Genomic DNA, 111,943 nt, shown 5'->3' with positions numbered 1-111,943 from the left:
AAAAGGATGTGATCTCTGAAAATTATTGTCTTTTAGCTTAGATCATTTGACATCATTATTGGATGGTCAGCGGTCATCGATCTAACATAATGTAATCATTTTGGATCAAATGGTTTTTATTACATTACATAGTTGTTTATGACATGTTTCCAAGAGAGCTGGGGGAAGAAAACTCTTATGGAAACATTCCTGATGGAGATTTTATGTTGTGAAGTTACAATCCAATTTGACAATTTGCCTGATTGTTATTCTAGCTGGACTCCTAACCAGTCAGCACCTCGTTCCTCTGCCCTACAAAACGCATCCTGACAAAACCACTGCACGACATACCCACACCAAAGCCAATTACATTATGTCATAACAGAACTAGTGGTATAGCCACACTGACAATAGTGAAGAGGGTGAGCAAGTTTTATAGCAAACCATTGCATTGTAACATAATAAAAGCAAATAGGTTTCAATTAACAGAGTTGGTTGGCCCAGTTCAACAGTTTAAAGAGATCCAAGTGTTATTATCTCAAGCAAGGAATGGACAAGTAGAGAAAACATGGTCAGGATCCTTCAAATCAAATCAAATCAAATTTTATTTGTCACATACACATGGTTAGCAGATGTTAATGCGAGTGTAGCGAAATGCTTGTGCTTCTAGTTCTGACAATGCAGTGATAACCAACAAGTAATCTAACTAACAATTCCAAAACTACTGTCTTATACACAGTGTAAGGGGATAAGGAACATGTACATAAGGATATATGAATGAGTGATGGTACAGAGCAGCATACAGTAGATGGTATCGAGTACAGTATATACATATGAGATGAGTGTGTAGACAAAGTAAACAAAAAGTGGCATAGTTAAAGTGGCTAGTGATACATGTATTACATAAGGATGCAGTCGATGATGTAGAGTACAGTATATACATATGCATATGAGATGAATAATGTAGGGTAAGTAACATTATATAAGGTAGCATTGTTTAAAGTGGCTAGTGATATATTTACATCATTTCCCATCAATTCCCATTATTAAAATGGCTGGAGTTGGGTCAGTGTCAATGACAGTGTGTTGGCAGCAGCCACTCAATGTTAGTGGTGGCTGTTTAACAGTCTGATGGCCTTGAGATAGAAGCTGTTTTTCAGTCTCTCGGTCCCAGCTTTGATGCACCTGTACTGACCTCACCTTCTGGATGATAGCGGGGTGAACAGGCAGTGGTTCGGGTGGTTGATGTCCTTGATGATCTTTATGGCCTTCCTGTAACATCGGGTGGTGTAGGTGTCCTGGAGGGCAGGTAGTTTGCCCCCGGTGATGCGTTGTGCAGTCCTCACTACCCTCTGGAGAGCCTTATGGTTGAGGGCGGAGCAGTTGCCGTACCAGGCGGTGATACAGCCCGCCAGGATGCTCTCGATTGTGCATCTGTAGAAGTTTGTGAGTGCTTTTGGTGACAAGCCTAATTTCTTCAGCCTCCTGAGGTTGAAGAGGCGCTGCTGCGCCTTCTTCATGACGCTGTCGTGAATGTGGCCCAAAGCTACATTCAGATCTATCTGCCTATAATAACCTTTATCTCAGCAAGCACAGAGAAGAGGCTGTGAGGCCATGCTGTTTTCGGTGAAAATGGTTGGGATGTTAACAAACTACAATTAGTAGATCTTGGAAAGAAAGGGTTCATAATCTACCTTTAACCTGAGAAGACAACCTGGCAATTTTTTTGCCTTATTATTAGACTTGATATGCTCTTCTATCACCTAAGGACAACACCAGCCAGACACCATCTGAACTGTTGTTGTGTCTGTGAAAAATGTATCCTGAAAAAACAATAGAATCTACTGTTTTCATTTTGAGAATCAATTCTTACAATATGTTTTTAAAGAGCATGCTAGGACATCTGATTTGAAGTATTTCATTCAAGGCCAAGATACATCGACAGATATTACTCCAAGTTTAGCAGGGACCAGGGTTTATTCACATTAAAGTAGTCTCTTGCTCATGAGATTTGGTTCTGGGTTGCCAGATTAGCAAGAAAGTTACACTTACTATACTTTTTTGGGGACCACAACAAAAACTACCCTCTGCATTTCTGTGGGTTTTCCTCTCATAAGGCTTTAAAACTTGTGTCATGATACCTGTATGAGGTCTCCTTTACCTCTGTCTTCTACAACCCAATGTGCTGGGAAAGAGAGCTAGGAAATCTGAGAAATTAGACTTGATTTCTTTTACATGATGGCAAGCCAGGTCAAATGCTGCAAGTCCCTGCGCTTGTTTATAGGTTGTCGATTGATTGCTTTGGTAACTATGGTAACAGCTTACGTAATGAAAAGGGAATTTTATCAGAGAACAGCCTTTTTATTCACAGTGCTTGAAACTCATGTAAAATGTGACTTGTATGGTATGCCATATGTGGGATGTGACTGGGTTAGCTAGCGGTAAGAAGGAGGGCTATGTCAGGACAGTGTGTGCAATGCTGATCTCACAAGCCATGGGTCAGCAATTATTATTATACCAATACCATAATCAATGATAATAATTGAGCCTAAGGAAAATAGACAGGTTGAATGTATGGTAAATGTGCATAGTGGATGAATGTCATGACATTCTGCCTACATACAGACTTGAAATCATTGGACACTAAAACATAGATTACTTCATTAATGCCACTTTAATAATGATTTCAACATATCTTGCACTCCCCATCCCAGATATATATACTGTATTTATACCATCTATTGCATCTTGTCTATGTCGGTCGGTCATGGCCCATCCATATATTTATATGTATATATTCTTATTCCATCCCTTTACTTAGATTTGTGTGTATAATTCTGGAAAAGGGGACCCACTCTGTTATACTTCTGTCAGGCTGATCATTTCTGGAGCAGCCAGGGTGACACTGAGCTGAAACGGCCCAAGTCTACTCTCTTTAAGTCACAGACCATCAAACAAACAGAAGAGAGATGAAGCACGGATTTGGGGAGGGGGCGTGACCTGATTTAAATGTTTAAAAATAACAACAAAGTACACAGAAAAGTGGAGAAGTTTGATAACTGGGTAACGGTTATGAGGGTAACGACCCACCGGGTACACTATGTACAGTGCATTCGTAAAGTATTAAGACCCTTTTTACTTTTCCACCTTTTGTTACATTACAGCCTTATTCTAATAGGGATTAAATAGTTGCCCCCCCCCCCCTCAATCAACACACAATAACCCATAATGACAAAGCAAAAACAGGTATGTAGAAATTTTTGTCAAATGTATAAAAAAATTAACTGAAATATCACATTTACATAAGTTTTCAGACCTTTTACTCAATACTTTGTTGAAGCACATTTGGCAGCAATTACAGCCTTGAGTCTTCTTGGGTATGAAGCTACAATCTTGGCTCATCTGTATTTGGGGAGTTTATCCCATTCTTCTCTGCAGAATCTCTAAAACTCTGTCAGGTTGGATGGGGAGCGTTGCTGCACAGCTATTTTCAGGTCTCTCCAGAGATGTTTGATCTGGTTCAATTCCGGGCTCTGGCTGAGCCACTCAAGTACTGTACATTCAGATACTTATCCCGAAGCCACTCCTTCATTACGCCAGGACAGCGGAGTCAATCACCACCTTCCGGAGACACCTGAAACCCCACCTCTTTAAGGAATACTTAGGATAGGATAAAGTAATCCTTCTCACCCCCCCTTCCCCCCTTAAAATATTTAGATGCACTATTGTAAAGTGGCTGTTCCACTGGATGTCATAAGGTGAATGCACCAATTTGTAAGTCGCTCTGGATAAGAGCGTCTGCTAAATGACTTAAATGTAAATGTAAAATCTTGGCTGTGTGCTTAGGGTCGTTGTCCTGTTGGAAGGTGAACCTTCGCCCCAGTCTGAGGTTCTGAGAGCTCTGGAGCAGGTTTTCATTAAGGATCTCTCTGTACTTTGCTCTGTTCATCTTTCCCTTGATCCTGACAAGTCTCTCAGTCCCTGCCGCTGAAACACATCCCCACAGCATGTTGCTGCCATCACCATGCTTCACTGTAGGAATGGTGCCAGGTTTCCTCCAGACGTGACACTTGACATTCAGGCCAAAGAATTCAATCTTGGTTACATCAGACCAAAGAATCTTGTTTCTCATGGTCTGATAGTCATTTAGATGCCTTTTTGGCAAACTCCAAGCGGGCTGTCATGTGCCTTTTACTGAGGAGTGGATTCCGTCTGCCCACTCTACCATAAAGGACTGATTGGTGGAGTGCTACAGAGATGGTTGTTCTTTTGGAAGGTTCTGCCATCTCCACAGAGGAACTCTGGGGCTCTGTCAGAGTGGCCAAGTTCTTGGTCACCTCCCTGATCAAGGCCATCTCCCCTGATTGCTCAGTTTGTTTTTTATTTTGTTTTGAAGAAATTTTGAAGAAATGTGCAAATATTTCTAAAAACCTGTTTTCGCTTTGTCATTATAAGGCATTGTGTGTAGATTGATGACATTTTTCTATCCATTTTAAAAACAAGGCTGTAACATAAAATGTGGGAATAGTGATGGCGATAACTAGGTCGCATTTGGTTGAGACGTTGATCAATGAGATTACAACCGATCTTCACCCACTCAAAACGACAGCCAAGAGTGAGTTCAATTTCCAATGTGTTATCATTTTGATCCCATGTGTGATCAAAAGGTGTGATCATTGAAGTACTTTTTCACAATATAATCAATTTAATGAAATGAAAGAAACAATGTTTAGCCCGTGTTGAGCATTTGTCCATAATGTCTCATCTTCATGTCAGTAAATATCTTTATGCACCTGGGGAAAAACCTTTTGGTACGGAGAATCTAAGTCTGACATACAGTAGGTCTGGACTGAAATCATTGCAGTCCTCATCCATGGCCTAAAGGAGGGTTCTACGCTCATTGGGATGGCAATCATACATCGTCCACCTGTACTGTAATCATGTATTGTATTTTACAGCATTGTACGTACAGTTGAAGTCGAACGTTTACATACACCTTAGCAAAATACATTTAAACTCAGTTTTTCACAATTCCTGACATTTAATCTAAGTAAACATTCCGAGTCTTACGTCAGTTAGGATCACCACTTTATTTTAAGAATGTGAAGTGTCAGAATAATAGTAGAGAGAATGCTTTATATCAGCTTTCATTTCTTTCATCACATTCCCAGTGGGTCAGAAGTTTACATACACTCAATTAGTATTTGGTAGCATTGCCTTAAAATAGTTTAACTTGGGTCAATTGTTTCAGGTAGCCTTCCACAAGCTTCCCACAATAAGTTGGGTGAATTTTGGTCCATTCCTCCTGGCAGAGCTGGTGTAACTGTGTCAGGTTTGTAGGCCTCCTTGCTCGCCCACGCTTTTTCAGGTCTGCCCACAAATTTTCTATATGATTGAGGTCAGGGCTGGCCACTCCAATACCTTGACTTTGTTGTCCTTAAGCCATTTTCCCCCAACTTTGGAAGTATGCTTGGGAGCATTGTCCATTTGGAAGACCCATTTGTGACCAAGCTTTAATTTCCTGACTGATGCCTTGAGATGTTGCTTCAATATATCCACATAATTTCCCTACCTCATGATGCCATCTATTTTGTGAAGTGCACCTGTTCCTCTTGCAGCAAAGCACCCCCACAACATGAGGCTGCCACCCCCGTGCTTCACGGTTGGGCTGGTGTTCTTCGGTTTGCAAGCCTTCCCCTTTTCCTCCAAACATAACGATGGTCATTATTGCCAAACAGTTCTATTTCTGTTTCATCAGACCAGAGGATATTTCTCCAAAAGGTACGATCTTTGTCCCCATATGCAGTTGCAAACCGTAGTCTGGATATTTTTATGGCGGTTTTGGAGCAGTGGCTTCTTCTTCTAAGGCTCTTTTTACTGTGGTTTATAGATACCGGTTTCCTCCAGCATCTTCAAGGTCCTTTGCTGTTGTTCTGGGATTGTTGTGGGGGCTGTGCTTTGGCAAAGTGGGTGGGGTTATATCCTTCCTGTTTGGCCCTGTCCGGGGGTGTCCTCGGATGGGGCCACAGTGTCTCCTGACCCCTCCTGTCTCAGCCTCCAGTATTTATGCTGCAGTAGTTTATGTGTCGGGGGGCTAGGGTCAGTTTGTTTATCTGGAGTACTTCTCCTGTCCTATTCGGTGTCCTGTGTAAATCTAAGTGTGCGTTCTCTAATTCTCTCCTTCTCTCCTTCTTTCTCTTTCTCGGAGGACCTGAGCCCTAGAACCATGCCCCAGGACTACCTGACATGATGACTCCTTGCTGTCCCCAGTCCACCTGGCCATGCTGCTGCTCCAGTTTCAACTGGCCTGGGCCCTAGGACCATGTCCCAGGACTACCTGACATGAGGACTCCTTGCTGTCCCCAGTCCACCTGGCCATGCTCCTGCTCCAGTTTCAACTGTTCTGCCTTGCTATTATTCAACCATGCTGGTCATTTATGAACATTTGAACATCTTGGCCACGTTCTGTTATAATCTCCACCGGCACAGCCAGAAGAGGACTGGCCACCCCACATATGCTCTCTCTAATTCTCTCTTTCTTTCTCTCTCTCGGAGGACCTGAGCCCTAGGACCGTGCCCCAGGACTACCTGACATGATGGCTCCTTGCTGTCCCCAGTCCACCTGACTGTGCTGCTGCTCCAGTTTCAACTGTTCTGCCTTATTATTATTTGACCATGCTGGTCATTTATGAACATTTGAACATCTTGGTCATTTTCTGTTATAATCTCTACCCGGCACAGCCAGAAGAGGACTGGCCACCCCACATAGCCCGGTTCCTCTCTAGGTTTCTTCCTAGGTTTTGGCCTTTCTAGGGAGTTTTTCCTAGCCACCGTGCTTTTACACCTGCATTGTTTGCTGTTTGGGGTTTTAGGCTGGGTTTCTGTACAGCACTTTGAGATATCAGCTGATGTACGAAGGGCTATATAAATAAATTTGATTTGATTTGATTTGATTTGCACTTTCTCACTAAAGTATGTTGATCTCTAGGAGACAGAACACGTCTCCTTCCTGAGCGGTATGACATCTGCATGGTCCCATGGTGTTTATACTTGCATACTATTGTTTGTACAGATGAACATGGTACCTTCAGGCACCCAGACTTGTGGAGGTCTACAATTTATTTTCTGAGGTCTTGGCTGATTTCTGTTGATTTTCCCATGATGTCAAGCAAAGAGGCACTGAATTTGAAGGTAGGCCTTGAAATACATCCACTGGTACACCTCAAATAGACTCAAATGATGTCAATTAGCCTATCAGAAGCTTCCAAAGTCATGACATCATTTTCTGGAATTTTCCAAGGCAGTCAACTTAGTGTATGTAAAACTTCTGGCCCACTGGAATTGTGATACAGTGAATTATAAATTAAATAATCTGTATGTAAACAATTGTTGGATTAAAAAAAAATGGTCATGCACAAAGTAGATGTCCTAATCGACTTGCCAAAACTATAGTCTGTTCACAAGAAATTTGTGGAGTGGTTGAAAAATTTGTTTTAATGACTACAACCTAAGTATATGTAAACTTCCGACTTCAACTGTTGAAAATCTGAGGTTGTTTTAAAGGTACAAATTCAACATCCCTTTTTGTTCTGTTGGTTTGTCTGTTGAAATGTTGTTACCATGATGACATAATCCTGCATTTGAAATTGAACTTTTTTTCAAATCCAATCGAATTTGCGTTGACAAATTACTTTGAAGCAACATTGATTTAACTGATCTGTGCCCAGTGGAAAAACTCTGTGACTATGATCTCAAACCCATTCTGTATCCCAAATGCTAAATCAGTCTGTTCAGTTTAGTTCTCACAGCATCACTTCTCCAAGGACGCTAAAAGCAGCCATTGAGCAAAAAGAGGATTCCCCTTCCCCAGTCAGACTAAAAACAAAATAGCACAAAACAAAGTGCAAGGCAATTTAGGTCCCAAAGTAATGTGGCATATTGTTAGCAGAGGGCTAAAATGGTATTATAACACCCCCATCATGCCATTTATAAGCGGGTCAAGTGTAAAATAATTGCATACAATCTTGTGATAATAATAATCAACCCATAAAGGGAATCAAAACACCATGGAGATCTTAGTCGTTCAGGAAGTTCCTGCCAAATCCTAATTTGTCTGGTTTGTTCACGCTTCACAGTACACCCATATTCGAGAACGGTCTGTGAGGGAGGAGAGTCTTAGCGAAGGCTTCTCTGACAAGTAATGGGTGGCTGTACTGTCCTAATTGGGAAAACACACACAAAAAAATCAAACATGGCTTGCTTGATTTAAATGCTCATGTGCCTTTGGGCAGAAATGCATGTTGTTAGATGCAATATACTTCCTTCTAGAACATTTGTTAGCATTTTCTCTGTGACCATTTAGTCTGGAAGGACTTACATAATAATAGTTGGTTTAACACAGTAGCTGTTTGTGCTGGGCTGTTGGGACAGTTTCAGAGGTTGTTAGGCATTGATTCCCAGCCACATGATAATAAGCCTTGCCAGTGGAAAGCACCCAAGTAGAAAAAGGACAACATCATGGGAAATGTAATAGGATGTGCTTCAACAGCTACATGTTCAAATCAAATTTTAATGCTCACATACACTGTACACATGGTAAGCAGATGTTATTGCAAGTGTAGCGAAATGCTTGTGCTTCTAGTTCCAACAGTGCAGTAATATCTAACAAGTAATCTAACAATTCAAGAACAACTACCCAAAGGGATGGAATAGGAATATATACACTACCGTTCAAAAGTTTGGGGTCACCTAGAAGTTTCCTTGTTTTTGAAAGAAAAGCCATTTTTTGCCCATTTACAATAACATCAAATTGATCAGCTGGGTGGGGTTATATCCTTCCTGTTTGGCCCTGTCTGGGGGTGTCCTCAGTTGGGGCCACAGTGTCTCCTGACCCCTCCTGTCTCAGCCTCCAGTATTTATGCTGCAGTAATTTATGTGTCGGGGGGCTAGGGTCAGTTTGTTATATCTGGAGTACTTCTCCTGTCCTATTCGGTGTCCTGTGTGAATTTAAGTGTGCTCTCTCTAATTCTCTCTTTCTTTCTCTCTCTCGGAGGACCTGAGCCCTAAGACCATGCCTCAGGACTACCTGACATGATGACTCCTTGCTGTCCCCAGTCCACCTGGCCGTGCTGCTGCTCCAGTTTCAACTGTTCTGCCTTATTATTATTCGACCATGCTGGTCATTTATGAACATTTGAACATCTTGGCCATGTTCTGTTATAATCTCCACCCAGCACAGCCAGAAGAGGACTGGCCACCCCACATAGCCTGGTTCCTCTCTAGGTTTCTTCCTAGGTTTTGGCCTTTCTAGGGAGTTTCTCCTAGACACTGTGCTTCTACACCTGCATTGCTTGCTGTTTGGGTTGGAGTTTTAGGCTGGGTTTCTGTACAGCACTTTGAGATATCAGCTGATGTACGAAGGGCTATAAAAATACATTTGATTTGATTTGATCAGAAATACAGTGTAGACATTGTTAAAGTTGTAAATGAATATTGTTGCTGGAAACGGCTGCTTATTTTATGGAATATCAACATAGGCATAAGGAGGCCCATTATCAGCAACCATCACTCCTGTGTTCCAATGACACGTTGTGTTAACTAATCCAAGTTTATAATTTTAAAAGGTTAACTGATCATTAGAAAACCCCTTTGCAATTATGTTAGCACAGCTGAAAACTGTTATTCTGATTAAAGAAGCAATAAAACTGCCCTTCTTTAGACTATTTGAGTATCTGAAGCATCAGCATTTGTAGGTTCGATTAGGCTCCAAATGGCCAGCAACAAAGAACTTTCTTCTGAAACTCATCAGTCTATTCTTGTTCTGAGAAATTAAGGCCATTCCATGTGAGAAACTGCCAAGAAACTGAAGGTCCTCTACAACGCTGTGTACTACTCCCTTCACAGAAGATCAATTAGCATTTTAAAATTATAAATTTGAATTAGCTAACACAATGTGCCATTGGAAGACACGAGTGATGGTTGCTGATAATGGATCTCTGTACGTCTACGTAGATATTCCATTAAAAATCAGCCGTTTCCAGCTACAATAGTCATTTACAATATTAACAATGTCTACACTGTATTTCTGATCAATTTGATGTTATTTTAATGGACATTTTATTTTATTTCTAAATTACCAAACTTTTGAACGGTAGTGTACATCTAAATATATGGATGAGTGATGACTGAGCGGCAAAGGCAAGATGAAATAGATATATACATTTGAGATTAGATATATACATTTGAGATAAGTAATGCAAGATATGTAAACATTATTAAAGTGGCATTATTAGCGACTAGTGATCCATTTATTAAAGTGGCCAATGATTTCAAGTCTGTATGTAGGCAGCAGCCTCTCTGTGTTAAGTAATGGCTGTTTAACAGTCTGATGGCCTTGAGATTGAAACATCTTCTGTCTCTCAGTCCCAACTTTGATGGTCCTGTACTAACCTTGCCTTCTGGGTGGCAGCGTGGTGAACAGGCAGTGGCTCGGGTTGTTGTTGTCCTTGATGATCTTTTTGGCCATTCTGTGACATCGGGTGCTGTAGATGTCCTGGAGGGCAGGTAGTTTGTGCATGCACCACCCTATGAACACGCACCACCCTCTGGAGAGCCTTGCGGTTTTGGGTGGTGCAGTTGCCGTACCAGGCGGTCATACAGCCCGAAAGGATTCTCTTGATTGTGCTTCTGTAAAAGTTTGTGAGGGTTTTAGGTGACAAGCCTAATTTCTTCAGCCTCCTGAGGTTGAAGAGGCACTGTTGCGCCGCCTTCACCACACTGTGTGTGGGTGGACCATTTCAATTTGTGTACGCTGAGGAACTTAAAACATTCCACCTTCTCCATTGCTGTCCCATCAATGTGGATGGGGGGGGGGGTGCTCCTTCTGCTGTTTCCTGAAGTCTACGATCATCTCTTTTATTTTCCTGACACCACACTCCAAGGGCCCTCACCTCCACCCTGTAGGCTGCCTCGTCGTTGTTGGTAATCAAGCCTACCACTGTAGTGTCGTCTGCAAACTTGATGATTGAGTAGGAGGCGTGCATGGCCACGCAGACGTGGGTGAACAGGGAGTACAGGAGGGGGCTGAGCACACACCCTTGTCAGGCCCCAGTGTTGAGGATCAGTGAAGTGGAGATGTTGTTTCCTACCTTCACCACCTGGGGGCGGCATGTCAGGAAGTCCAGGGCCCAATTGCACAGGGCTGGGTTGAGAGCCAGGGGCACAAGCTTAATGATGAGCTTGGAGGGTACTATGGTGTTGAATGCTGAGCTGTAGTCAATGAACAGCATTCTTACATAGGTATACCTCTTGTCCAGATGGGACAGGGCAGTGTGCAGTGTGATGGTGATTGCATCGTCGGTGTACCTATTGGGGCGGTATGCAAATTCAAGTGAGTGTTGGAAAGTCTTGTCAAATTAATGTCATGACGTTATGATGGTATGATACAGGGGATGTTGGCTAAAAGTACAAACTTAGAGTGCAATACAGTTTTCCAGTCCTAAAGTGAGTCTACTTTAACTTTAAGAACTACATAACATGAAATCAAACGGTAAATACTATGCTAACGATGGTTAATGTAGAGAACTAAAATGAGTCATAAGAGATATGTACTCCAGATATACTATCAAATTAATTATGCTACTGATAATTTTACATTGAAATACATGAACTCAGTCATTCTGATATTCATTCATTCATATCATCTTTGGCACGTTATAGACCATCTGAATCTATAGGGCTCATATTAGTACACATGCGAGCAAAATAGGCTGACATGTTTTCATCTCCCACTATATTTCTGAGGTGGATTACAGTATATAATAGGCCAGCAACATGCAATACTGTAACAAACAAATGTATAGTATAATATTTTTAAAGTGCCAAACAATCTTTGCATTCATCTACAATCTATCTTAAAATGATGGATTTCGACACCATGTCATATTCATATAGTTCTTCCATATTGAGCTAACTCTTATTGTAAAAAGACATACAATGTCTTGCAAAATTGCATATGGTGCAGATCGCAGACACATTCAGGCTCCCTCAAACACACTAACCTCACAACATTGGATTCAAACAAGCATAACGCATGTAGATATGGCATAACCACTAGGGGAGAGTACGAGGCGCCGACAGAGATGGCCGCCTCGCTTCGCGTTCCTAGGAAACTATGCAGTTTTTTTTTTACGTGTTATTTCTTACATTAGTACCCCAGGTCATCTTAGGTTTCATTATATACAGTCGAGAAGAACTACTGAATATAAGATCAGCGTCAACTCACCATCAGTACGACCAAGAATATGTTTTTCGCGACGCGGATCCTGTGTTCTGCCTTACAAACAGGACAACGGAATGGATCCCATGCAGCGACCCAAAAAAATGACTCCGAAAAAGAGGGAAACGAGGCGGTCTTCTGGTCAGACTCCGGAGACGGGCACATCGTGCACCACTCCCTAGCATTCTTCCCGCCAATGTCCAGTCTCTTGTCAACAAGGTTGATGAAATCCGAGCAAGGGTAGCATTCCAGAGGGACATCAGAGACTGTAACGTTCTTTGCTTCACGGAAACATGGCTCACTGGAGAGACGCTATTGGAGGTGGTGCAGCCAGCGGGTTTCTCCACGCATCGCGCCGACAGAAACAAACATCTTTCTGGTAAGAAGAGGGGCGGGGGCGTATGCCTTATGGCTAACGAGACATGGTGTGATGAAAGAAACATACAGGAACTCCAATCCTTCTGTTCACCTGATTTAGAATTCCTCACAATCAAATGTAGACCGCATTATCTACCAAGAGAATTCTCTTCGATTATAATCACAGCCGTATACACCCCCCCCCCAAGCAGACACATCGATGGCTCTGAACGAACTTTATTTGACTCTTTGCAAACTGGAATCCATTTATCCGGAGGCTGCATTCATTGTAGCTGGGGATTTTAACAAGGCTAATCTGAAAACAAGACTCCCTAAATTTTAACAGCATATCGATTGCGCAACCAGGGGTGGAAAAACCTTGGATCATTGTTACTCTAACTTCCACAACGCTTATAAGGCCCTGCCCCGCCCTCCTTTCGGAAAAGCTGACCACGACTCCATTTTGTTGATCCCTGCCTACAGACAGAAACTAAAACAAGAAGCTCCCACGCTGAGGTCTGTCCAACGCTTGGACTCCACACTCCAAGACTGCTTCCATCACGTGGACTGGGAAATGTTTCGTATTGAGTCAGATAACAATATTGACGAATACGCTGATTCGGTGTGCGAGTTCATTAGAACGTGCGTTGAAGATGTCGTTCCCATAGCAACGATTAAAACATTCCCTAACCAGAAACCGTGGATTGATGGCAGCATTCGCGTGGAATTGAAAGCGCGAACCACTGCTTTTAATCAGGGCAAGGTGACTGGTAACATGACCGAATACAAACAGTGCAGCTATTCCCTCCGCAAGGCTATCAAACAAGCTAAGCGTCAGTACAGAGACAAAGTGGAGTCGCAATTCAACGGCTCAGACACAAGAGGCATGTGGCAGGGTCTACAGTCAATCACGGACTACAAGAAGAAATCCAGCCCAGTCACAGACCAGGATGTCTTGCTCCCAGGCAGACTAAATAACTTTTTTGCCCGCTTTGAGGACAATACCGTGCCACTGACACTGAAAACATGCGGACTCTCCTTCATTGCAGCCGAGGTGAGTAAGACATTTAAACGTGTTAACCATCGCAAGGCTGCAGGCCCAGACGGCATCCCCAGCCCTGCCCTCAGAGCATGCGCAGACTAGCTGGCCGGTGTGTTTACGGACATATTCAATCAATCCCTATACCAGTCTGCTGTTCCCACATGCTTCAAGAGGGCCACCATTGTTCCTGTTCCCAAGAAAGCTAAGGTAACTGAGCTAAACGACTACCGACCCGTAGCACTCACTTCCGTCATCATGAAGTGCTTTGAGAGACTAGTCAAGGACCATATCACCTCCACCCTACCTGACACCCTAGACCCACTCCAATTTGCTTACCGCCCAAATAGGTCCACAGACGATGCAATCTCAACCACACTGCCCTAACCCATCTGGACAAGAGGAATACCTATGTGAGAATGCTGTTCATCGACTACAGCTCGGCATTCAACACCATAGTACGCTCCAAGCTCGTCATCAAGCTCTCGACCCTGGGTCTCGACCCCGCCCTGTGCAACTGGGTACTGGACTTCCTGACGGGCCGCCCCCAGGTGGTGAGGGTAGGCAACAACATTGTGGACTTCAGGAAACAGCAGAGGGAACACCCCCCTATCCACATCGATGGAACAGTAGTGGAGAGGGTAGCAAGTTTTAAGTTCCTCGGCATACACATCACAGACAAACTGAATTGGTCCACTCACACAGACAGCATCGTGAAGAAGGCGCAGCAGCCTCAGGAGGCTGAAGAAATTCGGCTTGTCACCAAAAGCACTCACAAACTTCTACAGATGCACAATCGAGAGCATCCTGGCGGGCTGTATCACCGCCTGGTACGGCAACTGCTCCGCCCACAACCGTAAGGCTCTCCAGAGGGTAGTGAGGTCTGCACAACGCATCACCGGGGGCAAACTACCTGCCCTCCAGGACACCTACACCACCCGATGTTACAGGAAGGCCATAAATATCAGCAAGGACATCAACCACCCGAGCCACTGCCTGTTCACCCCGCTATCATCCAGAAGGTGAGGTCAGTACAGGTGCATCAAAGCTGGGACCAAGAGACTGAAAAACAGCTTCTATCTCAAGGCCATCAGACTGTTAAACTGCTGCTGCCAACACACTGACACTGACACTGACTCAACTCCAGCCACTTTAATAATGGGAATTGATGGGAAATGATGTAAATATATCACTAGCCACTTTAAACAATGCTACCTTATATAATGTTACTTACCCTACATTATTCATCTCATATCCATACGTATATACTGTACTCTATATCATCGACTGCATCCTTATGTAATACCTGTATCACTAGCCACTTTAACTATGCCACTTTGTTTACATACTGATCTCATACGTATATTCTGTACTCGATACCATCACTCATTCATATATCCTTATGTACATATTCTTTATCCCTTTTCACTGTGTATAAGACAGTAGTTTTGGAATTGTTAGTTAGATTACTTGTTGGTTATTACTGCATTGTCGGAACTAGAAGCACAAGCATTTCGCTACACTCGCATTAACATCTGCTAACCATGTGTATGTGACAAATAAAATTTGATTTGATTTGACCATGTAGTTGGAACAATGTCGACCCCATAGTCCTGTGTTTACCTGCAATACTCATTAGGGACAAAATAATAGTTTACAGTATACCCCGGGAAATACAGTACATGAATTCACATCCAAAATCTATCAAACAGAGTGTAGATAGTGTACAACATTAAATAAATCAATACCAGAAACTTTAAGGATCTCAATACACACAATGGCTGCTTGTCTATTGAAATGTACAACTACGGTTGGACTCTAACACAATACACAGCATCACAGACAATTAAATAAGGTATTCAACTGTTTCCTATTACACTGTGATATGTTAAGAGCAGAAGTAGACTTCACCTGATTTACTGACTTGAAAAAATAAACAATAATAACATACTGAGCAGTTGGCCTATAAAGCACTAGCCAACTTACACATCATTCTGTACTTATAAATGTGACATGGACACTACGTTACTGGGATATACTGTACACCCTGTACTGTATCATTCATTCTCTGTAGAACACCGAAATCATAGACTGTCCCAAATGGTGGGGCCGGCCCTGGCCCTAAGCGATATTTGGTCCCCCCCCCAGGCAAAACATTTTAGTGGCCCCATTCTTGAAGGCAGAGAGAAATGTACGTTTTAAAGTTCATTTCATACAATTCTACACATCTTGCCATGGGGCGTAGAGAAAATACAACTTTTACATTAACTGGCAGTTTACCCATAAAATGGTCTGACAGTGAAGTTGACATACTCAATATGTCCCCCACTCATTCCCCAAAATCAAGAAATGCTCACCACAATACATTTTAATAGAAAGTTAGCAAAAATAGATGAGATCTTGCTACCATGGAAAGGAAAATACCTGTCTTTGTACAAAAATCACACTGATTAACTCTTTAGTCATATCCCAGTTTGGCCTTTCCTACACTTGCGACTTGTTTTTTAAATTATATGAGCAAAAAATATAACATTTTATTTGGAATGGGAAGCCAGAAAAAAAAATTAACAGGCCTATTTATATAAAGAATATGAATTCGGAGGGCAGAAATTATTAAATATTGGACCTCTCACTAAAGGCTTCAGTCATACAAAAAGTGTGCCAGCAGCATACCACCCTGCATAACACTGCTGGCTTGCTTCTGAAGCTAAGCAGGATTGTTCCTGATCAGTTCCTGGATGGGAGACCAGGTGTGCTGGAAATGGTGTTGGAGGGCCAGTAGGAGGCACTATTTCCTCGGGTCTAATTTTTTTTTATCCCAATGTTCCCAGGACACTGCCCTGTGTAGGGTGCTGTCTTTTGGATGGAACGTTAAACGGGTGTCCGGACTCTCTGATGTCATTATAGATCCCATGGCACTTATTGTAAGAGTAGGGGTGTTAACCCCGGTGTCCTGGCTAAATTCCCAATCTGGCCCTCAAACCATCACTGTCACCTAATAATCCCCAGTTTACAATTGGCTCATTCATCCCTCTCCCCTGTAACTATTCTCCAGGTCGTTGCTGCAAATGAGAACGTGTTTTCAGTCAACTTACCTGGTAAAATAACAGAATAAAAAAAGTTATACTTAAATCTGGTTCTCAAGTAAATTTGTAAGAATGTCTCACCCCATGTTCAAGAATGGCTTTATTCAGATTACAACTTCCGGTTATTTGGAAAACGGAATCTCAAAAAAAGAAGAAGATATATATATATATATCACTATTTTTAAAACGAGCCATAGAAAGTTGGATGCAATTTCAGTTTAATCCACCAGAAAAGACAGAAAAAACATAACAACAAATATTATGGTTAAACTCAAATATACTGATTGATAAAAAAACTAAAATTAGATTATAAATAGGACTGTCACACATGCAGCTAACAAAAATATATGCAAATGTCTGCTGTACAACCAACTAATTGCAGCATTACCGCAAAAATGGAAGAGGCATGTGGAAAGGGGAGAATGTAAGGAACTTCTCTGTGAGCCCTTCATTAAAGACCAAAATTGGTTAAATAAAATTGTGATAAATAAAAAAGTATACCAGTTTAATTTAAGATTGCAAAAATTGCCTGCTGTGCCATACAGATTGCAAAGTAGTCGGGAAGATATTTTTGATGTACCAATTTCATGGCACATGGTTTATGAACTGATACACAAAACGATTCCGGATTCAAAACTTTTTTCAATTAATATTATTATACAAAAATCTTGCAACCAATAGAACGTTATATATATGGGGGACACAACCGTCCCAACTCTGCACATTTTGCTGCAAAGAGAATCATTAGATCATTTGTTTTGGTACTGTAAATATGTATCTTGTTTTTGGTCGCAGGTTCAGGGATGGCTCTTGAATTGCAACATTTACCTAGAGCTAACTACAAATAGCACTGCTAGCTAATTTGAAAAGTCATAGTCAATCGATCAATAATATAATAACTCTTAGAAAAAATGTTTATCTTTAATTTAAAATTTGTAGAAATGAATAATAGAACATTTCAGAACTTTTGTGAAACTTCACAGATGGAAAATAAATGGCAAATAGAAACTGGATGGTGTTCAGAGACATATGGAAAGGGTTGAGTGGAGCTGAAGGGTGGGACTAAAAGTAACAAGATAACTCATGTAAAATATACTGTTTCCCTAAAATGTGAATAGGTTCATAACTTTTGTGAAACAGCACAGTTAAAAATATATGGCCAATAGAACTGGATGGTCTTCAGAGATAGATGCGAGGGATTGAGGGTAGCTGAAGGATAACAAAAACAATTACATACATATAGTTGAAGTCAGAAGTTTACATACACTTAAGTTGAAGTCATTAAAACTTGTTTTTCAACCACTCCACACATTTCTTGTTAACAAACTATAGTTATGGCAAGTCGTTTAGGACATCTACTTGGTGCATGACACAAGTCAATTTTCCAACAATTGTTTACAGACAGGTAATAATACTTAAAATTCAATGTATCACAATTCCAGTGGGTCAGAAGTTTACACACACTAAGTTGACTGTGCCTTTAAACAGCTTGGAAAATTCCAGAAAATGATGTAATGGCTTTAGAAGCTTCTGCAAATTAACATAATTTGAGTCAATTGGAGGTGCACCTGTGGATGTATTTCAAGGCCTACCTTCACACTCAGTGCCTCTTTGCATGACATCATGGGAAAATCAAAATAAATCAGCCAAGACCTCAGAAAATAAATTGTAGACCTCCACAAGTCTGGTTCATCCTTGGGAGCAGTTTCCAAATGCCTGAAGGTACCACGTTCATCTGTACAAACAATAGTATGCAAGTATAAACACCATGGGACCACGCAGCCGTCATACCACTCAGGAAGGAGACGCATTCTGTCTCCTAGAGATTAACGTACTTTAGTGAGAAAGTGCAAATCAATCCCAGAACAACAGCAAAGGACCTTGTGAAGATGCTGGAGGAAACAGGTACAAAAGCATCCATATTCACAGTAAAACGGGTCCTATATTAACATAACCTAAAAGGCTGCTCAGCAAGGAAGAAGCCACTGCTCCAAAACCGCCATAAAAAAGCCAGACTACGGTTTGCAACTGCACATGGGGACAAAGATCGTACTTTTTGGAGAAATGTTCTCTGGGCTGATGAAACAAAATAGAACTGTTTGGCCATAATGACCATTGTTATGTTTGGAGGAAATAGGGGGAGGCTTGCAAGTCAAAGAACACCATCCTAACCGTGAAGCACAGGAATGTTAAAAGCGTGTGCGAGCAAGGAGGCCTACAAACCTGGCAGCATCATGTTGTGTGGGCGCTTTGCTATAGGAGGGACAAGTGCAATTCACAAAATAGATTGCATTATGAGGGAGGGAAATTATGTGGATATATTGAAGCAACATCTCAAGACATCAAGTTGAAGCTTGGGCGCAAATGGGTCTTCCAAATGGACAATGCTCCCAAGCATACTTCCAAAGTTGTGGCAAAATGGCTTAAGGACAATAAAGGTATTGGAATGGCCATCACAAAGCCCTGACCTCAATCCTATAGAACATTTGTGGACAGAACTGAAAAGGCGTGCGCGAGCAAGGAGGCTTACAAACCTGACTCAGTTACACCAGCTCTGTCAGGAGGAATGGGCCAAAATTCACCGAACTTATTGTGGGAGTTGTGGAAGGCTACCTGAAAAGTTTGACCCAAGTTAAACAATTTAAATACTAATTGAGTGAAGGGGAAACTTCTGACCCACTGGGAATGTGATGAAAGAAATGAAAGCTGATATAAATCATTCTCTCTACTATCATTCTGACATTTCACATTCTTTAAATAAAGTGGGGATCCTAACTGACCTAAGACAGGGAATTTTTACAAGAATTGAATGTCAGGAATAGTGAAAAACGGAGTTTAAATGTATTTGGCTAAGGTGTATGTAAACTTACAACTTATCTCACACACACAAAAGTTTGGGACACAGCTACTCATTCAAGGTTTTTTAAATTGATTTTTTTACTGTTTTCTACATTGTAGAACAATAGTGAAGACATCAAAACTATTAGGAAGGCTTTTTCAACAGTCTTGAAGGAGATCCCACATATGCTGAGTACTGCTTTTCCTTCACTCAGCGGTCCAACATCCCAGACTATCTCAAATGGGCTGAGGTCGGGTGATTGTGGTGGCCAAGTCATCTGATGCAGCACTCCATCACTCTTATTCGTCAAATAGTGCATACACAGCATGGAGGTGTGTTTTGGGTCATTGCCCCGTTGAAAAACAAATGATGGTCCCACTAAGCGCAAACCAGATGGGATGGAGTATCGCTGCAGAATGCATTGTCACCAGCAAAAAGCACCCCCACACCATCACACCTCCTCCTCCATGCTTCACGGTGGGAAGCACACATGCAGAAATCATCCGTTCACCTACTCTGCGTCTCACAAAAGACACGGCGGTTGGAAACAAAAATCTCAAATTTGGACTAAGTACTTTGGTTCGGACCAAAGTACAGACTTTTACCAGTCTAACGTCCATTTCTCGTGTTTCTTGGCCCAAGCAAGTCTCTTCTTCTTGTTGGTGTCCTTTAATAGTAGTTTCTATGCAGGATTCGACCATGAAGGCCTGATTTACGCAGTCTCTAAACAGTTGATGTTGAGATGTCTGTCTGTTACTTGAACTTTGTGAAACATTTATTTGGACTGCAATCTGAGATGCAGTTAACTCGAATGACTTATCCTCTGCAGCAGAGGTAACTCTGGGTCTTCCTTTCCTGTGGCGGTCCTCATGAGAGCCAGTTTCATCAGTGCTTGTTGATTTTTGCGACTACACTTAGTTCTTGAAATTTTCCAGATTGACTGACCTTCATGTCTTACAAAGTAATGGTGGACTGTTGTTTTTCTTTTCTTATTTAAGCTGCTTTTGCCATAATATGGACTTGGTCTTTTACCAAATAGGGCTATCTTCTGTATAAAACCCCCTCCTTGTCACAACATAAATGATGGTCTCAAACGCACTAAGGAAAGAAATTCCGCAAAATAACTTTTAACAAGGCACACCTGTTAATTGAAATTCATTCCAGGGTACTACCTCGTGAAGTTGGTTGAGAGAATGCCAAGAGTGTGCAAAGCTATCATTAAGGCAAAGGGTGGCTACTTTGAAGAATCTCAAATATAAAATATATTTTGTTTTGCTTAACACATTGTTGGTTTCAACATGATTCCATGTGTTATTTCATAGTTCTGATGTCTTCAATATTATTCTACAATGTATAAAATAGTAAAATATAAAGAAAAACCATGGAATGAGTAGGCGTGTCCAAACTTTTGACTGGTACTGTGTAATATATATAAAAATATACGGGGGTTTGGAAGCCACAATCTATCTGCGATATTAAAGCTGATCTACCACCTAAAAGAAAATATATATTGACAAAAATAACTATCAATCAAAAGAAATTCTGGCTGACATTGTTTACCGATTGACGGTCTATGACTGAAATAATGACGCACAACCAAATTTCACCTTGTATATAACAGAAAGTTGAGACCCTGACTAAGTTCCTTTTTTGTTCACAAGAGGCTGTGGGGCCCAACGCGACCGCTTATGCCTAAGGCCAGTTCTGCCAAATGGCACCCTATTCCCGATATAGTGCATTACATTTGACCAGGGCCCATAAGAGCGCTCGTCAAAAGTAGTGCACTACAGGGCAAGTGGCTCACTCCAGAGCACAACCACAGTAGGCTGCCTAACCTGGGATTTAAACACCCATCTACTATCTGGACTTACAAGCTACATCCTATGTCAGCTAGGCTAGACCATACTACATAGTCCTGAGCCATGTCATCCGAGGTCATCTCTATCCATCCTAATATCATTACTTATGCACTTTGTTCTACTGAAAGAATTCCTATTCCTAACGACTGACAATAAGAAATGGAAAGATTATCCAGAGTGCCCTCTGTTGTCCTCCAGTCAGCAGCAGTGTGTGCTTAGTCTGTTCCGTGTGGGGAGGCAGCCCCCTACTGTCCTCCCATACTACAGTATAGGGGCGACCCACTCCTCTCCTGGCACTGTGGTGGAGGCTGAGGCCCAGCCATTTGTCCGGATGACCTCGCCGGATTCTCTGAGGCTGCACCATACCCGCCCGTGTCTGTTGGCGCTAGGAATAGATTGTTATCACCTCCCTGCCTCCGCCACGTACCAGCAACACACGGTCCAGTCCATCCATAAGAACCTCCAGAAACTCCATGTCTACAGGCCATGGGGTCAAGGAGAAACAACCGCATAGACACTGACGTGGAAGAGTACTAATGGTACAGTGATTTGAAATATCAAAAGTAAAAGTAATGGGGCCAATAACCTAAAAGTCTGGAATTTTAATTTAGACACCTCAAGCAGTTCCTCATCAACAGTTCATGCCTATGTACAATGCCGTTCGTGAAAATGTATTTCGGATTCTCTATATTTGCTTATTCTTTACACTGAATGTTATCAGATCTTCAACCAAAACCAAATATTAAATAAAGGGAACCTGAGTTAACTAATAACATTTGTATACTTATTTAATTTATTTAATTTGAAAAGTTACGCAACATTGGTGCTGAGAGATTCCTAGAAATTTAGTTTAAAAAAAAACGATATACACTATACAAAAGTATGTGGACACGCCTTTGCTGACAGGTCTATAAAATCGAGCACACAGCCATGCAATCTCCATTGACAAACATTGGTCATAGAATGGCCTTACTGAAGAGCTCAGTGACTTTCGAAGTGACACTGTCATAAGATGCCACCTTTCCAACAAGTCAGTATGTCAAATTTCTGCCCTGCTAGAGCTGCCACGGTCTACTGTAAGTGCTGTTTCTATGAAGTGGAAATGTGTAGGAACAACAACAGCTCAGCCGCGAAGTGGTAGGCCACACAAGCTCACAGAACGGGACCGCCGAGTGCTGTATGCGCATAAAAATCACCTGTCCTCGGTTGCAACACTCACTACCAAGTTCCAAACTGCCTCTGGAAGCAATGTCAGCACAAGAACTGTTCACCAGGAGCTTCATGAAATGGAAATCTTAACAATACAGCACATAATGACATTCTAGATGATTCTGTGCTTCCAACTTTGTTTCAGCATGACAAGGCCCCTGTGCAAAAATCTAGGTCCATACAGAAATGATTTGTCGAGATCAGTGCGGAAGAACTTGGCTGGCCTGCACAGAGCCCTGACCTCAACCTCATTAAACACCTTTGGGATGAATAGGAACGCCGACAGCGAGCCAGGCTTAAATCGCCCAACATCAGTGCCAAACCTCAGTAATGCTCGTGGCTGAATGGAAGCAAGTACCCACAGCAATGTTCCAACATCTAGAGGAAAGTCTTCCCAGAAGAGTGGAGGCTGTTATAGCAGGTGTCCACATACTTTTTGTCATGAAGTGTAGTTTAGCACAGAAAACATTGTAATTAACTACAATGATCATAATCCATTGCGTTTCTACTTGTCCGGTGTGTGTGTTTCTTTTACACATGCTGTGGTAGGTTAGTGTGGGACATAGAGAGAATAGAAAAGCATGTGAGCTCGAGAGAGACAGCGAGCAGTTGCTTCGCGAGGTATCTCTACTTGAAAATATATGATCTGTGATTGATAGTTGGTATTCAGCAGTCATAATAGTATGCCTTATTTATGTCTGGCGAAAACCCTGCATTCCACAATAAGCTCCTCATACCAACACAAGCATGGTGGTGGTAGTGTGATGATTTGGGAATGTTTTGCTGCCTCAGGACCTGGACAACTTGCCATCATTGAAGGAACCATGAATTCTGCTTTGTATCAGAGAATTCTACAGGAGAATGTCAGGCCATCCGTCTGAGCTGAAGCCCAGCTGGGTCATGCAATAAGACAATGAACCAAAACACACAACTTCTACATCAGAATGACTTAAAAGCAACAAATATAACATTGTGGAATGGCCTAGTCAAAGTCCAGACCGGAAACGAGCAGTTCATGCTTGAAAAGCGGCAGGTAGCCGAGTGGTTAGAGCGTTGGACTAATAACCGAAAGGTTGCAAGATCTAATCCCCAAACTGACAAGGTAAAAATCTGTCGTTCTGCCCCTGAACAAGGCAGCTAACCCACTCTTCCGAATGCCATCATTGAAAATAAGAATTAGTTCTTAACTGACTTGCCTAGTTAAATAAAGGCAAAAAAAATAAAAGGCCACAATTGTCGCTGAGTTAAAGCAGTTCTGCGTGGACCAGAATTCCTCCACAGAAATTTGAGAGACTGATCTACAGGAAGTGTTTGATTGCAGCTAAAAGTGGTACAACCAGTTAATGAGTGTAAGGGAGTAAATACTTTTCCACACAGGGGAACTGAGTGTTGCTTAATTTTGTTAAATAAATAGGAATCCAATTTTTGTGTTATTTGTTTAGTCAGGTTCCCTGTATCTAATATTATGTTTTGATTGAAGATCTGTTAACATTCAGCATGAAAAATGTGCAAAAATAAAAATTCCTAAAGGTATAAAATGTGTTTTCACAGCACTGTACATCATTATAGCTTCAGTCCCTGTCAGTCAATTTATTACTGTAAGATGATACTGACTCAGACAGTGTACACTCCGTTATCCAGTTCAGAGTATACTAGTGGTTTAAAAAAAAGGATACAATTCTCATCACCACCCTTGTTTTTGGGCGGTCCAGGCATGTTCAGCAGCACCAGCTGAGCTCCCTGGGATTTGTTGACCACAACCTCATTCAACTTGACTGCGGTGTGCATCCTCCTCACGTTAGACTGGTTCCTACAAAATAGGAAAAATAACAGGTTAAACTCAAGAATAACAACTTACATGTCTTCTACTTGGATTGAGCCCCAAAAGGCACCCTTTTTTAAATTGCCAGCAGCATACCACCCTGCATACCACTGCTGGCTTGCTTCTGAAGCTAAGCAGGGTTGGTCCTGGTCAGTTCCTGGATGGGAGACCAGGTGCTGCTGGAAGTGGTGTTGGAGGGCCAGTAGGAGGCACTCTTTCCTCTGGTCTAAAAAAATATCCCAATGCCTCAGGGAAGTGAATTGGCAATGCCCTGTGTAGGGTGCTGTCTTTCAGATGGGATGTTAAATGGGTGTCCTGACTCTCTGAGGTCCTTAAAGATCCCATTACACTTATTGTAAGTAGGGTAGGGGTAGGGGTGTTAACCCCGGTGTCCTGGTTAAATTCCCAATCTGGCCCTCAAACCATCACGGTCACCCAATTTACATCCCCCTCCTCTCCCCTGTATCTATTCCCCAGGTTGTTGCTGCAAATGAGAACGTGTTCTCAGTCAACTTACCTGGTAAAATAACGGATAAATACATTTTCCCTATATAGTGCTCTAAAATTTGACCAGGCCCTGGTCAAATTTAGTGCATTATATAAGGAATAGGGATGCATTGTATGCCTTATAATCCTACTACAGGCTTCTACTATAAACATGATATCATACCTGTCATAAGCATTCATGATACGTGACTTGACGGTATCATGGCAAAAATGTACAGTAAGCCAATTAGCTACCCTAAGTAATGTATAACAAATGCCTCCATAGCCATACTATAGATTATACTGATAAAACATGGTTCAGGAGTAATGTCATGTTGATACTGCATGTAACAGTAGGCTTAACTAAATCTAGTTAAGGAATATTGCAGGCAGAAGTAATTGTTGATTTGACAAGAATAATATCACGCCTCACTTACCTAAGCACCAAGGCATATTTGTTAGATACAGTTGAATTTGGAAGTTTACATACACCTTAGCCAAATACATTTAAACTCAGTTTTTCACAATTCCTGACATTGAATCCTAGAAATATTCCCAGTCGTAGGTCAGTTAGGATGACCACTTTATTTTAAGAATATGAAATGTCAGAATAATAGAGAGAATAACTTATATCAGCTTTGATTTCTTTCATCACATTCCCAGTGGATCAGAAGGTTACATACACTCAAGGGCACTGCGTTCATCCACCTCTGGCCTGCTCGCCTCCCTACCACTGAGGAAGTACAGCTCCCGCTCAGCCCAGTCAAAACTGTTCGCTGCTCTGGCCCCCCAATGGTGGAACAAACTCCCTCACGACGCCAGGACAGCGGAGTCAATCACCACCTTCCGGAGACACCTGAAACCCCACCTCTTTAAGGAATACCTAGGATAGGATAAGTAATCCCTCTCACCCCCCCCTTTAAGATTTAGATGCACTATTGTAAAGTGACTGTTCCACTGGATGTCATAAGGTGAATGCACCAATTTGTAAGTCGCTCTGGATAAAGAGCGTCTGCTAAATGACTTAAATGTAAATGTAATTTTAATTGTTTAACTTGGGTCAAACTTTTCAGGTAGCCTTCCACAAGCTTCCCACAATAAGTTGGGGGAATTTTGGATCATTCCTCCTGACAGAGCTGGTGTAACTGAGTCAGGTTTGTAGGCCTCCTTGCTCGCACACACTTTTTCAGTTTTGCCCACACATTTTTTTATAGGATTGAGGTCAGGGCTTTATGATGGCCACACAATACCCTGACTTTGCTGTCCTTAAGCCATTTTGCCACAACTTTGGAAGTATGCTTGGGGTCATTGTCCATTTGGAAGACCCATTTGCGATCAAGCCTCAACTTCCTGACTGATGTCTTGAGATGTTGCTTCAATATATCCACATAATTTCCCTACCTCATGATGCCATCTATTTTGTGAAGTGCACCGGTCCCTCATGGAGCAAGGCACCCCCACAACATCATGCTGCCAACCCTGTGCTTCATGTTGGGATGGTGTTCTTCGGCTTGCAAGCCTCCCCCTTTTCCCTCCAAACATAACAATGGTCATTATGGCCAAACAGTTCTATTTTTGTTTCATCAGACCAGAGGACAAAGTACAATCTTTGTCCGCATGTGCAGTTGCAAACCGTAATCTGGATTTTTATGGTGGTTTTGGAGCAGTGGCTTTTTCCATGCAGAGCGGCCTTATGACGATATAGGTCTCGTTTTACTGTGGATATGTAACGTCGTTCTTCGTTTGTCGAAAGAGAGTCGGACCGAAATGCAGCGTAGTGGTTACTCATGACTTTAATAGAAAAAGTGACACATGAAATAACTATTACAAAATACAAAACAACAAACGGAACGTGAAATCTAATTACAGCCTATCTGGTGAAACTACACAGAGAGAGGAACAATCACCCACAAAATCCAAAGCGAAACCCAGGCTACCTAAATACGGTTCCCAATCAGAGACAACGAGAATCACCTGACTCTGATTGAGAATCGCCTCAGGCAGCCAAGCCTATACAACACCCCTACTCAGCCGTAATCCCAATAATACAAAAACCCCAATACGAAATACAACAACATAAACCCATGTCACACCCTGGCCTGACCAAATAATTAAAGAAAACACAAAATACTAAGACCAAGGCGTGAGAGGATATAGATACTTTTGTACCGGTTTCCTCTAGCATCTTCACTAGGTCCATTGCGGTTGTTCTGGAATTGATTTGCACTTTTCGCACCAAAGTATGTTCATCTCTAGGAGACAGAACGCGTCTCCTTCCTGAGCGGTATGACGCCTGCGTGGTCCCATGGTGTTTATACAGATGAACGTGGTAGCTTCAGGCATTTGGAAACTGCTCCCAAGGATGAACCAGACTTGTAGAGGTCTACAATTTAATTTCTGAAGTCTTGGGTGATTTCTTTTGATTTTCCCATGTCATGCAAAGAGGCACCGAGTTTGAAGGTAGGCCTTGAAATACATCCACATGTACACCTCCAATTGACTCAAAAGATGTCAATAAGCCTATCAGAAGCTTCGAAAGCCATTACATTCCAAGCTGTTTAAAGGCACAGTCAACTTAGTGTATGTAAACTTCTGACCCACTGGAATTGTGATACAGTGAATTATATATGTATTATTATCTGTCTGTAAACAATTGTTGGAAAAATGACTTGTGTCATGCACCAAGTAGATGTCCTAACCGACTTGCCAAAACTATAGTTAGTTAACAAGAAATTTGTGGAGTGGTTGAAAAACGAGTTTTAATGACTCTAACCAAAGTGTATGTAAACTTCCGACTTCAACTGTATTTTTAGTACCAGTCAAAAGTTGACACCTACTCATTCAAGGGTTTTACTTTATTTGTATTATTTTCTACATTGTTTAATAATAGTGAAGACACCAAAACTATGAAATAATACGGAATCATGTACTGCGGTAAACAAAAAAAGTGTTAAACAAATCCCCAAAAAGTAGACACCCCTTTGTCTTGATGACAGCTTTTCACACTGTTGGGGAATAATCAGAATTAGTTGCTAACATAGGTAAGATGTTTTATATTCATCATATGTTTGTAAGTTACTTCTCATCAGAATGTTTATTTTGGTATAATAGTGTGGCCGGGTTTGCAGTTATCTGTTCTCTGTCAGGACTAAGTTACTTGGGCCGGAGAGAGGGGAGAGGTCAAGCGTGTATCTCTTGGCTCCACAATGTCTGTGTGCCAGTCAATGTGTCTCTGTGATCTTGTCAAGATAGGGTGGATTTGATATATGCCTGTTGATATGAGGATTTGTTTTATGAAAAAGAACATAGTTTAGGAGACAAAGCTGAACGATAAATTATGGCCAATGCTGTCTGGCTATGTGTGTCTTTGCTATAAAGGATCTCAGTTGCAATGTGTAAGGGACTCTCAGAGAATTCATTTATAGACACTGAATTGATCTGAGAGTCACAGGGTTGTGATGGAGCTCATATAATTAAAGATGGACTTTCTGATAACTGACTTGTGTGTGGTTTTTGCTCTCATGATTTGGTAAATACAGGAAATTTCCACGACAACATTCTTGGCATTCTCTCAGCCAGCTTCATGAGGTAGTCACATGGAATGCATTTCAATTATCAGGTGTGCCTTGTTAAAAGTTAATTTGTGGAATTTCTTTCCTTCTTAATGTGTTTGAGCCAATCAGTTGTGTTGTGACATGGTAGGTGTGGGTATACAGAGGATAGCCCTATTTTTTGTAAAAGACCAAGTCCATATTATGGCAAGAACAGCTCAAATAAGCAAAGAGATCATTACATTAAGACATGAAGGTCAGTCAATCCGGAAAATTTCAATAACTTTTAAAGTTTCTTCAAGCGCAGTCGCAAAAACCATCAAACACTATTATGAAACTGGCTCTCATAAGGACCGCCACAGGAAAGGAAGATCCAGAGTTACCTCTGCTGCAGGGGATAAGTTCATTAGAGTTACATGCACCTCAGATCGCAGCCCAAATAAATGCTTCAGAGTTCAAGTAACAGACAGACATCTCAACATCAACTGTGGATGACCTGGCCTCCACAATCACCCGACCTCATCCCAATTGAGATGGTTTGGGATGAGTTGGACAGCAGAGTGAAGGAAAAGCAGCCAACAAGCGCTCTGCATATGTGGGAACTCCTTCAAGACTGTTAGAAAAGCATTCCTCATGAATCTGGTTGAGAGAATGCCAAGAGTGTGCAAAGCTGTCATCAAGGCAAGGGGTGGCTACTTTGAAGAATCTCAAATATAAAATATATTTAGATTTGTTTGGTTACTACATGATTCCATATGTGTTATTTCATAGTTTTGATGTCTTCACTATTATTCTACAATGTAGAAAGTAGTAAAAATAAAGAAACCTTTGAATGAGTAGGTGTGTCCAAACCTTTGACTGGTACTGTATATATGCTTACCATTATAAGCATATATAAAATAGTCTAGGCAAGTTAGGCAAGGTCACACATGCTGAGTGAATGTTGTCTTTTCCACGTAAATCAACTGAGAGAGAACTATACATGCTGTTAGAAGAGGAGGAGGAGAGAAGTGAAGAAAGACACCACACACCCCTCGTCGCTCTAAGAAAAACTATAAGGTCACGACATGAGGGGTGAAAAAGGATCACACACATACTTAAGACTAAGAGAAACTTGACTTACAAACTCTCCCACTCTCTAGAAGAGAGGAAACAAAACAAAACATAGGTATGTTTATAATATATACATCTCACCATGGTTAATCACACATTTCAGACACAAATAGGGAGAACAGGGCATCAATGAAGGAGTACAGACTAGTCTGAACATCCTGAGAACCGAGTATAGTTCAAGTAAAGGTACATCTTACTCAGTCTAGATATTTCAAGTATGTAACAGTACTGTAGCTATTGTAACCATTATTCTATATGGGCACTAGACAGGTGCATCTATGGATTGAGTAGTTTGTTGGCAGTGCTAATACCATTTTCACACTACCATAACCAGGCAAGTACAGAACAGCAAGACTCAGTTCAGTAGTGTGAAAGGGGTATGTCTGACAGTGTACTGCCGTGTGAGCCTCTAGGGGAGATACTTACGGTTTCATATTGAAGAGGTCCTTCACGCCCATGTTCGGCTCGCCGCGTTTACGGTTCCTCTCAGCGATCAGCTTGTCTTTGGTCCAGGTCATGTGGACATGGTGGTCGGGAGCGGCGGTAGCTGTGTCACTGAGGTTGGCATGGGACTTAGTGCCCAGTTTAGTGATCAGCTGAGCCTGGGGGATAACACTGGTGTCACTACAGTCCCAGGCAGGATGCTAAACAAAGCGGTGCCTCCTGTCAGATAGGATCAGAAGGCTGGCACAACTGTAGAATGGAGACTATCCTTATGTTTTGTATTATCGGCAACAATGACAATGTTAATCCAAGCAATAGATCCAACATGGATTATGGATGACATTCTCATGGTTGCATTCGTTCATCTGTCTACTCCATTGAAAAGGCATGAAATATTACTGTACATTTCAATGCTTCATAAAAACAATGCATGACATAGAAACAAAATAAAGTGTACTATAGCAAACAATAATAATAAAACATACTACAAATAAATCAAAGTGAAGTTGAAAAATGGAAATGATGGAAACAATTAGGAAAAATGGGATTACATTTCTAAGCCAAGTTGAAGTTGGCGGTTTGGGGTTGGCGGTTTTGCCAGCGCACCAAGAACGTTCTAAGTTTTTGGTTCTAAGAAGATTGTTGTAAAAAGATCTAAGTGTAATAGTTGCTACAAAGTTACTGAGCCGATAACTCTCACGTAAGTGGATGCAGGAGTAGGGTGACAAGGACACAAGAGGACCACAGCCATAGAAATCCTATAATTCAGTTCTCTTTCTTTCTTTTGCCACAGCCATATTCATTGAGTAATGCTTCAGGGCGCTGCTTCAAGAAACGCAGTCAGTATTGGGGTACGCTTTTACTGGAACACCTTAGTCATTCCTTAAGATTTCCTCAAGAATTGACAAATCACAGCTTTTTTAGAAAAATACTTAATAGCTGTGGCTCTGTCCATGTCAGATACAGGCATGTGGATGGGCTAAAGGGTGGAGAGGGAAGGGAGATTGCTTATGAGATGTTTATGGGATGGTTCTGAGGCAGACACATCACATGGCTGCTGGGCTACCTCCTCATTATCCCGTATGTCCATGGATATGGACAGGCTTGGGACCTGTAGTGTGTTTGAGGCCTGTAGTGTCTCCACCACGGAGGACTTCTTCTTCTCGATGGAGTTACGTGACTCGTCTGTGATGCTCTGAATCTGAAGCCCAACCCGGTTTCGAGCCCAGAACATCCAACACAGCAGCAGGAAATCAGGACAGGCCAAAACAGTCAGTCCATATTACGAGCCACAAACAAAGGAAGAACTACTGTAACAGGAATGAACAAAAATATAATCTATCCCGACAAAGTGCAACCTTTGTCCCCGTCCTTGATTTAAACACTGTGCATAGGCCTACAGTCAACATTCAAAGCAGTGACCAAGTGTTCACTTGTCAATATAATGATGTTTTATCCACTATTGTACAAAAGCTGAAGAAAACACGCACATCCAGGTACTTTCTGCAGATGCTGGAGATGTAGGAAAACAGAAAGGAAAACACAGTATACTGCTGCTCATGCTCCCAGGTGATTTTATTTACAACAATGTTTTGACTTAAACCCTTCAGTTTCAAAATGTACATATTGTGTCTTATCCTAACTGAATATTGTGTATATATATACACACACACACACACACACACACACACACACACACACACACACACACACACACACACACACACACACACACACACACACACACACACACACACACACACACACACACACACACACACACACACACATATATATATTACCGAAAATACTGATCACCTTCCTTGTGTATGATCATATATTTTGATACATTGAATGTTAATATTGTGAACCTGTTATATAATTTTACCTCCCGTTTCATGAACCTTCCGCCCCCACCTGGATATGGATGCCTGATGAAGGGTCAAACTGTTCCATATAGAATCACCTGGGAGCGTGAGCAGCAGTGTGCGGCATTTCCTTTTTGTTGTCCACTATTGAATCACCTGGTTACACCACAGTAGGCTGCTAAGGGGAGGACGGCTCATAATAAATGGATGGAATGGAGTAAATGGAATGGTATCAAACACGTGGAAACACGAAGAGTATGATACCATTCCATTGATTCCATTCCAGCCATTACTATGAACCCGTCCTCCCCAAATAAGGTACCACCAACCTCCTGAAGGTTAAACAGAACCTGACAAGAGTTGAGCATCACATTACCTCTCTCTCCCGCTCGGTTCTGGACAGCTGCATCTGTTTCAGCATCTGAGAGCGCTGCTCCATCACCAGGGTCTTCTCATAGGTGAAGGCTGCAATGTCACTATCGTGCTGAGGACAGAAATACAAAAAAACTGGCAATAAAAGGGGGCAAAACCCTTGACAAATGGTTTCTTATTAATACTATAGCAGGTATGATTAAATGTGAGTGCAGCTGCTTACCATCTCCACCACCTCCACTACAGCGTTGAGACGGAGGTGATACAGGAACATCTGCAGGTCCTTCTTCATCTGAATACTGTTGTCATTCATCTGAGCCACTGTGAAGATACGCATCTTACACTTCCTCCACACCTGGGATGGACAAGTGACAGAGAGATAGAAAAAAAGGAAAGAAACTATGAGCGTCTATGAAACTGTTCTAATAATAATAATAATATATGCCATTTAGCAGACGCTTTTATCCAAAGCGACTTACAGTCATGTGTGCATACATTCTACGTATGGGTGGTCCCGGGGATCGAACCCACTACCCTGGCGTTACAAGCGCCATGCTCTACCAACTGAGCTACAGAAATGATCTAAATGATATAGTGCTTCAGTCCAATATCAGTTGTGGAAATTGTTTAATGGCCCCTTGCAATTAACAAAAAAACATTTCTGGCCATTATTAGAATGTAGTGTGTACATACTTTTTCTTCTTCTTTTTTTTTTACAAAGCAACAGTATACAGTACCCAAAGGCATATGGTGCCAATGCCACAATACCTTGTGTTGGCGCAGTAAGAAAGGCAGCAGCATGAGAAGACCTCCATCATGAACAATCCACCACACGTCTATGGTGCCCTCCCCCAGACGGTCCTGGTTGCAGGGGAACTTGTCAATGTTCTTAGCAACCAACAGGGCCTGATGGGCTGACGTTGTCTCTCGCACTGTCTCTGTGGGATAAGGAGGATATTTACTGTGCTGCTTGTATTGTTATCAGTGCAAGAAACCGACATAATTAGGCCCCACAGTTTTGACTGACTCTGGTCAGGTCATTTGGTCAGGAAAAACTCTTAACGGCCTATAAAACATACAAAAATGTTCTCAGGGGGTAAAACCAAATCTCAATAGATAGCTACGCTAGCCTAATTTTTCAAATGTATGTGGATGTCGTCACAAGAGGCTACTTATTATGACATACTTGATGCTACTTAAATCTACTGTAGACTAGTATAGCAAACGACGGTGTGTAGTGTGGAGGATACTAGAGTATGGTATGTGTACCAATGAAGTTCTTCCAGGGGTAGGAGTCCTCAGCCTGTTTCCAGCCTCCAGGCCAGGCCATGAGAACGGCGTTGTGTTTCATGCCCCCCAGCCCTGCCGACTGGATCAGGTGGGAGAAACCATCCCGCAGGTTAGAGGACACCACCACGTGGCAGAAACCTTTGGTACGCTCCAGGTGCATGGCCGACTTAACATTCTGTACCAAGAAAAGACAAAAAAACATCAGGAGAAAATATAATGAAAGAGTGAAGAGGAGGATGAATCGATGGGAAAGTGAAATAAATACAGTTTCCATAAATACACTTGCAAAATACCGACCGTGGATGAAACATTTGATGCAAGAATACAGTGGCAAGAAAAAGTAAGTGAACCCTTTGGAAATACCTGGATTTCTGCATAAATTGGTCATAAAATGATCTGATCTTCATCTAGATCACAAAAATTGACAAACACGGTCTGCTTAAACTAATAACACACAAACAATTATACATTTTCATGCCTTTATTGAACAGACTGTGTAAACATTCACAGTGCAGGGTGAAAAAAGTATGTGAACCCTTGGATTTAATAACTGGTTGACCCTACTTTGGCAGCAATAACCTCAACCAAACGTTTTCTGTAGTTGCGGATCAGATCTGCACAAAGGGCAGGAGGAATTTTGGACCATTCCTCTTTACAAAACTGTTTCAGTTCAGCAATATTCTCGGGATGTCTGGTGTGAACTGCTCTATGGAGGTCATGCCACATCATCTCAATCGGGTTGAGGTCAGGACTCTCCAGTAGTCAGATTTTTTTCTGTTGAAGCCATTCTGTTGTTGATTTACTTCTGTGTTTTGGGTCGTTGTCCTGTTGCATCACCCAACTTCTGTTGAGCTTCAATTGGCGGACAGATAGCCTAACTCTCCTGTTAAACTTGGGATTTCATTTTTCCATCGATGATAGCAAGCTGTCCAGGCCCTGAGGCAGCCCCAAACCATGATGCTCCCTGCACCATACAGTTGGGTTGAGGTTTTGATGTTGGTGTGCTGTGCCTTTTTTTCTCCACACATAGTGTTGTGTGTTCCTTCCAAACAACTCAACTGTAGTCTCATCTTGTCATGTTTGTCATTTATTATCATGTCTTGTCCCTGTGCTCCCCATTCTATTCGTTTCCCTCTGCTGGTCTTAGTAGGTTCTTTCCCTCTTTCTATCCCTCTCTCTCCCCCTCCCTCTCTCACTCTCTCGCTCTCTCTTCTCTCTATCGTTCCGTTCCTGCTCCCAGCTGTTCCTATTCCCCTAATCATCATTTAGTCTTCCCACACCTGTTCCCGATCCTTTCCCCTGATTAGAGTCCCTATTTCTTCCTTTGTGTTCCGTTCCTGTCCTGTCGGTTCCTTGTTTAGAATTCACCGTGCTGTGATTGTGTATCGCCCTGTCCTGTCGTGTTTTTGCCTTCATCAGATGCTGCGTGTGAGCAGGTGTCTCTGTCAGCTACGGCCTGCGCCTACCCAAGCGACCTGCAGTCTGTGGCCGCTTCTCCTGTTATTCCCTCTACAGACTAGAGGATTTCTGTTATTCCCTGTTTGGACATTTCCTGTTAAGGATTCAGGATTTGTCGTTTTCTGTTTGGACTTGAATAAACTCTGTTTTTGTTAAGTCGCTTTTGGGTCCTCTTTCACCTGCATGACAGAAGGAACCGACCAAGGAATGGACCCAGCGACTTCAGACGCTCGTTACACTGCCGTCAAGATCCAAGGAGCCATGCTCGGCAGACACGAGCAGGAATTGTCTGCTGCTCGCCATGCCGTGGAGAACCTGGCCGCTCAGGTTTCCGACCTCTCTGGACAGTTCCAGAGTCTACGTCTCGTGCCACCTGTTACTTCCTGGCCTGCCGAGCCTCCAGAACCTAGGGTTAATAACCCACCTTGCTACTCCGGGCAGCCCACTGAGTGCCGCTCCTTTCTCACGCAGTGTGAGATTGTGTTCTCTCTCCAACCCAACACATACTCTAGAGAGAGAGCTCGGGTTGCTTACGTCATTTCACTCCTTACTGGCCGGGCTCGAGAATGGGGCACAGCTATCTGGGAGGCAAGGGCTGATTGCTCTAACAAGTTCCAGAACTTTAAAGAGGAGATGATTCGGGTTTTTGACCGTTCAGTTTTGGTAGGGAGGCTTCTAGGGCCCTGGCTTCCTTATGCCAAGGTGAACGGTCCATAACGGATTATTCTATTGAGTTTCGCACTCTTGCTGCCTCTAGTGAGTGGAACGAGCCGGCGCTGCTCGCTCGTTTTCTGGAGGGACTCACGCAGTGGTTAAGGATGAGATTCTCTCCCGGGAGGTTCCTTCAGATGTGGACTCTTTGATTGCTCTCGCCATCCGCATAGAACGACGGGTAGATCTTCGTCACCGGGCTCGTGGAAGAGAGCTCGCATCAACGGTGTTTCCCTGCTCCGCATCGCAACCATCTCCCTCCTCTGGCTTTGAGACTGAGCCCATGCAGCTGGGAGGGATTCGCATCTCGACTAAGGAGAGGGAACGGAGGATCACCAACCGCCTGTGCCTCTATTGCGGAGTTGCTGGACATTTTGTTAATTCATGTCCAGTAAGAGGCCAGAGCCCATCAGTAAGCGGAGGGCTACTGGTGAGCGCTACTACTCTGGTCTCTTCATCTAGATCTTGTACTACTATGTCGGTCCATCTACGCTGGACCGGTTCGGGTGCTACATGCAGTGCCTTGATTGACTCTGGGGCTGAGGGTTGTTTCATGGACGAAGCATGGGTTCGGAAACATAACATTCCTTTCAGACCGTTAGACAAGCCTACGCCCATGTTTGCCTTAGATGGTAGTCATCTTCCCAGTATCAAATTTGAGACACTACCTTTAACTCTCACAGTATCTGGTAACCACAGTGAGACTATTTCTTTTTGATTTTCCGTTCACCGTTTACTCCTGTTGTTTTGGGTCATCCCTGGCTAGTATGTCATAATCCTTCTATTAATTGGTCTAGTAATTCTATCCTATCCTGGAACGTTTCTTGTCATGTGAAGTGTTTAATGTCTGCCATCCCTCCCGTTTCTTCTGTCCCTACTTCTCAGGAGGAACCTGGCGATTTGACAGGAGTGCCGGAGGAATATCATGATCTGCGCACGGTCTTCAGTCGGTCCCGAGCCAACTCCCTTCCTCCTCACCGGTCGTATGATTGTAGTATTGATCTCCTTCCGGGGACCACTCCTCCTCGAGGTAGACTATACTCTCTGTCGGCTCCCGAACGTAAGGCTCTCGAGGATTATTTGTCTGTGTCTCTTGACGCCGGTACCATAGTGCCTTCTTCTTCTCCGGCCGGGGCGGGGTTCTTTTTGTTAAGAAGAAGGACGGTACTCTGCGCCCCTGCGTGGATTATCGAGGGCTGAATGACATAACGGTTAAGAATCGTTATCCGCTTCCCCTTATGTCATCAGCCTTCGAGATTCTGCAGGGAGCCAGGTGCTTTACTAAGTTGGACCTTCGTAACGCTTACCATCTCGTGCGCATCAGAGAGGGGGACGAGTGGAAAACGGCGTTTAACACTCCGTTAGGGCATTTTGAGTACCGGGTTCTGCCGTTCGGTCTCGCCAATGCGCCAGCTGTTTTTCAGGCATTAGTTAATGATGTTCTGAGAGACATGCTGAACATCTTTGTTTTTGTCTATCTTGACGATATCCTGATTTTTTCTCAGTCACTCGAGATTCATGTTCAGCACGTTCGACGTGTTCTACAGCGCCTTTTAGAGAATTGTCTCTACGTAAAGGCTGAGAAGTGCTCTTTTCATGTCTCCTCCGTTACTTTTCTCGGTTCCGTTATTTCCGCTGAAGGCATTCAGATGGATTCCGCTAAGGTCCAAGCTGTCAGTGATTGGCCCGTTCCAAGGTCACGTGTCGAGTTGCAGCGCTTTTAGGTTTCGCTAATTTCTATCGGCGTTTCATTCGTAATTTCGGTCAAGTTGCTGCCCCTCTCACAGCTCTTACTTCTGTCAAGACGTGTTTTAAGTGGTCCGGTTCCGCCCAGGGAGCTTTTGATCTTCTAAAAGAACGTTTTACGTCCGCTCCTATCCTCGTTACTCCTGACGTCACTAGACAATTCATTGTCGAGGTTGACGCTTCAGAGGTAGGCGTGGGAGCCATTCTATCCCAGCGCTTCCAGTCTGACGATAAGGTTCATCCTTGCGCTTATTTTTCTCATCGCCTGTCGCCATCTGAGCGCAACTATGATGTGGGTAACCGTGAACTGCTCGCCATCCGCTTAGCCCTAGGCGAATGGCGACAGTGGTTGGAGGGGGCGACCGTTCCTTTTGTCGTTTGGACAGACCATAAGAACCTTGAGTACATCCGTTCTGCCAAACGACTTAATGCCCGTCAAGCTCGTTGGGCGTTGTTTTTCGCTCGTTTCGAGTTTGTGATTTCTTACCGTCCGGGTAGCAAGAACACCAAGCCTGATGCCTTATCCCGTCTGTTTAGTTCTTCTGTGGCTTCTACTGATCCCGAGGGGATTCTTCCTTATGGGCGTGTTGTCGGGTTAACAGTCTGGGAATTGAAAGACAGGTTAAGCAAGCACTCACGCACACTGCGTCGCCGCGCGCTTGTCCTAGTAACCTCCTTTTCGTTCCTGTTTCCACTCGTCTGGCTGTTCTTCAATGGGCTCACTCTGCCAAGTTAGCTGGTCATCCCGGTGTTCGAGGCACTCTTGCGTCTATTCGCCAGCGCTTTTGGTGGCCGACTCAGGAGCGTGACACGCGCCGTTTCGTGGCTGCTTGTTCGGACTGCGCGCAGACTAAGTCGGGTAACTCTCCTCCTGCCGGTCGTCTCAGACCGCTCCCCATTCCTTCTCGACCATGGTCTCACATCGCCTTAGACTTCATTACCGGTCTGCCTTTGTCTGCGGGGAAGACTGTGAGAGCCGCCAATAAACGCAGGATTAAGAGTCCAAGGTATTGTTGCGGCCAGAGAGTGTGGCTTTCCACTCGCAACCTTCCTCTTACGACAGCTTCTCGTAAGTTGACTCCGCGGTTCATTGGTCCGTTCCGTGTCTCCCAGGTCGTCAATCCTGTCGCTGTGCGACTGCTTCTTCCGCGACATCTTCGTCGCGTCCATCCTGTCTTCCATGTCTCCTGTGTTAAGCCCTTTCTTCGCACCCCCGTTCGTCTTCCCTCCCCCTCCCGTCCTTGTCGAGAGCGCACCTATTTACAAGGTACATAAGATCATGGACATGCGTTCTCGGGGACGGGGTCACCAATACTTAGTGGATTGGGAGGGTTACGGTCCTGAGGAGAGGAGTTGGGTTCCGTCTCGGGACGTGCTGGACCGTTCACTCATCGATGATTTCCTCCGTTGCCGCCAGGATTCCTCCTCGAGTGCGCCAGGAGGCGCTCGGTGAGTGGGGGGGTACTGTCATGTTTGTCATTTATTATCATGTCTTGTCCCTGTGCTCCCCATTCTATTCGTTTCCCTCTGCTGGTCTTAGTAGGTTCTTTCCCTCTTTCTATCCCTCTCTCTCCCCCTCCCTCTCTCACTCTCTCGCTCTCTCTTCTCTCTATCGTTCCGTTCCTGCTCCCAGCTGTTCCTATTCCCCTAATCATCATTTAGTCTTCCCACACCTGTTCCCGATCCTTTCCCCTGATTAGAGTCCCTATTTCTTCCTTTGTGTTCCGTTCCTGTCCTGTCGGTTCCTTGTTTAGAATTCACCGTGCTGTGATTGTGTATCGCCCTGTCCTGTCGTGTTTTTGCCTTCATCAGATGCTGCGTGTGAGCAGGTGTCTCTGTCAGCTACGGCCTGCGCCTACCCGAAGCGACCTGCAGTCTGTGGCCGCTTCTCCTGTTATTCCCCTCTACAGACTAGAGGATTTCTGTTATTCCCTGTTTGGACATTTCCTGTTAAGGATTCAGGATTTGTCGTTTTCTGTTTGGACTTGAATAAACTCTGTTTTTGTTAAGTCGCTTTTGGGTCCTCTTTCACCTGCATGACACATCTGTCTACAGAATACTTTGCCAGTAGCGCTGTGGAACATCCAGGTGCACTTTTGCAAACTTCAGACATGCAGCAATGTTGTTTTTGGACAGCAGTGGCTTCTTCCGTGGTGTCCTCCCATGAACACCATTCTTGTTTAGTGTTTTACGTATCGTTGACTCGTCAACAGAGATGCTAGCATGTTCCAGAGATTTCTGTATGTCTTTAGCTGACACGCTAGGATTCTTCTTAACCTCATTGAGCATTCTGCGCTGTGCTCTTGCAGCCATCTTTGCAGGAAGGCCACTCCTAGGGAGAATAGCAAGAGTGCTGAACGTTTCCTCCATTTATAGACAATTTGTCTTACCATGGACTGATGAACAACAAGGTTTTTAGAGAAACTTTTGTAACCCTTTCCAGCTTTATGCAAGTCATCAATTCTTAATCTTAGGTCTTCTGAGATCTCTTTTGTTCGAGGCATGGTTCACATCAGGCAATGTTTCTTGTGAGTGTTTTTTATAAGGCAAGGCAGCTCTAACCAACATCTCCAATCTCGTCTCATTGATTGGACTCCAGATTAGCTGACTCCTGACTCCAATTAGCTTTCGGAGAAGTCATTAGCCTAGGGGTTCACATACTTTTCCCAACCTACACAGTAAATGTTTAAATTATATATTCAATATAGACAAGAGAAATACAATAATGTGTGTGTTATTAGTTATTAGATGACCAGATTACATTTGATCAAATCCAGGTAATTCTTTATAAATACTTTCTAAACTTGGACCTTAAGTCAAGAGTGAGTGACCAAAATAATGTTTCAACATGTATGGCTAATAATTGGAAACATCTATACAGCTGACTGCAGGAATCTTTACAGAGCCAGTGGAGTTAGATGTCACAAAGCGTTTTATTGACCCCTTCGTACTTGAAATAGACTAGTCAGAACATATCATTGAACTTGGCCAGAGGGTAGCATGACAGAACAAGACTGAAATGCAGCTTTCATCAGACTGTAATCTGGGACGAGGAAGAGGACAGAGAGTGAGGTGCACAGAGCAGTATGTAATTATGTATAAAATTGTAACATTTTGTCCCAGAGGGCAATTGGCTTTGCAGCAGGTAAAAAACATATAACATCTACATGGATCACAATGATAATTCACCAGTACTCATCTCATAAGTACACCAGTACACCAGTACTCATAACAGCTTGCCTCTATGATGTTTCAGTGCACCCCTCTGACCTGCCAGCAGGTGGCAGAGCTTTCTGTTTTGAGATCATGAATTGAGAACTCAATACACCTCAATGAGGTGAAAGCAAAGGAGTAAGCAAGCCTGTTAGAGTCAGGGATAATAATGCATATACTAGCACTTGTAGTGTGCTTGCCAAAAGCGTGCTCGACAAAGACTCCAGCCACCCGAGAGATGGACTGTTCTCCATGCTCACATCCGGCAGGCGTTACCGGTGCATCAAGGCTCAGACCAACAGACTCCTAAACAGCTTCTATCCCCTGGCCAGCCATAAGACTGTTAAAATGGCTAACAACTACTGGTCTCCCTCTCCCACAGACTATCCACACAGACCATCCACAGGTCTCCACCGATGTATTACTGCATTACACTGCTGTCCATTGATTATCATTAGTATTTATCCATTTATCCTGCTACTGGTCACTATTACTACTGTTTACATGTTTATACATACACATTAATATATACCAGTAGTATATTACCATAAGTATTTATATATTTCTATATTATATATTATATAGTTACTTTTTCAGCAGTGTTTACATGTACACTGAGTATATAAGAACACCTGCTCTTTCCATGACATAGACTGACCAGGTGAAAGCCATGATCCCTTATTGATGTTACTTGTTAAATCCACTTCAATCAGTATAGATGAAGGAGGAGACAGGTTAAAGAAGGATTTTTAAGTCTTGAGTTTTCTTTGCCATGGATTGTGTGTGTGCCATTCAGAGGGTGAATGGGTAAGCCAAATAATGAATTGCCTTTGAATGGGGTATGGTAGTAGTTTGAGTGTTTGAAGAACTGCAACAGTGCTGTGCTATTCACGCTGAACTTTTTTGGTTACTACATGATTCCATATGTATTATTTCATAGTTTTGATGTCTTCTCTATGTAGAAAATAGTAAAAAATAAGAAAAACCCCTGAATGAGTAGGTGTCCAAACTTTTCACTGGTACAGATCAAATCACATTCATTTTTAAAGCCCTTCTTACATCAGCTAATATCTCAAAGTGCTGTACAGAAACCCAGCCTAAAACCCCAAACAGCAAGCAATGCAGGTGTAGAAGCACGGTGGCTAGGAAAAACTCCCTAGAAAGGCCAGAACCTACCAAGAAACCTAGAGAGGAACCAGGCTATGAGGGGTGGAGCCTCTTCTGGCTGTGCCCGGTGGAGATTATAACAGAACATAGCCAAGATGTTCAAACCTTCATAGATGACCAGCAGGGTCAAATAATAATAAATCACAGTGGATGTCGAGGGTTCAACAGGTCAGCACATCAGGAGTAAATGTCAGTTGGCTTTTTATAGCCGACCAGTCAGAGTATCTCTACCGCTCCTGCTGTCTCTAGAGAGTTGAACAGCACGCATGCTTGTATGCATGTATGTATGAGTGATGCACCGATATTACCGTTTTGGCCGATATCCGATATTTTCTTTGCCAAAAAACCTGATACTTGATATTAAACATTTTAGCTGCCTTTTAAGCATTCTAGTACAGTTAAATAGTTAACACACACCCATGGACGCTGTGTTCTAAGTGCAAGAGGTCATTGTTTGCAGGCTGGTTGTATTGATGCTAGCTAGCTACTCCAGAAGCTGCGGTCGAACAAATGATGCTTTATTACCAACGCGGTATTGTAAACACATTGTTTGTGGCTGGTGATTGCAGATTTTTTTGTACAGCTTTGACAGTGCTACACCCAAACGGTGTTCCATAGTATGAATGTCGTTAAGCTAATAGCAGTGACGCTATTACTATGTATCTCCGGTAGGGCAACATCGGAAAAATAGCACACTTGTTAGTGTTAACCGGTGCACGACCAGTCCGAAAGCCATAATCTCCCATGACAGAGAACGGTTGATTGTCAAGGACAATGAAATCCATTATCAAGGAATTCGCCTTTGAGTTGTCTCGCTGAAATATTGTTACTCTTTCAAATGACTGCTTGACTTGTTCACTACTCGAACCACACAGCTGACATTGTGGGCAAGTTTAGGAACGCTGTGTTGCACGTATCGTCATGCACGTCATGTACCTTTGTTATATAGGTATGCACGTCAGCTTTGACATTGGTTTTGCACATCTGGCGTTAAAACTAGACATCGGGCCGATATCAATGTTGCCATTTTTAGCTAATATCGGGCCGATTCCGATATGTTCACCGATATATCGTGCATCCCTAGTATGTATGTATGTATGTATGTATGTATGTATGTATGTATGTATGTATGTATGTATGTATGTATGTATGTATGTATGTATGTATGTATGTATGTATGTATGTATGTATGTATGTATGTATGTATGTATGTACGTGTACGTAGGTACGTAGGTACGTACGTACGTATGTATGTATGTATGAAAATATCAGTGATGTTATCGTCGCAAGGGGAGGGTGCTAGAGTATGGAAAACAGAGGTGACAATAATTTTGACCCGGTATCTTTCGAGATTCTATAAAAAATTATTTTAAAGTAAAATTTATTTGTATTAGTATAAAATAATATACCAATCATTTTGAGCATAGAATATCACTCAGTACTTATTTTACGCAGTCTTTTTTGCTCATATTTATCAAGGTTGCCAATAATTATGGACCTAACTGTGTGACTGACTGCAATAAGGGGAATTTAAAAAGAGTGTATTGTCTTTTACATAAACAAATGAACTATGCTATTGTTGATTTGATTTCACGCCGCATAGCCTAGGCTACTAAGCACAGTAACATAAATAATGCTATTCTCTTCTTTTGAAATAAATTGTATTTGTTGCATAATGTTTTTTAAGGCCTGCATAAATGGAAATTATATTAGATTTCTTTGTGATTGTGTATATTAAATGGACTTGGACTGGTAAAATAAACGCCTGCAGCATTGGTCAATTCGAATTTGTCGAGGCCCGGCTATTCTAGTTTTAAAGAGAAAAATAAATGGATTTTGTGTCTGTCATACCATTAGTATTGTATCCTCTTCTACATTATTAAATTGAAGGATGACCATCATGTCTCGTTGTCAAGATTCACATGAGGGTGTTTGTGAAAGAAAGTAACTATAACGCGTTACTCTGCACAAAGTAATTTTCATAAAGTAACGTGTTACATTGAAAGTAAGGAGTAAAATATTACTTTCCCAAGTAACAAATCCCAACAATGGATACGAATTCCCTGCCGCCATGATCATGTGATATGAGTGTCTCAGTCTCACCTGCTCTGCGCTCTTGGCCTCAGCTCCCAGGGTCATGTAGGTGCCCTCAAGCACAGAGCTGACGATGGTCAGGCCTTTCCCTGCCTTCAGCTGGGTGGTGAAGGACAGCAGACGAGGGTGTTTCACCCCCAGGTCTGAATCCAACTTCAGTAGCACCAGTAGCTGAGGCCTGAGGGGAGAGATAAGGTAAAGTACAGTCAGTATATGTCAATAGATAGGCATCAGGAAAAGCCCAAAAACTAGGTCACCAGACAGAACATCAAGACAACTGTGTGTATTGTGCATCAGATCTACACTAGATTCTACAGTCTTCAAACTGACAATGCACCCCTGTTTTGATTTCTAAGACATTCTTGTATCTTTCACAACTAAAGCTGCCAAATAACTCTAAATCTAGTATATATAACCTGTTTCAAATGGTCCCTTTTACGCTCAACATAGTCACTTCAAATGCCCACTCGCTCTGTCATGGGAAAAATATCCTTTCTATTTTATTCAGCTAAGTTCAATTATATTTTTCTTACTATAAAATCATATAAAATAATGGCACAGGACTTATAAGCTGATAAGCATCAGCTAAACTAACAAGCCTACAAATAAAATCAAAGTCTATTTGTCAAGTGCGCCGAATACAACCTTAGTGAAATGCTTACTTACAGGCTCTAACCAATAGTGCAAAAAAGTTATTAGGTGAACAATAGGTAAGTAAAGAAATAAAAAGTAAAAAGACTGAAAAATAACAGTAGCGAGGCGATATACATGTACATGTAGATTTGGTTAAAGTGACTATGCATATATGATGAACAGAGAGTAACCCCCAAAGAGGGGTTGGCAGGTGGTGGGACACAATGCAGATAGACCGGTTAGCCAATGTGCGGGAGCACTGGTTGGTCGGCCCAATTGAGGTAGCATGTACATGAATGTATAGTTAAAGTGACTATGCATATATGATAAACAGAGAGTAGCAGCAGTGTAAAAGAGAGGTTGGGGGTGGAACACAATGCAAATAGTCCGGGTAGACATTTGATTACCTGTTCAGGAGTCTTATGGCTTGGGGGTAAAAACTGTTGAGAAGCATTTTTGTCCTAGACTTGGCACTCCAGTACCATTTGCCATGCGGGAGTAGAGAGAACTGTCTATGACTGGGGTGGCTGGGGTCTTTGACAATTTTTAGGGCCGCCTGGTGTAGAGGTCCTGGATGGCAGGCAGCTTAGCCCCAGTGATGTACTGGGCCGTAGACACTACCCTCTGTAGTGCCTTGAGGTCGGAGGCCGAGCAATTGCCGTACCAAGCAGTGATACAGCAGTGATGTTGCAGCTGTAGAACCTTTTGAGGATCTGAGGACCCATGCCAAATCTTTTAGTTTCCTGAGGGGGAATAGGCTTTGTCGTGTCCTCTTCACGACCGTCTTGGTGTGTTTGAACCATTCTAGTTTGTTGGTGATGTGGACACCAAGGAACTTGAAGCTCTCAACCTGCTCCACTACAGCCCCGTCGATGAGAATGGAGGTGTGCTCTCACAGCATTCTCACATAGGTGTTCATTTTGTCCAGGTGGGAAAGGGCAGTGTGGAGTGCAATAGAGATTGCATCATCTGTGGATCTGTTTGGGCAGTATGCAAATTGGAGTGGGTCTAGGACTTCTGGAATAATGGTGTTGATGGGAGCCATTTACCAGCCTTTCAAAGCACTTCATGGCTACGGACATGAGTGCTACGGGTCTGTAGTTATTTAGGCAGGTTGCCTTTGTGTTCTTGGGCACAGGGAATATGGTGGTCTACTTGAAACATGTTGGTATTACAGACTAAATCAGGTACATGTTGAAAAGGTCAGTGAACACCTGCCAGTTGGTCAGCACATGCCTGGAGCACACGTCCTGATAATACATCTGGCCCAGCAGCCTTGTGAATGTTGACCTGTTTAAAGGTCTTACTCACGTCGGCTACGAAGAGCGTGATCACACAGTCGTCCAGAACAGCTGATGGTCTCATGCATGCCACAGTGTTGCTTGCCTTGAAGCGAGCATAGAAGTGATTTAGCTCATCTGGTAGGCTCGTGTCACTGGGCAGCTCGCAGCTGTGCTTTCCTTTGTAAGTCTGTAAAAGTTGGCAAGCCCTGCCACATAAGACGAGCGTCGGAGACGGTGTAGTATGATTCAATCTTAGCCCTGTATTGACGCTTTGCCTGTTTGTTAGTTTGTCGCAGGGCATAACAGGATTTCTTATAAGCTTCCGGGTTAGAGTCCCGCACCTTGAAAGCGGCACCTTTAGCTCAGTGTGAATGTTGCCTGTAATTCTGGTTGGGGTATGTACGTACAGTCACTGTGGGGACGACGTCCTCAATGCACTTATTGATAAAGCCAGTGACTGATGTGGTGTATTCCTCAATGCTATTGGAAGAATCCCGGAACATGTTCCAGTCTGTGATAACAAAACAGTCCTGTAGTTTAGCATCTGCTCATCTGACCACTTTTTTATAGACCGTGTCACTGGTGCTTCCTGCTTTCATTTTTGCTTGTAAGCAGGAATCAGGAGGATAGAGTTCTGGTCGGATTTACCAAATGGTGGGTGAGGGAGAGCTTTGTACGCCTCTCTCTGTGTGGAGTACAGATGTACTAGAAGTTTTCCCCCTCTGGTTGCACATTTAACATGTTGATAGAAATGAGGTAGAATTGATTTAAATTTCCCTGCTTTAAAGTCTCTGGCCACTAGGAGCACGGCCTCTGGGTGAGTGGTTGCTTGTTTGGTTATTTCCTTATACAGCTGACTGAGTGCGGTCTTAGTGCCAGCGTCAGCCTGTGGTGGCAAATAAATGGCCATGAAAAGTATAGCTGAAACTTCTATAGGCAAGTAGTGTGGCCTGCAATTTATCACAATATACTCCACTTCAGGCAAGCAAAATCTTCCTTAGACTTCCTTAGATTTCCTCCACCACCTGTTGTTTACAAATATGCACAGACTGCCCCCCCCTCGTCTTACCGGACTGTGCTGTTCTCTATCTTGCCTGTGCAGTGTATATCCCGCTAGCTGAATATCCATGTCGTAATTCAGCCACGATTCCGTGAAACATAGGATATTACAGTTTTTAATGTCCCTTTGGTAGGATATTCGTGATCGTGCCTTGTCTAATTTATTGTCCAACGATTGCACGTTCGTGAGTAATTTTGACGGTAACGGCAGCTTTCCCACTCGCCTTCTGCCGATCCTCACGAGGCATCCCGCTCTGTGTCCTCTGTACCTGCGTCTCTTCCTCTTGCAAATAATTGGGATGTTGGCCTTGTTGGGTGTTAGAAGAATGTCATGTGTGTCCTGCTTGTTGAAGAAAAAAATCTTTGTCTAATCCGAGGTGAGTGATCGCTGTCCTGATATCCAGAAGCTCTTTTTTTTGCCGTAAGATACAGTTGCAGAAACATTATGTACAAAATAAATGACAAATAACGCAAAAAACCCACATAATAGCACAATTGCTTGGGCGCTAGTAAACCTGCAGGCATTGCTTCCGGCGCCATTTTCTGTCAATGCCTATGGCATGGAGCATAGCAAGATAACATAGGCCTACAGTAGGCCAACTCATACTCTGTTCTTCTGAAACACATTTTCTTCATATCATAATGTTTGTTTGGACCCAACTAAAACAAATAATGGATTTATTGTGATGGTGTAAATTAAATTACATTTATTTGACTTTCTTTTTTAAATGTTCCAAAGGTGTAGGTCAGCAGCTTGTGTGCATGGAGGCCAGGAGATGTTAATGTACATTTTCGGTCAATTACAGTGAGACCGGCGGTCTTTGCATGACAATAACCGTTGGACAAAATTCCATGACTCTTTGAAGAGGAAGGGTTTTATCATCACTATATATTAGCCCTTAGTTCATCAGGAGTCATCGCCACCCTACGCTCTACACAGTTCTCAGCCTCTCACCTCCAGTTCTTAGTGTGTGTTGGCACCTCCTCCAGGCGGATCAGAGCGTAGCGAGCAGCGTTCAGGGACAGCCCTCTGATCCCGTCTCCCCACTCCTTCTCTGCCCTGAGAGGAAAGAGAGTTCAATTATAGATTTGGTTTAACCTTCATATAACTAGGCAAGTCAGTTAAGAACAAATTCTTATTTACAATGACGGCCTACCCCAGCCATACCCTCCCCTAACCCAGACGACGCTGGGCCAATTGTGCGCCGCCCGATGGGACTCCCGATCACGGCCGGTTGTGATACAGCCCGGGTTGTGATACAGCCCGGGATCGAACCAGGGTCTGTAGTGACGCCTCTAGCACTGAGATGCAGTGCCTTAGAATGCTTCGCCACTCGGGAGCCCCTGAGATCAGAGTGGGTTAAAAAAGGCAGGAACACTATAGGATTACAGAGATCTCACACATTAGGTAACAAAAACAATGCACTAAACTGAAACCAATGCAATGCACCAAACTGTAACTTAAGCAAATGATAAGACACAGTCCAATACATGGGTTAAAGAAAGGGTGGGACACGTGTAGGGATGTATGATACAGTGTTATATTGTATTGTGTGGGGAATGGCCACTACATAAGTGCTGTTAGTCACACATTTAAGTACCACAACCAATGTAATTACAATACAGTACAATGTTATTGAGCTGTAATTGGGAAACCAAACTCTTACCCTCTGTACTCAATGTACTTATAGATGCATCCTGCAATGGTCATGGCTACCAGGGCATAGTACCAGGAGGAGATGAACATGAGGGAGAGACAGAGACTCATCCCCAGGAATGACAGAGTCCTGCAGGGACCAGAGAACAGGACAACAACAGGGGCTTATTTTTTGGATAGGCATTAGGTCAGTGTTCCTTAGTCCTGATATTTCTTGGACACCTACTTTTACTCCACATCAACACTAACACACCTGATTTAATTAATCAAGGGCTTGATGATTAGTTGATTGGTTGAATCAGGTGGGTTAGTGCTTGGTTGAAATAAAAAAATCTAACTTTGTTTGTCACAAACGCCGTATAGAACAAGTGTAGACCTTGAAATGCATACTTACAAGCCCTTAACAAACAATGCAGTTCCAGAAAGAGTTAAGAAAATATTTACCAAATAAACTAAAGTAAAAACTAATAAAAAGTAACAAAATAAAAATAACGAGGCTTTATACAGGGGGTACCGAGTCAATTTGCGGGGGTACAGGTTAGTCAAGGTAATTTCTACATGTATTTGATTAATTGTTCAGCAGTCTCATGGCTAGGGGGTAGAAGCTGTTAAGGAGCCTTTTGGTCCTAGATGTGGCACTCTGGTACCGCTTGACATGCGGTAACATAGAGAACAGTCCATGACTTGGGTGGTTGAAGTCTCAATTTTTAGGGCCTTCCTCTGACACCACCTGTATTAGAGGTCCTGGATGGCAGGAAGCATGGTCTCAGTGATGTAATGGGCCGTACGCACTACCCTCTGTAGCGACTTATGGTGAGACGCCTGAGCAGTTGCCATACCAGGCAGTAATGCAACCGGTCGAGATGCTCTCGATGGTGCAGCTGTAGAACTTTTTGAGGATCTGGGGACCCATGCCAAACCTTTTCAGTCTCCTGAGGGCCGGCTCGGTCCTCCCCTCCCGCTCCGTGGCTTGACGACTCAATGCGAGCTCACAGAACAGGGCTCCGGAAGGCCGAGCGGAAATGGAGGAAAACTCGCCTCCCTGTGGACCTGGCATCCTTTCACTCCCTCCTCTCTACATTTTCCTCCTCTGTCTCTGCTGCTAAAGCCACTTTCTACCACTCTAAATTCCAAGCATCTGCCTCTAACCCTAGGAAGCTCTTTGCCACATTCTCCTCCCTCCTGAATCCTCCTCCCCCCCCCCCCTCCTCCCTCTCTGCAGATGACTTCGTCAACCATTATGAAAAGAAGATCGACGACATCCGATCCTCGTTTGCTAAGTCAAACAACACCGCTGGTTCTGCTCACACTGCCCTACCCTGTGCTCTGACCTCTTTCTCCCCTCTCTCTCCAGATGAAATCTCGCGTCTTGTGACGGCCGGCCGCCCAACAACCTGCCCGCTCGACCCTATCCCCTCCTCTCTTCTCCAGACCATTTCCGGAGACCTTCTCCCTTACCTCACCTCGCTCATCAACTTATCCCTGACCGCTGGCTACGTCCCTTCCGTCTTCAAGAGAGCGAGAGTTGCACCCCTTCTGAAAAAACCTACACTCGATCCCTCCGATGTCAACAACTACAGACCAGTATCCCTTCTTTCTTTTCTCTCCAAAACTCTTGAACGTGCCATCCTTGGTCAGCTCTCCCGCTATCTCTCTCAGAATGACCTTCTTGATCCAAATCAGTCAGGTTTCAAGACTAGTCATTCAACTGAGACTGCTCTTCTCTGTATCACGGAGGCGCTCCGCACCGCTAAAGCTAACTCTCTCTCCTCTGCTCTCATCCTTCTAGACCTATCGGCTGCCTTCGATACTGTGAACCATCAGATCCTCCTCTCCACCCTCTCCGAGTTGGGCATCTCCGGCGCGGCCCACACTTGGATTGCGTCCTACCTGACAGGTCGCTCCTACCAGGTGGCGTGGCGAGAATCTGTCTCCTCACCACGCGCTCTCACCACTGGTGTCCCCCAGGGCTCTGTTCTAGGCCCTCTCCTATTCTCGCTATACACCAAGTCACTTGGCTCTGTCATAACCTCACATGGTCTCTCCTATCATTGCTATGCAGACGACACACAATTAATCTTCTCCTTTCCCCCTTCTGATGACCAGGTGGCGAATCGCATCTCTGCATGTCTGGCAGACATATCAGTGTGGATGACGGATCACCACCTCAAGCTGAACTTCGGCAAGACAGAGCTGCTCTTCCTCCCGGGAAGGACTGCCCGTTCCATGATCTCGCCATCACGGTTGACAACTCCATTGTGTCCTCCTCCCAGAGCGCTAAGAACCTTGGCGTGATCCTGGACAACAAACTGTCGTTCTCAACTAATATCAAGGCGGTGGCCCGTTCCTGTAGGTTCATGCTCTACAACATCCGCAGAGTACGACCCTGCCTCACACAGGAAGCGGCGCAGGTCCTAATCCAGGCACTTGTCATCTCCCGTCTGGATTACTGCAACTCGCTGTTGGCTGGGCTCCCTGCCTGTGCCATTAAACCCCTACAACTCATCCAGAACGCCGCAGCCCGTCTAGTGTTCAACCTTCCCAAGTTCTCTCACGTCACCCCGCTCCTCCGCTCTCTCCACTGGCTTCCAGTTGAAGCTCGCATCCGCTACAAGACCATGGTGCTTGCCTACGGAGCTGTGAGGGGAACGGCACCTCAGTACCTCCAGGCTCTGATCAGGCCCTACACCCAAATAAGGGCACTGCGTTCATCCACCTCTGGCCTGCTCGCCTCCCTACCACTGAGGAAGTACAGTTCCCGCTCAGCTCAGTCAAAACTGTTCGCTGCTCTGGCTCCCCAATGGTGGAACAAACTCCCTCACGACGCCAGGACAGCGGAGTCAATCACCACCTTCCGGAGACACCTGAAACCCCACCTCTTTAAGGAATACCTAGGATAGGATAAAGTAATCCTTCTCACCCCCCCCCCTTAAAATATTTAGATGCACTATTGTAAAGTGGTTGTTCCACTGGATGTCATAAGGTGAATGCACCAATTTGTAAGTCGCTCTGGATAAGAGCGTCTGCTAAATGACTTAAATGTAAATGTTAAATGTAAAAGGTGTTGTCGTGCCCTCTTTACGACCATCTTTGGACCACGATAGTTCGCTGGTGATGTGGACACCAAGGAACTTGAAACTCTCGACCCGCTCCACTACAGCCCCGTCGATGAGAATGGGAGCCTGTTCGGCCCACCTTTTCCGGTAGTCCACGATCAGCTCCTTTGTCTTGCTCACATTGGAGGGAGAGGTTGTTGTCCTGGCACTGCACTATAGGCTGTCTCATCGTTGTCGGTAATCAGGCCTACCACTGTTGTGTGGTCAGCAAACGTAATGATGGTGTTGGAGTCATGTTTGGCCACGAAGTCGTGGGTTAACAGGGAGTACAGGATTGGACTAAGCACAAACCCTTGAGGGGCCCCCATGTTGAGGATCAGCATGGCAGACGTGTTGTTGCCTACCCTTACCACCTGGGGGGCAGCCCGTCAGGAAGTCCAGGATAAAGTTGCAGAGAGAGTTGTTTAGTCCCAACGTCCTTAGCTTAGAGATGAGCTTTGTGGGCACTATGGTGTTAAACACTGAGCTGTAGTCAATGAACAGCAATCTCACATTAGGTGTTCCTTTTGTCCAGGTGGGAAAGGGCAGTGTTGAGTGCGATTGCACCATCTGTGGATCTGTTGGGGCAGTCTGCGAATTGGAGTTGGTCTAGGGTATCCGGGATTATGCTGTTGATGTGAGCCATGAACAGCCTTTCAAAACACTTCATGGCTACTGATGTGAGTGCTACGGGGCAGTAATCATTTAGGCAGGTTACTCTCGCTTCCTTGGGCACAGGGACTATGGTGGTCTGCTTGAAACATGTAGGTATTACAAACTTGGTCAGGGAGAGTTTGAAAATGTCAGTGCAGACACTCTCCAGTTGGTCCGCGCATGCTTTGAGTACACGTCCTGGTAATTCCTCTGGCCCCACGGCTTTGTGAATGTTGACCTGTTTAAATGACTTGCTCACATCAACTACTGAGAGCGTTATCACAGTCGTCTGGGACAGCTGGTGCTCTCATGCATGCTTCAGTGTTGCTAGCCTGATAGGCTCGGGTCACTGGGTAGCTTGCGGCTGGGTTTGCAGTCCGTAATAGTTTGCAAGCCCTGCCACATCCGATGAGCATCAGAGCTGGTGTAGTAGGATTCAATCTTCATCCTGTATTGACGTTTTTCCTGTTTGATGCTTCGTCTGAGGGCGTAGCGGAATTTCTTATAAGCGTCCAGATTAGTGTCCCGCTCCTTGAAAGTGTCAGCTCTAGTCTTTAGCTCGATGCGGATGTTGCCTGTAATCCATGAATTCTGGTTGGGATATGTACGTACAGTCAATGTGGGGATGACGTCATCGATGCAATTATTGATGAAACCGATGACTGAGGCGGTATACTCCTCAATGCCATTGGAAGAATCCCGGAACATATTCCAGTCTGTGCTAGTAAAACAGTCCTGCGGCGTAGCATCCGCGTCATCTGACCACTTCCATATTGAGGGAGTCACTGGTACTCCCTGCTTTAGTTTTTGCTTGTAAGCAGGAATCAGGAGGATAGAATTATGGTCAGATTTGCCAAATGGAGGGTGAGGGAGAGCTTTGTATGCATCTCTGTGTGTGGAGTAAAGGTGGTCTAGAGTTGTTTTTCCTCTGGTTGCACATGTTACATGCTAGTAGAAATGAGGTAAAACTGATTTAAGTTTCCCTGCATTAAAGACCCCGGCCACTAGGAGCGCCGCTTCTGGATGAGCATTTTCTTGTTTGCTTATGGCTTTATACAGCTTGTTGAGTGTGGTCTTAGAGCCAGCATCGGTTTGTGGTGGTAAATAGACAGCTACAAAAAATATAGATGAACACTCTTGGTACATAGTGTGGTCTACAGTGTATCATAAGGTACTCCACACCTCAGGCGTGCAATACCTTGAGATTTATTTAATATTAGACATTGCGCAACAGCTGTTATTGACAAATAGATACACACCCCCACCCCTCGTCTTATCAGACAGAGCTTCTCGATCCTGCCGATGCATGGAAAATTCGTCCAGATCTGTATTATCCGTGTAATCGTTCAGCCATGACTCAGTGAAACATAAGATATTCAAGTTTTTAATGTCCCGTTGGTAGGATCGTCTATCATTTACATTGTTTTCCAATGATTACACATTGGCCAATAGAACGGATGGTAGTGGAGGTTCTCACGAGCCTACGAATTCTCAAACGGCAGCCCGATCTCCGACCCCTTTTTCTCTGTCTTTTCTTCACGCAAATTATGGGAATTTGGAACAGTTCCCAAGAAAGCAGTATATCATTCGTGTCGGACTTGTTAAAGAAGAAATACAGTTTCATCCAGTTCGAGGTGAGTAATTGCTGTTCTGATGTCCAGAAGTTATTTTCTGTCATAAGAGACGGTAGCAGCAACACTATGTACAAAATACGTTTAAAAAAAAAGTTACAAACAACGCTAAAAAAGTTACAAAATAGCACAGTTGGATAGGAGCTCGTAAAACGCCAGCCATCCCCTCCAGCGCCATTCTCAACAAAACCTGCACTCCTTGTGGGTCCAAAGGTCCAGAATGGAATATAATTGCATTTGGCGCTTTTGGTATGAGAAATAAACTCACCAGTGGTAAAACTTAAACCTGGGCCTCCAGTTGGGAGTGCGTAGCAGTGTCTGGACGGCACAGGCTAGGTTGACAAACAGGTAACACATCAGGAAAAACCTGCAACCCAGCCCCACGGAAAGGACAAATAAAGGTGACTTATTTTTGACCAGCAGGCTTTTGAGACAAGATTATTCACACAGAGCTAAACACTCACATTGAGAGAATGGGGGCAACAGCATCCAGTGATGCAATGAGGATTCCAATCTCACAGATACCAACAGTCATCAAGAGGGCCCAGGTAGGTTCCCCATTGGCTTTACCATGACCAAACACCTAGAGAGACAGACACAGAGAACTATCTGAAGTGTTACTGTTTTCGAGATGCAAAAGCAAGGGCAGAGTCTCTAGGACCTTCCTACCTGCAGAAAGGGGACGATCCCATCGCGTGCTATGGCCTGCAGCAGGCGAGGGGCGCCGGTGAGGCTCTGCAGCCCTGCACCACAGCAGGAGAAGAAGGAGCCAATCACGATTACCCACGGAGAAGGCCATGCCAGAGTTCCAATCACCAAGTTCTTCTTAACCGAGTCCCCAAATCTGTAGTAGAAATACACCCAGTTGAATGTTATACAAACACAGGAGAGAACTAGACCAAAAGAAAGACAGGCAAATTGAGGGACAAATCTGAGCATATACTGTACACATAATGAAAAACTCAGTAATAATCTTAGGCTGATTGGGACAGAACAACTAAACACCCTATCACATGACATTGAACTTGTTGGCACACAATGTTCTCTTTACAATGCTGTCTGTTTACGTGTGGTCTTTCCTTCTAAATGCGCAACAAGGGGGTATCTGTATGATAGCTATTTGATATAGAAATTATACAGAGCAGTAAAGGCTTCCGCATCAAAGTTACATAATGACATAACAGCTATTTCCAAATTGTAAATAATAATAGTTCTTACTTGGAAGTACTAACTGTGGAAAAATAATAATAGATGTATTTTATATAGCGCTTTTCACTATAAAGATAATCACAACGACACTTAAATAGTACTTACTTGTCTCTCAAAACGACACCCTCGATACAGGCACCAAATAGGACCACACAGGTCATGTCTGGGAGTTGTGTTTAAGATAGAAATAGTGCGCGCACACGCGCACACGCACACACACACACACACACACACACACACACACACACACACACACACACACACACACACACACACACACACACACACACACACACACACACACACACAGTTTCCCCAAGGATACAAATAAAAGAAGTGGTTGCTATGGCCAGAATGGTGCCGATGGGAATCGATCTCTGGGCATCTCTCAGGTCTCCAGATCTGTTGGAGCCCGCCATGATTCCTGTGATGGAAACACACATACCGTACCAGTCAAACGTTTGGACACACCTACTCATTCCAGGGTTTTCCTTGATTTTTTACAAATTTCTGCATTGTAAAATAATAGTGAAGACATAAAAAAATACATAGTTCTTCCAAACCTCAAGTTACAGTAGCACCCCAAAAATCTGCATGAGGGTGACAATCAATCAATAATGTCATATTATGGTAGTTCCATTATGTCTATGTTGCCAATATTGTCGCAATACCAACCTGTGACAGAGGGGAAGTAGATTCCCACCAGCAGAGTGAAGAAAGTGGAGATGTCGTTGAAGATGTAAGGCTTGTAGATATCTCTGGAGTTATCCTGGACTGGGACAGAAGACTGATTCTTCTTCTCTACCAACATCCCAATGGGTCCGTACTCACCCCACATGTTGTCTACGGGGGACACAGAGGAGTCACATTATAGTAGACTATAAACTGTTGATATCCAACTGTTTTGTCATTAGCTATTTAACCATTTGTATTATGCAATAACACATGTATTCCAATTGAGAAATAACACAAAAAAAGACTAATATACTTTGCTTTCCTAATTCAAACAGGTTGAGAAGACAAACCAATAATTTGTATAAGGATCCCCATTAGCCTTTGCCAAGGCAGCAGCTATGGTTCCTGGGGTCCAAACAAGATTAAAAGTTTTGATAAAACAGTACATCATATAACACATTATTAACCCACTACTCTACAATACAACATGTATAATATAATACCACAATAATATTACAACATTACAATGTAAGTGTGTGTTAGCGTGTGTATGTGCCTGTGTGTGTGTGTCTGTGTGTCTTCCCAGTTTGCTTTGTTCATGATAATACTATGATAAATGATGATATGACCATGGTAAGTGAGTAACTAGTAGTAAGAATGTAGAAGGCCTGGTAACATTTGTACTGTGTAGGTCTCCACCAGGCCTATCCAGTGTAGTAATGTTCGCCAGGCAGTGGGTTGTGGCTGACCTTTGATGACCCCGCTGAGCAGGCCTGGGATGCCCTGGATCTCAGTCAAGTTGTTCAGGGTAAAATATTCATCACAGGTAGCGTTGAGGTGGGGGCTGCCACAGAACAGCTTCCACAGCTCGGTGGTGTACGTCACGTTCTTGATCACCTCCGTCTTCATACACTTCTCAAAGTTGTGGTTCTGCAAGGAACGGTTCCCCAGGAGACAGATTCTGTAGGAAACATACATCTATGAGGAGATCTTCTAGTGTAAAGAATATTTTCATTTTAGCCACTGTAATGGCTGTAAATAGTCTAAGCATATGCGTCACACTAATTTTGGGCCTATAAGACCAGATGACTGATGATGGTCCTATAAAGTGTGCCTATTACTCTGATGAGACAAACACAGGAACAAGCATTTCCTATGCCAATAGACTAACTAGAACTCATAAATCAAACTCACGGATAGTTGGGTGGTTCTATGACGGTCTTGATGACTCCAGCGTAGATGGCCATGATGGAGAGCACCACACAGGCCAGGAAGACCAGGGCCAGCTTGTTAACATATTTGACCCCCACAAACACCACTAGAGCCATAAGTGCCAGACAGCAGGTCCCATATACACGCATGTTATTCAGCATGGCCTCCGTCTCGTCCTCCTTCTTCTCCGCCACAAACACTGCAGTGTTCGGCACGATGTACGTCTGGAACAAGAATAGGAGTCAACTAGGATACTAGCTTTATGAAACATTGGTTGGGCCTGACCATGTGACATGTCCAGGAAAAATTCTGGGCCACTGTTATAGACTATAACAAGGTAACAACTCCTGGAAGAGTCATGTGGTCATTAAAAACTCCTGTCTCAAAACATTGGGCATGTCCTACAGTATATCATGACCAGGCATTCTGTTTCATCCTTACCAGTAGGATTTCAATGGTACCCAGAATGTACATGGACCCAGCGAATGTGGTGCCCAGGTAGAAGCACAAGCCCACAGCCCCACCAAACTCTGGACCCAAAGACCTGGAGATCATGTAGTAGGAGCCTCCAGCTGCATGGGGCAAGAGAACAGATTCATGTAAAAACGCCTAGAAAATAACTAAAAGGTATCCACAGAATCTATAGAGCATATGTGATACATTTATTAGTAAATAAACCACCAAGGTAAAACATTACTATAGTGTTAAATAACCATCTCTCCATAAAAACACAGTTTGAGGTTCCTTATTCAAGGTGAAAATAAGTTGAAGTTGAACTGGCATTACCTGGCACTACACCATTTGTTGCAATAGCGCTCATTGATATCGCTGTCAGCATGGTCTGTAAGGGAGGAAACAATACAAAATACTAGCATTGTTGAGTGTATGGATACAATTTCCTCAGGGAGTAAAACATGAGATGACTAAGACCGACAGAGAATACTACAGTATAGTACCTGAAACTCCCTAAAAGAAAGATAAGTAAATAGTCATACTAGATGTATGTAGACCTATATTTTTCACACCTTAGTACTCTTACATAGTTCTATAGAAAAGTACTCACACAGGTGCAGCACATGACGACAATAGCGAAGGACTCCATGATTCCAGCGGTGCCAACGATCCAGGTGAGACGCAGGAAGAGGATGACTCCGAGGATGTTCTGCATGCAGGGCAGGTACACACCGATGAAGGTGCCCATCTGAGAACTCTAGAGGTGCCAATGCAGAGGGCCAGGGAAGAGGAGAAGTAGGATTACAATGAGTCAGGTTATGGTACAGTAGGGCCTTGTAAGGTATACTGTAACGTCGCAATACAACATTGTACAATCCTGTCCAATTTTTTGAATGTATTTTTATTTATTGAATATTAAAACATACAATCTACCTGCAGTGAAGCGGCTCAACATTTACATTACATTCAGTCATGTAATCAGAGCAGTCCACAGAAGCAACCAGGGTCAACACACTGCCCTGCCCATGGGCACGTTGACAGATCTCCCACCAAGTCAAAAAGGGGACCCGAACCAGCAACCTATCGGCCACCGGCCCAAGCTCCCAACCGCCAGGCCACCAACCCTCCAAGATCTCCACGACAGCTGCCCCTCAACCATCTGAGACCCCCGCCACTTTCCGGATGCTGTTTGTAATTCCTCTGCCAGTTTTTATGCTTTATATTGGGCAGACACGCCAGTTCCTTACCCCCTCCTGCTATCTGAAATTGGAATTTATCCAGCTCTGCCATCCTCATTTGAAAAAGAGAAATGCTTTGAAAAAGGTTTCATTTTAAATTAAATCGAAAATTTGACATCAATCTGCAGAAAGGCAAAAATGCCATTTTAGGTAAAAGTAATAGTTTTGTATAAGTGAAGCTTTTAGAGAGAGGATTAGTGCTTTTATATTTAATAATCTCAACTAACCCAGTTCATATTCTTTATATAGATAGGCACGTTTTAGCCTGTCTGGTTTAGAAACCCAGATAAAGCAAAATATTTTTTTCTCATATGATTTGAAAAAATAATCAAGAGTAGCAGCGCCAAAAGTAAGTGAGTAAACTGAGATATGACTAAGGAGTTAATCAGGGCAATTTTTCCATAAATAGACAGGTATTTACCTCTCCATGGTTGAAGGATCTTGTCTATTATTACTCGTTTTCTATTGAAAATCATTTTGGAGAGCTCATTTATATATTTTGTGATATGAATACCATGCATGTCTACTTCACCATCAGCCAATTTTATAGGTAAACTGCAGTGTAATGTAAAAGTTGTATTTTTTAAAGATCCAAAACGTAATATGGTACACTTATCATAATTAGGTTTTAGTCCAAAGAGTACAGAAAAGTTATGAGACATTACAGGGATCTATCTTGCGGACTCATCGGCATACATGGAAATCTTTGTTTTTAAGCCTTGGAATTCTAATACTCTAATGTTGTTATTTGATTTTAATAGCTAGCATTTTGATGGCCATAAAGAATATATATGGTGACAGCGGACCCCCTTGATTAAATCCTCTTGACAATTCAAAACTCTCTGAGAAGTAGCCGTTATTTACAGTTTTACACCTGGGGTTGCAATACATTACTATTACCCATTTTATAAGAGACTCACCGATATTGAATAAATCCATGCATTTATACACTGCATCCAGAAAGGATTCAGACACCTTCAATTTTCCATATTTTGTTACGTTACAGCCTTATTCTAAAATGGATTTTAAAAAAGGTCCCCCATCTACACACAATACCCCATAATGACAAAGCTTAAACAGGTTTAGACATTTTGGCAAAATCATACAAATCAAAAACTGTAATAGCTGATTTACATACAGTGCCAGTCAAAAGCTTGGACACATCTACACATACAAAGGATTTTCTTTATTTTTACATTGTAGAACAATAGTGAAGACATCAAAACTATGAAATAACACATATGGAATCATGTAGTAAGTGAAAAGGTAATAGGTAAAATATTTGTATTTGTTTATTTGAGATTTTTCAAAGTAGACACAATTTGCCTTGATGACAGCTTTGCACATTCTTGGCATTCTCTCATCAGCATCATGAGGTAGTCACCTGGAATACATTTCAATTAACAGGTGTGCCTTGTTAAAAGTTCATTTGTGGAATTTCTTTCCTTCTTAACGCGTTTGAGCCAATCAGTTAAATTGTGACATGGTAGGGGTAGTATACAGAGGATAGCTTTATTTGGTAAAAGAACAAGTCCATATTATGGCAAAAGCAGCTCAAATAAGCAAAGAAAGTCCATCATTACTTTAAGATATGAAGGTCAGTCAATGCGGAAAATTTCAAGAACTTTGAAAGTTTCTTCAAGTGCAGTCACAAAAACCATTAAGCTCTATGATGAAACTGGCTCTCATGAGGACCACCACAGGAAAGGAAGATCCAGAGTTACCTCGCCTACAAAGGCAAAGTTCATTAGAGCTAGAAATTGTAGCTTAACCAGCATGGCTACCACAACATTCTGCAGCGATATGCCACCCAATTGGTATGCGCGACTATCATTTGTTTATCCACAGGACAATGACCCAACACACCTCCAGGCTGCGTAAGGGCTATTTGACCAAGAAGGAAAGTGATGGAGTGCTGCATCAGATGACCTGGCCTCCAATCACCCAATCGTAACCCAATTGAGATGGTTTGGACAAGCCGAGTGAAGGAAAAGCAGTCAACAAGTGCTCAGCATGTGGGAACTCCTTCAAGACTGTTGGAAAAGCATTCCAGGTGAAGCTGGTTGAGAGAATACCAAGAGGGTGCAAAGCTGTCATCAAGGCAAAGGGTGGATACTTTGAAGAATCTAAAGTACATTTCGATTTATTTAACACTTTTTTGGTTGCCACATGATTCCATATATGTTATCACATGGTTTGGATGTCTTCACTATTATTCTACAATGTAGAAAATAGTACAAATAAAGAAAAACCCTTGAATGAGTAGGTGTGTCTAAGGTTGACAGGTACTGTAAGTATTCAGACCCTTTGCTATGAGACTTGAAATTGAGCTCAGGTGCATCCTGTTTCCATTGATCATCCTTGAGATGGTTCTACAACTTGGAGTCCACCGGTGGTAAATTTAACTGATTGGACATGATTTGGAAAGGCACACACCTGTCTAAATAAGGTCCCACAGTTGACAGTGCATGTCAGAGAAAAAACCGAGCCATGAGGTCGAAGGAATTGTCCGTAGAGCTCCGAGACATAAAAAAGTTCCAAATGCACTGTATATAAAATCCAGTCCTACTTTATCAAAGGCCTTTTCAAAATATGTTGTAAATACCAGGCCAGGTTTCATGTTGTTCTATTATTTCTAGTAGTGTTTGTACATTATCTCCAATGTATCGTCCATGTAAAAAAAACTATCTGATAAGGATGAACAATACCTGGTAAAATGTTTAATTCAGAGTGCTATGCATTTCACTAGTATGAAGAGGCCTCCAGATCTTTATATTCGCAATCTGGGTCTTGTTTTAACAATATTGAAACCAGACCTTCCTGCTGAGTATGTGACAGAGTACCATTTCTATAGGACTAGTTAAAACATGCTAATAATGGAGCTTTGAGCATATCTAAAAAGGCTTGATACTTACTGTTGAAGCCAGAAGTTTACATACACCTTAGCCAAATACTTTAAACTCAGTTTCTTAATTCCTGACATTTAATCCTAGTAAAAATTCTTAGGTCAGTTAGGATCACCACTTTATTTCAAGAATTTGAAATGCCAGAATAAGAGTAGAGAGAATTATTTATTTCAGCTTTTATTTCTGTCATCACATTCCGAGTGGGTCAGAAGTTTACATACACTCAATTAGTATTTGGTAGCATTGCCTTTAAATGACTTAACTTGGATCAAGCATTTTAGGTAGCCTTCCACAATAAGTTGGATGAATTTTGGCCCATTCCTCCTGACAGAGCTGGTGTAACTGAATCAGGTTTGTAGGCCTCCTTGCTTGCACAAACCTTTTCAGTTCTGCCCACAAATTCTCTATAGGATTGAGGTCAGGGCTTTGTGATGGACACTCCAATACCTTGAGTTTGTTGTCTTTAAGCCATTTTGCCACAACTATGGAAGTATGCTTGGGGTCATTGTCCATTTGGAAACCCATTTGTGACGAAGCTTCAACTTCCTGACTGATCTCTTGAGATGTAGGAAAATTACTTGGATATATTGAAGCAACCTCGTGATGCCATCTATTTTGTGAAGTGCACCAGTCCCTCCTGCAGCAAAGCACCCCCACAATATGATGTTGCCACCCCCATGCTTCACGGTTGAGATGGTGTTCTTCGGCTTGTAAGACACCACCTTTTTCCTCCAAACAACGTGGTGGTTTTGGAGCAGTGGCTTCTTCCGTGCTGAAAGGTCTTTCAGGTTATGTCGATATAGGACTCGTTTTACTGTGGATATGGATACGTTTGTACCCGTTTCCTCCAGCATCTTCACAAGGTCCTTTGCTCCTGTTCTGGGATTGATTTGCACTTTTCGCACCAAAGTACATTCATCTCTAGGAGACAGAATGAGTCTCCTTCCTGAGCGGTATGATGGCTATGTGGCCCCATGGTGTTAATACTTGCGTATGATTGTTTGTACAGATGAACGTGGTACCTTCAGGCATTTGTAAATTGCTCCCACGGATGAACCAGACTTGTGGAGGTCTACAATTTATTTTGAGGTCTTGTCCGATTTCTTTTGATTTCCCATGATCAAGCAGAGGCACTGAGTTTGAAGGTAGGCCTCGAAATACATCCAAAAGGTACACATCCAATTGACTCAAATTATGTCAATTAGCCTATCAGAAGCTTCTAAAGCGATTACATTATATTCTGGAATTTTTCAAGCTGTTTAAAAGGCACAGTCAACATAGTTTATATATGGGGCGGCAGCGTAGCATAGTGGTTAGAGCGTTGGACTAGTAACCGAAAGGGTGCAAGATCGAATCCTCAAGCTGACAAGGTAAAAATCTGTCGCTCTGCCCCTGAACAAGGCAGTTAACCCATTGTTCCTAGGCCGTCATTGAAAATAAGAATTTGTTCTTAACTGACTTGCCTAGTAAAATAAATGTAACTTTCTGATGCAGTGAATTTTAAATTAAATAATATGTCTGTAAATAATTGTTGGAAAAATTACTTGTGTCATGTACAAAGTAGATGTCCTAACCGACTTGTCAAAACTATAGTTTATGGTTGAAAAACAAGTTTTAATGACTCTAACCTAAGTGTACGTAAACTTCCGACTTCAACTGTACCTCTACTGGTACGAAATCAAGCCCTGAGGTTTTTCCAGACTGATCAGATTCAGAGCCTCAAAGTTATTCCTCTGTAATTTGGCCTTCACACTGTTCTTTTTGTGCATTTTACATTTTTTTTTATTTGGAAAGAGTTCCTTACAGTAATCGTCATTCAGAGGGTGAGGATGAGACTTAAAAGTAAGAAATATTAATCTTCCTCTTAAAATATTCAGAAAATAATAGTCTTTAGTAACGAGTTTCTGTCAAAAACATTTGTAGCGTTCCTGTGTTGGCGATTCATGAAGAATGTGTTGCATTTTTCTCCATATTCTATCCAGTTTGCTTTATTTTTGTAATAGATTAGATTATTCTTAAATAAGTTCCTCCAGTTCTTCTGTTTTTTTCTATAACTTGTTTTGTATCTCTGTAGTACAGTTTTTATTGCCATCTACCTGTACTATTAGTTTGTATATTTCCCTTGTCTGCCTTGTTTCTTTAGACAGAAACATGTTTGTTTTTTTAACTTATGAATATTGAATTGAATGACCTCTGACAGTACATTTAAAAAGGTATCCCAAACAATAAAGGGATTTGCTGAACCTATTTTGCACTGAATAAATTCAGTAATAAATTATTAGTTAAGAAATAATTATCCTCCAGTGGACTTAGATAAAATTTCCGATATGCCCGTCCACGTGGAAATTCTGTAAGAGTTACGTGAAGGCCAATTAGATGATGGTCTGATCGCATTCTGTCTCCTATCAAAACCTTTGATGCAAGAGAGAAAGAAACAAAGTTGTCAAGACGACTAGCTTGATTAAGTCTCCTGCACAATACATTTTACAGCAGAGATTACAATTGGTGTTATTCCCCAGATCATTTTTGGTCTACAAATGTAATGTCGGCAAAAAGAGTTGGCAAAATATTAACAGAGCTGTACACTATTTGGTAAATGTTCATTTTAAAATTGGCTCATTAGCAACCATCAAACCATCTAATTTGGAATGTGGTCACTGGCAGCATAAAAAAAACAATGGTGAAGTCAGTGGTGTGAGGTCAGCTGCTTAACAGTGCCCTGTAGTGATATGATTCAAACCCCGTATCAGGAAACCCCATCATTTAGCTGGGTTACTCACTACACTAAACATATACAAAACCGTCACATGCCAACCATACCACGCCAATCCTCCTACAACAGTTCTCACCACACAAGTTGTTTTGTTGTAAGCCTGTTCCAACCCCCATCCATCTCCCTGTGTTTGCAAGTGAATCTTTTACAAATATTGGCTAATAACATTATGCAAACACAACTGAAAAATGTATTGCAGAATAAATGTGCGTCACAGTTTGGAATTTAGAACTTTACTAATTATATTTCTGGAGTCTATGAAGAGTGAACATAGAATTAAGTTTGGATTGGCATGCATTTCAGACAGTGAATGGACAGATTTATTGCTCAAATACATTGCAATGTGCTTTCTGCATTTAAGAAAACACCAGAAGTGGATCCTTAATCTCTCGTGAACAGACTACGTAAACATGACTGGTACTAATTACGCAAGATTTTAGTTCTGGGTTAACTAAGATGAATCCTTCCTCGGTGTTCAGCCCTTTGTCAGCATTTACCCAGTCATGCTCACATATAATAACAGAAAAGTATTTTAAGTTGAAAACATGTTGAGACCCTTGCAGTCCTTCAGAAAAATCAACAGAACGATTCAGTAAAATAATACTATATCTGTTCTGTGTGTATGTAATAGAGTTCGGAAAGCAGGACGATCCAAATATAACACCCAAACACAGCGTACTGTTATTGGCTACCTTTACAATGATCTGTTTGACCTCATCACAGCCATACAATCCATACCCTGATCACCACAGGATAAATTAACAATTTCAGCGTGTCATCTACCGGTTGATGACACAAGCCCCCCCCCGGTATGCCCCACAATGCAATTCAACATTCCAAAGTTACAACGCCACCCCAATCTTTTGAGATCAGAGAACCCTGCAAAAACACACCTACAATCACATCAACAGCCCCCCCCCAAAAAAAAAAGAAGCCGCTGCGTAAATACAGTACAGTACATACCATATATCCCATAAGACAACACAGCCCTCTCTCAATACTGCTGTTGGTTCTCCTGTACGCCTTTTTACCAGGGTCAATGTGGCCCTTGTTCATAGACCATTCACAACCTGGAGTGGCATCTTGACGATCCACTCTTTGTCTCCAAAACCTCCCTCCCCAAGCCAATCAGATCTCCAGCAGGGAGATGTGCTGGAGTAATTGTCAGGGGACAGAGGCATGGTTTCTGTGGCCTTGCGGTGGTGCTATGACGCTGAAGAGCAACAGTAGGGGTATTTCTTTGGGTGGGATTGGTAGCAACGGCTAGAAGGATGTGAAGGCAGCTATTAAAGTAGTTTGCTCAAGGCCTGGCATCAGTTATAACAAAAATAAGCCTGAGAATGCTGCTTTATATTCTCAAATTCTCACTCTGTTCTCAGAGGAGCTGCTGAATAGCCATCACGCTCACCAACCAAGGTTGGCTTGCACGATAATAGAGCATTTTTAAGAGTTAATTGATTGAGAGTTAATACAATGTCTGTCTTCTACTGTACCTCTTTAGCAAGGTCTCCCACAAAGTACCCACTGGGATGACAACGGTCATACCTTGACTGCAATCTTTGTGACCCCATCCTCATTCTCATATTCCTCGTGCTCAGTGACGCCCTGGGTGAGGTTGGTGTAGTTGGCCAGCTTGTTGAGGAGAGAGGACACCATGGGGTTGCTCTCAATCTCTTCCTGTCAATAAGGACACGACAACATTGAAATCAGGACACCATGGCATTGAAGACATCCAAGTATACAACAAACAAGCACAACACATGTTTGGATGATATGTAGTCTACAACAAGATAATCCAGGTAAGCATTTAGCTCCCACTTTAGATTAAGTGGCATAAAATGTATGTGGTAATTAATTACATTATAATATCAAAAGCATTGACATGTGGTATACCTCAAAGAGAGCCATGTTCTTGCCATCGTAGTAGTTTCCTCGGTCATGGTCAGTGTTGTTGATGAAAGGGCTGCTCTCTCTGGGAGTGTTATCTCCTGGGAGACAACAGAAAACGTGATAGCGTAAGATAAAAAACAAACCTCTACAGTACAAAGGGAAAAACGGGATACCCAAACACGCTTCAGCCCAGCTTAAACAAAAAAGGGGAATCAAGTGCTCAACTAAGGGACTTGAAAATCCAAAAAAACATTCCTTACCCCAGGATACTTCAACTGGTGATTAAGAAGGAAAATAAAGAAAAACGAGCATTCTGTTTCTGCATAAATCTTATAGGTTTATTGATGAGACAAACAAACAATAGGCTTACGTTTCGGCATGAATCACCTTCATCAGAGCCTTGAGTAGGAAAAGGGTTGGAGTCACCAATATACCCTTGCATTGGAGTGTCCCACCGGTCATGTCAATCAAACATGTCAATAAATGTCAACACTGTCAGGAGTAGCAACTAAACAGGTTATTCATACACGAGTATGAACATCATTCAATAACCCTACATATAGATTCCACTTAAATAACAAAAGAGACAAACTAAGAAAAACGCATTTACAAAAAAGATGAGAAAGAGAGCTGTTCATTCAGACCCTTTGGCTTGGCGCAATCTAAGCAGTCGAGCCAAAATGCCCCTCTAACAATTTCTTCACAATATTGCCACCTCTGGAGGTAAGGGAAACTTTCTCAATTCCCCAGAATTTTAAGGTTGAGGCTGAGCCCTGATTGGCACTCACGTACAGTGGTGGAAAAAGTACTAAATTGTCATACTTCAGTAAAAGTAAAGATTATTGAGTAATTATCTATTTAGGTAACAGTGAAAGTCACTCAGGAAAACACGACTTGAGTAAAAGTCTAAAAGTATTTGGTTTTAAATATACTTACAGTTGAAGTCGGAAGTTTACATACACTAAGGTTGGAGTCATTAAAAACTTCTTAGGGCTGCAATCCTGTTGACGGGATTGATATGACCCAAGCCAGTGAAAGTGCAGAGCGCCCTTTATCTCATAATTAAAATTCCTCAAACATACATGTATCTTACACCATTTTAAAAGGTAATCTTGTTGAAATCGGACACTTTGGTGGGATTAACAAATAAGCTTTACAGCGAAAGCACCACAAACGATTATGTCAGAGCTAAGCCACAGAAAAACACAGCCATTTTTCCAGACAAAGAGAGGAGTCACAAAAAGCACAAATAGCGATAAAATGAATCACTAACCTTTGATGATTTTCATCAGATGACACTCATAGGACTTCATGGTACACAATACATATATGTTTTGTTCGTTAAAGTTCATATTTCTATAAAATAATCTCAGTATACATTGGCACGTTATGTCCACTAGTTCCAAAAAATACAATTGTTAGACATGGAAATATAGATACACTTCTCCTTAATGCAACTGCTGTGTCAGATTTTAAAAAAGCTTTACGGAAAAAGCAAAACATGCAATAATCTGAGTACAGCTTTCAGACAACAAAAGCAGCCAAAAAGATATCCGCCATTTTGGGTAGTCAACATTAGTCATAAATGACATTATAAATATTCACTTACCTTTGATGATCTTCATCAGAATGCACTCCCAGGAATCCCAGTTCCACGTTAAATGTTTGTTTTGTTCGATAATGTCCATCATTTTTGTCCAAAGAGCTACTTTTGTACGTTTGGTAAACAAATCCAAAGTCATGAAGCGTGTTCCCTAGTTGCAGACGAAATGTCAAAAAGTTCCGTTACTGTCCGTAGACACATGTCAAACGATGTATGGAATCAATCTTTAGGATGTTTTTAACATAAAACTTCAATAATATTCCAACCGAAGAATTCCTTTGTCTTCAGAAAAGTAAAGGAACGCAGCTACCTCTCATGTGAAATGTGCGTGACCAGTGCGTGTCGCTGGCAGACCAGGAATGAGACTCATTCCACTCTCATTCGGTCCCACTTCACAGTAGAATCCTCAAACAAGTTTCTAAAGACGGCTGACATCTAGTGGAAGCCTTAGGAAGTGCAACATAACCAATATCCCACTGTGTATTCAATAGGGGCTGGGTTGAAAATTTACCAACCTCAGATTTCCCACTTCCTGTTTGGATTTCTTCTCAGGTTTTTGCCTGTCATATGAGTTCTGTTATACTCACAGACATCATGCAAACAGTTTTGGAAACTTCAGAGTGTTTTCGATCCAATACTACTAATACTATGCACAATCTAGTAGCATGCAGCTTAATTTGGGCACACTTTTCATTCAGAATTCCCAATACTGCCCCCTACCCCAAAGTAGTAAAACTTTTTTTTTTTAAACTGGCCTCACAAATGGGCCTCAGGATCTCGTCACGGTATTTCTGTGCATTCAAATTGCTGTCAATAAAATGCAATTGTGTTCGCTGTCCATAGCTTATGCCTGCCCATACCATAGCCTCACTGCCACCATGGGGCACTCTGCTCAAAACATTGAAATCAGCAAACCGCTTGCCCACAAAACTACATACAATTGAAGAAATCAACTGTGGGAGCAATTATTAGGAAATGGAAGACCACTGATAATCTCCCTCAATCTGGGGCTCCACGCAAGATCTCACCCCGTGGGGTCAAAATGATCACAAGAACGGTGAGCAAAAATCCCAGAACCACACAGGGGGGACCTAGTGAATGACCCGCAGAGAGCTGGGACCAAAGTAACAAAGCCTACCATCAGTAACACACTACGCCGCCAGGGACTCAAATCCTGCAGTGCCAGTCGTGTCCCCCTGCTTAAGCCAGTACATGTCCAGGCCCGTCTGAAGTTGGCTAAAGAGCATTTGGATGATCCAGAAGAAGATTGGGAGAATGTAGTGAAGCCACGCAAGAACTACGCCACACCAGTCAGCTTGGGTGATCCAATATTGCAGCCTTACAGTTAACTAGTCCAACGCAATAACGACCTGCCTCTCTCTCGTTGCACCCCACAAGGAGACTGCCTGTTACACGAATGCAGTAAACCAAGGTAAGTTGCTAGCTAGCATTAGGTTATTGACTTGTTTACTGTTTACTCCATGTGTAACTCTGTGTTGTCTGTTCACACTGCTATGCTTTATCTTGACCAGGTCGCAGTTGCAAGTTGCAACTTGGTGACAGTATGATATTACTAGATATTATCTAGCGTGTCCTGCGTTGCACATAATCTGACTGAGCATACAAGCATACAAGTATCTGACTGAGTGGTGGTAGGCAGAAGCAGGCGCGTAAACATTCATTCAAACAGCACTTTTGTGCGTTTTGCCAGCAGCTCTTCGTTGTGCGTCAAGCATTGCGCTTTTTATGACTTCAAGCCTATCAACCCCTGAGATGAGGCTGGTGTAACCTAAGTGAAATGGCTAGCTAGTTAGCGCGTGCTAATAGGATTTCAAACGTCACTCACTCGGAGCCTTCTAGTAGTTGTTCCCCTTGCTCTGCATGGATAATGCTGCTTCGTGGGTGGCTGTTGTCGTTGTGTTGCTGGGTCGAGCCCAGAGAGGGAGGAGAAGGACGGAAGCTATACTGTTACACTTGCAATACTAAAGTGCCTATAGGAACATCCAATAGTCAAAGGTTAATGAAATACAAATTGTATAGATGGAAATAGTCCTATAATAACTACAACCTAAAACCTCTTACCTGGGAATATTGAAGACTCATGTTAAAAGGAACCACCAGCTTTCATATGTTCTCATGTTCTGAGCAATGAACTGAAATGTTAGCTTTCTTACATAGCACATATTGCACTTTTACTTTCTTCTCCAACACTTTGTTTTTGCATTATTTAAACCAAATTTTATTGATGTATCATATTAAGTTAAAATAAGTGTTCATTCAGTATTGTTGTAATTGTCATTATTCCAAATAAAATATAATAATTCTTAAATCGCAGATTAATCGATATCGGCTTTTTTGGTCCTCCAATAATCGGCATTGAAAAATCATAATCGGTCGACCTCTAGAATGGTGGGATGTGAACGATGGTAGACGACACACCCCTTCATCATGCATACTATAAAATAGACCAAACTCATGGTGTCGCGCTGAAACTAATCATCGTCAGATTACTTTTGATTTCTAGAAAGTGTTTTACTCTATTTCGATCAATGGTAAGCTCACCCGTGATGTAATTAATTAGACATAGTAATTGCTATTAGCTAATTCATATTGAAGTTTATGTCAGCCAAGCGTTATAAAAATATGACCGCTTGTGTTGCGTCAATCTTTCCTCAGTTCGCGCTAGGACAAATTTTGCCTACATTTGTCCAGTTTGGATGATTGTGTTATGCTATAGATACTTATGTGAATATGTGAACATTGCATCCAAAAATAAACTGCTCACATTCTGGACATAAAGACTGTTTGTGTAAAATGTTTCTGAAAAAACAGTGGCCAGCTCAAATGCTGATTGTTGCGTCATTTCGAAACTGGCCATTCCAAACAAGCGTTCTAAATCACACGGGTGTGATCGTACGCTTCAGGGACCACTGTAGAATGAACTCACCTGTGTAATGATACGTGTGAAAGGGTTAATGAATAGCGGTTTTGCTTTAATCAAAAATAACAAACCGAGTGTTTTCCAGCATACAATGTTCAGCTGCGCACTCTTTTTTTACATAGTTGGCAAAGGCAATAAAGTTACTTTTTAGGTCAGCATCATTTTCATTTAGATCTAGATCGAATTATGATTGACCACATGACAATGATTGAGGCATGAAGACGTTACTATAAATTAAAGTTTTACGGAAATGAGCATATGCAAATCATAACTGGCACGCAGATCGGTAGAAATTGTAAGATAAATTGGCATTCCAAAGTTGCCAATTCCTTGTGCAGCCTATTACCGGAAATGTCTGGAGAATAATGGCAGAATCTGCTAAAGCCAGCAGGAGCAGGAATGGAATAGTTGGGTCAGGTTGTTTTTTAAATTCTGATTATCTAGGTCCCTCTTATTTCATCAAACCGTAAGCTTAAAGAATCAGACAAGCTCAACGCATATAGTTGATTTTTATTAAAAACCCAGTGTGTGACTGTATATGGAAAAATACACATTCAAAAATGTAGACCAATCGATTGGTCGAAAGAACAGACAACTTTTGGTTTACTAAGATTTTTTTTAATAGTCGGGGTCAGCCATATTAATGATAATACGGTTTAATTAGCTTCCTGATATGCCACACATTTCAGGTTGATGGATTATCTTGGCAAAGGAGAAATACTCACTAACAAGGATATAAACAAATTTGTGCACAAATTCTGAGAAGCTTTTTGTGCATATGGAATATTTCTGGGATCTTTTATTTTGGCTAAGCAAACATGGGACCAACACTTTGTTTTGCGTTCATATTTTTGCAGCTGTAAAACTGCACATTTGTCCTCTACGCCCCATGGCAAAATGTGTAGAATTGCAACAAATATGCTTTAGAATGACAATATTTTATCTTTGCCCCATAGCAAAATGTGCAGACTTTACTTAATTCAGAAAATAAAATATAATCGCTGACACGAGAGGGGCCGCTAAAATATTTTGCTTGCAAGGGATGGATGGATGGATGCAGGTAAGCAGACCCACGAGCCACTGTGGCTTCTCATCGTGATTGCCCCGATCAAAGTTAGATAGCGGGAGAGGGTTTCTAGGCCTCCTGCCTAGGGGATGTTTGTATAAAGAATTTGAACATCCATAGTTACAAGTATGTCATTAGATTCTACTTTGACATTCTCAAGGATCTTTAGCACATCAGTGGTGTCCCCAAGAATGCTGGGAGGGGAGGAACCAACTTTATGGAAAATAAATAAATAGATATCTACAAAATTGGGATAGGGGTTCCTTGAGGCTATCATTTGACTATATGCCTCAGAGGAGGGTCAGACAGTTTCTTAGGTAGGCCATAGTAAACTGCATATCTCGGTGAGGAGTGATGAGGAAATCTCTCATTTTCAGTAATCCAACCATGGACTAAAGCACTTAATATATGCATCAATGTTACTCTCAATACGATCTGTAGAGTTTGCACGTAAGGGGACATTTAATTCTCTATTGTTCAGATGACTCATAATGGCCACGTGATACTGTTCATAACTTTGTACCACCACAGTGCCACCCTTATCAGCAGGGCAAACTACAAGATTACAGTGATTTTGTAGACCTTTGAGCGCTACAACCTCTTCTGCAATGAGGTTACCTTTAGAGTATTTATGCTTACTGGCAACTTCTCTAAGGTCATTTTCAACCAAGCAGCTATATGTGATTCAGATTAAAGATTGCCTTTTCACCAGACTTCTTTTTGAAAGGGTTAGGAATTCTCACTCCCTGATTGGTTTCAATATCAGTATTCACCTGATTTCAAAAAACATTGTCACTGACTCAAAACAAAGGTGAACAAATGCTTAAATGCAGTTGTCTAAAGAATCTGAACGTTTGTCTTTTGAATCACTATGGATTTCCTGGGAGTTTTTTTCCACTTGACCAAAGTGCTTAACATTTTCAGTCATACGTATCTTAGGAAACAACCCATATTCCGTTATTCACTTTGCTCTGCTACAGATCAATAAATCAAGAGTTTTGTTGATTGTCATTGCCATGTGTCCTGAGGGGTTTTGTGCCTTTGTCTGTGCTACGAAGGCTGAAAAAGCAGCACTGTCTGTAACCTTCAGGACCTCAGATGACCTTCACCTCTCAGATTACCATATGTACTCAGTTCTGTTCCAGTGTGTCAGCACCAGCGGTGCCTTTGAAGACTTCTGTGGCTGTTTACACCGACAGACGTTTCACTGTTTAACTGCCAAAGAGCTGATCTCTGTTTAAATAATCTGATATGAAATCAGGAATAGAACAACAGCAGCATTACACACTAGAGAATTCACACCCCTGTAGCTGAGTAAATGTTATGACAGGCAACCTGCTGGTAGCACGCACAAAGCTACTGGAATCAGAGCAATCAATGCCATCATATGCACCAGATGAGGGTGGTTATGACACTGGTCAATGAGACACTAAGGTCTGCACTGTAGACATCCTGTGCAGTATGATAATCAAAAAGTCAAGCTACCTTGAAACAACTTTCTCTTTGCAATGTTATTTTCCCATGATTGCTCCCCCAACTGGCTAAGACTAGAGGTGCTCACCAGTGCTTTGTCATACTACTAAGGAAATTGCGTCTAATGTCATCATAATGAACCATCTAATTATAAAGTGCAGCCTAGTATTCAAAAGTAAGAGCAGTCACTGTTCCATAAAGGAGTTTCGCAATGATGCCATTTATCATCACAATGTATCATCTATTTACATTACCTTTTAAATTAGATGTGGTGCTACATCCCAAGAGAGTTTCAATGAAAAGAGCACAATTTCTCAATCATTGGATTCTCTTCATTCCTTTGCAAGCCATAGTTAGTTTGCCCTACAGTAGTCTACCACAGTCGCAGTCTCTAACAACATAAGTTTGGCAAAGCGAGACGAACACACTACAGACAAGAGACACCCAGCCTATTGTAAAAATGTGCTGGCTGAGGAAAGCACGGCAGTTTTCTGAAGAGAAGACAAGGGCAGTGGTAGAACCATCTATCACCATGTACTGGCTGTCTGCTCTGTTCATTACACACACACACACAGGGAATGCATAGGAATCAGTTGTATCAGACTACAGCGATACATTAGACAATGGGGATATGACACTGTATAGAGAAGAGAGGTGGACAGGTTCAGGTTCATGCATTCAATCTGGGAGATAATCCTCGTGATTTACGTTAGTTCCGTTGACAGTGATGAACAGCCCTGATCACTTAAGTGAATAACTTCAAGGTAAGAATCTCAGAAACTAGGAATACCTTAACTCCTATGTACACAAAATAAATACAAAAAACGTGGCTGATTTAACATACCTTTTCAATATTTTAAAGTCCCCTAAAAGTTTACCAAATGCTGAAAAATCCCTCCCCAGGAACTACAGTAAGTGAAGCATTGCAACCTATGATAATACATGACAATGAGATCTACTTATAACTTGTTAAGCCTCCACAGTGGAAGATTCATAAGCTGCCTAACACACCTGAGCCTAAAGGTAAGATGCACAGACAGAGATATGAAATCCCTATATTTAACCCTGGGTCCTCCCAGCACCACAGATTAACGACAACAATACACAAGGACAGACAACACATACCTGTACATGTAGTAAGTACATCATGATGGCTTAACCATCACTTCGACAACAAGAGAAACAGCTGTGGTAATGAGCAAAATACTTACTACAGACCAGACGAATGTGTAAATATGTCTAGCCTGATTATTTCCTAACGGTTCATCACACAGAAGAGCTCACCTGATTGTCGTGAACCCTCCCCATGCTCCATGCTAGGGGGGAGGTAATGCTGGAGTCCCACAACTCTCTTCCAGTACGCTACTGCAAACCACAGAGTTACAGACCTCAGTCTGCTCTGTCTAGTCCCACTTTCATGGAGTTGACTTGAATCGGTGTAACACAGCGCTATATGAATATTTGCCTATCTGCCTATCTGTTCTGCAATAGGGAGCTTGGCAGCTTTGGTTCAGGTAGTAGACAGGCAGGTATCTATGTCTGCAGTGCCCTGGGAATCAGCTGCTCCAGCCCAGTGAGTTGTGGACATCCCTACTCTGTCCTGTTACCGTCCTGTCCTGTCCATTCTGGGCACTCTGTCGGAGGCAGTAGAGCAGCATCAGCACTTGAGCTCCTGACCCCTCATCCGCTCACTGGAGGGAGGGGTAGAGGGTGCAGCTTTAAAGCTGCAATATGTAACTTTTGGGGCGACCCATAGAAATGGGTGTTATGGTTCTGTCATTCTCACTGAGAGCAAGTCTAAGAAGTAGTAGATCTGTTCAATATGCACTATTGCTACGCTTCGTGTTCTTAAGATTTGTTTTTTGCGTCTTTAACTTTCAGGTTTGTACACCAGCTTCAAACAGCTGAAAATACAATATTTTTGGGAAATGTATTTCACAGCGATTTAGATGGTACAATGATTCTATACACTATAGGTGCGTGTTTTGTGTCAAACTGAAATTAGGCGAAGTATTAGAATTTTAGCAGCCAGGAAATGGCGGAGCGATTTCTGCATTGAGCATCATTAAGTTATTGAAGGTGAGCTACTGCGCCTGTCTGTGCCCTGAAACACAGATTAATGAGCTTACAGTGCATTCCCATACACACACACACACAGCTATTAGCTTACCATTGTAACCTAGTATGCAGCCTGCAAAAATTCTCAAACATGTCCAGAACAAATTCAAGGAAACGTACAGTATTCTACAGGGACATGAGTTCCTAGAACTCCCTTACATCTCAAATAGTGCAAGTGAAAAGCAAACCTGGTTCCAAAAAACAAATAAATCAACACCTCACGGCACAACTCCCCCATGTGACCTACTTGTTGTGTGTATGTACTGACATGTGTACTGAACTGAGTTACAGTTCATATAAGGAAATCAGTCAATTTAAATAAATGCATTAGGACCTAATCTATGGATTTCACATGACTGGGAATACAGATGTGCATCTTTTGTACATAGATAGCAGTGTGGATCAGAAAGCCAGTCAGTTTCTGCTGTGACCACCATTTGCCTCCTGCAGTGTGACATCTCCTATGCATAGAGTAAGTTGTGGCCTGTGGAACGTTGTCCCAGTCCTATTTGTAACTTTTGTATTGATTTTAGCCCTTTGTTCTCCCAATTTCAATTACGATCTTGTCTTATGGCTGCAACTCCAACGGACTCCGGAGAGGCGAAGGTTGAGTCATGCGTCCTCCGAAACATGACCCGCCAAACCGCATTTCTTAACACCCACCTGCTTAACCCGGAAGCAAGCCACACACCAATGTGTCGGAGGAAACACCGTTCAACGGACAACCAACGTCAGCCTGCAGGCGTCCGAGCCACCACAAGGAGGCAACAGAGCGTGATGAGCCAAGTAAAGTGGAGGCTGCTGAGGGGAGAACAGCTCATAATGATGGCCGGAACAGAGCAGATGGAAAACCATGCTTTTGATGAAATTGATACCATTCCACTCATTACCACAAGCCCATTCTCCCCAATTAAGGTGCATTCCTGCAGTCGGCATGCCAATTGCTTGCCAAAAAACTTGAGACATCTGTGGCATTGTGTCGTGTGACAAACATTTACATTTTATTGTCTCCAGCACAACATGCACCTGTGTAATGATCATTCTGTTTAATCAGCTTCCTGATACGTCACACCTGCCAAGTGGATGGATTATCATGACAAAGGAGAAATGCTTATAAACAGGGATGTAAACAAATTTGTGCACAAAATTTGAGAGCAATAACCTTTTGGCCATATGGAAAATGTCTAGGATCTTTCATTTCAGCTCATGAAAAATGGGACCAACACTTTTATTATTACTATTATATTACTTCACATGTTGCGTTAATATTTTTGTTCAGTGCCAGTCAAAAAGTTTGGGCACCTACTCAGTCAACGGTTTTTCTTATTTTTTTATATTTTCTACATTAAGGAATAATAGTGAAGAAATCCAAACCATGAAATAACACACATGGAATCATGTAGTACCCAGTACACTCTTGGCACTCTGGAATGCTTTTTCAACATTCTTGAAGGAGATACCGCTTATGCTGAACACTTGTTGGCAGCTTTTCCTTCACTCTGTAGTGAAGCCATCTCAATTGGGATGAGGTCGGGTGATTGTGGAGGCCAGGTCATCTGATGCAGCACTCCACCCATCTTCTTCTTGTTCAAATAGCCCTTACATAGCCTGGAGGTGTGTTTTGGGTCATTGTCCTGTTGAAAAACAAGTGATAGTGGGACTAAGTGCAAACCAGATGGGATGGTATATCGCCGCAGAATGCTGTGGTAGCCATGATGGCTATGTGTGCCTTGAGAGTCAACAGCAAAGCACCCCCACACCATCACACCTCTTCCTCCATGCTTCACGTGGGAACCACACATGCAGAGATCATCCATTCATCTTCTCTGCGTCTCACAAAGACACGGCAGTTGGAACCAAAAATCTCAAATTTGGAGTCATCAGACCAAAGACAGATTTCCACCAGTCTAATGTCCATTGCTTGTGTTTCTTGGACAAAGCAAGTCTCTTCAGCTTATTGGTGTCCTTTAGTAGTGGTTTCCCTGCAGCACATCGACCATGAAGGCCTGATTCATGCAGTCACCACTGAACAGTTGATGTTGAGATGTGTGTGTTACTTGAACTCTGTGAAGCATTTATTTGGGCTGCAATTTCTGAGGCTGGTAACTCTGCTGCAGAGGATAAGTTCATTAGAGGTAACTCTGGGTCTTCCTTTCCTGTGACGGTCCTCATGAGAGCCAGTGTATTCATACGCTTGATGGTTTTTGCGACTGCACTTGAATAAATGTTCAAAGTTCTTAAAGTTCTGCAATGACTGACCTTCATGTCTTAAAGTAATGGAATGTTGTTTCACTTTGCTTATTTGAGCTGTTCTTACCATAATATGGTCTTGGTCTTTTACCAAATAGGGCTATCTTCTGTATCCCACCACTACCTTGTCACAACTGACTGGCTCAAAAGAAATTCCACAAATTAACTATTAACAAGGTACACCTGTTAATTGAAATGCATTCCAGGTGACAACCTCATGAAACTGGTTGAAAGAATGCCAAGAGTGTGCAAAGCTGTCATCAAGGCAAAGGGTGGCTACTTTGAAGAATCTCAAATATAAATATATTTTGATTTGTTAAACACTTTTTTGGTTCTTACATGATTCCATGTGTTATTTCATAGTTTTGATGTCTTCACTACTATTCCACAATGTAGAAAACAGTAAAAAATAAAGAAAAACCATGGTACTATGTGTAACTGATAGATGCAAACACACACAAGCACCACATGTTAATGTTTTTTAATTTATGCATGTAAATTGCAAAGTCTGTCTAATGTATTTTTTTGTTATGTGTCGAATCCCAGGAAAAATTGCTGTCGCCATTGTTGTCGGGTAATGGGGTTCCTAATATAATCCTAGAGTCTTGTGCACTTTTTACATTTAACAGCTCAAGGGGAAATAATTATGGAGTAGCTGAGAGAGATGACATGAAGGAATATTCCGTCCCTATCCCATTCCTCTGGGAAGTAAAACGTGCCATCCACCTCAAACCAAACAGCGAAGTCAAACTGCTGAGTTGTTGTCTGGCATCAAAATAACATGGACCTGAATGGCCTCTGACGGTGACATTGAAATGTCTGCCTTGGTGATAAGCAGCACTTCTGTCATATTTCACAGCACACTATTAGATTGGGTACTACTTATGTTTCAATATAAAGCTTTATCCCACACTATTCCATGCTATGTAGAGCCTTGCCACAAGATGTCCCTGTTTCACAAGAGCTCTAATTCAAGCATTCAGAATGAATGCATTCAGAATGAGCATTCAGAATGCTTATTGAACAATCTTTACAGGCAGCTTGATCAGACAGTTACAGACAAACTTCTTCCATTAATCAACACCTTGTACTAAACTATCCATGAATAAATAGTGGCTGAAAGTCAGGGAGAGTGAGCACTTGTGACGATATGGACTGCAGTCAGCCAGCACCATTACTTGGGCTTCTAGTTCTCAAAGGTGTATTTCTCCTCTTAGCTGATCATTCTCAATTCCATGATATGTACATCATATCTCAATGGAGATGAGTGGCAATAAGATTTGGGGGGAATGTACCTCAGACTACATTGTGTTGGTATCCGTCAATTCTTTAATACGTACCTTGTACCAATGTTTGTCCTGTGTAACAGATTTATTTTCTTTAGGTGTTACAATCTGTTTTTGATAAAAAAATACTGCATTCTATGCTCCTTCTGTGTCGCAAGAAAAAAATGTCTTTACACAGGACAACCATACAGTAGGTACAAAGTACACATAAAAGAACGGGCATTTTTACAAGTATCGACTGATACCAACTCAATGTAGTGGGAGATAGTCTACACTCCGCCAAAACTCATCGGCACTCAACTCCATTGAGTTGAGAATTCTCAGCTATTCTCCTCTAGGCCCTAATAATAACCAATTCATCGTGCTTAAAATGAATGACTTTTCAATTGATTATTTATCTGTCTGTATTCTTTAGGGTGTGTAACATCTACAAATCCAAGTCCTACTATTTATAGACAATCCATAGTCCACTTGTCTGGCCCTGCAGCATTGCGAGTAAGACAATTTAAACAGGTCAACATTCACATCGGCTACGGAGAGCGTGATCACACAGTCGTCCGAAACAGCTGGTACCCTTTAGCACAGTGCGGATGTTGCCTGTAATCCATGTCTTCTGGTTGGGGTATGTACATACGGTCACTGCCATCGATGCACTTATTGATGAAGCCAGTGACTAAATGCCAATGGAAGAATCCCGGAACATATTCCAGTCTGTGCTAGCAAAACAGTCCTGTAGCTTAGCATCTGCTTCATCTGACCACTTTCTTATTGACCGAGTCACTGGTGCTTCCTGCTTTAATTTTCGCTTGGAAGCAGGAATTAGGAAAATATAATTATGGTCAGATTTGCCAAATGGAGGGAGAGCTTTGTACGCATCTCTGTGTGTGGAGTAAAGGTGGTCTAGAGTCGTCGTCACCCCCCCCCTCCTCTGTTTGCATTTAACATGCTGGTAGAGATTTGGTAGAACGGATTTGAGTTTCCCTGCATAAAAGTCCCCAGCCACTAGGAGCACAGCCTCTGGATGAGTGTTTTACTGTTTGCTTATAGTCGTATACAGCTCATTGAGTGTGGTCTTAGTGCCAGCATCGGTCTGCGGTGGTATATAGACAGCTATGAAAAATATAGATGTAAACTCTCTTGGTAAATAGTGTGGTTTACAGCTTATCATAAGATACTCTACCTCAGGCGAGCAAAACCTTGAGAATTACTTCGATTTTTTGCAGCAGCTGGTGTTTACAAATTTACACAAGACAAAAAGCATAACCTGCCAGCTGTATGTTAATCATGTTGTCGTTCAGTCACGACTCGGTGAAACATAAGATATTACGGTTAATGTCCCTTTGGTTAGATATATGATCGTAGTTGTCTATTTTACTATCGATTAATTGAATGTTGACTAATAAGACCGATGGAAAAGGTAGATTACCCTCTCTGCGACGGATCCTTACAAGGCACCCGGACCTTCGTCCATGATATCTCCGTCTTTTCCTCCTGCGAATGACTGGGATGAGGGCTAGGTCGGGCGGCCGAAGTAAATCCTTCCCATCTGACTTGTTTAACCTCTTGGTGTTAGGGGGCAGTATTTTCATTTTTGGAAAAAATGTACCCGTTTTAAAAACGGGATACTCTGTCAGGAAAAGATGCTAGAATATGCATATAATTGACAGCTTTGGATAGAAAACACTAACGTTTCCAAAACTGTAAAGATATTGTCTGTGAGTATAACAGAACTGATGTTTCAGGCAAAAGCCTTAGAAAGATCCAATCCGGAAGTGCCCCAGGTTTTGAAAGCGCTGCGTTCCAATGACTCCCTATTCAACTGTGAATGTACCGTCAACGGGCTTACGCTTTTTACGTATTCCCCAAGGTGTCTAAAGCATTGTGACGTAGTTTTACGCATTTCTGTTGAAGTATAGCCATAGGCGGCCACATTGCGTAAGTGGACACATGGTGGCTCCGAGAGAGATTCTCGTGTAAAATACAGAGGTAGCCATTATTCCAATCGGTCCTAGTGAAAAACGAATTTTCCCAACGGATATATTATCGATTAGAAAAACACCTTGAGGATGGATTCTAAACAATGTTTGCCATGTTTCTGTCAATATTATGGAGCTAATTTCGGGCGACCGCAATTTCGGGCGATTTCTCAGCCAAAATTGAAGAACAAACGGAGCTATTTCGCCTACAAAAATAATATTTTGGGGAAAAATGAACTTTGGCTGTCTACCTGGGAGTCTCGTGAGTGAAAACAGCCGAAGTTCAAAGGTAAACGATATAATTTGATTGCTTTTCTGATTTCCGCGACAAGGTTGCCTGCTTCTAGCAAGGCATAATGCTATGCTAGGCTATGATAAACTTACACAAATGCCTAGCGTTGTCTAGCGTTGGCTGTAAAGCATATTTTGAAAATCTGAGATGACAGGGTGATTAACAAAAGGCTAAGCTGTATTCCAATATTTCACTTGTGATTTTCATGAATAGGAATATTTTCTAGGAAATTTACGTCCGTTGCGTTATGCTAATTAGTGTTAGATGATGACAACGGTCCCATTCACGGGATGGGGTGTCACTACAGGTTAAGAAGAATTCCTCCAGTACGGGGTGAGTAATGGCTGCTCTGATATCAAGAAGCTATTTTCAGTCATAAGACACGGTGGCAGAAACATTATGTACGAAATAAGTTACAAATAACACACAAAAACATACACAATAGCAAAATTCGTTACGGAATAATAAAACGGCAGCCTTCTCCTTCGGCACCATTATTATGATGAATGAGCTTCTTCGGCTACACATAGCCTCTTTTCCTGATGAGAGCATCCGCTATTCCTCTTCTCTTGGAGTCCCAAAAGCCTATTTAGATAACTGTCTGCTGCTACTATGAAAATGAGAAAATCTGTTGTCGAGGACGTTTGCTAGGAAGCCATCAATGTGCATGATATCTAACAAAGTGAAGTGAGGGTAGGAATAAAATATGAAACTGTGGATAATAAAAACACCTTTTTCAAATCCTCCTAGAGGTTCATCCAGATCAGATTTTCTATTTCTTTACACCATTAGAAAGAGCAGATTCTAAGGTTTCTACAAGCAAATACACATACTTGTATTTTTGTATATATTTTTATTTAAATCAGGGCATGGGCTCCGTTTGAAAAAAGATCACTTTTTGCACGCATAACATGGGTTCCACATAGGGTGGGACGGTATCCAGAATTTCATATTGTCCTTTTCTTATCCTAGATTTACAGTATTACCAGCTTAGTACACAAGGGGCTGCCAAAAAACAACATTGGGAATCTATTACCATAATGCTAACAAAATTAGCACAAGTAATAGAGAATTTCCATGGAGGATGCTAGCTAAGTAAATATGCTAATGATAGCAAATGAAAATAAATGAATTGCAGGACAAGACAGGCAATCCAGCTTGTAAAGTTATACATATACAGTGCCTTCGGAAAGTATTCAGACCCCTTGACATTTTCCACATTTTGTTAGGTTACAGCCTTATTAAAAAATGTATATGACAATGATGAGGGGGGAGGGGAACCATCTACACACAATACCCCATAAATATTTACAAAGCAGATAAAGGAAATTTTTGCTAATTTATTAAACATTTAAAAAAGTCTTCAGACCCTTTACTAAGTACTTTGTTGAAGCACCTTTGGCAGCGATTACAGCCTAGAGTCTCCTTGTGTATGACGCTACATGCTTGGCAAACCTGTATTTAGGGAATTTCTCCCATTCTTCTCTGCAGATCCTCTCAAGCTCTGTCAGGTTAGATGGGGAGCGTTGCTGCATAGATATTTTCAGGTCTCTCCAGAGATGTTCGATCAGGTTCATCCCCACATCATGATGCTGCCACCACCATGTTTCAACGTAGGGATGGTGCCAGGTTTCCTCCAGATGTGATGCTTGACATTCAGGCTAAAGAGTTCAATCTTGGTTTCAACAGACCAGAGATGACCATCAGACCATCTTGTTTCTCACGGTCAGAGTCCTTTAGGTGCCTTTTGGCATACTCCAAGTGGGCTATCATGTGCATTTTACTGAGAAATGGCTTCCTTCTGGCCACTCTAGCATAAAGGCCTGATTGGTGGAGTGCTGCAGAGATGTTTGTCCTTCTTGAAGGTTCTCCCATCTCCACAGCGGAACTCTGGAGCTCTGTCAGTGACCATCGGTTTCTTGGTCACCTCCCTGACCAAGGCCCTCCCCCCATTGCTCAGGTTGGCCGGGGAGCGAGCTCTAGGAAGAGTCTTGGTGGTTCCAAACTTCTTCCATTTAAGAATGATGGAGGCCACTGTGTTCTTGGGGACCTTCAATGCTGCAGACATTTTTTGTTACCCTTCCCCAGATCTGTGCCTCGACACAACCCTGTCTCCGAGCTCTACAGACAATTCCTTCGACCTCATGGCTTGGTTTTTGCTCTGACATGCACATGTCAACTGTGGGACCTTATATAGACAGGTGTGTGCCTTTCCAAATAATTGAAAACCTATTTTCACTTTATCATTATTGGATATTGTGTGTAGAATGCTGAGGATGTATTTTTTATTCATTATAGAATAAGTTTGCAACGCAACAAAATGTGGAAAATGTCAATGGGTCTGAATACTTTCTGAAGGCAATGTATAGTCAAGAGCTACCGAATGTGAGATTTTTACTGAGTTTGGCCATTTACAAGCGAAAGTGAATGAGATACATTGGGCAAATGAACAAGTGTTGACGCATGCTTGTCTGAAGGAAGAACAGTACTGGCTCTGGAGCAGCATGTGTACACACCATGTCTGTGTGAAGTCTGGTGTCACTAAGGCATTGGGCCTCCCTGCTTTGCTCGGGAGAAGATGAGGGGGGAGCAGACAGGAAGAGAACAGAGAGGAGAAAAAAACAAGGATCAAGCTGCAGTGGCAGCAGTACAGAACTCATCCAAAATGCTTCTCAAACACGGCAGAAAGCTCTTCACAATAATGCACCATTACCGTATTAATTCAGCCACATACTTAGATAACTAGCAAGTTAAACTTAGGGGTCACATTAACACAGCATTCTTTGTTTTTCATGCATTAAAACAATATAAAAACACATGTAAGAAATATCTTGCTGCGTTTTATAAATACATATCTAAAATGCTTCTCATTGTAATTTCAGCTCGGCATCAGACACATTTTATGCTTCAGTTGCACTACTCTACTCGGATGAGAATTCACAAACTGGCCCTGTATCAGCAGACCGGTTCATTCTCAACAATGCAACAATAAGAAAATATAAGAATATGAACACTTTGCCTGTTACTAGGCATAAATAATGCACATGCTGCTGTGAACTGTCCCATGCCGCTCAGGCATTTAACCATCTTCAATTAATTCACAGTAGCCTACAATGACGCAAGTCATTTCTGTTTCATTCGCGCATATTAAAAAAGAACACACAAGCAACACTGACATTCCCTGCTCTGACAAAGTTGACTATGGTATCATGTAACACCATGCAAAAGACTATAATATCATAACAACTATGTTTAATTTACTGTAAACATGATGCTGTATATCCAACCTGGGGTCACTCAGAAAAAAATACTGTTTGTCATCAACCCAGAAGGAGAAGGTAAAAACAAAATTAGAGCACCATTGTCAAGAAAGGCTATGCGAATTACAGTAGCATTGAACATTAAATGCCATCACATGCATATGCATACAGCATGGCACGGCAGAGGACTTTGTTAGGGCTCTGTTTGGTTGGTGCTCTTATTGTGATAGGCAGTGACGAAGTTGAATGCCTTGAGGGTAGACTTAATGAGAAAGACAGTAGGCCAGGCCTACACATTCTTAACAAGCTTGCGGATGGGTTGGGCGTTGGCCTGTGGTACTCTGTGAACAGGATTTCAACAGTCTCCTGAGTCACTGTGTTGAAGTCACTCTCCACAGAATAAGGAGAAATGATCTTACAGTTAGGTCGTGCAGACTGCGGAAACAACAGATCTTGCTTAAATTAATAGGAGAATCACATTGTAAACAAACTGAGGTTAGCCTGAATGTAACCACATGGGCCCCTGGGTCTTCTCTCTATCTCTAGGAACACAGACACAGAAAAACAGACCTGCACAACAGATTGTAATCTCATCCTAGTCCCAAGCGAGGGAATTCTGACCTTTTACTGCTTCTGCCAATGGGGAGGTAGTTTTCAGGAAACAATGAAGCAAAGTTAAGTCAAAATGATAAGCATGTAGCCCACCATGATACTGTTGCTCAAATTTGGTCATCCTATATGTCAAAACAGCAAGTAAGCCTAACTCTACCTCATTCATAAACAATTATGAATGACAGTGCTAACTATCGTTTCTCACACTGCCTCAGACTCTGGCTCACTGAATGAAATTAACAGAGAATCCACTATTTATAAAAAAAGATCTGTCGCCAGTGTTTTGCAGAGGGGGCACACTGACTGGACCAGGCAAAGAGTACCCACCCCTATGGGGTCCTGTGTAGCTCAGTTGGTAGAGCATGGCGCTTGTAACGCCAAGGTAGTGGGTTCGATCCCCGGGACCACCCATATGTAGAATGTATGCACACATGACTGTAAGTCGCTTTGAATAAAAGCGTCTGCTAAATGGCATATATTATTCTCCCCAGTAAGTGGTTCCGCCCAGGGTGCATGGAGCAAAGAGATGCCTAGGGAGGACGTTAGATACTGTAGTCCCGTGCAGTGGTTCTCAAACATTTCAAACATTTTGGGGGTCGAGAGTATGAAACTGAATGGAAAAAATATATTTTTCATACATATTTTAATAAGCTACATATACCATTTATTTGATATGTATACCTTTGCCTATTTGATCGGGTAACTAACATAGGCCTACGGTATTGTACCATGAGATTCGAACCACTCCTTTTAGGGGACCAAAAAGTTTGATAACCACTGCTTTGGTATGGGCCGTATCTTCAGTGGAGGAGAGAGTGTAGAGGAGTGGTCACCAACCTTTGAGTCAAGATCACGGAGTCAAAATTCAAGCCAAAAAATAATTAAAATGTAAGCCTATGCAACATTAAAAACCGTACTGTAGCAATAAGGTTTGTGCAGTAGGCTATAGGACCAATACATTATCACAGCATATGGACTTTGCTTGAATTGCCCTACCATTGCATTGTTGTTCTGACATTTGAAATAGGCTATATGACCACACAATAGATTTGTTGTTGTATTACTTGTGAGGCACACCTGTGTGAGCATACATTTAAAATATTAGCTTTTTATTTGACTGGGCTCATGATGGTCTCAGTGGAGGGAGAGAGCAGCAGGCTGAGAGTCCTCCTCTCAGCATCCCTCCACTCTACCTTTCCTCCACTGACACTGACCAAAAAGGGACAGTCTTCCAGTTGATGGTTAAACTCGAGTCTGACCACATTATTTCTGCCTCATGCACAAATTCATGTTGTTACTCCTATGAACAGAGAAAGTGAAATTTTCCTTGATATTAGAAAAGACCCAAGTCGTTAATAATTACAACAACGCAAGGCTATAGATGCACGTTCCTAGTCATTCATTACAGCTGCAGTGCTTGTTGTAGCGTGAGTGGAAGAAGGAAAAAACGCACATTTTATGGCTTATATAGCCTAGGTGTTGAATAAAAAAAAAAAAAAAGTGTTGACAGTGCTGAGTAAGAACTCACTCGTAAAAACAGTAGCTCTTTGCTGTATTTGTTGACAGACTCTCTTAAGTTTTGAAATCTCACAATATTAACTTTGCTGTAGCTTTTATTTGTTTACGCCTGCTATGTTACTACAGACAAATCAGAGCAGTCCGATTGGCCAGTGGTAGACCTATAGTGCTCTTGATTCAGGACTGCCGGGAAGGCGGATTTGTACTTTCAGACACATGAAATAGTTTTAAAGTCAGAACACTTAGACCTACTCAGTACACAGGGCAGCTTGTATCCGGATCACCTACCGCAAACAGCAGGAGACAAATTTTAAAAAACAGCAACTTAATTTGCTTTATTGTTGGAGGGTTTTTTTACCCCCAAAATTGGTGATTGACTATGCCTTGAAGATCAACCGATCAGTTGGTGACCACTGGTGTAGAGTGTAGAGTGACACAGTCTTTGATTTGATTTTAATTGCGGGTAACGGGAAGGACTAGCAGGAGGTATGTTTGGAAATTAATTTGATCAAGCTATGTAGCCTATTAATTCCTTCTTGATGAATAAATAAAACAAAAAATGTTTTGTTGTTTCTCTGTAATACTAGCCACCAATGTTCCCTGACATTTCACGTCTGTCGAGTGCAAACTCATATGTCGGGGAAATTCTTTGCAACTTCCACACTGAGGCTGTACCTGCTTTATGTTAGTTTTATCAGTGACCAAGTAGTCTCCTGTGGCTATTTGATCATAACGTAGGCCTATAAGAGTGGCCTACCATTAAAAACAATGGATAAAATGCATCCCATAACATCTTAACATGGAAATAGCTGATCTGTCATTCAGTAGCAGTCAATGTGTAGGGTTCAATGTAGGCCTATAAAAATAAAACATGCAGGGCATGACATTAACCTGTTTATCCATGTCCTTCAGACACAGAAGTGACTGAAAATGGTGTGTTGTTTAATGCAAGAAACCACTTTACAAAATAAAATGCATTATTATTTCCTTACCATTATTACAGAGAATCAGACAAATTAGGCTGCACTCCACCTATTGGCTACTTAGCTTATTCAAGCCTGTCTCAAAATACAACACTGCCCCTTTAAGACAACAAGTTATTTACCTGACTAGCATTTCAAAGATGTCTAGAAATGTACATATTTTGTGCTCTTCCGGGAAGCAATCACTACCCTAATGCTGACAAATTGTTGGAGCGAGCGGTCGCATCCGCACTTCGGTCCGCAGGTAGTATAACTTTTTCATTACATTTCATTACATTTCATTATAGTACAACGGTTTGATTTGTCTAATCTTAGCAATTTCTTCTTAGCTAGCTACATAGCCGTCTTTGTATCAAAGATAATTGCGTAATTATCGTATTTCGTCGTCCTAACGTAGTCTACACTGCTATCTGCCCAGCAGCTAGCCAGCTAGCAAACGTCCACCGTCTACCGAATAGCAGCACTGTAGAAACTATTACACTCAACTGAACGACTTGATTAGTGTAGTGTTAGCTAGCTACATAGTTGTCTTCGCCGTCTTCGTATTCAAGATAATTGTGTAGTTTAGAGTGTGTAGTCTTAGAGTGATTATCTTAATTTACCGAGGTTAGCTAGCCAGCTATTTGTCGTCCTTAACGTAGGAGACACTGCTAGCTAGCCAACAGCTAGCCAACGTCTACCGAATAGAACTTCCGCACTCAACAACCCGGTCGCATTCCGCTTCGCTCCACAGGTAGTATCACATTTTCATTTCATTTCATTACAGTACAACGGTTTGATTTGTTTGATCGTAGCTAGCTACATAGCTAGCTACATAGCAGTCTTTGTATCAAAGATAATTGTGTAGTCTAGAGCGATTTTCTAGGTTAGCTAGCCAGCTATTGTCGTTCTTTTAACGCAACGTAATCAACACTGCTAGCTAGCCAGCTAGCCCCCGAATAGCAGCACTGTAGAAACTATTACACTCAACGGAACGACTTGATTAGTGTAGTGTCAACAACGCAGCCACTGCCAGCTAGCCTACAAAGTCAACAACGCAGCCAATGCCAGCTAGCCTACTTCAGCTGTACTGTATCATTTTAATCATTTTAGTCAATAAGATTCTTGCTGCGTAAGCTTAACTTTCTGAACATTCGAGACGTGTAGTCCACTTGTCATTCCAATCTCCTTTGCATTAGCGTAGCCTCTTCTGTAGCCTGTCAACTATGTGTCTGTCTATCCCTGTTCTCTCCTCTCTGCACAGACCATACAAACGCTCCACACCGCGTGGCCGCGGCCACCCTAATCTGGTGGTCCCAGCGTGCACGACCCACGTGGAGTTCCAGGTCTCCGGTAGCCTCTGGAACTGCCAATCTGCGGCCAACAAGGCAGAGTTCATCTCAGCCTATGCCTCCCTCCAGTCCCTCAACTTCTTGGCACTGACGGAAACATGGATCACCACAGATAACACTGCTACTCCTACTGCTCTCTCTTCGTCCGCCCACGTGTTCTCGCACACCCCGAGAGCTTCTGGTCAGCGGGGTGGTGGCACCGGGATCCTCATCTCTCCCAAGTGGTCATTCTCTCTTTCTCCCCTTACCCATCTGTCTATCGCCTCCTTTGAATTCCATGCTGTCACAGTTACCAGCCCTTTCAAGCTTAACATCCTTATCATTTATCGCCCTCCAGGTTCCCTCTGAGAGTTCATCAATGAGCTTGATGCCTTGATAAGCTCCTTTCCTGAGGACGGCTCACCTCTCACAGTTCTGGGCGACTTTAACCTCCCCACGTCTACCTTTGACTCATTCCTCTCTGCCTCCTTCTTTCCACTCCTCTCCTCTTTTGACCTCACCCTCTCACCTTCCCCCCCTACTCACAAGGCAGGCAATACGATCGACCTCATCTTTACTAGATGCTGTTCTTCCACTAACCTCATTGCAACTCCCCTCCAAGTCTCCGACCACTACCTTGTATCCTTTTCCCTCTCGCTCTCATCCAACACTTCCCACACTGCCCCTACTCGGATGGTATCGCGCCGTCCCAACCTTCGCTCTCTCTCTCCCCCGCTACTCTCTCCTCTTCCATCCTATCATCTCTTCCCTCTGCTCAAACCTTCTCCAACCTATCTCCTGATTCTGCCTCCTCAACCCTCCTCTCCTCCCTTTCTGCATCCTTTGACTCTCTATGGCCCCTATCCTCCAGGCCGGCTCGGTCCTCCCCTCCCGCTCCGTGGCTCGACGACTCATTGCGAGCTCACAGAACAGGGCTCCGGGCAGCCGAGCGGAAATGGAGGAAAACTCTCCTCCCTGCAGACCTGGCATCCTTTCACTCCCTCCTCTGTACATTTTCCTCTTCTGTCTCTGCTGCTAAAGCCACTTTATACCACTCTAAATTCCAAGCATCTGCCTCTAACCCTAGGAAGCTCTTTGCCACCTTCTCCTCCCTCCTGAATCCCCCCCCCCCTCCTCCTTCTCTGCAGATGACTTCGTCAACCATTTTGAAAAGAAGGTCGACGACATCCGATCCTCGTTTGCTAAGTCAAACGACACCGCTGGTTCTGCTCACACTGCCCTACCCTGTGCTCTGACCTCTTTCTCCCCTCTCTCTCCAGATGAAATCTCGCTTCTTGTGACGGCCGGCCGCCCAACAACCTGCCCGCTTGACCCTATCCCCTCCTCTCTTCTCCAGACCATTTCCGGAGACCTTCTCCCTTACCTCACCTCGCTCATCAACTCATCCCTGACCGCTGGCTACGTCCCTTCCGTCTTCAAGAGAGCAAGAGTTGCACCCCTTCTGAAAAAACCTACACTCGATCCCTCCGATGTCAACAACTACAGACCAGTATCCCTTCTTTCTTTTCTCTCCAAAACTCTTGAACGTGCCGTCCTTGGCCAGCTCTCCCGCTATCTCTCTCAGAATGACCTTCTTGATCCAAATCAGTCAGGTTTCAAGACTAGTCATTCAACTGAGACTGCCCTTCTCTGTATCACGGAGGCGCTCCGCACTGCTAAAGCTAACTCTCTCTCCTCTGCTCTCATCCTTCTAGACCTATCGGCTGCCTTCGATACTGTGAACCATCAGATCCTCCTCTCCACCCTCTCCGAGTTGGGCATCTCCGGCGCGGCCCACGCTTGGATTGCGTCCTACCTGACAGGTCGCTCCTACCAGGTGGCGTGGCGAGAATCTGTCTCCTCACCACGCGCTCTCACCACTGGTGTCCCCCAGGGCTCTGTTCTAGGCCCTCTCCTATTCTCGCTATACACCAAGTCACTTGGCTCTGTCATAACCTCACATGGTCTCTCCTATCATTGCTATGCAGACGACACACAATTAATCTTCTCCTTTCCCCCTTCTGATGACCAGGTGGCGAATCGCATCTCTGCATGTCTGGCAGACATATCAGTGTGGATGACGGATCACCACCTCAAGCTGAACCTCGGCAAGACAGAGCTGCTCTTCCTCCCGGAGAAGGACTGCCTGTTCCATGATCTCGCCATCACGGTTGACAACTCCATTGTGTCCTCCTCCCAGAGCGCTAAGAACCTTGGCGTGATCCTGGACAACACCCTGTCGTTCTCAACTAACATCAAGGGGGTGGCCCGTTCCTGTAGGTTCATGCTCTACAACATCCGCAGAGTACGACCCTGTCTCACACAGGAAGCGGCGCAGGTCCTAATCCAGGCACTTGTCATCTCCCGTCTGGATTACTGCAACTCGCTGTTGGCTGGGCTCCCTGCCTTTGCCATTAAACCCCTACAACTCATCCAGAACGCCGCAGCCCGTCTGGTGTTCAACCTTCCCAAGTTCTCTCACGTCACCCCGCTCCTCCGCTCTCTCCACTGGCTTCCAGTTGAAGCTCGCATCCGCTACAAGACCATGGTGCTTGCCTACGGAGCTGTGAGGGGAACGGCACCTCAGTACCTCCAGGCTCTGATCAGGCCCTACACCCAAACAAGGGCACTGCGTTCATCCACCTCTGGCCTGCTCGCCTCCCTACCACTGAGGAAGTACAGTTCCCGCTCAGCCCAGTCAAAACTGTTCGCTGCTCTGGCCCCCCAATGGTGGAACAAACTCCCTCACGACACCAGGACAGCGGAGTCAATCACCACCTTCCGGAGACACCTGAAACCCCATCTCTTTAGGGAATACCTAGGATAGGATAAAGTAATCCTTCTCACCCCCCCCCTTAAAAGATTTAGATGCACTATTGTAAAGTGGCTGTTCCACTGGATGTCATAAGGTGAATGCACCCATTTGTAAGTCGCTCTGGATAAGAGCGTCTGCTAAATGACTTAAATGTTAAATGTAAATGATATAACTGGGCTAATAACTCACTAACTAGCAAAGGATGTGAACAAAATGTGCAGACGTGGCTTTGATCTCAAAACAAGCACATCTACTCACGACCACAGCTGTAAAGACAGACCTATATATGGCAATGGTCTATTTGCATTTAGGCCTACTGCAGCTCTGATTGGTTATACTGCACCGGTCTGTGTAGAGCACTGGCTGAGTCATGTGTGTCAATCCAATAGAATCCTAATCTGTTGCGTTCTGCCTACAACAAAATCTCTCGCATAGTTCATTTTGTTTCAATATGTTGCATTGAAAGTGGCTAATATTGCATTGATTCGATCAGAATTTCCACAGTAAAAAGGGAAACGTTGATAGGGGATACTCTAGAAAGTTGAGTGAAATTCAATCTCGTGCTTCTCTCCGTGGGGGAGCTGCCAGGCAGTCTCGGGGCAAGCTAGCCTAACTATCTTTACATATAACTAGGCATAATGATTACGGCTCTAGATTATAGGAAAAAGCTGTTTCAGGCGTTTTAAATAATGGGTGCATGACGCCCCCGAATAGAAATACCGGTTTTATGAGTTTATTGATGTTAAGTTATGGCAAAACAAAAAAGCCTTTATGAGCTGTATATTTAGTGCATTGCAGGGAGAGAGACCCACGATGCTGTGACACCTGACACTGTCTAAGCAGTCCATTTTGGAAAACTATGTTTATACTGGACGTATTGTGTGGAGACAGCAGTGTGCGAGTACAGGTACTATAGGCATAAGAACAGAGCGGAGAGCACATGACGTAACACAGGTATAATAGCTGGAAAGTCTTCCTACTGCTGATTACAGCCCAATAATGACAACAGTACAAAGCCTGCCCTTACGTGTTCTGTGTGACTCATACTAGTGTTGCACGTTATATCGAAACTTCAGTACTTCTGATAAAAATAACCAAATAAATAGGTACTAGAATCTGCCAAATGTCTCAAGTGATGAAGTCTGTCTATCAGCGCAACCCCTTAATAGCGCAAAGAGAAAAGTTCACCGAACAAAAATATAAACGCAACAAGTAAAGTGCTGGTCCCTCTCTCAAATGTTGTGCAAAAATGTTTTTACATCCCTGTTAGTGAGCATGAGCCTTTGTAAAGATAATCCATGCACTTGACAGGTGTGGCATATTAAGAAGCTGATAAAACAGCATGATCATTACACAAGTATACCTTGTGCTGGGGACAATAAAAGGCCACTCTAAAATGAGCAGTTGTCACACAACACAATGCCACCAATGTCTCAAGTTGAGGGAGAGTGCAATTGGCTCTCAACTGGGTGGACCTATGCCTTCCCAGGCTGCGCCCCTGCCCAGTCATGTGAAATCCATAGATTCGGGCCTAATGAATTGTTTTAAATTGACTGATTTCCTTATAAAAAACTGTAACACAGCAAAATCTTTGACATTTTTGCATGTTGAGTTTATATTTTTGTTCCGTATACTTAAGTAAAAGTACTTTAAAGTATTACTTAAGTTGTTTTAGGCATATCTGTACTGTACTTTCACCTTAACTCCACTATATTCCTAAATTAATACGTACTTTTTACACTCATACATTTTCCCTGACACCCAAAATAACTTGTTTCACTTAGAATGCTCAGGCAGGACAGCAATATGGTCCAATTCACATACATATCAATATAATGCGTTTTCATCCCTACTGCCTCTGATCTGGCGGACTAAACACAAATACATTTGTAAATGATGTCCGTGTGTTTAAGTGTGTAATTATGCCCTCTGGTTTAATTAATATAAGGAATTAGATGCATAGCATTTACTTTTTACTCATGTATAACAATTGAGTACTTTTCCACCACTGTACTTAAGTACATTTAAAACCAGATACTTTCAGAAGTAGTATTTTACTGGGTGACATTCACTTTTACATGAGACTATTTCTATCAAGGCATCTTTACTTTTACTCAAGTATGACAATTGAGTGACTTTATAGGCTGAATTATAGGCTAACTTTCATTGCTAGCTTACTGCTGAAGAAACATCAATTCACTACCCTAGTACTTCGTTTGCAAACATAACGCAAAATATGCTGACTTCAAAGCTGATTGTGAAACACGTTATTAATTAACTTAGTTAACACAAAAACCTCATTCGCTTCCTCGTCTCCCTCCCCACCCGTCTGGTTTCCACTAGATTCCATATGCCACATTCTGCCTTGCTAATGAAGTAAATACTTTCTTTAAAAAAGAGAGCGCACACTTTTACAAGAGAAGAGACTGCTTCTTATATGCAAATGTTGTTGATCAGTACAATAAAATATGTTCTCCTAGTAGTTGCAAATAAAATGCATCCAAAATGGAAAGGATTGTTTGTAATCTGTCATCTGTAGCCGCATGAAATCAGCTAAAACAAGCTCAATAACTCAATGCATGTACACACTCCTATTTACATCATGTGCCCCACCCGCGTACCTTCAAAATTATTTGTCAATCGTCATTGACTTGAAAAACACAATTTCCATCATAATTGTTTGCAATAAAGTTGATAAAAGAAAAATCCACCCGTTGAACGGATAAAAATTGAAGATCTTTAGAAAATGTCTCCTATATCTGCCGTTTCCATTACACGTCGCAACTATTATTTTTTGCAACAATGCTATTGTCTAATAACCTGGGTAAATGGAAACCTGCCTACTGATGTCTACACAATTTGGAGACAATCATAGAAAGTACTCATCAGTAACTATTTTTTATAAAGCAACTAGAATTACTAAGGTTTTATAAGAACGGTGTTGTGTGCAAACACTCAAATAGAATCCTACAGTACGGGCTGGCAGTCCGCCTGTGACATTCCAATAAATTAAGGGAAATTTAGGAATTAATTGGGGTGGTCCAAAAAAGAGGAAGGTTGTCAAACTTATTTTTAAAAATTGCTTTAAGGAGGGTTGTGTGTTTTTATTTTATTTTATTGGGCACAGGAGAGGGCAGTGAGTTTCTTTTACATTTACCCTTTTGCAGGTTTTACTATATCATTTCTTCCATTCTAGCTACATTTCTTCATCTGCTTTCATGCTCCATCCCTATATCAAGGTGTTTTGGTACATCCCTTATGCACTACGCTTTTCTGCGCGCTAACTATACCACAGGTCAATATAGACTACCAGTCTAACTGTCTATCCTGCCCTCTATCCACCATTCACTGTGACAATAGTGGTAGGTGGATAATTTGTCTAGATCTGTAATATGCTAACAAGCAATCATACCACACATCAAATTATTCAAAGCTGCACCAATTTTCAAAATAAGCAGAGGGGCCAGGTGTATGAAAGAATAGTGAGATACGCACCTTAAAAAGCTCCCCTATTGAGCTTGCTTAAGGACAATACAATCATCCTACAACACCACATTACAATGAATAATTGCATTATTATTTTCAAGTGAGTACAAAATTCTACTCAAGGCTGTAAACTGCAGTGAAAATGTATACTGAATAACAGCGCATAAACCCTGTGTTTTTAATATTTAATTCCATTTGTATCAGTTGTGGGTCTACTCTCTGCAGTTTATAAGGTCCAGAAAAGCACAGTAGCAGGCTAGTCTGACTGTATTTTAAATTCTAATACTGAGATGTACTGTCTGTTGCGGATCATCATTCTCCCAAGTCGTCCTATAATACAGGGCCTTCAGAAACAATAAACACACCTTTTTCTTTTTCAAAATGTTTTGTCACAGCCAGTAGCGGTGCGTGGGTAAAATAACTGGGGAAGCCGGAAAAAAGCCATATTACAACCTAAGTGTTGTGATAATTGCATTGTTTGCTCTATAACCTGTTAGTTCATATGCCTCGGCACCGTGATATATAGGCCTAAAGGCTGAGACAATAGTGGGAGAATATATTCAACCACACCTTTGTTTTATCACAAAACCAGATGGCAAACTCTGTCTGGTTTAGTCCACAAAGCATATTGCATGAAAACAGAGAGTTACATGACCTACAGCATGGTCAAGCAACCTAATGTTTCCAACATTTTCAGACTACTAGACAACTATTGATTTAGAACCACAGAGAGTTACCGAAAGTCGCAAAGAAAACAGGGGCCACTATTCCAGCACCAATTCAACTTCACCATCAAATCACCTTTGCTTAGTCTAATACTTAGTCTAATACAGTGATAACTAACTAAAAGATACCAAAAACGATTTAGTCCAATCAACGTAAGCTAAGCATTAGTTTTACTGTGTGTGTACGTGCAAGTAGAAAATATGTTGACTGACCCTACTTGTAGAGAAACACCAATGCCATCCTCCTCTCATGTTGACGAAACACTGTCATACAGTACACACTTAAATTTCTTTGTATTTTTCGTAGCTGTTTATTTACCACCGCAGACGGAGGCTGGCACTAAGAAAGCATTGAATGAGCTGTATTCCACCATAAGCAAACAAGAAAACGCTTACCCAGATGCGGCGCTCCTAGTAGCCGGGGACTTTAATGCAGGGAAACTTAAATAAGTTTTACCTAATTTCTATCAGCATGTTAATAATTGTGCAGCCAGAGGGGGGGACAAACTCTGGACCACCTTTACTCCAAACACAGAGACAAATACAAAGCTTTCCCTCACCCTACATTTGGCAAATCTTAACATAACTCTATCCTCCTGATTCCTGCTTACAAGCAGAAATTAAAGCAGGGAGCACAAGTGACTAGATCAAGAAAAGAAAAAAAGTGGTTAGATGAAGTAGATGCTAAGCTACAAGACTGTTTTGCTTGCACAGACTGGAATATGTTCCGGGATTCCTCCGATGGCATTGATGAGAACACCACAGCAGTCATTGGCTTCATCAATAAGTGCATTGATGACGACGTCCACACAGTGACCGTACGTACATACCCCAACCAGAAGCCATGGATTACAGGCAAAATCCGCACTCAGCTAAGGCTAGAGATGCCGCTTTCAAGGAGCGTGACTAACCCGGAAGCTTATAAGAAATCCTGCTATGTCCTCTGACGAACCATCAAACAGAGAGTGTCAATACAGGACTAAGATCGAATCGTACTACACCGGCTCCGACGCTCGTCGGATGTGGCAGGGCTTGCAAACCATTACAGACTACAAAGGGAAGCAGAGAGCTGCCCAGTGACACGAGCCTACCAGAAGAGCTGAACCACTTCTAGTTTATTGGTAACTTATGGGATTCATTTGTATGCATTTTGAACGAGGGAAACCGGTGGATTAAAGAAGGACTTATCAAACAAAAGGACCATTTTTTATGTAGCTGGGACCCTTGTGATTGCAACCAGATGAAGATCTTCAAAGGTAAGTAATTCATTTTTTTGCTATTTCTGACTTATGTGATGCCTCTGCTTGGTTGGATAATGTATGTAATGCTTTTGTGTGCGGGGCGGTCCTCAGATAATCGCATGGTGTGCTTTCCCTGTAAAGCCTTTTTTAAATCTGACAAAGCAGCTGGATCAACAAGAAATTAAGCTTTTAAAATTATGCATGACACTTGTATTTTCATGAATGTTTAATATTGCGATTTCTGTCATTTGAATTTCGCGCCCTGCAATTTCACCGGATGTTGTCGAGGTGGGACGCTAGCATCCCAATGATCCGTAAGAAGTTAAGAAGTAAAGAAGTAAAGAAATTACACAGATTAACGTTTAACTTCTTGTAACTAGGGGGCAGTATTTTCATTTTTGGAAAAATAACATTCCCAGAGTAAACGGGCTATTTTGTCAGGACAAGATGCTAGAATATGCATATAATTGACAGCTTAGGATAGGAAACACTCTAAAGTTTCCAAAACTGTAGAAATATTGTCTGCGAGTATAACAGAACTGATATTGCAGGTGAAAGCCTGAGAAAAATCCAATCCGGACGCGACTCATGTTTTGAAAGCTCTGCGTTCCGATGTGTCCCCATTGAGCAGTGAATGGGCTATCAACCATGTTCCCTTTTCTACGTATTCCCCAAGGTGTCTACAGCATTTTGACGTAGTTTCACGCATTTATGTTGAAGAATGAGCGTAAGCGACTATATTGCGTATGTGGTCACCTGATGGCTCTGAGTGATTCTTGCGTAAAATACAGAGGTAGCCATTTTTCCTCTCGGTTCTACTGAAAAGCCAACTGTCCCAGTTGATATATTATCGAATATATATTTGAAAAACACCTTGAGGATTGATTATAAACAATGTTTGCCATGTTTCTGTCGATATTATGGAGCTAATTTGGAATATTTTTCGCCGTTTTCGTGACCGCAATTTCCGGTCGATTTCTCAGCCAAACGTGAAGAACAAATGGAGCTATTTCGCCTACAAAAAATAATATTTTGGGAAAAAAATAACATTTGCTATCTAACTGGGAGTCTCGTGATTGAAAACATCCGAAGCTCATCAAAGGTAAACAATTTAATTTGATTTCTGATTTGTGACCAAGTTGCCTACTGCAAGCTGGACATAATGCTATGCTAGGCTATCGATAAACTTACACAAATGCTTGTCTTGCTTTGGCTGTAAAGCATATTTTCAAAATCTGAGATGACAGGGTGATTAACAAAAGGCTAAGCTGTGTTTCAATATATTTCACTTGTGATTTCATGAATAGGAATATTTTCTAGTAATATTTCTGTCTGTTGCGTTATGCTAATTAGTGTCCGATGATGACAACGATCCCGGACACAGGATGGGGAGTTACAACAGGTTTAAGGAACACCTGTTAATTTAAATGCATTCCAGGTGACCATCTCAAGAAGCTGGTTGAGAGAATGCAAAGGGTGGCTATTTGAAGAATCTCAAAATATATTTTGATTTGTTTAACCTCTTAGGTTGACCCGACACGCAGGCGTCCCATCTAGACATCTGGAAATGCAAATGCACTACACTAAATGCTAATAGCACTTAAAACTCAAACGTTCATTAAAACACACATGCAGGGTACTGAATTAAAGCTACACTCGTTGTGAATCCAGCCAACAAGTCAGATTTTTTAAATGCTTTTCGGCGAAAGCATGAGAAGCTATTATCTGATAGCATGCAACACCCCTAAAGACCCGTAGGGGACATAAACAAAATAATTAGCATTGTCGGCGCTACACAAAATACAGAGATAAAATATAAAACATTCATTAGCTTTGACGATCTTCTTTGTTGGCACTCCTAGATGTCCCATAAACATCACTATTGGTTCTTTTTTTCGATTAAATCGGTCCATATATAGCATAGATATCGATCTATGAAGACTGTGTGATCAAGGAAAAAAACTGTGTTTTATAACGCAACGTCATTTTTTTAAATAAAAAAAGTTGACGATAAACTTTCACAAAACACTTCGAAATACTTTTGTAATGCAACTTTAGGTATTAGTAAACGTTAATAATCAATCAAATTGATCACGAGGCGATGTATATTCTATAGCTCTCCGTCTTGAAATAATGTCCGGATAAATCCCAACCAAAATATCCAGTCGGAGACCGGAAGAAATGGGCTGTCTCTTGTTCGTTTGACCAAGAAACAAATCCTAGGCAAATGACAAGACTGTTGACACCGTGTGGAAGCTGTAGGAATTGCAATCTCGGCTCCAGGTAATGTGGTTCCCATTCAACGATACATTCAAGTGGCGCATTGATATATTTTCCAATTTTCAGTGATCAGATTTTCCTGCACTTTTCGATGAAACGCACGTTCTGTTATAGTCACAGCCGTGATTTAACCAATTTTAGAAACGTCTGGGTGTTTTCTATCCACACATACTAATCATATGCATATACTATATTCCTGGCATGAGTAGCAGGGCGCTGAAATGTTGCGCGATTTTTAACAGAATGTTCGAAAAGGTAGGGGGTAGGATCAACAGGTTAACACTATTTTGGTTACTACATGATTCCATGTGTTATTTCATAGTTTTGATGCCTTCACTATTATTCTACAATGTAGAAAATATATATTTTTAAATAAACAAAAAGCCTTGAATGTGTAGGTGTTCTAAAACTTTTGAACGGTTGTATGTATGTATATATATATATATATATTAGTTTTACTTGGCGGCCCGAACCTGCCTCCGCCCACCCTAAAAAAAAACATCAAATTAAAATAAACAAATACTACACTAGAATATACACAGCAAAGTAAGTACGTGGGACCATTCTAGCCAATGAGGGCAGATACATGTGTACACAACTGGGTCATTTTTCTCAAAATTGCCAGAAAGCAACATGCATCCACTTATATCAGTACATTTCTAACACCCTAAGCATTACAAAACATATATTAGATTTAATAAGACTCAGGTAATTCGACAATCGCCCATAGACCTCCATACAAAATAGGTATGGAACTTATCTCATGGGACAGATTTTGGGCAGAGTGAATCCTCTTGCGTCACCTCTTCCTCTCTGCCCTAACCCATTTTCACTACCAAAATAAAAGGAAACAATTGAGTAAATTAGGGACAAAGTGCATTGATAGCTGGTGTTTCCACATAGGTGTGGTTCCTTAGTTGATTAAGCAATTGAAATAAAATTATATTTGTCACATGCACCAAATACAACAGGTGTAGTGAAATGCTTACTCATGAGCCCTTAACCAACAATGCAGAGTCTTTAAAAAGTCAGGAAAATTTGCTAAACTAAAGGAAACATAGTAACACAAAATGACAATAACGAGGCTATATACAGGAGGTACGGGGGTTAGTTGTGGTAATATGTAGGTAAAGTGACTATGTATAGATAATAAACAGAGAGTAGCAGCAGCGTATGTGAAGAGTGAAGGAATTTATGTGTGTGTATGTGTGGCATCAATATGCATGTGCGTTTGTTGGAGTGCGAGGGTAGTCCAGTGAGTGTACATCAACCTTGTGCAAGAGTGGCTTAAGACAGTGTTTTCCATCACCACCAACAAAACACCAAATGATGGAATTTCCCTCCATTAGAGTTCCAGACACTTGTAGAATCTATTCCATGCAAAAGGTTAATTGAAGCTGTGCTGGCAGCTCGTGGTGGCCCAACGCCCTATTAAGACACTATGTTGGCGTTTCCTTTATTTGGGAAGTTACCTACATCTCCCTTCCAACGGGTAAAGAACAATGGAGTTCTACTGATTCACAGCAAGTTAATACTTGACAGAGGAAAGGCATTATTGCAGTGACTGCCACTGTGAAATGGAGAGCTGAGAAACCTTTAAAAAGGTAATACTATACATATTGATTTCACATTAATCATGGTCCTAACACATGGAGGGAGAGCAACAGGGAGAAAGATTGTGTCACACTGAGGGCAAGCTATTGAATGAGTTGAGTGAATTAAAAGAGAGACAGACAGAAAGAGACAAGAAACACAGCCTGGTGCGGCAAGGGTACCGAGAGAGGCTCGAACACATGCTTGCTCCTTTGCCAATATTGATTGCTGCTTTTATCAATTTTCATAATTTGAACATGCGAGTTGTTTATAGGTTATCATAGAGGTTCTTTGAAATACAAGACTTTTGGTACACATATTAAAGTTGCACTATGCAGAAATTTCTCCGCCATTTTCTGGATGCTAAAACTAACAGTTTGCCTAATTTCAGTTTGTGACATAAATAAGCTAGCATAGTGTAGAGAAACACTGTGAAATATATTTTCCATAACAAAAAATATAGGATTTTCTGGTGTACAAACCCAAAAGTAAAAGACAAAAACTTAAGGGAAGCATAGAAAGTGCAAATAGAATAGATCTACCACTTCTTAGACTTTCATTCAAGTAGAATGATAGATCTATAACTCACATTTGTAAGTGAATTTGGTAGGGTTGCCCATAAAGTTACATATAGCCACAAAGACATGCCTAAACAACCAATGCACGCATGCAGGCCTAAAAAGCTGGTTTACTGTTAAAGAGGAGGATATATGGAATCATATGTATTTTTATGTTTTATGGTTGTGTACAGGTCGAGGATGTCGGGACAGTAGCACTCGGTCTTAAATCGTTGGATATCAAATATAGACTGTAATGATGAGATTGTTATACTCCAGTAGTTTTACAATGTGCCGTTTTCTGTCGATTTATACAGCTTGTCGTAAGGGAGATCCAAGGGAGGTTGGACTAACTTGCACACAGGGAAGGACAAGGGAATCTGTTCACAATACAGAATCAGTGGGCAGTTAATAGTAATTTTATTACCATGTGTGGACTCAACAAATCTGGATCGATGACAACAACCACATGTTAATGCAAGGTGTAAGCACAGCTTCTGTCTCCCTTGTGGAGGCAGTAAAAAGGGTCAAAAGAATAGAATATCCGATGTCAGTGAATAACAATGGAACTACACAGTAACATGCACCACGGCCTGCATGTCACCAGCAAGATTCAGACATTCTTAATTTGAAGAAAGTGGCCTTTGTGACATGTATAGCAATGATGATAAACTGAACTGCACTCTTCTCTTGTACATTTTTTTTGTATCCCATTCAGTTGGTGGCGGCAATACACTTTTTTCGTCAACATCACCATAAAACCCAAAGAAGAGTGAGATTGAAATTGAGAGAGAGAGAGAAATGGAGGCAAGGAAAATCTCAGGAAGCCCTTGCTTGTTTGTTTCTCAGAAGTTGCAAAAAGTTCACTCGTCTTAAAAATATATATATTGCATCCCCTTAGACAGGATAAACATAAACAAACAAAGCAATATCATATTTATGTACTTTATGTGCTAGGGTAAACGTAAAGTGAACATGTTCAGCTGTTCTACAGAAGCTGCTTCGCTTGTCTGAGCCTGTCCTGACAACGTCAACAGTGTGCCCTCACCTGAATAGGGTCGTCGTGGAGTAATATCTTCCTCCCTAAACACAAGTTCGAGACTTGACTTCCCGGCCCCGCCATCCTCCACAGGGACCACAGTGAAGTTGGTGGGCATTTTATCCCCTCACTGCATTGACTCTAGCCTGAGAAAATCAACGTCCTTAGTCCCGCTCAACATCTCAAGGCACAGTTCGATGTGTTCTCTCCTGTTACGTCTCTCTCATCTCTATCGCTTAGATTCTGCCCCCATGTGACCAGGCGTTCTCCAAATAAGGAGTGTTTCTGCAACTCCTCCCTCAGGAAAAAGTCCTCTTACACTCAACTTCCCTCTCTAAACTATAGTCCCTTCGACAGACAAGACTCCTAATTTTACAACAGGCACCTCCTGAAAATATTTCCCTTCCTTTAATGAAAAGAGCCCTCTATCTGTATTTATGCTATCTCTATGTTTCCATTTACTTTACTTGTTTTTAGAACGTTGCCAAGAAAAATAAATACGACATTGCATGCTACTTTGCGTTGGAATTTAACTATTGTTGATAACAAAAACAGCTGCACGTGTTGACGTCACATCCCCCCTCAAAATAAAAAAAACTTTTCGCAAAAAACAACAGTAGCTAGGTTTCCATCCAATTGGCGACACATTTTCATGTTTATATTCTGAAATCTGCATAAAGAAAATATGCGCATTTTCCCACCAGTAGTGTAGTTCCACCAAATGGACTTGTTGCCAATACAAATCAGCGCGGGATGACGTGGTACACAAAATGTAATTGTTCGCTTAAATTTTAGTGTACCCCAATAAAAATCGAAAGTGCAATGTGTGTCCATCGCATTTTCAACTCTAACGATAGTTTGTCACTCCCCAAAAACGGTTGTGTTAAATAGCCAAGGTGTCTAATCTGGCCTTGGCACATGCTCTAGCCAACAGCTCACGGATAGCCTACATGTGCTGGTAGGCTACATGAGGTCATAATTATTATAATTATCCAAATGTATTTGATCTGTAGCCTAATAAACTGAATACTTCCCCTGGTCATAGTGGAGGACCACACCATATCACCACGGGAATTCCAAGTTTAGAAAGTCAGGACAATCCTTGCCCTACAAAGAAACATTATTTTAATAGTTTAAAAAACATTTTTTTGCAAGCAGCAGGCATTTAGAATTAAATGTGGAGTGGAGCCAAAGCTGGTGGATAAATAATATAGTTCACTTGCTATTTAACACAACAGTTTTTTGGGGGTGACAGACTATCTTAGAGTTGAAAATGCGATCCAGGCTGTATCACATCCGGCAGTGATTGGGAGTCCCATAGGGCAGCGCACAATTGGCCCAGCATCGTCCGGGTTTTGCCGGGGTAGGCCGTCATTGTAAATAAGAATTTGTTCTTAACTAACTTCTCTAGTTAAATAAAGGTTAAGTTAAAAAAAAAATACATTTAAAGAATCAGCACGTTTACCATAGACAAGAACCTTGATGTCTGAGTTTCCTAGTGCAAGTGTAACAGTATAACTTTAAACCGTCCCTCGTCCATACCTGGGCGCGAACCAGGGACCCTCTGCACACATCAACAACAGTCACCCATGAAGCATCATTACCCATCGCTTCACAACCTTGCAGAGCAAGAAATGCTATTTAGCGCGCACCACCGCTAACTAAGCTAGTCGTTTCACATCCGTTACACAAGCAAAACACTAGCACGTGAATATGGCAATAGTTACGGGAGGATATCATGTGCCCCCCCATACCTTCAAAATTATTAGGCAATCCAAAAAATTGAAAGCAAAACATTTTAGCTGCCCCCCTCTTGACAGCGGAGTTTAAAGAGTTAATTTCCTGCACATTTAACCATGGGGCTGAAGAGAATGTTGCAGTTTTACAGCTAATTCCCGGCAATTCTACATATTTTGCCATTGGGTAGAGAGAAATGTTTGCCGTTTTTAATATGTCTGAGTGAGAGTGACTAACTGGAGTGAGAGTGACTAACTGGCCCCCTGGTTGGTAATTAGACCATGATTAAGTATAGATAGCTGGCTAATTTACCAATCCCCCAAAAAATTGCTGACCTGAGCTAATTGAGTGCATGGCAAAACTGACAATATTTTTTTAATTGACCCTTGTGTATTCTACTTTTCTAACTCTCAACAGTAAGTTGAGACCCCGACTGAGTTCCTAACAAATATACACTGCTCAAATTTTTTTAAGGGAACACTAAAATAACACATCCTAAATCTGAATGAATGAAATATTCTTATTACATTTCTTTACATAGTTGAATGTGCTGACAACAAAATCACACAAAAATTCTCAATGGAAATCAAATTTATCAACCCATGGAGGTCTGGATTTGGAGTCACACTCAAAATTAAAGTGGAAAACCACACACTACAGGCTGATCCAACTTTGATGTAATGTCCTTAAAACAAGTCAAAATGGGGCTCAGTAGTGTGTGTGGCCTCCACATGCCTGTATGACCTCCCTACAACGCCTGGGCATGCTCCTGATAAGGTGGTGGATGGTCTCCTGAGGGATCTCCTCCCAGACCTGGACTAAAGCATCCGCCAACTCCTGGGCAGTCTGTGGTGCAATGTGGCGTTGGTGGATGGAGCTAGACATGATGTCCCAGATGTTCTCAATTGGATTCAGGTCTGGGGAACGTGCGGGCCTGTCCATAGCATCAATGCCTTCCTCTTGCAGGAACTTCTGACACACTCCGGCCACATGAGGTCTAGCATTGTCTTGCATTAGGAGGAACCCAGGGCCAACCGCACCAGCATATGGTCTCACAAGGGGTCTGAGGATCTCATCTCGGTACCTAATGGCAGTCAGGCTACCTCTGGCGAGCACATGGAGGGCTGTGCGGCCTCCCAAAGAAATGCCACCCTACACCATGACTGACCCACCGCCAAACCGGTCATGCTGGAGGATGTTGCAGGCAGCAGAACGTTCTCCACAGCGTCTCCAGACTCTGTCACATCTGTCACATGTGCTCAGTGTAAACCTGCTTTCATCTGTGAAGAGCACAGGGCGCCAGTGGCGAATTTGCCAATCTTGGTGTTCTCTGGCAAATGCCAAACGTCCTGCACGGTGTTGGACTGTAAGCACAACCCCCACCTGTGGACGTTGGGCCCTCATACTACCCTCATGGAGTTTGTTTCTGACCGTTTGAGCAGACACATGCACATTTGTGGCCTGCTGGAGGTCATTTTGCAGGGCTCTGGCAGTGCTCCTCCTTGCACAAAGGCGGAGGTAGCAGTCCTGCTGCTGGGTTGTTGCCCTCCTACGGCCTCCTCCACGTCTCCTGATGTACTGGCCTGTCTCCTGGTAGCGCCTCCATGCTCTGGACACTATACTGACAGACACAGCAAACCTTCTTGCCACAGCTTACATTGATGTACCATCCTGGATGAGCTGCACTACCTGAGACACTTGTGTGGATTGTAAACTCAGTCTCATGCTACCACTAGAGTGAAAGCACCGCCAGCATTCAAAAGTGACCAAAACATCAGCCAGGAAGCATAGGAACTGAGAAGTGGTCTGTGGTTATCACCTGCAGAATCACTCCTTTATTGGGGGTATCTTGCTAATTGCCTATAATTTCCACGTGTTGTCTATTCCATTTGCACAACAGCATGTGAAATTTATTGTCAATCAGTGTTGCTTCCTAAGTGGACAGTTTGATTTCACAGAAGTGTGATTGACTTAGAGTTACATTGTGTTGTTTAAGTGTTCCCTTTATTTTTTTGAGCAGTGTATAATATTGGGGTACAGCCCATTTTACCTGCTTATAACATTGGACATGTCCCCCCCGGCTCTTACACCCCTGGTCACTGGTTCAAATACCTGAGCCAATGAGGTAAAAAAATATGTTGAGGAATGCAATTCTCGATGCAATTAAAGCCTTTAAATCCGGGAAAACTCCAGGGCTGGATGGCATACCAGTTGAGATATATCAAACCTTTTTTGATGTACTCAGAGAACCGTTATTATCATGTTTTAACCACTTCTATAAAAATGGTAGATACACAAGGTCTGATTTCACTATTACTTAAACAGGACCCAGGTGGTAAATTTTATTTATTTATTTATTTCACCTTTATTTAACCAGGTAGGCAAGTTGAGAACAAGTTCTCATTTACAATTGCGACCTGGCCAAGATAATATAAAGAGTACATTTAAAAAATGTGAGTCCCCTTTACACTTAAGTGTTTTGACGCAAAATTATAGCAAAATGCAGAGCGCATATAATTAAAAAGGTATTGTAGGATAATATTCATCCAAATCAGACAGCCTTTTTACATGGACAATACATTGGAGATAAATAATATAAGGCTGGAAACAATAGAACACTATGAAAAACCTGTGAAAACAGAACTGGTATTCATAGCTGACATTGAAAAGGCTTTTAATAAAGTACGACTGAAATGTATATATAAATGCCTGGAATATTACAATGTGTTAAAGTTATGTATAGTAACCCTAGGTGTAAAATAGTAAATAATGGCTACATCTCAGAAAGTATTAAACTGTCAGGAGTAAAATAGTAATAATATCAAGGTGCTAGAAATCCAGGGCATAAAAACAAAAGGTGTCATTGTACGCTGATGATTCATGTTTCATAACAACCAAATTATGTTGTTGTGTACTAAATTACATATTGGATCACTAAAAACAAAACATTTTACATTACTGTGTAGTTTACCAATAAAATGGTCTGACGGTGAAGTGGACATACTCGTTATTCATATCCCGAAGAAAAGAAATGATCTCACTTGTCAGAGTCCTGTGTATAGGTGGCAGGGAAGTCAGGGGCAGGACAATCTAACTTAGTGGAATGGAGTTGTCTAATAACTTGAAAACAAACATAACTCCAAAACCATGAACACAATTTTGAAAATGAAAAATGGATCAATGATGGCTAGAAGACCGGTGACGTCGACCGCCGAGCACCGCCCGAACAAGGAGAAGCATCGACCTCGGCAGAAGTCACTACACTAACATTTTGTAGAAAGTTGGTAAAAATAGATAAGATCTTGCTACCATGGAAAGGAAAATACCTGTTTATTTTGGGGAAATTACCCTGATTAACTCTTTAGCCATATCCCAGTTTACATATTACCTATTTGCTTATGGCCCTGCCAACACCTAACGACTTTATTTTTAAATTATAAAAGCAAAAAAGATTCCATTTTATTTGGAATGGCAAGTCAGACCAAACTAAACTGGCCTATTTATATAATGCATATGAATTTGGAGGGCAGAAACGATTAAATATAAAAGCATTACACCTCTCACTAAAGGCTTCAGTCAAACAAAAGCTATACTTAAATCCAAATTGGTTCTCTTACAGATTAGTAAGGATGACTCACCCTGTGTTCAAGAATGGCCTTATTCCCTTTATTTAGATTACAACCTCTCACTTTCGGTTATTTGAAAATGAAATCATCTCCAAAATATAGCTATTTTTAAAACAAGCCATAGAAAGTTGGTTGCAATTTCAGTTTAATCCACCAGAAAAAAACAGAACAAATATTATGGTTAACTCCAAATATATTAATTGATAAAATAAAATAAAATGTTATATTTGGAGAATTAAAAAAAAATCATAAATAGGCCTGGTGGAGTTATGTCATACATGCAGCCAACAAAAATATATGGAAATGTCTGCTAACCAAAAAAATTGACAGCTGTGCCATACAGATTGCAAAATAGTTGGGAAGAGATTTGATGTACCGATTCCATGGCACATGGTTTACGAACTGATACACAAAACCTTACAAAATTTTCAATTTAAATTATAATACAAAATTCTTGCAACCAATATAATGTTATATTGTCATGATCATAGGAATGATGGTCGGACCAAGGCGCAGCGTATGTAGAGTTCCACATATTTATTAAAGAATAAAGTGAAACTTTAGCAAAGACAAAACAAATAAAGAATAAATTAAACGTCACTAACAATGCAGTGCTAACAGGCAACTAAACATAAACAATATCCCATTACCCACAGGTGGAAAAATGCTACTAAAGTATGATCGCCAATTAGAGACAACGACAACCGGCTGCCTCTAATTGGGAATCATACAAATCACCAACATAGAAAATAAGTCTAGAACCCCACATAGAAAATATAAACTAGATCAACCCCGCAGTCACGCCCTGACCTACTCTACCATAGAAAATAAAAGCTTTCTATGGTCAGGACGTGACATATATATATGGGGGATACAACCATCCCAGCTCTGCAGATTTAGCTGCGAAGAGAGAATCAATAGATAATTCGTTTTGGTACTGTTCATATTTAGCTTGTTTTTGGTCGCAGGTTCAGGAATGGCTGAAGAATTGCAACATTTACCTGGAGTTAACTCTGCAAATAGCACTGCTGGGTGATCTGAAAAGTCATAGTCAATCGATCAATAATAATAATAATACTCTTAGCAAAAAATATATATATTTAATTTACAATCTGTAGGAACTATGAGAATAGAAAGGTTCAGAACATTTGTGAAACATCACAAAACAGAAAATGTATGGCAAATAGAACTCAAAACTGGATGGTGTTCGGCGATAGATGGAAGGGGTAGAGGGGAGCTGAAGGGTGGCACTAAAAAGAAGAACAACAAAAAAGATAACTAATGTGAAATATTTTGTATCCATAAAATTAACAGTGCATTCGGAAAGTATTCGGACCCCTTGACTTTTTCCCCTTGACTTTTTCTACAGCCTTATTCTAAAATTGATAAAATATTTTTTCCCCTCATCAATCTACACACAATACTCCATAGTGACAAAGCAAAAACAGTTTAAAATTTTTTTTTTGCTAATTTATATACACTACCGTTGAAAAGTTTGGGGTCAGTTAGAAATGTCCTTGTTTTTGAAAGAAAAGCTACATTTCTGTCCATTAAAATGACATAAAATTGATCAGAAATACAGTGTAGACATTGTTAATGTTGTAAATAACTGTTGTGGCTGGAAACAGCAGATTTTTAATGGAATATCTATATAGGCATACAGAGGCCCATTATCAGCAACCATCACTCCTGTGTTCCAATGGCACGCTGTGATAGCTAATCCAAGTTAATCATTTTAAAGGCTAATTGATCATCAGAAAACCCTTTTGCAATTATGGTAGCACAGCTGAAAATTGTTGTTCTGATTAAGAAGCAATAAAACTAGCCTTTTTCAGACTAGTTGAGTATCTGGAGCATCAGAAAATGATGGGTTCGATTACAGGCTCAAAATGGCCAGAAACAAAGACCTTTCTTCTGAAACTTGTCATTCTATTCTTGTTCTGAGAAAGGAAGGCTATTCCATGCGAGAAATGACAAAGAAACGAAATATCTCATACAACGCTGTGTACTACTTCCTTCACAGAACAGCACAAACTGGCTCTAACCAGAAAAGAAAGAGTTTCTTTGTCATTATGGGGTATAGTGTGTAGATTGATGAGAATATTTTTAAATATATATATATATACTGTGTTTATTTAAAAAAATCAAGATGGGGGATTGGAAATGATGCAGACAATTACATTGATAGAAGCTACAATCTATTTGCAAAATTAAAACTGATCCACCCCCCCAAAAAAAAAAATATTGGTCCGTGTGCCCTTCAGCAAGGCACTTAACCCTAATTTGTTCCAGTGGCACCATACTAATATGGCTGAGCCTGTAAAACAAAACATTTCCCATCATGTATCCAGAGTACTGTCTGTGACAATAAAACAGCATTTTTTTGGACAGTGTAGAGCTATGGTAAAGTGACTCAGGATTTTGTCTTCCTTCCTCTATGTTTTCCCACCATGTGTAAGTCAGAAGTCTGCGACATTAAGCACAGGTAAACAAAAGGGTGTTGTGTTTCCTTTCCCACAGAGTAATTCAGAGGTGTTGATCGCTAGACTGACCCTGCCAGTTGAGAGAGAGGGAGAGTTGCCCCCTGTGGTAAGGCAGCAATCAACACAAAGGCCCTAGGCACGCATGTGAATCACTTCAGCCTGAGGGTGCCCCAGAGGGAAATTATGGAACAATTGGTCGAATGGATTCTTAAAAAAGCTGAAAAGAGAAAGATGTAAAAGACTGAAGGCTATTCATGACAATGAACATTCTGGAAACATCACATGAATAACGCTGAACACAACAATATTGTAAAAATCTCACATCTACTCTTGGGCTATTTAACCAAAATCTCCCAGTAATGTCAGTATAGATTATCAGAACACCTTATCCTTGCATTGTATACAGTTGAATGTACTCTGGAGCAATAACAAGGTGTGTGTAAGTCATACTGTGTTCTGGTTGTGTGCAGTGTGATTATAAACTTTGTCATGGGAAGATGAAGGGAGATGAGATAAGAGATAATCATTCAATGCTTTGTTCCTTTGGCAGTACATGCAGGTTGTTTACTGTTAAAGCTTTCAAACTATTGTCAGTGCAAAAACAAAGGCACTTCAAAATAAAAGCACAATGTCCACAGGGCAAACAATTGGGAGAAATGCTGTAGGAGGCATATAGGCCTGTTTGTTATGGTTGTCAATCATCTGTGGGTTGGATAATTTTATAGTTTGATAGTACAAAGTGCCATTGGAATTTTAAAAACATTTGGTGAAATTTGATTGACTTGTCAATCTGTCATTTATTCTGACAAACAACTTATCCTTTACAATTTATACTGAACAAAAATATAAACGCAACATGCAGCAATTTCAAAGATTTTGCTGTGTTACGGTTCATATAAGGAAATCAGTCAACTGAAATAAATCAATTAGGCCCCAATCTATGAATTTCACATTACTGGGAATATAAATATGCATCTGTTGGTTACAGATACCTTTAAAAAAGGTAGGGGGGTGGATCATTAAAACCAGTCAGTATCTGGTGTCACCACCATTTGCCTCATGCAGCGTGACCCATTCCCTTCGCGAGTAGTTGATCAGCCTGTTGATTGTGGCCTGTGAAATGTTGCCCCACTCCTCTTCAGTGGCTGTGAGAAGTTGCTGGATAATGACGGGAACTAGAACACGCTGTCGTACACGTCGATCCATGTATCCCAAACATTCTAAATGGGTGACATGTCTGGTGAGTATGCAGGCCATGGAAGAACTGGGACATTTTCAGCGTCCAGGAATTGTATACAAATCCTTGCGACATGGGGCCGTGTATT

General features: G+C 42.1%; 1 protein-coding gene across 2 annotated transcripts; it reads right to left on the bottom strand.

Moving 5' to 3' along the window:
- Window positions 1-20,962: 20,962 nt before the first annotated feature.
- LOC124041806 (solute carrier family 12 member 7-like) lies at window positions 20,963-103,246 on the bottom strand. 2 transcript variants are annotated; one of them, XM_046359850.1, is made up of 25 exons: window positions 102,782-103,245; window positions 66,352-66,446; window positions 66,004-66,135; window positions 58,152-58,298; window positions 57,875-57,929; window positions 57,530-57,660; window positions 57,071-57,312; window positions 56,626-56,837; window positions 55,877-56,044; window positions 55,527-55,625; window positions 55,307-55,364; window positions 54,662-54,836; window positions 54,457-54,575; window positions 54,261-54,359; window positions 48,623-48,742; window positions 47,911-48,015; window positions 43,990-44,158; window positions 33,571-33,766; window positions 33,070-33,239; window positions 32,525-32,656; window positions 32,306-32,413; window positions 30,044-30,219; window positions 29,628-29,642; window positions 24,322-24,455; window positions 20,963-21,913 (listed from the first exon to the last, which is right to left on the bottom strand). In XM_046359850.1, the coding sequence occupies exons 1-25, from the start codon at window positions 102,888-102,890 to the stop codon at window positions 21,822-21,824; spliced, it is 3,258 nt and encodes a 1,085-aa protein (XP_046215806.1). In that variant the 5' UTR covers window positions 102,891-103,245; the 3' UTR covers window positions 20,963-21,821. The 2 variants fall into 2 exon arrangements, with proteins under 2 accessions (XP_046215806.1, XP_046215807.1); XM_046359851.1 differs by lacking the exon at window positions 29,628-29,642 and having other exon boundaries at window positions 102,782-103,246.
- Window positions 103,247-111,943: the final 8,697 nt, after the last annotated feature.

This window comes from Oncorhynchus gorbuscha, linkage group LG08, assembly GCF_021184085.1.
Source record: "Oncorhynchus gorbuscha isolate QuinsamMale2020 ecotype Even-year linkage group LG08, OgorEven_v1.0, whole genome shotgun sequence".
Classification (NCBI taxonomy): domain Eukaryota; kingdom Metazoa; phylum Chordata; class Actinopteri; order Salmoniformes; family Salmonidae; genus Oncorhynchus; species Oncorhynchus gorbuscha.
Note: the sequence above shows the minus strand (reverse complement) of the source record. Positions and strands in the feature narration are given on the sequence as shown.

Coding starts and splice junctions, on each gene's coding strand:
- LOC124041806 (XM_046359850.1), bottom strand. CDS start 102,890: ATGCCCACCAACTTCACTGTGGTCCCTGTGGAGGATGGCGGGGCCGGG. Junction 57,313..57,529: donor GTACCATTGAAATCCTACTG/GTAAGGATGAAA, acceptor TTCTTGTTCCAG/ACGTACATCGTGCCGAACAC. Junction 44,159..47,910: donor ACACACACTAAGAACTGGAG/GTGAGAGGCTGA, acceptor CTCTCCCCTCAG/GCCTCAGCTACTGGTGCTAC.